General features: G+C 38.1%; 6 protein-coding genes and 1 non-coding gene across 26 annotated transcripts; 2 read left to right on the forward strand and 5 right to left on the reverse strand.

The window, feature by feature from the left end:
• Positions 1 to 1,306: 1,306 nt before the first annotated feature.
• TRNAV-CAC (transfer RNA valine (anticodon CAC)) lies at positions 1,307 to 1,380 on the reverse strand. The gene has a single exon. It is a non-coding gene; the product is annotated as a tRNA-Val (tRNA).
• Positions 1,381 to 16,113: 14,733 nt separating this feature from the next.
• Positions 16,114 to 24,396, forward strand: LOC104600050 (UBP1-associated protein 2A-like). Its single transcript, XM_010262855.3, has 2 exons — positions 16,114 to 17,452; positions 24,061 to 24,396. Exons 1-2 carry the CDS (start codon positions 16,242 to 16,244, stop codon positions 24,062 to 24,064), a joined length of 1,215 nt encoding a protein of 404 aa, XP_010261157.1. The 5' UTR covers positions 16,114 to 16,241; the 3' UTR covers positions 24,065 to 24,396.
• Positions 24,397 to 29,035: 4,639 nt separating this feature from the next.
• LOC104600049 (ABSCISIC ACID-INSENSITIVE 5-like protein 3) lies at positions 29,036 to 41,666 on the reverse strand. 5 transcript variants are annotated; one of them, XM_010262853.3, is made up of 7 exons: positions 39,827 to 41,661; positions 39,242 to 39,721; positions 39,030 to 39,101; positions 33,255 to 37,421; positions 33,116 to 33,169; positions 32,129 to 32,296; positions 29,036 to 29,859 (listed from the first exon to the last, which is right to left on the reverse strand). In XM_010262853.3, exons 1-4 carry the CDS (start codon positions 40,043 to 40,045, stop codon positions 37,341 to 37,343), a joined length of 852 nt encoding a protein of 283 aa, XP_010261155.1. In that variant the 5' UTR covers positions 40,046 to 41,661; the 3' UTR covers positions 29,036 to 29,859; positions 32,129 to 32,296; positions 33,116 to 33,169; positions 33,255 to 37,340. The 5 variants fall into 5 exon arrangements, with proteins under 5 accessions (XP_010261155.1, XP_088743794.1, XP_088743792.1 ...); XM_088887668.1 differs by having other exon boundaries at positions 39,242 to 41,666; XM_088887666.1 differs by having other exon boundaries at positions 29,036 to 29,853; positions 39,242 to 41,664.
• A 4,711-nt stretch (positions 41,667 to 46,377) lies between these two features.
• Positions 46,378 to 47,980, reverse strand: LOC104600048 (pathogen-related protein-like). 2 transcript variants are annotated; one of them, XM_088888793.1, is made up of 4 exons: positions 47,581 to 47,980; positions 47,370 to 47,502; positions 46,971 to 47,239; positions 46,378 to 46,810 (listed from the first exon to the last, which is right to left on the reverse strand). In XM_088888793.1, the coding sequence occupies exons 1-4, from the start codon at positions 47,731 to 47,733 to the stop codon at positions 46,664 to 46,666; spliced, it is 702 nt and encodes a 233-aa protein (XP_088744919.1). In that variant the 5' UTR covers positions 47,734 to 47,980; the 3' UTR covers positions 46,378 to 46,663. The 2 variants fall into 2 exon arrangements, with proteins under 2 accessions (XP_088744919.1, XP_010261152.1); XM_010262850.3 differs by having other exon boundaries at positions 46,958 to 47,239; positions 47,581 to 47,973.
• A 6,986-nt stretch (positions 47,981 to 54,966) lies between these two features.
• LOC104600047 (UBP1-associated protein 2B-like) lies at positions 54,967 to 70,539 on the reverse strand. Of its 8 annotated transcripts, XR_016076759.1 has the most exons (5): positions 69,060 to 70,539; positions 68,186 to 68,363; positions 67,453 to 67,612; positions 55,456 to 55,537; positions 54,967 to 55,352 (listed from the first exon to the last, which is right to left on the reverse strand). XR_016076759.1 is itself a non-coding variant. In XM_019198232.2 (2 exons), the coding sequence occupies exon 1, from the start codon at positions 70,395 to 70,397 to the stop codon at positions 69,060 to 69,062; it is 1,338 nt and encodes a 445-aa protein (XP_019053777.1). In that variant the 5' UTR covers positions 70,398 to 70,539; the 3' UTR covers positions 68,635 to 68,947. The 8 variants fall into 8 exon arrangements, 1 of the variants encoding a protein (XP_019053777.1); XR_002022808.2 differs by lacking the exon at positions 67,453 to 67,612; XR_002022809.2 differs by lacking the exon at positions 55,456 to 55,537.
• Positions 70,540 to 71,307: 768 nt separating this feature from the next.
• SAR3 (SUPPRESSOR OF AUXIN RESISTANCE 3) lies at positions 71,308 to 86,993 on the reverse strand. The gene is made up of 6 exons (XM_010262848.3): positions 86,652 to 86,993; positions 82,890 to 85,498; positions 82,575 to 82,698; positions 80,263 to 80,408; positions 75,102 to 75,199; positions 71,308 to 71,564 (listed from the first exon to the last, which is right to left on the reverse strand). The coding sequence occupies exons 1-6, from the start codon at positions 86,677 to 86,679 to the stop codon at positions 71,369 to 71,371; spliced, it is 3,201 nt and encodes a 1,066-aa protein (XP_010261150.1). The 5' UTR covers positions 86,680 to 86,993; the 3' UTR covers positions 71,308 to 71,368.
• Positions 86,994 to 102,341: 15,348 nt separating this feature from the next.
• On the forward strand, positions 102,342 to 117,015 carry LOC104600043 (transcription factor TGA1-like). Of its 8 annotated transcripts, none has more exons than XM_088887584.1 (11): positions 102,342 to 102,558; positions 102,730 to 102,884; positions 104,649 to 104,813; positions 104,916 to 104,990; positions 108,916 to 108,975; positions 109,065 to 109,142; positions 109,238 to 109,301; positions 109,870 to 110,141; positions 113,402 to 113,629; positions 115,274 to 115,336; positions 116,479 to 117,015. In XM_088887584.1, exons 3-11 carry the CDS (start codon positions 104,658 to 104,660, stop codon positions 116,629 to 116,631), a joined length of 1,149 nt encoding a protein of 382 aa, XP_088743710.1. In that variant the 5' UTR covers positions 102,342 to 102,558; positions 102,730 to 102,884; positions 104,649 to 104,657; the 3' UTR covers positions 116,632 to 117,015. The 8 variants fall into 8 exon arrangements, with proteins under 8 accessions (XP_088743710.1, XP_088743709.1, XP_088743713.1 ...); XM_088887583.1 differs by having other exon boundaries at positions 102,348 to 102,558; positions 104,604 to 104,813; XM_010262842.3 differs by lacking the exon at positions 102,342 to 102,558 and having other exon boundaries at positions 102,605 to 102,884; positions 104,604 to 104,813.
• The last annotated feature ends 27,164 nt before the right edge of the window (positions 117,016 to 144,179 follow it).

Below are 144,179 nucleotides of genomic sequence, written 5' to 3' on the forward strand. Positions count from 1 at the left end.
GTATTGAAATTGGCATTACTCCAAACCACATTTTCTCGATTTCCAATGTGTGTTTTGGAGCAATGTTTTTTTGGAAAAAAACAGTACCAAACAAGAGAGTGTTGTTTGAAGCACCACTTTCTCTGATGTGATGTCTACGTGGCACCGCTTTATAAAAAAATGGCATTGATGCCAAACACCGAGTTAGCCTTTCATCACGTCCTCTTTAACCTCATTGTACTTTCATTTGCATTCTCCCTACCCTATCACACTCATCACATCCTCTACAACTCTGTCGCGTTGTCATTGTATTTCCCATCACATTTAGCCCATCATCGCAACCTCCTTAAACTATGTTTGGGTTAAACTAAAAAGTAGGGAAAGGCAAAGAAACCTTGTATAGGTTTTCCTACCTTTTCCTTCAAACCAAACATAGCCTTAAAGGATTCGGGAAGGGCTATAGCTATTTGCGTCCTTACATGTGTGAGAACCCAAGTAACCACATAGACATGTTACATATCTCTAAGCCCTAATTAATCCAAGTGACATGAGCTGAATTACTTAGTAAACAAACTTACTATGGTGCAAAATAAAATTTTTTATAATGTTCAGTTTGGAAGGAGTATAAATACAAACACGTAGAGTGCAAAATAAGATTTTTTATAATATTCAGTTTGGAAGGAGTATAAATACAAACATGTAGAGTACAAAATCTTGTATTTTATATTATTTTTATATATATTTACACTGTATATATTTGCATTTGTACTCCTTCCAAACTGAGTATAAAGAATTCAGGAAAGGAACTTTCTAGAAGAGGAAGTCCACCCCCTCCCCCTATATATATAAAACAAGAAACTTTGTGATTTGGAAATTCACTAAAAACCATGTTTGTTACCTATAATGGAATAGGGTGAAATAGAAATCCAGCATAGATTAACTTTCTTTATTCCATTTAGCCACTATACATGATGTGGCTTAGCCATTTTGTTATTAATGATATAAAGTATTATTATACATTTTTTACCAAAAAACAAGGTCGTGGGCATGGATATCATATATCAAGTTAAACATGTAGTTTGGTATCGGTATCATCTTATATTTATTAGAAAAGACTCAAAGAGTAAGAAATATGCACAAATGAATTACAATTAGGAGTGCAAATGGATCGGATCATGATCCTTGGCGTTTATTAATTATTAGGTCAGGCTTTGACCATTGCAATGAACAAATTCTATTAATTAATTAATTTAAAAGTAATAAAAATCAACAAAGTTATTAATTAATAAAATGTCTACAAAATTATTATTGGCAAAACTTTAATTATTGTCTGAGCCTGGGTTCGAACCGGGGACCTCTAGTGTGTGAGACTAGCGTGATAACCAACTACACCACCCAGACATCGTTGATATAAGATTCCGCATTGTTCATTACTTCTTCTCAACCTTATAACTAAGGCTCGATTAAGGCTAACTTTGTCCCTTGACCCAAATTAGGGTCAAATTAATATGGGTTTACACTTAATCCGATCAATTGACATCCCTGGCTCTATCTAATGTTATATGGGTGCATTTTGTTTTTAATTGAAATCGAAATTTGAATGGTCTATTTCTATAGTTTATTTGGTTAAGATAGGAATTGAAATGGAGATTGAAATCAGATGGAATGAGATTTCATTCCCAAGGGAGGGGAGGGAATGATTTCTCTCAAATAGGAGAACTATTTCACTAGAAATGGAAATGGGATTCTAATTCAATTCCGATCCCATACCCCTATTCCCGTAAACCAAATGGCCTTATACACTTAAGGTTTGGTCCAAACTTTTTTAAGTGACTAGCTTGATGTGGTAGTTGAGGCCTGTTTGCTATAGCATATTTTTGGTTAATTTTTTCTTTGGGAGTTTTAAATTTTTTTTGAGCATTAATAATGATGATGATAACATTCATCGAATAGGATTTATCATTGGGAAGTCGGTGGAGGACACTGTGAAAGCTTTCTTCCACTCAGGTCGAATGATTAAGGGACTGAACAAAACATTTACTGCATCAGCCTAGATTCCACTAAGAAATTTAGACCAATCAGTTTGTGCAACACTATTTATAAAACTATAGCAAAAGTTCTAATAGATAAAATTCTGGTGGCTCACGAATTGATGGATACAATAAAAAGAAATAAGGGCAAAATTGGCTTGATGACATGCAAAATTTACATGGAAAAAGCTTATGAAAACCTGGTGGAACTTCATTGAAAAAACTTTAAGAAAAATGGAATTTCATGACAAGTGGACTAACTGGGTAATGCAATGCATTAGCTCAATGTCATATCGAGTTATAATAAATGGCTCCCCCATTAGGACTTTCAGACCACTAGGGGAATTAGATAGGGAGATCCATTATCCCCATACATCTTTCTCTTGTGTAGTGAATCCCTTTTAGGCTCATAAGTAAACAGGACAAACAAAATAAGGAAATCCTAGGATTCAAAGCATTGAAAGGTGGACCAGCAATCCCAATCCTATAACTGCACAATTTTTGCAAAGGAAAATATAGATAATGCCTTGATAATTAAGGACACCATGGAGATGTATGCTGGAGCCACATGCCAAATACCGAAATTTACTAAATCCACTGTTTTCTTCTCAAAAAATATTCACAAAAGGATATAAAAGGTCCTCTATAGAGTTCTCAAAATTCCAGTTGAAAAGAAAAAACGAAAATTACTTAGGGGCCCCCAATCATTGAGGGTAGAGTAACTACAAAGACTTTCAAGAAAGTAGAGGAAAATGTAGACAATAAGCTTGTATGATGGAAGAAAATCTCCCTCTTTGTGGCAGGAAGTCCTTCAAGCTTCCAAAATCGGTGGTGGAAAATCTGGAGATGAAACAAAGAAACTTCCTATGAGGCGGGAGGGGAAAAGGCTATAAATTTGGTAAAACAGGACACGATTTGTAAATCCAAGTTAAATGGAGGATGGGGCCTAAAAAAGCTGCATTGGGTGAATGTTGCAAGTCTAGCAAAACTAGGATGGAATGTTCCAACCCGGTTGGGCTAAAATAGTAAAGAGTAAGTATACGAGGAATGAAAATTTTTGGCAAATTACCCCAAAAAAGAATATTTATTGGGCTTGTAGAGGGATCTTTGAAAATAAAGATATCCTAAAAAAAGGAGTTGGATGAAAATTGGGAAATGGCCAATCCATTAATTTTTGGAATGATGTGTGGGTGGGGAACTCCCCCTTGGACTCGGACTCAAGTTAACAAAACCAATGTTATTTGGTGAGTGACTTCATTAAAGACATGAAACATAGAGAAATTTGTGGAGCTACTTCCCCATAATCTTTGGGGAAAAAATCAGAGCAATCCTTATTCCACTAAGGGATGAGAATGATACCATGATTTGGAAACCTGGTCCTAAAGGTGATTTCTCAATCATGATGGTTTATAGTCTATTGGAAGATGGTTTGGAGCAAAATAATGTGGATGAGAGGCTGGTTCATTTATGGAATCTGGCATGTCTTGAAAAGATTATTTTCTTCCTATTCTTGTGCTTAAAAGGAGGTTTGTAACAAATGTAAGGTTAAGAAATTGGGGTCTAAGAACTGATACAGATTGCCCCTTTCATGGACAGGAAGAAGATGCAGAACACTTGTTCCTTTATTACCAAGAATCAAGATAAATATGGGGAACTATATGTTGGAAGGGTTAGGATCCATCATATGGATGGCTGAACTATACTAGATGGTTAGGAGAGATTTCAAAAATTTCCTAATCCTTCTGGGAATCGAATTCCCTATGTTTTGAAAAACTATATTTTTTTGGACCGGTCTTGCACAACTGGACTAGATTTGAAACCAAACAAAGAGGGGGATGTGTACCTGATACGGATACCACAAACGCAGACCCCATGGTGGAAGTTCACACCCAAATCAGTCCTAAAACCAGCTTCCACTAAAGATTGCTCAGTGTATAGCTGAAGTTGATTCAGCAACACAGTTTTCAGCAAAACTGCAACCCAATTGCTTAGATCGAACTTGGGAAGGTGATCTTGAAATTCCTTTGATTTTTTCTTAAAAAAAAACATATGAAAATTTATCTCTATCAGTCATTGATAGTTGATGTTGAACTGGAAAAAAACTAGGAGACAAAAGGATGCAGAGAGGACCAGAAACTGCAAAAATATGAAGTTGTCTTGGATTGGTTTGCCCCCTCCTCTTTTATAATCTCTTATGGAGCTATCTCCACTAATCTAATTAGGAGATAATACAGATCTAAATCAGATCTGGACTCTAATTAGAGATATACTTTATCTTCTTACAAGATTAGGTGCTCCATACCTAGATTCGCCCCATGTGAAGTCATGTGACAGCTTAATTAATCATATTAATTATGGGCCTTAGGCCCATCAGCTATAAGGCTTACAACCCAAGGGTTTTGCATGGCCAACTTAGGCCTGACTTGTATGGTGTGAAACCCCATAATGACCTCCCATAAGTCCACATGGGTTCGACCCAGCCTTTATGAAAAGGTTTGGTCGAATTCACTATTAAACGCAATGAACCCCTAAGCACATCACTATGGGCTCAATATGTGCCCAACATTTACACTTAAATGATCATTGAATTTAACCATCCTATGAAGACCCAAGGATAATGGACTTAAGTAAGATAAAGCCCATCAGATAATCAGCCCTTAATGGTCTCTTACACTTAACTTTTCGACCCATAATAATCAAACACTGCCCGACAGGGAAGGACCTCTCCCCTGACTTCAAGGTGTAGTGTCACACTCTCCACTCGGATGGATTCCGGGAATTGAAACCTTTTGCAAACATTTTTCATAAAACATTAATATATACCATATAAATATATTTTGCAAAACCAAATCTCAAACACAATTAAAATACACTACCGACAATTGAGGTTTTCACAAGAGAGAGTGTAAGCCCTATCATTCATTTCATCCGACAAAGGGGTTGATCCTATCACTATGATCACCCATTCAAGTGAATTCTCAGACTGCCCCAACATACCCAAGTTTTGACCCTTAGTGGATCTCACTGATTGGCATATTAAAGACAATCCAATCCAACACCTAGTGCAGTACCATAATCAAGTCTAAGAGTAATATGTAACTTTCTAGTTTTGGCCATCAATCTCCAAGATTTAGGGAATAACTAGAAAATGGTCCGAGTTCAGTATTTCATCCAAACACACACTACATGTGCTATGGGTCTAACCCTAGCAGCTGAGACAAGCTGCCCAAACTTCTTTGGTAGCGCATCAATGTCAACATTGGCAAGATAAACTCCCCAAGTCTATCCAATGGCTAAAAATATTCTAAGCTAACACGAGTCTCATAAGTAGGGGTGATCATTTCAGCCCGGCCCGGCCCGCATATATTTAAACTTACACATTTTTATTTTACCTTATATTCTATATTTTATATATAAATATTATAACATGACATGTATAATTTATATTATATAATATATAAAATAAAAGTTTATATGTATGTTATGTCATTTAATATAAAATATTATAGATATATAATGTTTTATATATGAAAGGCATTGGCCCGGAATCAGGCCCGGCCCAGCCCGGGCCCGTGTGGACTTGGGCTAGGGCTTATGTTACAGGCTCGGGCCTAAGCTTTAGCCCTTATCATAAGTGCAAAGCCCGACCTATGATCACCCCTACTCATAAGTGTCCAGTTTAATGGGTAAATATACAGAGACATACCAATATTAATATGAAACAATAATGTACTTTTATTCATTTATAATAAATGCATTTGTACATTAATCTGATTGGGACCAAGGGCACATAGATAGTAGCCTCAATCTTATTCCCAACAAATCTATAACGGATTGGTGGGATAGGATTAGAGGTAATGTAAGTAATGACAAGTATGATTTTGGCCTTGAAAAAGTAGTCTTTACTCTTTGGAATATATGGAAATGGAGAAATGAGAAATTTTTCAAAAACAAACACTTACTCCATCCTCAAATTGGTGAAAAAATCAGAATTGATTTATGTGAATACATTAAGATTTCCTATCATGATAAAGTAGGAAAGAAAAAGAAGAAAGTGAATATTCCAGTTGTGATGTAACCGGTTCTAGTCATATACCAATTTTTTGGCTAAGTACCTTGTCATTTGACCTGCTCCCAGGTGGCCTGTGACTCAGAGGATGGTGGAGCTCCCTGGTGGCGAACTGCCTGGTGGTGAGCTACTTAGTTGCGAACTCCCTGGTGGTGAGTTACTTGGTGGCGAACTCCCTAGTGGCGAACTCCCTGGTAGTGAGCCACCTTGATGAGCTGCTGAGTGCTCTGCCTTGGTGGCGAGCTCCTTGGTGTAGTGCAACCCGACTGCCCTTTGCATGAGATGATCTGCTCCTCCTTGTAGACGGCGGGAGCCGATGAATCTGCGAGAACTGAATCAGAGGACCTAGGGGGTGTTTACCTGGTGGGGCCACTCCGATGGCTAAGTTAGCACTCTGATAGTAGAGAGCTTGAAGATGATATTAGAGAAATGAGAGAGCTAGAGAGCAGGGGTTACCTCCATTTTTTCCTCCCTCCGCCCCTCTAGGGGGTCGGAGCTCTTATATATCGGTGTCCTGACAGATCTGGCATAACCGCCTCTGATTCTCTGCCACAGCCGTTACTTGCCAGGACTGAGCTGGTGGGCGCAGGTAACCGTTGCAGAGTGCGGCCCTGCTAGACACGGGACACCTCTCAGGGCTGGCAGGCACGACGCCGCCTGGCGAGAGACGTGGGCGCAGGTCTCCAGATTTGGCAGGTATGGTAGTCAGGTAGAAAATCTTCCTACGATACGCCGAGCTGCTTTGCAACGAGCTACCTTGCACCGAGCTATTTTTCACCAAGCTACTTTTCACTGAGTTGTCGGTGATGTGTTGAGGTGCTTCTACCCGAGCCAGGTCTTTGAGGTGGCCTACTAGGAGGTGAGCTGTTCATAAGATGCCAAGCTACCTGTGGTGAGTTGCCTGTAAGTGGCGAGCTGCCTATAAGTGGCGAGCTGCCTGCTTGTCAAGAGGCTACACTTAGTTGGCATGAGGTGTCAGGTGTCATAATTTCACTTGAGGGCCAAATCCGCCTTCATCATTTGCCCCCCACTCCCGAGCTAAGAGTAACTCGGCGAAGGGAGTAGATTTCTCCTTTTGGCTCGTAAGTCGACGAGATAGTAAGTGTTGATCCAATTTCTTAGGCTCTGAGAGCTGCCTGTAAGTGGTGAGCTGCCTATAAGGCGAGGAGGTCTCTGCCAGTTCAGTTCTGTAGCCCTTAGGCTCTGGGGGGCAACCTATAGTCCACTTTTGCTGATTTTGCTCATGTTGAAGAAGCGACTTGGTCTTAAGCAGTAATGTGGCCTGTAGGCTTTGGGAGCGACACGTAGTCCACTCTTCTTGATTTTGCCCATGTCGAAGAGGCGACTGAGTCTTAAGCAGTAATGTGGCCCGTTGGCTTTGGGAGCGACTCGTAGTCCACTATTCTTGACTTTGCCCATGCCGAAGAGGCAACTGGGTCTTAAGCAATAATGTGGCCCGTAGGCTTTGGGAGCGACTCGTAGTCCACTCTTCTTTACTTTGCCCATGCCAAAGAGGTGATTGGGTCTTAAGCAGTAATGCGGCCCGTAGGCTTTGGGAGCGACTCGTAGTCCACTCTTCTTTACTTTGCCCATGCCGAAGAGGTGATTGGGTCTTAAGCAGTAATGCGGCCTATAGGCTTTGGGAGCGACTCATAGTCCACTCTTCTTGACTTTGCCCATGCCGAAGAGGCGACTAGGTCTTAAGTAGTAATGCGGCCCGTAGGCTTTGGGAGCGACTCATAGTCCACTCTTCTTGACTTTGCCCATGCCGAAGAGGCGATTGGGTCTTAAGCAGTAATGTGGCCCGTAGGCTTTGGGAGTGACTTGTAGTCCACTCTTCTTGACTTTGCCCATGCCGAAGAGGCGATTGGGTCTGAAGCAGTAATGTGGCCCGTAGGCTTTGCGAGCGACTCGTAGTCCACTCTTCTTGACTTTGCCCATGCTGAAGAGGCGACTAGGTCTTATGTGGTGCCGAGGTCTCTGCCTGTGAGGTGTCGGGCTAACCAGGTGCCGGGCTAACCAGGTGCCGAGCTACCTATGAGGTGTCAGGATGACTGGGTGCCGAGCTACCTGTGAGGTATCGGGCTGACCAGGTGCCGAGCTACCTGTGAGGTGTCGGGCTGACCGGGTGCCGAGCTGCCTGTGAGGTGTCAGGCTGACCGGGTGCCGAGCTGCCTGTGAGGTGTCGAGCTGACCAGGTGCCAAACTGCATGTGAGGTGTCGGGTTGACCCAGGTACCGAGCTACCTGTGAGGTGTCGGGCTGACCGGGTGCCGAGCTGCTTGTGAGGTGTCGGGCTGACCGGGTGCCGAGCTGACCAAATGGGTGCCTTAGAGCTATGATTGCGCTGCATCAGCCTCGTAATGCCGGTCACCCACTCCTACAAGAAGCTACTAGGAGCTCGACCTTCGGGGGCAGCACTACTAACTTTAGGTCACTAGCTCATGCGGGAGCCTTGGAAGGCTCAATCGGCAAGGGCGCTCATGTAGTTTGTTGGCCGCCAACTCCCGCGGAAGCCGCGAAGAGCTCATCTTTGTAGGGGGGACCTCACGAAGAGGACTGATGAGGTTTTATCTGAATTGAAAGTAAAGTTGGTAGAGCTGCTTAGTCTGTTAGCTCCCTGCAAAGTCTTTGAGTTCATAAAAAATGGAAATTATAAAGCGAGAGCTTCAGTTTCTAAAAAGTGAGGACTTAGCTTTCTAGGAGAAGAGGACTTAGCTTTTTGTAGTGTAAATTCCCACAGACGGTGCCAATTGATATAACCGGTTTTGGTCACATACCAATTTTTTCGTGATGTACCAATTTTTTGGCTAAGTACCTCGTCATTTGACCTGCTCCCAGGTGGCCTGTGACTCAGAGGATGGTGGAGCTCCCTGGTGGCAAATTGCCTGGTGGTGAGCTACTTGGTGGCGAACTCCCTAGTGGTGAGCTACTTGGTGGCGAACTCCCTGGTGGTGAGCTACTTGGCGAGCTCCCTGGTAGTGAGCCACCTTGATGAGCTGCTAAGTGCTCTGCCTTGGTGGTGAGCTCCCTGGTGTAGTGCAACCCGACTGCCTTTTGCATGAGATGATCTGCTCCTCCTTAAAGATGGCGGGAGCCGAGGAATCAGCGAGAACTGAATCAGAGGACCTGGGGGTGTTTACCCGGCGGGGCCACTCCGATGGCTAAGTTAGCACTCTGATAGTAAAGAGCTTGAAGATGATATTAGAGAAATGAGAGAGCTAGAGAGTAGGGGTTACCTCCATTTTTTCCTCCCTCCTCCCCTTTGGGGGGTCGAAGCTCTTATATAGCGGTGTCCTGACAGATCTGGCATAACCGCCTCTGATTATCTGCCGTAGTCGTTACTTGCCAGGGCTGAGCCGGTGGGCGCAGGTAACCGTTGCAGAGTACGGCCCTGTCAGACAAGGGACACCTCTCGGGGCTGGCAGGCATGACGCCGCTTGGCGAGAGACGTGGGCGCAGGTCTCCAGATTTGGCAAGTACGGTTGTCAGGTAAGAAATCTTCCTGCGATACGCCGAGCTGCTCTGCAACGAGCTACCTTGCATCGAGATCTTTTTCACCGAGCTGCTTTTCATCGAGCTGTCGGTGATGTTTGTAAGATGCCAGGCTGCCTGTAAGTGGCCAACTGCCTGTGGCGAACTGCCTGTAAGTGGCAAACTGCCTATAAGTGGCGAGCTGCCTGTAAGTGGCGAGCTGCCTATAAGTGGCGAGTTTCCTGTAAGTAACGAACTGCCTATAAGTGGTGAACTGCCTGGTTGTAAAGAGGCTACACTTAATTGGCATGAGGTGCCATGTGTCATAATTTCACTGGAGGGCCAAATCCGCCCTCATCAAGTTGGATGGGCTAAAACAGCTAATAGTTAAGTTGAAATAAAATTTGATGCCTCACGTAGGACGAATGGCAAATGTACAATAGAGCTATTACGAGGGATGAGAACGGCCAGACATCATGGATTAGCTGCAGGGATGATCGGAAATGTTCGATAAATGAAGTTGGGGCTTAGGCTGTCATCAAAGCCTATGCAGGTTTCCTCATCTCAAGTTTCTCATTGGAGGTGATTCAAGTTTTATTAATGATCTCAATATTCGATATTTGGCGAACCTAGGGCACCAAACAATTTGTTCGAGCCCTCATTTGAATGATATCAATTTGGCTTTCATTTGTTTATCTTATGCATGTGGTTTTGTAGTTAATTGTCTTTTTTGTATTGTAATTTTTCCCAACTCTATAAAAAGGATCTATTACAAAATAACAGCTTATTCTTCTACGGTTATTGGTTTTAAAAAAGAGTGGTATGTTCAAAAAAATATACCAATTTTTTGAATTAGGGAGAATTCAACTATCATGCTGAAAGACATTATACCACAAAAACTTATAACCAAACAAATGACATCATAAAGTGATAACCAATCAGGTGGATTTTCATCACAATTCACCCTAGGATAATTGACATTATAGATTTTTTCCTCTTAGAAAATTATTTATTTAACCAAAGAATACGAAAGAGAATAGGTTGTTTATACGAGTTCACATCTCCGCCCGACAAGGGGCCGCCCCACAATACATCCCTATCGTGTATTGGGAATATCTTCCGATGATATTACCAGAACCGATGATGTCATCATCGGGAAATGTTCCCAATACACAGCGAAGATGTTCTGTGGGGCGGAGAAGTGATCTCTGTTTATACATAGTTAACTTTTTGAGCCATAACATGTGAGCATTGATCATTGACTCATATGTTCATGTACTTTCAATTTTGCACCATTAATTTTTGATTGTATGTCATTATTGCTAGAGCTATTCACGAACTTTCACCATGTCATGCTTCCATTAGCCAAACATGTTGCTTGGTTAAGAAGTTATAAAAGAAAGTTGTGTTCAAAAAATGTTAAACTTTGTAGTTATAGATTCATCGATAGCTAGATCTAGAACTCATGGTTCTTTTTTTTTTTGTTTCTTTTGATACAAAGAGGAAGAAAGGCCTAACACATTAATGCTCTACCCCTTGAATCCATATAGAACATATAAAGCCTAAATCCCTATGAAACCCATTAACAAAATCAAAAAAAAAACATTTGACCCAAATTTGCCAGCCAATCCGCCACTTGGTTGCCTTCTCTCCACATATGTGAATAGGCTATTCATAATGACATGCTCTCCCTTATGCTTCTGCAGTCATGAATCAAACTCTAAGGGTATGTTTGATTTGAAGGAAAATGCAGGGAAAGGTAGGGAAACCTATACATGGTTTGTGAAGGTTTCCCTACCTTTTCCTTCAAACCAAACATAGCCTAAGGTGGAAAATCACTATATATTGCGGAGGCAGTCCACAATGATCTTTTAAGTCTCCCATCCAAATGTTGTTGAACCCACTTTGAGTTATTCCACAGCTGCCCAACATTCTGCCACATTGATACAGGAGATACCAAGCAAACTTACTTTTGAAATTAGCAATTGACCTGTGAAGTTCCTTGCTATACATCCAAATGAACACAAACCATTTGCATTTTTGGATGGCATCAAAATTGATTTTTAGAGTTCCTTTTCTTGGAAGATTCAACTTGACCCAATAATATAGGTTTCTAACTTCCCCAATTGGAGATCTGGAATTTATGGTGACATAATCAATAATGCCTTGATGGTAATTTCTACAATTCTTTTTTTTTTGGGATTTCCATATTTATTTTGAAATATTTTATTGCATATATTTTCCATATAAACCAACATAGGAAGCTTATTTTCCCCATAATTAAGACATAAATGTATGGATTTTTTCCTCTACTTTATGGTTTACACCACCATTGATAGATAATCTCTACATTATCAATTAGGAACTAAGTAGTTCCCTCTTTTAGACCCCTAACTATCAATTTCACTTTCATCTAAGAAGGTTTTGGACGAAGTTTTCTTTCTAAGGCCAACAACATAAAAAAATTTTCCCATTGTTTAATTCTTGGTCGTGGTATAGAGCCCTATAAGTTGAGCTAATAGAAAACCTTCCATTTGGATTCAACTTCCATCTTAATTTATCTTCTTAGGGCATAGAGCCCTATTGTCCTAATCTCATTAATGCTCCATTTTGGAACCCAATCCCTTAACACTTCAAGTTTTTATATTTTCAAGTTTACCCCTTCCCCAAATTGGTGGTTGTGGGATTCGATTCAGCCTCAATGCTAGAGCGAATCAGCTAATATACCAATAAGCCACTCCTCTATTGGTGGCTCGTTGATATCTTTAAGACATAATATCACTCATTTTGAAGCATAATCTTGTACTGTTGATATCTTCATGTTTGATTTGATGAATAATAGGGCCCAAGTCCAACCATGAATCATGGAGATTGTTTATGTTTTTTTTTTTTTTTTTCATTTCCTAGCTCACAACAAATTCTTCTTCTAATTACTTCCTTAACACCTAATATTCCTTTCCAGGTCCATGATGCATTACTCCTAGCTCACAACAAATTCCTTCCTTGATTATTTCCCATAACATAATATTTCTCTCCACTCCCATGAAGTATTATTCATAGGTTTGATATCCCTAAAATTTTTACTTTTGGCATTTTCTTTCTCATTACCTCCACCTACAAATTATTATCTCCAAAGGAGATTATCCACCCTGGTTTGAAATATTAATTGCATTGGTTTTCTCCATGTCCCTAATTCCTAATCCTCCCTCATTAGTAGTCTTAAAAACTTTCTTCCATTTAACAAAGGGGAATTCTTTTCCTGCTGAATTTTTACACCAAAGAAATTTTCTTTGTATTCTATTCACTTTCTTCATGTTTACCGTAGGTACCTTAAAGGCATGACGAGGGGCGACCATGGGTTGTGTTGGATAGGGTTGACAAGGGTCAACTCCTATATTAAGGGAGTTTATATCTCCGCCCCACAGCACATCCCCACCGTGTATTGGGAACATCTTCTGATGATAGTATCAGTCCCGATGATATCATCATCGAGAAATGTTTCCAATACACGGCGGAGATGTGTTGTGGGGCGTTGTGGGATGACTCCTTCTGTGGCAGAGATGTGATCTCATATTAAGGGGACATATCCCATGTAGACCTGTTCGTGGGCCGCGCCGGGTCGGGCTCGGGCTGGGCTTTTACTCTTCATTAACAGAAATATGTTAGGCCTGAGCGCGAGCCCGGCCCGACCAACAGGCCTACAACTTGGGTCCGAGCCTGGCCCTAATAAAAAGCCCGAAGCTCGAGCCCGAGCCCGAAGCCTGACCTAATAAAAAAAATAGAATTTTTCCCTATTCAATAATCAATATAAATCAGAATTTATTTACATTAAAAAAATATATAAATTCAAAATTTATTTATATTAAAAAAAGAATATAAAAAAGGGAAAGAGGATGTGGAGAAGAAGAATTCGGTTGGAAAAAGAAGGGAAAGAGGGGTATTCAACTAGGGTTTTTAGGTTTAGTTATAGGTCGGGTCGGGTCGGGCTATTTTGACAAATCCTGAGCCTGGCTCGAATTTATTGCAGGCCGGGCTTTTTGGCCTGAGGTTAAGCCCGCGGGCCTATATACCTATTCAAGCCCGTTAGGGGGCCGGGCCGGCCCGTTGGGCCACCTGACCCATGAACAAGTCTAATCCCATGCTAAGGCCTTGGCCCTACATGGGCATGGGCCAAATTGGGTTAGGCCCTAAAACTTTGAATATATTGTATTTAATATATATATATATATATATATATATATATATTATAATTTAGTCAGTCTAGAAATTTATGGGCTTGGATAGACTAGGCTAGAAATGATTACCCTTGCATATATGAGATGAATGTGAAATTTCCCAAGCTAAAATTTGTTCTTTTAACATTATGGTTATGTTTGGTTTGAAGGAAATGGTAGGGAAAGGAAGGGAAAGATAGAGAATCCCTACTTTTTCCTTCAAACCAAACAAAACCTATATCAATTTGTTTTGATATAAATGACAAGAAAAAGTTTTCCATAGAAAATATAATTCAAATATTTCAACTTGAAAAGTTTCATATCCATTTTAAGTTGAAACAAATGCATCCCAAAAGAAAGTTTTTCATTTATATATTGGCTATCAATATGACCACACAAATTCATATTTTGAGTTTATCACCATATTTTAAAGGGGAAACTACTTTGGTGGCGTTCAGTACCATTGTTGTTTCCGGAGAAGCGTTTTTTCAAAAAATGTCCATGCATCGGTATCAAAAAATGATATATTTTGTTCGGTAGTGTTGTTGCCACTTAAGGTTCAGTTTGGAAAGAGTACAAATATAAATATGTACAACGCAAATACATATAAAATAATACAAAATACAAGATTTTGTACTCTACAAATTTGTATTTATACTTTTTTCAAATTGAGCCTAAGGAAATGCAGCAACATTGTACATGTTTTCTCTATTAGTTGAGACATGATTTATCACCACTTTCTTAGAAAACGACATAATATTGCAGCTATATCAGTGCCATGTCATCAAAATGTTGCAAATATAGCAAGAAACATCATAGAGCTTGTTTCACATAAATTGTTTTTCTCGAGTTTCAATGTGATTTTGTTTTTTTGGAAAATGGCTTACTAAATAGAAGATGGGACTATGTTATGCAAAAAAGGGTTGAGTTAGCACATATGTGGCAACTTTTTCTCATAAAATAATGACAATGGTACCAAATATCACATTAAACCTCCAATATTGTGTTTTCTGGCAAATATTTAAACCTCGCCTATGCACAAAAACCTCTTATTCATGTTTCAAATAAATGTGACAACACACCCCTTCTATTAATTGCCATTATAGAAAAATGTAGGGTAATTCTTTAAAATTTCATTAGTGCCCATGAAAATTTTCATTGTGAAGAGAAAGTGCCTCCCTTTTGTTAAGTGGAACTCGAATCTCCTACCTACATCCCTACCCACAAGGCATTTTCATTGTGGAGGAAGTTAATTGGGCTTCATTGTTTACTTCAACCTGGCTAAGTTGGCTTAAAAAGAGAATAATGATGTTCACCATGTACATTCATAGCAATGGCATAGTCACATTTTTAATGTTTTTTGTACAAGATGATTAATGGAAGAAGTGCATTTGCATAATTATTTAAAATGTAAAGGGAGGTATTTTCAAAGGTCAAAGCAGTGGAGAGGCAATAAGTAAGTAGACAAGAAATTAAGAGAGCATTAGAAGATGAATGCTACTTTTAGAAAATATCTATCTATATTTATACTATTATTAAAAGTGTAGATAAGAGTGTGAAACTTTTTAATTTAGTCAATTTCTAATTATAAGGGCACAAAATGTATTTTGAACTATTTCTGTCACCGTTGATATTTAAACTATCAACTCTCGTTATATTTCATTGAATCATATTGTTGTCTAAAATAATGTAAGTAATATGGCCATCGAAGTCAAATGGGTTCCTATATTGTCACAGGCAAATAATAAAACTTTTAAAGTGTAGAAACAAATATACAAGATCGAAAAAAATAAAGAATAATAAAATTGGGCACATCTACAATAATTTTTATATCAATTATTTTTAAAATAGAATTAAGCTGTAAGACTTGTCTCTAATATTTCATATTAATCATATTAAAGAAAAACAAGTGTGATAACTAATGATTGTTCTTATTGATGTTGGAATTTAGATATAAAATTTAAAGCTGGCTTAGAAAATGAAATTATTTTCTTATTTGACATTGGATCAACAATTCAACCTTTTGGGACCAAATGTGACAACTATTGATATCACTATAAAATGATAAAATTGAAAAAGATAAATATCACAAAAAATTATGAAAAATATATTTTATATTAATCATATTAAGAAATAAATATAATAAATAAGAATTAATTTTTATACACGAATATATAAAAATGTTTGAAAACACATTACATATTATTTCTATCATCATAATCATTTAAAATTCACGTGCACATTTGCTGGTTAGATTTTTAAATGAACCAAACACCTCGTCAATTTCCAACCGAAAAAGGTTCCAATCTAATGGTTTTAGGCTTTCCAGCCATCGATGACTTCACCGGGCGGAAGAGATATAGCGGGATATTCAACAACGCCGTACAAGAACCTAATCGCAAACCCTAGTTGGTCGTTCCCTCTGTAAAACCACCAACTTTCCCCCTTCCCTTCCATTTATCTGAGCACAGACACCATGGCCAGAAACAAGAACAAGAGGAGAAAGCTTGCGAAGAAATCAGAGAACAAAGCTGGAAACAAAAATGAGCCCGAGAAAGCTCCAGCTGCCGTAAACGAGGATGATTCCGATAGTGCATCGTCGGAACCTGAACCAGATTCCGAGAAGGTTCAGAAATTGCTAGAACCATACACGAAAGACCAGTTGATCGAATTTATCTGCGACGCTGCAGTTAAAGATGCTTCTCTTCTCCAACGAATTCGCTCTATTGCCGATTGTGACGTTTCACATCGCAAAATCTTCGTTCATGGTCTCGGCTGGGACACCACCCGTGAAACCCTCATTTCTGCGTTCCAGCCGTTCGGTGAGATCGAGGACTGTAACGTCGTCATGGATCGAGCCACTGGTAAGGCCAAGGGTTACGGCTTCGTTCTATTTACGTCTCGGGCGGGCGCAACGAATGCACTGAAGCAACCGCAAAAGAAGATCAATAATCGCGTTACATCATGTCAATTAGCTTCCGTTGGTCCCGTTACTTCGCAGCAGACTCAGGATACAACAGGTCGGAAGATTTATATCAGCAATGTTCATTCCGATGCCGACCCGGAGAAGCTTCGGGCGTTCTTTGCCAAGTTTGGCGAGATTGAGAATGGGCCCTTGGGGTTCGACTTACTTACTGGAAAATCAAGGGGATTTGCTATGTTTGTCTATAAAACGCAAGAGGGAGCAAGGAAGGCGCTCGAGGAACCTTACAAAATGTTTGAGGGACATCAATTACATTGTCAGAGGGCAATCGAGAACAAGAATAAGCCTGCAGCACAGGCCGTGCAGGCCCCAGTATTGGCTGCTGTTGCAGCTGCCCAGAACTTGGCTCTGTTCAGCCAACATCCTTCTCTTAATCCTTTGTATGGCGGGTTGCTTGGAAACCCCACAGCCGGGTTGGTTGGAGGCTCTATCAATCCGTTGGTGGCAGGGGCTTTGAATCCTGCTGTTGTACCATCCGCTCAAGTGGCGGGGACTTCCTTAGGGAATGCAGTGGGACTAGGGGGGTATGATGCATCATCACATGGGTTGGGTAGTTTGAGTGGCAGCGCTTCGTTGCTTGGGGCGTATGGTTCTGCGTCAGCATTGCAGGGTCTACAATCTTACCAAACTTCTCAACTTGGGCAGTCATCTTCTGCGAGGACTTATCCCACCGGCGGGACTTTGACCGGTTATCCATCTTACAGGTGCTAGGATATGTCTCAGTCGTTTTTACTATTATATCATTTTTCCTTATCTTAAATTTATTATTTTGTCATTTATATTTTTGCCTTTAATCTATGTTATACTAGTATTTCCGGTACACATTTACTGAGCTGCTTGCTTTGATTTTTCTTATGTTTGAAGTTCCCAATTTGTTTTTGGTGTTTTATATCGGGAAAATTACTTGGGGCAGTTTGATAACAGCTGAAGTGGATGAACTGAATGATTTGTTGCTTTGTCTTTTAGTAAATAACTAAATAAGTCATTAAGAAGGTTGTAAGCTCTTTTGAGGCTGAATTTGGAATTGGGGCTAATTATTATACCTTCCATTGTTTTATTATTTAATTATTTTATCCATTAAAAGAAAAAGCAATAAGCCGTTCAGTTCAGGCACTCCGGCCATTACCCAACAGCACCCTGGTGGCCCTTTGAAAGCCACCGAATGAGAACATTTTAATTTAGTCCGTTAGCACTTGAAGTCATAATTACATAAGTCTAATATTTTAAGTGGAAGGATTTTACTCTTGTACCTTTAGAATGCACCATGAAATTCATTTATTCTAATTATTTTGTTTCAACTCTTTTACCTGTAATATATGTTTTTTGTTAGTATTTTACTTGTAATATATAAATATACGAACACATTGCTTTAAGTCTAATATATGCAACCATTTGTCCTTTTATGGTAATATTTTTCGTTGATGTTTAATACGTGCTGGTACATTTATATGAAGTTTACTAAACTCATGGAGAATGACTCATGTGAATCATGCTTTCTGGATGGGGTCATGGTTGTTATGACCTATTTGGGAAGTTTTATATTTCCTGCAGGCCTTTTATCTCCTTTGTCTTTTTTCTGTTGGTAAAATCTGTGACTGTTGTAGAGTGGAGTTGTTCTTGTTCATTAAAGAACAACTCCATCTCCAGTTAATGGGTTGGCTATTATTAAGTGAGAGCTGAAAAGTAATTTCAACACTTTCTTTGGTGGCATAATTCCTTCTCAGATGCAAAAAGGTGGCTTCGGATGGGCCTACTTTATCAGTTAAAGGTCAGTTAAGAAAGATAGGGTCGGGCCAAGAAAGGGACCAAAGTGTAATTATAAAACATAAGAGAATTGTGTTTGAAAAGGGTGGATTTGGGGTGGGCTGAACATTAACGCGAGCTTAAATGGGCTGAGCCCATTTGGGAAGGGAAGACTAGGATTTTGGAAGGAAAAGAAACAGATGTTGTAGGAGGAGGATAATATAGGTGTTATATTACAAGATATACCTACAAGGAGGAAGAATTGTATGGACTGAAGAAAGCGGGAGAAGAGAAACACGATTCAACCAGAAGCCTAACAATGGAGTTGTAAGGGAGAAAACCGAAATTTAAAGGTCATTGGCCGTGCAATATCTGGGTGTGCAAGGGGATGACCTGCACCATAGCTGAAAAGGAGTGGTTGGATATGAAGTTGGCCTCATTTTACTCTACTTAAATTTTCTTTTGAATCCATTTTGAATAACATTTGCTGGATGTTTGACCATGGTTTTAGTAGGTTGGATACGAAATTGGCTAGATTTAAGACTTAATAGACTTTAGTAGGTTCTCTAACTTGTTTTTTGATGAATTGATGCTTGAACATGGTTGCATACTTTGGATGTTGAATGGATGAATGAATGTTAAACATATTTGTGTTGGTTGAATGAATGAGGTGAACAGGTTTGCAATGAATGAATGAATGATTTGAACATATTTGTGTTGGTTGGATGAATGAATTGGACATGTATTTGATGGATGCATGAATAATTTGCACAGGTTTTAATCTTGTGGATTCACAAGTTATTAATCTATTGGATTCATAGGGTTTCAATAGATGAATGAATAATTTGAACAGGTTTACATAACTTCCATGAACGAATGAATTGATCATGGCTTGAATGGTTAAATGGTTGGATTGAACAAGTATTAATCTCTTGGATTCACAGGTTTTTATTCTATTGGATTTACAGGTTCCCAATAAATTATTTGAACAGGTCTATAATTTATTAGATGAATGGATGAAATTAAGTAGGACCAAAATGGATTAATTGAATCAATTTTGAGTGGATTGAATGAGCAAGTGATTTGAACATGCTGTGAATGGAAGAATTGAATGTTCAAATCTATTGGATGAACTTGTTTGATAAACATGGTTTGAATTAAATTTAAAGGTTACGCCTACAACACATATGAAGAAGCCATATATCAATTTTGTAGGTTCCAAGGTAGTCTCCCCACAGATATTCGAAGAATGATGTTCTTGAAGAAAGGAAGTTGGTGTAACACAGATGTTTAAAATGACCACTCCTTGAGGAGGGAAAAAAGATTCACTTGGTAAGCTGGGATCAAATTTGCTCTCCTCTGGAGCAGGAAGGTCTGGGGGTTAGGAGGGTAAAGGTGTTCAACCAGTTTTACTTGGCAACTAGCTTTGGAGAGAGAGAGAGGGAGAGGGAGAGGGAGAGGGAGAGAGAGGTCTAATAGCCAGTGTTTCCAACCTGTTGCTGACATGATCAGTTGAACCGTTTGGACCATCACCCACCATGATTCCAGATCCGATTATAGTAAGATCTGGAAATTGGTCAAAAACCATTGACCAGGTCAAAAATGTATGATCCGAGCAGTTGGATGGTTGAGTCAACCCTGTGACTGGGTCATGGGTTGCACACTAAATGTGTATGCAAACTTCCGGAGGCCATACCTTTGTGCTCGGATGTCCGGTTGGGGTGATGTTTAGAGCTTGAGCCTGAGCCTGAGCCTGAGCCCACGGGTTTAAAACTTTGTCCAAGCCTGATTTAGAATGGCCTGTGCCTGGCCAGCCCATCATGCTACTTGGCCCATGAACAGTTCTACTCACGGGTAAGGAGGTGGATACTAGTTCAAAGGATAGTTGGAGATGGATTTGGCCTACGGATGGGCTCTTCTCTGTCAAACCCTTTTAAAGATCTGGAATCCTACTTCCTAAGGCAATTCTGATCAGAAGGGAGTACAGATACAAGATCAGAGTTGTGCGCTTTGTGTGCAGGTGTCTGAGGATGCTGATCATCTTTTCATCCCTATTACCTCCCGCATCTGGTGGCACTACCTTTCTACATTGGGGGTTGCTTGGGTTTTTCCAGGGACTGTTATGGACCTCTTGTGAGTTTTCTACATTGGGAGTGCAGATCCAAGATACAGAGTTGTGCGCTTTGTGTGCAGGTGTCTGAGAATGCTAATCATCTTTTCATTGATTGCCTTATTACCTCCCGCAACTGGTGGCACTACCCTTCTACATTGGGGATGGCTTGGGATTTTCCAAGGACTGTTATGCTTATGGACCTCTTGTGGGGTTGGATTCTTCAAGGCCTCTCTAAGCTTGCTTGTTGTGTTTGGGCTTCAGTTCCATCTGTTGTATTAATTACTATTTGGGCTGAAAAAAATAGAAGAATTTTCCATCAAACCTCAAAGGATGTGGAGGAGCTTGTTTCTTTTTCTTTTGGGAAGTTGGTGTCCTAGGTCTCAGCTATTAAGGGTCTTCACCAACATAGCCTAGCCATTTTGCTGAGACCTAGTAGCTTGTGGGATTTGTAATCTTGCTTTGTTGTTTATTTTTGGCTCAGCTAGGGGATGGTTCCTTGGGGGTCAACATTGGAATATGAATTTTTTCAAAATTTTGGTCTCAACAACCACATGGAGAATGCAAAATTGAGAAAAAATTTTCCTTTCTCACCCCATTCTTTCTTGGCAAATCAAACGGACCATTAGCCTGTAAAGGTGGCTTGGCTCTATTTAGGACTATTGGCAGCATGAAAAAAGTTCAGGGTTGCAAAAAATCTCAAAAAGATACAATCCTTAGGAAAGCTGAAAGATAGAGGTTCTTTTATTGAGAACAAGGATGATGAGAAAACAATTAGAGGTTCTTTTATCGAGGAACTTAGTGAAAGAACTTGAGATGGCCTAAGGAAGGTGAAATGCTCAAAGAAATAAACACCTCTATTATACTAATCCTTAAAGTGAAGAATCCCAAGTTTATTTTAGGGGTGCAACTTGGGTTGGCATAACTCAAGCCTAGACCAACCTAGTATGCATTCTTGCATGGGCTGGGCTTGGATTTTCGGTCCTCAGGCTGAGCTTGGGCCCCAAACCTTAGGATTTTCTATTTTTGGGTTGTTCTCGGACCTAGCCAGTTAGCCCTTAGGTAACTTAAGCTTGGTCCGAACCCAACCTGACTTAACTATACACATGCATACATATATATGTTGAAACATATATGCATGCATGCTTGTATGCAAAATATGTAAGTTCTTATTTAAATGTTTAAATTAGTGATAATAAATAGGTCCATCACTTCATGCAACATTTTAATGCATTGGGCTTAATGGGTCCACTTGAGCCCAATTGACCAACCCGAGTCTGTCTTGGGCTCAACCTAAGGATGCCAATTTTCAGTTCAGTCTAGGCATGGGTTGGAAAGATCAAGCTTGACCTCGGGCCTGGTTTGGGCTTGGGTGTTGTGATGGGCTTGGGTTGACCTTAAACCTCACCCTGCCCGCCTGACTTACACAAGAATCGATGGATGGCTATCGAACATGATATGTCCAAGGCTTATGACAGGGTGGAGTGGGTTTCTTCTTCTTAGTTAGGTTTTGCAATGTGTGACTTATCCTCAAATCCAGTAAGTATCTAGGTCTCTCCTCTTTGGTATATCTAAGAAAGACCTGTTCAGTTTTATCATTGATAGAGTAGAGCAGAGTGTGATCAAGTGAGTAAAATGGAGAGAGAGTTTTGGTGGGGATCTGGTCAATCAAGAAAGACAATGGCTTGGGTCAGTTTGGATAAGGTCTCTTAGAACAAACTGGATGGGGGTCTAGGCTTTCAAGATCTCTATATATTCAATCTGGTCATACTTGCTAAACTATTTTGGAGGGTCTGTACTGTGAGGTACAACCTGTTGGAGGCAGCTTATCTAAGAAGGGTCCTGGGGTTGAAGGAGTTGCTAGAAGGGAGGGAAGTGATGCTAAAATGGATCTATTGGGGCTGTAAATGTAGGTGATTCAGTGAACATTTGGATTTTGGAGGGACCCCTTGAATCCCATCTATCCCTGGCTTCAGGCTTATGGGGCCTGCTCTGAGTCTTCCCACCCTCTTTTTGAGCTTATTTGTAATGTCAACAGATCTTGGAACACTGACATCCTTTGCAGGTTCTTTGACCTTTTTTTTGATAATTACAGGTTCTTTGACCCTTAACAACCAAGGAAATTCTAAAAATAAGATTGGCTGAAAATAGGTGGGCTGATCATAGTCTGGGCCTATGACCCCCAAAGGCATATTCAGTGTTAAGTCTTCTTACCATGTGGCTGCATCATGAACTCTTCTAGTCAGCCCAATCATGGGTGTGGAAGCAGATGCCCACTTGAAAATCAACAGTGAGCTGCCATTTGGAGCCTTGAGAATGTTCCTTAGGTAAAGAGTTTTATTTGCAAGGCCTGCTGGAATGCCCTCCCTGTCAAGGCTAATCTGTGCAAAGGGAAGATGATTGATTCCTCTTCTCGTGCTATGTGATAATGAATCTGTAGTGTTGCAGATCCTCTACTTTCTTGTAGTCATGCTAGAAGCATTTGACTTGGAAGCCCCCTGGGTTTGTAAGCTTGGCCAGGCATTGCCTCTTACAATGTCGTTGTGAGAGATGGCAATGCTGCTTTTATTTTTGGTTGTTGTGGAGCCTCAACTGCTAGTTCAACCTTAGAGGCTGAAGCAATAGCCATTTTACAAGGTCTGAAGCTGGCTGAATGTTTGGGTATTCATCATTTTGTGCTGGAATCTGATAATCATGATCTGATTAGCTGTTTGCAGAAGGAAAGACCCTGCAATAAAGAGATTCTGTTCTTTTTACAAGATATTTTGCTCAGGGTTTCTAAGCCAGAAAAGGTTTTAGTTTACACCAGGAGTATTTTGGGGGCTATTGATTACTAAATGTACTATTATACGATGTCTGAGTCTCAGATGAGGGTTTAAGTAGTTCTGTCTTTTGGTTTGTGTCCTGTTCTGTCCTGTTGTGTTTTGCTGTTTAGTGACTTGAATTTCTTTTTACACACAAAAAAGGGTTTTTAAACTTGTTTATCTTGATTTATTTTAAGACTGAAATCCATCATTTGATGCAATGACTTGAGCTAACAGAAAGAGAGATGATTAATTAATTTATCTTTTACCACTTTTAATACTGATCTTATTATGTGCAAAAATTGTCCGTGTGTGCCATATTTAGTGACAAAACCCACTTTCTCCTGGTGCTCCCAAGTATGTTCAACTTTAGTATTCAATATCTCTATAAGTTGTATAATAATATCATGTTTGCAACCTGCGTTCTGTAGAAAAATTCAAACATATTCTTTTTATAGTGAACTCAAATCTTTATTTCTATGCTTATAATGTGAATCCTTTTGTTGCTTTTGCAATGAACCCTCTTTTTTCTTTTAGTTGTCTCAAGTAGAAGCAATCTTTCAATGATCTTTCTCAAATTTCACCACTTAATTAGAGGCCCCTCTCCAATTTTGTTTGTTGCCACCCTTGACATGCTTGGGCTCCTTGTTTGCAGATGAAATGCAGCTGAGCTAAGATGGACGGTTTTGTTGCAATGTTGGGGCATATTAAGAAAGAGCACACATTTTGGTTCTCTGTCTCTTGGGTATGGAAGCTTTATTGATGGGAAAGAAACACCAAGACCAAGTATTGGTTGTTTTCTTGTAACCTATCATTCTATGCTTTAGCCAAGGTCAAGAAACCTGTTAACAGTTTTTTGTCCTTCTATCTTATGTTTTTGATCTTTAAGTTTATCTTTGACAGCTTGTCCACATACTTTCTGCAATACTTATTTTGTACTTACATTTTCTTTTATCCTTTGCCCAGTTGGGGTTAAACTTTTATGCTTTCATTATTTTCCTTCTTTTTATAGACTTTTTGGTGGTGCTTATCGTTTAAGGATGTCTATTTTTGTCTTTCTAATTTGATATTGTTTTATTTGTTTTTCGTTTTTATTTGGTTTCATGTTGTTATTCTCTTAATACTCAGAATCATGTTTTAATATAGGTTTGTTGATCAACATAATTATGTTTTTGCAAGCTTCACAATATTTTATTTGAGTATTAGTTTCTTTTACATTCTTAGAAATTTTCACATTTTCCATCTCAATTATATATTTGAGATGTAAATCTCCTTCCATACATTGTTGAATCTTAATTTTTCAGGATCATGCTTTTCATTTCTGCATAACATTTGGTTTCAATATTTATAGAACTTTCATGTATTTTTATATTTATGTATCTTATTATATTCAGCAGAATTAAATAATTCTAACACCATAAAAGAATTCTGTAAGTTTTCAGTTGCCTTCTGAGGATCAGAACGCAGTGGATGTCATCCTCATTTCAATGCGTTCTCTTCTTTTTTTCCTTTTGGTATTATCTGGGTCAAACATATGGATCTAACCATACATTTTCAGTTTTTTACTATCTTTACGACTTTTACCTATTCAAGCACTCTCTTACCATTTCAACACTCAGCAATCTTGGCTATGGTTAGTGGCATAGCCAATGTTCAGATATGACCAGGTTTCAAGCCCTCTAGCTCACATTTTCTTCGAAATACCTGGGTATTAAAGCAATATAAAAATTAAAGATGCATAAATGAGCACAAATAAAGGGAAGGATTAATAGTAACAAGGCAATACACATAAGAGGTCTTGTTCAAGTCTTACTATTACCTTTTTGAAATTTCTATTCATGTTGTAACCTGGGTGGGTTTATAAAACTGGGACGATTCACTGGTTTGCTGATTAAACTGACTGGTCAGCCGGTGTTTTATGTATTATGGTTTTCAGGATATGACTGAATTGGCTAGGGGCCCAGGTCATGGTTCAACCTGTTTGACCGGCTGGTCTGGTTTGGTTTTTTAAACTATGGTCATAGCCTTATGTGACATGGCCAACAAATGGTTTCAACTCATGGTTCAATTCCTTCCGCTCTTACTGATGCTGGTACTGTATTGTATATAATGTTTATTGATGTGATTTCAAGTATGAAAAATATGATGACATCATCATCATCATCATCCATGCCATATGCGGTCGGCCACAAGTTCAAAGTATTGACATGTATCGGCCAATACGTGTTGTGCCGATGGCTTCCCGATACGCCCCTACAGGGGTTGTATCAGGTCAGGACATGGTTCAGAGGGTAATTGGGATTTAAACTGACCTCTCTGAACAGGTTTTGAAAAAGAATAAATAAAACATAAAAAAATCACCAATACAGGCTGATATGCCCTACTGATGTATCGGCCTGTGTTGATACTTTGAACCTTGTCGGTTACATGAGTTGTGTTTTTCCAATTTGTTCTATTTAAAGCCATGCCCACTGTTAATTATGGATGCATTTTACTTCTGAGGAATCGTGGTGTGGGGGTTTGATCGTTCCATCCAAGTTGAAGTTGGAACTCTCAGGCATTCCTTCCCTCATCTCCTAGCTGATGGGTAACCATCGTTTTCCTTAGGTGTTAGGTTTTTTTTATAGGCTTTCCCCTAAGTGTTGGGTTTTTTTTATAGGCTTTCCCCTAAGTGTTAGGTAGGTAAACACCTGTGCGAGGCTTATTATATTTTGTTCCTTGCAGCATGCCTTTTTGAATGGGGTTTCATTGTTTCTTATCTACATATATGACGATTCTCTTAAGAATTCAAGATGGAGTAACTGTTTAAAGCAGGTTTTGAGAACATATGTTAGTTGAGGTGTCTGCCTGCCCTAGCGCTAGCATACATAAGAGCTATTTGGAACTGGATGGTCCAAGATAGTTTCCAGAGCTTATTCTCTCTTAGGTATTGAGTGATATTCTTTCTGGACTTTCAGTTGGTTTTGGGGATTTTCTATGTTGTGGTTGAAGTCAGGTGATTTCTTTGTTGATTGATGGTCTGTTAGGCAGGTGATTTCTTTCTTTTTGGAATTTGAATGTATATTCCCAACTTTTGAACGGAGTATTTTTTTCGTCGAGTCTCGGAGGTAGTAGTTTTAAGAATTTTCTTCGCTGCAAGTCAAGAGCCGTTAAGTATTACGATTCGTGCTGGTTTTCTTCCAAAGCCGAATATTCATTCTTTGTATCATTGTTTTGAGTGGAGTATTTTTTTGATCGAGTCTCGGAGGTAGCAGTTTTAAGAATACACGCTTGAAATTCAGCGTGTTGAAACTTTGAAGTTTGAACCAATCAGAAGAGGAAAATAAAACAGTGCTTGGATCAAAATTGTCTTGCACGCGGACCTAAACCATTTTCTTTTCTCTGAGCTTTTGTTGCCTTCTATTGCTTCATAGAATCACGGAATGAGGAAGAGCAAGAGTGCGCTCTTTGTTAAGAAGCTATACTATGATTTCGTTCTGGACCTAAATTGCCCGACATGAAGAGACAACTAGTTTTGGATAAAGTTGGTGGTTCTCTCAACTTTTGGTTAAGGTGTTATTGAGGTTAGACTACTTGCAAAACTAAGCGGCATTAGTACTGCTTCAACTGGTGGGACGAGATGGTTAGATGTATTGATGTTAGACTTGCATGACATTACGTTGTACAGATGTGAAGCAGTCGAGAGAGGTCGAGTGCCAAATAGTCTTGTGAGGGAAAGTCGGGAATTTGTTGTAAGACCTTGATTAATTGTATTCCGTTGACCTTGTCAATGTGAATTTCAAGAACCATTTCTGCTTCCATTTCCGAGTGTGTATTTTTCAGATGTAAATGCCCCATGTGCTTGGATTGCGTCGTTCAATTGTAATTCGGGCAATAGAACTCTAAATATTATCCAAGATTCTTACAAGTCACATGCAGACAAGAGACTGCTTTTCGATATTCTCCTCATCCTTTGGTTTATTTGAAAGAATAGGAATCAAAACCTTCCAACAATAAGGACCCCCTCAAATTATTTTCGACAGGGCCTTTAAATCTCTTCATGAGTTTTGGCTAGTTAATGAGGATTCAAACAATAATAAAGATGTTTAGAAAATAAAAAATGTAAATGTTTCCTCGGTTCTCCCGAATTTGGGTGAAATAAAAATTAACTTTGATGCATCTTACACTAGAAATGTCTCCTGTACTGTTGCAGCTATTGCAAGAAACCATTTGGACAAGGTTTTGGGTTATAAAGCTTATAACTTGGGTTATTCTTCTAGTACTGCTGCAGAGGCATGGGTGGCTTGAGAAGTTAAAAATTTGGCTATGAATTTCAGCAAGTTTTCAACTACTATTGAGGGGGATTCTAATCTGGTTATAAAATGTCTCAAAGGTCTGATCCATCCTCCTTGGAAGGTAGAATTTGCTACAGGCACATGTATGAGGAGGCAAACCAAGTGGAGACTGGTTGGAGAATAAGGCTCATTCTTTATCTAGTGGTGTTGTTTCTCTCAATCTTTATACCCTTCCTAGTGATTTAGCTTCTATTTGTTTTGGTGGTTTTGTGGGGTGTGCTACCCCCCATCTTGTGTAGCACCTTTTGTTTCTATAAAAAAAGTCTTGACACACTCGGAAAGCATGGGACTCCAGCCATTAAGTCTGGACTGGTCCAGCCAATATGTCTTGTTGGTCCATTCAATTTTTCCAAATTGATTTTGGATTGGATGGATCCAATAAATATTTTTGACCATCAAGTCTGGACTGGTCCAATCCATTGTCTTATTAGTCCGTTCAATCTGTCCAAATTGGTTTTAGATTGGACCCCTTCGCTCCATGACTGTGTAACCAAAGGCCAAAAGGTAGAGGCAGTGAAAATTACCGAGTAATGGCTTAATAGAATAAACAGGATTCTTGTTACATCTTGTTGTTTGTTGATTATATGTTTGGCATCGATGCTGCAGAAGCAGCAGAAAACAGTGCTGCTGATGTGTGGGTTGGAAGCACCGTTTTCGGAAAAAACAATGTCTTTTTTTTTGTTTGGAACCATTGCTGCCAGATAGGACGTTTCCTGGAGCAACAACTTTTTCTTTTTGGTACCAATTCTCCAGGAAACGTTTTCAGCATTGGTACCCATTATCCAGTGCCACATCACTGCCACCTCACATCCCTGTTGGCCGCAATGAGCTGCAGCTCTAGGAAACGTCAAATTTGGCGTTGCTCCAAGCCATGCCTTCCTGATTTTCAAGGCATGGCTTGGAGCACCGTTTTTAATAGAAAAGCGGTTCCAAACACATGCATATTTCCTGGAGCACCGTTTTTTCCAATGTGGCACTGATGTGGCACCATTTTTTGGAGCAACGGCAATGATGCCAAACAAGCGCTGAAAGAGGATGCAAATGGAATTTGTAATTAGGCTCAACTCAAGCCACTTTGGAATCAACCACTGCATCAATATATTATATAAAGTCGGTACTAAATGTAAAAGCGAAAAATGCATACTGCTCGAAAGGCATGATATTGGAAGGGTTTTGAGCAAAGAGCAATCAAACCCCCTCTCCTAGAATCTTGATAAATAACAGCTGATTGGTTACCCTTCTAAGATAACCGGTTGATTGGTTGAGTTTTTCCGATATAATAATTGAATCCAAAAATAAAATCCGAATATCATATAACATATATGGTTAATACTTGATTGCACACATGCATAGCATGTGAATAATGCAATAACATGAAAGAGATCATGATTTATCATCATCAGTTATCCATGGACAATTTAAAGGATTCCGAATTGAAATGGCCAGAGCAAAATGTCAGTATGCTTTCAATCGGCTCATTGCCATGTCTCTGAAAACAAGCATTAAAAAAGATGATGATTACCCAAAGAAAGTAAATTATCCACCCTCAACAATGTTCTCCTGTCATCTATAACATGATAAGGTAGAGGTTAGAGAGAGAGAGAGAGAGAGATAGACTAACATAGGATGTTATAACTACGACACTGATCCTACTCTTTGTTTTACTTCTTCCTCTTCTTTGGGGGCTGGAGAGCCTCTTCCTCCTCATCTTCCTCTTCCTCTTTGTTCTCTGGTTCCTCTTCCTCTACAACTTCATCACCCTCATCCCCACCATCATCATCGTCCTCATCGTCCTCATCATCATCTTCATCTTCATCATCATGGTCTTCTCCATCTTCTTCCTCGTCCTCTTCCTCTTCTCCATTCTCTTCAGCTCCACCTGCACCTCCTTCAGGCCCCTTCTTAGAGTTGCTTTTATTGCCATTAGGATTTTCATCATAATCTCCTCCATCTTCTGAAGAGAGCTCTTCTTCACCTTCTCCAAAGCCACCGTCTCCATCTTCATCGTTGTCATCATCTTCATCTCCTTCAGCATCCACTGCCTCTGATGGGTTCTGTTTGCGATTGTCTCCTCTGCTTTCAGGTTTGTTGGTTATTAACAACCCACATAGAACCTGAAACTATTTGATTAAGTTGCAGATCTTAGTCAAAAGGACATGCTGAGCAGACTGGAAAAAAAAAGAGAGAAAATAATGGGAATTAATCCAAGGAGAACAGCTCCCATGCGCTGTTAATCCAAGTGCTAAATCAATGTTAAAATCAAGTGATAAATGGCAATAGAGACCCTATTAGTATAACTATGTGCTGCAAACCCAGCAAATCATTAACATTTAACAGATCCACGGTTTTCCAATAATTCCGAAGTTCAATATCCATAAATCATACAAACTTTAGGAAAATTTCTGATAACAAAGAAAGAAGATCATTTAGGAAGTGCAAAAAAACTGGTCCAAGTAATAAATAAGAAAATCTATATAAGGGATTCATCTTCCTCCTGGTCCTAATATAATCTTTATTGGATGTCTCAGGCGAATTGTTAAGTTGGCAACTACAAACTTCGCATATTACAAAAGCTTATATGCTTAACTATTTCTCTAAACTCTATATATTATTAAACTAGACAATCATATGTTTGCCAAGAAAGCCTAGACCACCAGATGGGGCAAATGGAATCTGTGGAATCTGTAATCAATTTAGCTTTTGCTTGATTAGGGACCGTCTCTCCACCAGCAATATTTAGTGTATGGTCATTTTTTTTGTCTATGTAGATTTTTTTTGGATCTTCTTAATATCTTTTGTTATGATGTACAGAATCTCAATGTACAAGAGTGTTCATAGTGGTTCTTAATACAATACATTACCTCTTCCAAAAAAAAAAAAAATCAGTGTAGAACTTAAGAGAAGTAAAATTTCATTGAGCTCTTGGCACATGTTTCAATTGCAATAAATTGATTATCCTCAGAAAACCACAATAAATGGGAAATTCTGATCATGCAATTAATATGACCCAAGATGGCAAGAACCATTGCAAATGCAATTAATATGATCTAAGTCCAACAAATTTCTTCTTAAAATAACAGCACATATATGTTCCTCCAATGACAACAGAAACAACACAAAAATCAAGGGCACATATATTGATGGACACAAAAACTTTCAATTATTAATGCTGAAGCTTTTCAAGGCTACAGTAATTTACCCAACTTTTTAGCTTCAGCCATTAAGGAACCAACAACTACCTTAATTATTTACCAAAAAGACAAATCAATAAGCAACGGCCCCTAAGTACGCTATTCTGTTCTCTCTTACTCTCTCCTTCCATCTTCCCTCCCATTTTTATTTTCTTCACCTTCCTTCTGTCCCAGCCCGCAGACTTGATGAATTGATGAAACGGGTCGGATCTCACATGCGGTTTTTTTAAATAGTGAGATAAAACCAGACTGAAGAATATAAAAACTAAAAAGTAAAAACCAAAAATATCAGCGAGTTTGGCAAAAGTAAAAACCCAAAATACCTAAAGTGAAAATAAAGCAAAGGAAAAGTAGGAGACGGAAGCGAATATTCGAAAATGCTCCAAATTCTATTTTTTATCTCTTTTCCATTTTCAAAAAACAAAACATTTTCACTTATCTTCAAATAGAAAAGAAATTTCGCTCCTTCGCTTGATTTTGTTTTTGTTTTCTTTTTTTCAGGCAGACGTTGAACCTGATTACGTGCCCATAAGTGTAATGCTCAGAAGGGCGATTCCTTCAAACTCAACTCAGACATGATAAGAAAAAGCAAGGAGATCACATTCCACACCGGTCCAACCCCAACCAACCGGATCTAAATTCCAAAACCGTTAATTCCATTTCAGTTCCGGAGAGAGGGACGTAATAAGGAAGGGGCTTGTATAGTTCAGTCCACCCCTAGGATGGAGCTAAACATTTTTAGGGATAAATTGACTCTGCCCGTGGATTGATGCTAAATTTACGGATAGGATGCGATTTAAATAATAAATAAATATCTCTCGGGCCACGTAAATGCTGACTGTGGGTTCATGTATATGGAAATACTGATGTGCCCACTCGTGATTGGTTGCGGAGAATTTAATACTGTACAAGTGAATTGAGATCTGCTTCTCAATACTTAACTCACATGCATATCCCACCGTGCATTGAGAACATCTCCAAAGAGTACGGGAGATATTTCCGATACATGGTGAAATGTGCGGTGTGAGGTGCGATGTATAAGGAGCAGATCCGAACTCGGTGCGAGTAGCAGATTCCAAGTGCGATAACCCAACAGCGCAAGTTAGCACAGACCTTGGTCATGCTGAGAAACCAGCAAAACCGTTGTACAGCGGGAAGTTGTTAATAAGGTGCTGATCTTAAGTTTAATTGAACTTACTTGAGCTGAGAGATGGGATTTGATCAGAGCGGAGGTGATCAAAGCAGCTAATGTTTCCCCGGCGCACGTTAGCAAGCATTGGTTACCCATCATCAGTTGAATTGGACCCTGGTCAGTCTCCATGTTGTACGGCTGAGATCTTTAGCTCTGGGGAGTAGGGAGGACCCCCTGACGATGAGACGCAGGCAAAAGAAAGACAAGAGAGGACAGTCAGATCGGTTCGAAGTTCGGCTTAGTCGTTAAAAATCTCTAAGGAAATCCGACAACGAAAATTAAATAACAACTTTTTCTGTCTCTCGAAGTTCAAAAAGGTTTGAACAGATAGAGAGACCAGACCAGAAGATCAGACGGGAAAAAAAGGAAACGTTTTTTATCGGATCCATTGACAAGATCAGAAGAAGACAAGGGACTTTTCAAGAGAAACAAATGTGGTTGTGGCCGTTAAGTGATGGAGTTTCGCCGGGATTTTCATTGGCAAATCACGAAGGCATTAATTTTCATTGAAAATACCACCGTTTTAACGAAAATAGCAAAAGTTTCTCTTAAAAAATACAGATTTCTGCATGGTTTTCGCCGGGAAAACAACGAAAGCAAGTACGTAGAAAGAAAAACGCAAAAATCTTAACAAAGAATGCCGGAAAAAGAACGCCACGGAAAACGATATTTGGCCGGGAATTTACAGAAAAATAACTAAAGCAGGTTTTTTTTTTTTTTACACGAGAAGAGCAAAAATTTTAGGAGAAACGAGAAAAATCTAGCCTGGAAATGTCGTTTCTGGAAGAAAATTTCACCGGAAAACAACGGTAGTCGGCCTTTCTAAAGGGATAAAACGAAAACGTTGACTGCAAATGCGAGAGACATAGCCGGAAAACGAGATAAAACAACACAACCATAGAGAAAACCCGATTACTCAAGGAAATCTAGTAATATCGACAAAAACTACTCCCTTGATCCAGAAATTGACAGTAATAGAAGAAAAAAACGAACCAGAAGCTCAGCTTACACCGAGGAACTTGATACTAAGCAGTAAGCTTAAAACGCCTGAAACATAGCATACAAACCTGAAAGGTTGAATTAACCGACGTAATTACTGGAGAAAAAACAGATATCGGGAAGAATAGCATACCTGGTATGAAGATCTGTACGCGAAGCTAGCAGATCTAACGAGTTACAGCTCTAAAACCTCATGAAACCAGCATCAAAAGCCCTTTCCATCCTGGACCGTCCGATCTCGATCGCGAATACACAGAGATACAAAGAGAAATACAAATACAATATAATAATATTAGTGATGGAGAGAAAAGCAGCTCAGCTCAAAGTGCGCCTCTTTGCTGAGGCGCTGCCCGTAAATGTAATTTCACACTCGGGTAGTCGGGTTTCAATTTTCAAATCCACTCACGAGTCCAACGAATTCGAAGAAGTCTCCATCTCTGCGGTGCTTCGCAATTTAATTCGATTTAACCATGGTTAGTTAGTGAACCCAATTAGGGTTAGAGTTTGGTTAAATCCACGAGTCACGACTCACGACTCACGAAAACCGTGAAAATCTTCAATTGTTTCGAATTTTTGTCGCCAAGGGAGAAACCATTTACTAGGGGAGGACTTACGATGTAAACTAAGATACGTTAGGATGTTTGTCGGTAATCAGGAACCGTCGATTTGTCTCCGAGAGATGGGTATTTCCGTTGAGAAACTTCTTTTTCGTCAGAGGTTCGTTGAGAAAATATCTTGTGTTCAAACCTAAGGATCTTGGAATCAGAACGGGTGATGCACACGTGATGATTAAAAAAAATTCTCTTTTCATGGATGATAAGACGTGACGTGGCGTACAGACCGACTCAGAAAATAAACAAAAATCTGGAAGGGGTTTTGATTCCAATCCGACAGTTATTGGCCATCGTTGGTTGAACTCTGTGAATCACTGATGGATGGGAACATCATCACCGGAGTTAGTTGAGTTTGAGCATTACCAAACTCCATGTAGACAACACGTGGAAGAGAGGAAGAGAAAGGCAACTAACAAAAAAAGGGAAATCGTTAAAACTCACCATGTTACTAACTTGACGTTAAACTGGTCACCGTGTGTTAATATATTATTATTTTAATATTTAGATTTGAAAAAAAGAAAAAGTTTAAAAATATTTTAATTGCAAAAAATATAAAAATTATAGGAATTACAAACAAATAATTTTTTTTTCAAATTATAGAAACTAGTGAAATTGAAAAACAAGATCAGAAAACAAAAATTCTAGAAAAAGCACAAAGAAATATAGAAAAACACAGAAATTGCAAATAAATAACAAAAAATACAGGAAAATTTATAGATTGTAGAAAATAGAAAAATGTAAAAAACAGAAATTATAAAAAACATTGGAAATTATAACAAAACACTAAAAATTTAAAAAAAAACAAAAAAAATTGTTATTTATACTGATATGAACACCCCTATTAAGAAGTATTAATGATGCACGAAGGGAAGGTGAGTTTTGGAAAATAAAAACTTACTGACAAAGTGAGTTTTAGACATTTTGAAAAATTGTGTTAAAGAGAAATTGATGAAAACTCATGGTGAATTTTAGACAATTTCCTAAAAAAAAAAAAAAAAAAAAGTGAAGCTAGATCCCACAATAATTGCCACGTTTTATTGTAATTGAAGTATCACATTACAGTTGAAAAACTCAACATCTAGATTATCCACATGTCCTTTTTTCCTTTTCCCTTGAAGAAATTTATCCAAAATGGGTATTAGATATAGACCGACTGATTAACTTTGGCTGTTGGGGTTCAACAGCATAAGCTGTTGAGACAATTTCTGGGCTGGGCACATTCTGGGCAGTTCACCTATTCACACCCATGCTTTTGTTTTTAGTAAAAATAAATTAAAATGAAATTACTAATTTATCCATTCTCATGGTAACACGGCATTACCAGAAATTCTCACAACAACATAGGTTGTTGGCTCCCAACAGCTAAAGTTAACTTTGGCTGTTGGGGGCTGACAGCCTTTCCTGTTGAGAGAGTTTTTGGGTTGGGCATGTTTACAGCAACTCACCAATTCACGCCCATGCTTTGGTTTTTACTCAATAAATCAGAAGGCAATTACTAATTTGCCCACTCTCATGGTAACGTGCCCAACCCAAAAACTCTCTCAATAGGAAAGGTTGTTGGCCAAAGGCAACGGGGTGGGGGCGGGGACAAGGAGCCTCTCCCCATCCCCGCGGGGATCACCATTCTCTGTGATTTTTTTATAATGTTAACCATTTTGTTTTTTTATTTTATTTAAAAAATAAAATTAAAATAATTAAAATTTACAATCCTATTAGAAAAGATTCAACCATATTTTTAAAAATATTAATATATAGATGTATGTGTACATATACACATAAATAACGTATGCATACATATATACATATAAATTAGTGGGGATCACATGGGACGAGGATCGAGGTCCCCGTGGGGCGGGGAGTGCTCTCCCCATCCATGCTAACGGGGATGAAAATTTCCCCATCCTGGGGGGGATGGGGAATCATCCCCATCTCTGCCCCATTCGGGGCGATTGGGAAAATGAGGAAAATTGTCATCCCTAGTTAAAATGTAATAAGAAAAAAAAAAAAAAAGTAGAATAGAACCGAAGGATTATTATTTCACCCGTATCCAAACAGTCTATATTTTTATGATATATGCTTTATTCTAATTGTTATGCTTGATATGAAAATTTGTTCTTTTGTTCCTTTTGAACATACACTTAAATCTTTATGCTCAGAATAATGACTTTTTGAATGTGCTTATATTGACGAACGAGTTAAACTAGACTGAGTTGATGGTTCACTCAAGTGACTCAACATGCGAACGAGTCGAGTTTCCTAGAAAAGGATGCTCCACCTGAGTAACCTGACAAACCATCTTTATGTTTCTTCCTGGAAGTTGTGGGAATCCGCCTATGTTCTGACGTAAAAATCAAAGAAAGTTAAAAACAGAGAAAGAAAAACTATCAATGGATCGGGCCGACCCGAACCAAAGATGTATGTTGGTGTTGGTATGTTACCAAAAAAACATCCCCCCCCCCTCCCGTCTAATGCCTATGAAAATTTTCATGATAATACTTGTAATATTATCTTAGTATAGTGTCAAAATGTGTACATTTAACAAATACATAGTAAAATTATAGATTAAAAGTATAGCTGTCGATTCCAACTGGGTTTTCAGGATCATATATGATGGTTTCAATTATAGACCACCAAACCGTTTCACTATAGTTTGGTGCAGTTTTTAATATGGTTTGGACCATTCTATTCTAATAATAAATATAGTCAAGAAATCAAACCAAAACAGTAAACCAAAATTTTAAAGAATCCCAGCCAAACCAAACCAAAGAGTTAATTTCAGTTTGGCGGTCTGGTCTATATAATGAACACCCCTAATTGCAAGTTTACAACCTGCAAGAGAAAAAACTAAAAAATAAAGAAATTCTTCAAGAGAAAAAAATGAAGAGGCCAAAGCTATATTATCTTCAAGAGGAGATAAGGAAAAACGAAAAAAAAAAAAAAAACAAAAAGAAGAAAGAAGAAAGAAATGGGCCAGAGTCCTGAAAATGAACCAGTGGCACCATATCAGTATGGGTCCAGATCCTTAAAAGGAGACACGTGGATGGTAATAAGTAAGTTTTAAATCTGGTATTGCAAGAGTCAGCAATATGCCACCCACACTCCATCAAGATAACCACGACTTACATTTAAAGCCACAAAATAAAATAAGATGAGTTGATAGAGAAACAAAGAATCTAAGCAATGCAAATCAGATTGAAAATGAGAAATGATGCTTACTAAAATTTCGTAGCAAATAGAATAAGATGTTGATTTGAAACCATTGATATGATTGAACCAGTCGGTATTGGAGCAGAGAACGCCCTCCCCTGTCTTATCTTATGCTAGACAAACAAATGGAGGAATCTGTACAAGTATCAGCTGGAATAGAGACTTGCAAGCCAAGGAAAAAAGGGGAAGGAAAGAAAAGAATCTATTTTTATTCTCTCTCTCTCTCTCTTTTTCTCTGTGTGTGTGAAGAGGTGTAGCATACCAATCGCAAACTAAGCTCTCAATGCAAAACCAATTGCTGTGTTGATCTACAAGCTAATGAATTAAAGAAAAAATGGGGAAAAAATAATGAATTTTAAAAGAATTAAATTAATATATGGACAGTTATGCCTGCTGTCTCAGAATGATGTTGAACTGGTACGCCGGAGTTGGTATTTAGGTTCTAGAGGAGGATCCAAAGGTAAAAGCATCTGTATCTCCTGTTCAAAATTAACAGAAGTTAGACATTGCACCTTTATCAAAAGAAAGAAGTTAGGCATTGCCATTCATGTGAGATTAAAATAGTGCTCAAATTGTACAACTATTGAATCTTGAGCCAAAAACTACTTGGATTTAGGATAAAATGTGAGTTGATAGAGAAACCAGTTCATAGGCTGCACAAACTTCAGTTGAGTAGTAATGTTCACAGCACGTTTAATTCATGCATGCATCTATATATGGACATATGTACATATAAATGCATATTTAGGTTGATAAAAAAAAAAAGATCAATAGTTGGAGAAGATAAAGGTAGATGGGTGCAAAAGTACAGTCGTTATCATGTTTGGCACAACAAGTGTCAGGAATTACAACATGAGAGTTCTTAGGGATAACCTAATACCAGAAAAACCTCCGACAGATCCAAATTGCCATGAACCCCTGCCTAATAATCACTACCTTGGGATTCCAGTGATTTATTTTTTAATAATAACAGATGAAGAGAAATCATAGAAATAATAAGCTAAAACAATGCAAGACTGCAGTGAAAGAGCAATAGAAAATAACAAAATATCAAAAGGTGGAAACACAATTTGCATTTCCAAAGATGCCATTAGATAAAGAGACTGCCCACTAAATTTCCGTATCATGTTCTCCATCCTATTCTTCAATTTCTTTTAGTCCTCCCCCGACCCCAACAAAAGTGACACTTAAGTTTTCTCTTTCTAAAGAATACAATTTAACCTTTTTATACACCCACAAATGCTTAGCACATTAGCACATAAATCTTATTAACAGACCATTAAATAAAATCATAAAATCAAGAGTTGCACATACATGGAGAGGGAGAGGGAAGGAGGGAGAAATTGCTCTCCCCCATCTAAATACTTTTGCTTCTGTCGTTTCTTATGTTGTAATCATCTTTTAGGTGGAAAATATTGCTGCTGCATTGTTGTTACTTTGACTACGAGTCTTACAAATAGTTACCACTACTAACTTGCTTTGTGATACTTTATTAATTTTATCCATTTTTTTTTCAATCACATCTGTCATTTCCAATAAGGCAGCAAATAACCACACGGAAACTGTTAAGGTTTCAAACACATGATCTCAATGGATAGTGGGGAGGGAGATGGGCTGTGGAATGTGGATATAGCACAAATCCAAGAAGCATCAGACAATCTCCTCAAGAGGCAACTTTACCATAAATGCATGGCAAAACTAACTTGGAGATGATCGCCATTTTACCGTGTAACTACACTAAGGAATCTCTTCATCATCTATAGAAAATGCTGTAAATTTTATATACATTCCTAAACTCAACAGGTAACAGGAAAAATTCCCCAAAGGAAGTAACACATTAAACATGTTCAAAGTGACTAAGAAACGAAATTAAAATATGACCATGATTATGATCAATTTCTCTTGTATATCATGACCCTAGTTCCTCTTAATGAAATGGAGGACAGACATTTAATGCTAGAAGAACTAAGTCTGACATCTTACATTATACAATAATTCATGCAATGAAGATGAAAACGTGCTTTGTAAACCAAGAAATGCATTGTTAATACTTAATATTAATAATTTTAAACCATCCAATCTCATACCTTCTGCCTGTTGAGCCTCTTATTTGTTTTCTTTAACTCTGACACTTTATTCTCCAAGTGGTTGGTATATGCCTATCATCACCACAACAGACAGAAAAATGATTAAAAATATATATAGTTTTACTACTGAAAGCACTAATAACAAAGATAAAAGCCAATATTTTGGGTGGCTTCTGTATAAGACAAACAAACAAATGGGCCCTTAAATCCACCTGCTTCCTTGCCCTTGATCTAGCAGCTGACTCACGGTTTTTTATCATCCTTTTCTGCCTCCTCTCAATAGTCTTCTCCATCATCTCATCCGAGAACCGTTGCTTCCTTTCAACCGTTGACTGTGAATCTGATGATGTCACTGTCACAACTGGCATTGGCACCGATAGTGCCAGTTGGTTCCCTGAGTACCCAGAATCCCCAGCTGAATTCCCAAACACTGACACAGCAAGAGGCACACTAGAACCCAAGACTGCCATCTGCTGCTGTTGAACAGCAGCCATCTGCAATTGCAACCAGTCTGCCTGTTGAGTTGTTGAAACAATTGGGTCTATTGCCACCAAGGAATGGGGATTAAGAACACCATCCTGATTCCCTATACTAATGGCACCAGCTCGGATAAGGAAATCCTCAAGTGTGGTTTCCCCGAGAGTTGGTTGCCTCTGCATAGATCCATCACCTCCTGTATTTTCTTGCTCTTGCTGAACAATGTCATTCCAAACCTCATCAACAGTTTTCCTATTGAGTGTCCGATTCAAATTGAAATTTCCTGGAGAAATAGGAGGAGAAGATGGAGAGGCACTCACAGTGGAGAGTTTTTGGTCGTGCGTGACTTCACTTCCTTCAGCTGCAACTACACCCTTCAACAGTTCATCCAAATTCATACTATTCGAGGGCTTCCCTACATCCCCTACCTGGTTCTGGACCTCTTCAAGGGTGAGATTGTAAAGAGATCCTTGCCTAGCAAGAAGCGGGAAATAAGCCGCCTGACCTCTATTTGGAGACACCATGATTCTAAACCCCATTCAACAAACCCTAAACCCACTAGCGAATAGACGGAGAACCACAGAAATCAGCAATTCAGTTCTCAAATTCAAATCAACTCCAGCAAATGAAAAACATATTGACATTTCTGGAAACCCAAGTAGCAGCTATATTCAAAACAGCATCACAAAAATTCACGACCAACTGAATTCGGTTCGCATTCATCTCTAAGAAAGAGAAAAGAAAAAAGAAAATATGAACTACCCCATAACAACAAAAGAACAAACTACCTGGAGAACAGAATCTAATTTGCAAATTCAGGAGAAACAGAACAGAAACAATGAAGAAACCGATAAAATCTCTCCGATTGATTGAACCGGGAATGAGAACCACATCAGCTAAAGAAATCGAAAAGCCGCGTCGGAGCCGCCAGAAAGGGTGAAAAACCAGTTAAAGATCAACCTCTGAACGCGGATTCGTTACGGGAGAGACGGATTTTCAGAGAAAAAGTAGGGAAAGAGAGAGAAAGGCCGTTGTGTAAGTGAGGCACTTTGAATTAGGATTTCGTCTCCCACGAAAAGAGTATGGAATTCCCGATTCCGGTGTGACTTGTTAGAGCTTCTCCCTCTAATTTCCCCTTTGATTGCTGGTGTCTTCGTAGGGTCAAGCGTTCTTCCACATCTACCCCCCAACTCATCTGATTTGAGAATTTATAGGTTTTCCCTCCACCTGATACGATTTTTGTAATGTTTTTGGCGCCATGGCGGTTAGCAATTGGGTGGGATAGGATATCAGACTATCATTAGCTGTCTACTTCCCTTTCGATTTATTTAGGCACGTTTGGATTTGGCAAGTATTTTCGTTTTTTTTTTCCTTTTTCTTTTAATTGTTAAACCACCCCTACTCTTTCTCACGATTGACTAGTTCTACTCCTGTCATTAGCGTCCTTGATGTTCCTTTAAAATCTATACACACATGACACCATGCGATGTATAATTTTTTTTAAAACCCTATATTACTCTTCATCACTCTTCTGCAAACTAGGTAAGAATCACCGCCCATGAATAGGACTATTATGCCGGTTTTTAGATTTGATGTTTCAGAGAATGGAGAGGACACATTGGATAAAGAAAAAGACTCTTAGAAACGGAGAGTGGCCATTGAGAAAATCTTTGAGCTTTGGTACCATATTTTGGATTTGAGGGTTTAATCTTGCAAGCATGGATGTATTAAGCTATCAACTTCTTCTTCTTCTGTGTATGGCATCATTCTCACCGAAGAGTTGCTCGATACTCTGACACCCAAACAGAAATTCAAGAGTTGTTGCTGACTAACGTCTACGAACAAGGTTGTTCCAGTCGGAAACAGAGATAGCTAAGGCACCATGTTGCAGTGGCGGTGACGATAAGAGAGAGAGAGAGAAGTTTGTTGGAAGAAAGTGCAAATGAGCGAGCGAGGGTTTGTTCATTGTCACCCGAAAATGCAAGGTTTCTGAGAGAGATTTAAATTAAGTGGTTGATAAGTAGGGTCTCCTGAAAGCTAAAGTGGTTGAGAGAGATTTAGTAGGTGTTTGGCATCCATGGTGGGAACATCGCACCATTTTTCTGTGGGCATGTGCCGCTTTCTCTGATGTGGCACCATTTTCTCAGAAAACGGCATCAATGCCGAACACCCACTTAAATTAAAATCGAAGTTGTTGAAGATAGATGTGATTGCGATCTTGGTGAGGCTGTTTTGTCTTTTCCTATTTCCATGTATCTCAATTCTCCCTACAAAAATATACAGATGGAAATTGACCATTAGAGATTTTGAGTGTGGCGCTATGTGTTTATAGCTTAGAGTTAGGTGAATCTAAGGCAGAACTTTGTAATGAAGTTAATCTTGTCGATTCTCTTTGTAAATGTTTTTCCCACCTAGGGAAAGTTGTCAATACTTAAATGGGACAAAAATACCCTTTTTAATAATGGGTTTTTATGGATAAAATTGTCATTGCCTTATTTACATGAGAAATAAAAGAACGTGTGTAAATGCACTTACCCAGGTAAGTGTTTCCCAGGAAAAACTTACCCAAGTAAGTGCATTTACTTGGGTAAGTAACTTACCGAAAAGCAAACGGGGCCTTAGAGATAAATTGACCTAAAGCTTTGAATCGAAGTTGGAACCGCCCAAGGAACAAAGAGCAAGAAAGGTGCTGCAATTCCTTTGTTTTAGTTGTAGAAGACAATGAATAGAGGTCTTATGGTGGGAAAGGAAGGTGGAAGGGAAGAAAAGAACGTAAATTTTTCATCAGTTGGGTTTTATTTTCAAATTTTGAGGAATAGTGGAGAGTAAATTCGATATTTCATTTCTTTCCATTAGCACTTACCGATTATGTCAATTGTCAAAAACAGTAGCGGTACTTTAAGACAATGTGTAAACAGTAAGGGTAGAGTTAGTCAAATAGCTAACCCATAAGGATAATTTAAGAAGTTTGCCCTTTTATGCTACTAGCTTGGCAAGTATTTTCATATGCTATCTTTAGTAACCAAAAAGCCAATAAGATCAGAAGATGCATGCACATAAAAATTTGAAAAAAAATCGAAAATGGCGAATTTTAGGAAGCTTTAAATGTTGGTTTATTAGGCACCTTTGGCAAGTATTTTCATGTGCTCTCTTTATTAACCCAAAAGCTGATAAGATTAGAATATGCATGCACATAAAAATCTGAATAGATCGAAATTGTTGAATTTTAAAAACCAACTTTGGAGGCTGAACCGTTTTTGCCTCCGGGATGAAGGTCACAAGTTTGACCATCCTTATTGAATGGGTCAGACCGTGCCATGTCAACAATACATAAATTTATACATAATATGTATATATGCATATACATGTGTGTAGGTATGTATAAACATGTATTTTATCGATAAATAATATATAATTATGTTCTACATGTACTATTTATATTATTTTATATTTAATTTATATTTTAAATTTTTTATTTATAAAAAATATTAAAAGTTGCAATTTGAGACCAAGGATTAAAGTATCGGTATCGGGTATCATATCGGAGAATTCAGATACGGATACGCTTTGGGAACACATGGATACAGACGAAAAATATGGAAACAGATGGATATGTTAGGAAAATACAAACAAATTCCACAATACATTAACAACACTAAATTTAAAACCAAAAAAGTCACAAATTCATAGTATATAAATACATAAAAATGTATATTTTAATGGTGTATACGAAAAAATACATTACAATTAATATATCAGGATGCCTAGATATCATATAATTTTATTTACAATGCATCAATATAGAGTCCAAGACACTAAACATATGTGCATATTATATTTTAATTATTATATCACTTATTTTTTATTTTACTATTTTAATTTTTTAACATTAGCAAAAAATCAACTAAATATTAAATTCTCAAATGCAAATTAAAATACCAATTAATAATTCACAAAAAATATAATATTAACTTAAGGTATATCAAATTTGTTAAATTTTCTAAGATACATATCCTATACAAATTCATAATTTTTAACTACTAAAATAATTATTCCATTGTTAATCTCTTTATTTCTATAAATAATTGGAAATAAAAAAATCATTTTTTGAAATAAATATAGATTAGTGAATTTGATAGATTCAATTTAATATTATATTCCTCAATATTTTGTAAGCAATATTTTTTTACAAATAATAACTACATTGTTATTAATTATTAATGTAAATAAAAATATTAATTAATAATTTTTACAAATATATAAAAAATTTAAACGAAGAAGTACAGACAGGCCCAATGCAGATTTTTTATTTCTACTGCAGAACTATAAACATTCAAAATGTCAAAAACCCCCACTCTACACACCAATGCCCACCCATGAATTGGCATCAATTCCGAGCTGGCACCCACCCCAGCTGTACTTTGGGCCTAGTAATTCTGATCCTGGGCTGAATCGTCGTTCTCCCAAATTTAAAATGCATATCTTGTGCAATTTAAATATTAAAATAATTATTTTATTATTAATATTTTTTATATTAAAAAATCATCTTTTTATATAAATATGGACTTGATAGATTATTTGTTCTATTAATTTATAAAATACTATTTTTGAATATTATTACTTGTAATAATTAGAATTGTTAAATATAAACACGTGTTAAAGATTATTTGATTCTATTTAATAAGACAAGATAAAGCTTGGCTTGATGGATCAGAGTGTGGTGAACCTAGTGCGTTCAAATGCCCTGGGTTCGAGTTGACATGATTGCACTTTTTATGAAGTAAAGATGCGGCATTTCGTGCATATGGTTTCGTATCAATGCGTATACAGTATGATACATATCGATACGGATTAGTATGGTGCGATGAACAACTTATGAGATACATTTCTATTTATCCCATACCGTTATCAACCTATACCGATACGACACACTCCGTATCAGATGTATCGTATTTAAGTCATTGTTTGAGACCAAAAAAGGGTATTTTTTAGGCAAAAATAACAGACAAGGCACCCAAAATAAAAGCAATCACCTCAATCGGACATTTGAGTATAAAGTTATGGCCTCTTGAAGTTTGCATACACATTTAGCGTGCAACTCATGACTTGGTCATCGGGTCAACGGTCCAACCATCTGAGTCAGATGGTTTTGACTAAGTCAACGATTTTGACCATCCACTAAGTTTTACTATTGGATGACGGTTCAAGCGATTTAACTGGCTAGGTCAATAACAAGTTAAAAATACTGGTAAGATCAAAAGATGCGTGCACATAAAAATCCAAAAAGATTGAAAATGCAAAATTTTAGGAAGCTTCAAATGAAGATTGTCTTTCCATGTGATAAATAGTCTCTAAATGCATTTTTAAAAACCTAATAAACCAATCCATTTGCCAAATGGTCTTTGTCTTTGAAAACAATACCCTAAAAGTTTAATGTCTTTTGGCCATTTAGGCTGTTAGAAGATTTTATCTAAAAATACTTGCTAAATGGAACCTTAATAAACATTTTGTACAAACCTCTATTGTAAAACAAGAAAAACTATTAAATAATGTTAAAATACGCTTTATTTTGGCAGCTAGGCACCATTAGGTGCCACAAACTGAATAGTGAAAAAACACCTAAGCGTGAGAACATCAAAAAGATGTTCCCCCTATAATTGACTCTCATACAACTTTAGAAAAATGTACATTTGATAAATGGTTTAATCAAACAACATTTCAAATTCTATCACAGGAAATTGGTGCCATTTTTTAGATAAACTAATGAAACCAAACACCATCTAAATGAATATCTTGTTGTTTGTTAATAAGGCTCAATTTGAAAGGAGTATAAATACAAATATGCATAGTGCAAATACATACAAAATACAAGATTTTGCACTCTACAAATTTATATTTGTGCTCCTTCCAAACCGAGCCTAAATGCAAAATATAGTTTTTTGCACTATACATATTTGTATTTGTATTCTTTCCAAATTGAGCCTTAGGTGGCATTTGTTTATAGTACAATCTAATTTGCACTAATGTTGCTGATTTTATTCTTATTTACTTTGGGGTTTTATTTTATTTTATTTTAGGTTTTATTTTACTTCCTCTACACTTCAAACAAAAAATAAATAAAATAAAATAAAATCTATAACAATGTTAAACATGACTTTGGAATTTGGTAGTATAAATAAAAGAGACAAGAGGAAGAAAATATATGTTTTGGTTCAATAAACAGTGTAAATAATTTAAACACTTAGATGCAAACAAAGGTTGTGTTTGGTACCATTGCCACTTTTACTTGCAACTGTTTAAGTTGATCGGTACAAATTTTTGAGAAATGGTCTTGTCACATTATATGATTCATATCAGATAACCACTTCCACTAAAAAAAATATAGACATTGCATTGGGTGTTGGCATTCATAGTGGAAACACCAATGATACCAAATGTTGTATTGATAATTCAAAACATTTGTGGTAAAAGAATATATATTCTTTTAAAATTTATATTGACCAATAAAAAATATTGCAAGTAGAAGTGACAATGATACCAAACACAATCAAAATTATATGCATCTCAACACTTTTCATTGTTGGCCTTGGGGACATAGGGCAATGCAATGCTACTTAACTAATCAAATGCCTGTATGGGAGGGCTTTCATGTACTAACTCATGGCTTTGCGGGGCTTCATGTATTGTCTTGGCCCCAGGAAGGCTTCACTTCATCTAATTCAAGGTGGGGCCACAATAATACATTTAAAGGCTTTGATTTTGCTGGTTCTATTCCATCACTAAAATCAAACCGAATTTTCTGCCCACTACTCTCTACCCGTCATGAATTACAGCCACACGTGATCATCTTAAATTGTGAAATACCACATCATAGCTAAAGAGTATTTGACATGGACATACATTTATCATTTATTTAATACACAAATCACTTAAGTAGTAGAATCACTCTTACCCATCACACCCCAACCCTAGTGAAAGCGAGATTAGATCCCAAGTCTCCGCTACAACGAGTAGAGACCTTATCTTACTTCACACTCAAAACGCTGCTTCTAAGGTAGTATATATGGAATTTAGGAATTACATGATATATAGCAAGACAGTCACAGAACATGAATTTTGCTTTTCCTGGTAGACCACTAAAACAGGAGTTTCAGCAGCTAGATGTTGTTGAAAATTGGGCAACCAGGAGATGGATTATTTGAGGCCCCCGTCTCATTCGAGCTAGGGTTTTTGATAAGACTGGCCAGCAGTTTGTTGGGATCATAAAAGAACTCCACCTTTTCGATTCGCATTGATTCATCAACCTAAAACAAAACCCATTATTAAAGAAAAAAAGTTGTAAGATCGAAATTAAATTTCATTCAAAAACTCTGAACACAAGGCAGTAATAACTCATGAAATTTGTTTTAAGTGTTTCAAAGAAGAGAAGCATATATGAAAGATGCCTATACCGAAGAACTCCACCTTCTCCCCAGTGGGAGCATGGCCTTTGAAAGGACCCTCCATGAAAGCCCAGTGCCTGAACTTGTAGACAATCGCCGGAGGACCTGAATAAACCTGAAGAATTTCCAAAGCAAATCCACGAGGGAATGTGGCTACGAAAACTTGCTGGGACGATTCGGGCATTTCAACAGATGGGTCGTATTCAAGTAAGTGCTTTGGCATGGAGGTTTGCAAGAATAAGTTGTAGCTTCCAAGCTTTGATGTCTCTGAACGTGACATCGGTTTCCCCCCTGTACATTCCTCCAATCAGTATCATCAAGAAGTTGATGGGCTCTCCAGGAAATTAATGAAAGAAGAGAAGTTATAACTAAAGATTCGAAACAGGAATAGAATTAGAAACAGAGATAGTAGTAGTAATACCATTCACGCTGAATGTAAATTTTTCAACGTTTATTGATTTATAGTCCTCAGGGGAGATTTTATGAATGATCTCCATCTCCCATGTCTTGACAAGATTTTGCACTTTTTCCTCCAATGATCCTTTTGACCATTCCTATTCACAATAGTAGAGCTTAAAGTTAATCCATCATTACATGAAGAATTGAGAGAGAGAGAGAGAGAAATGGGTTACTTGAGTTCGGCCTTCTTCAAAGAGTCTGTCCACCAAATCATAGTTGGGAGGAGCACCAAACCTCCATTTGGTATACTTCTCTCCTTCCCCATACATATGTGATCTGTACTTATCAACCTTAACCACTGATTCATCAACGTCAGAAGAGGCCATCTCTCACTCTTGAAACCTTTTGTTTTGTGTATGTGTATTTGAGAGAGAGAGAGAAAGAGAAGTGGGAGAAGTAGAGAGGAGAAAGATTATATAGAGATGTCTGTTGTTGCCGATGGCTGTAATCTAAAGGGCAGCCCCAACATCATTTACATCGTCAGCAGAACTTCGTCTAAACTCTAACCACTTGAGAATAAAACATGGTCAAAAAGGCTTACTAAATCATAAACAACCATCAGTCCTTTATGGGTTTCCATCATACTTTAAAAAATCGAACCCAAAACGGAACTACTTTGGACATCTGTTCCTAGGTTAAATTGTCCGATTGTCTGGTCTGAACCCCAGTTGGATGGTTTTGGGGTTCAAAACCGAATATGGAGCTATGACCGGTTCTTGGGTCAACCGGCTGACCATCCAGTCTGGTCCAGTTTTTAAAACCAATAGTTTCCATCTTCGGAGTTTGTTAAGGCTGCTCAAATTCTGACCCATTATAACTTGTGAAATAGTAGGGGTAATTTAAGTTCAGTACACCTCAGAATTCAAAATGCCATCGTACAATTTGGGTCAGTGTAAGGGGGGGAAAATCCCCAATTCAGAGAAGGGACGCTGTATATAGGGGGAGTAGGCTGGGGATAAATAATATTTGGAGAAATAATTTATGAATTTTGAGGTGGAGTGGACTATAAAAAGGCCTAAATAAAAATATGGAGAAGTATGGACAGACCTAATGTAGATTTCTGAATCCCACTGCAGATTTATAAACATTTAAAATGTCAAATACCCATATTTTATGCATCAACACCCGCCCATGAATTAGCATCAATTCACCTACCCCAACAGTATTTGAAACCTGCAAATTCTGACCCTGGGCTGAACCATCATTTTCCCATAAAAATATTAGGTCTCTAATTGTAGAGCTCAATAACAATAGAACTTAAGATCTTTTAGCTACCACATTTTACGAGTCATTTTGGAAAAAAAAAGTCCACTAAGTTAAGCAAAGCATGATGATTCATTCTATTATGATCCAACACTTCGTTGTTGATTCTGGGCTCATCTTAAGCATTCAAATTGAAACCCAGATGATATACTACTTTAAAAAGCTTTAATTATATGAGCCGAAAGAACTTTGACAAAGCTACCGAAGCTAAACTTGCGGATTCAGGCCCATCTGAAATACTGGTTACATGTGCACCTATGCGTTTATGGGGTTGAACTTGTCTTTAGAAGTAATCTCTACCAATATATATTATATAAAGCAATGTTTTTAAAATTGAACTGGATAATGAACCGTTTAGGAGTCCGGTTAAAAGTCAAACAGTTTGATCATTCAAATCAAACGGATGGCCCGTTCTAATAAAAAAATTAAAAAAATGGCCAAAAACTGTTGGACGTTCGAACAGTTCAATCGCCTAGGTCAGTGGTTTGCTGACCAAATCAATGGTTTTTTGCCAAAGTGACTGGTTCCCAGTTTTTCCAGTCTAACCGTCCGGTCTGGTTTGGTCTGGTTTTGAAAATCATGATATAAAGCATTGTTAAGCTCTTGGATTAAAAATATGCTTTAGTAAGCTCCTAACTTGTAATCTCTAGTCTCAAGACTCAAGGCTTTGTGATATAAACGTCGGGGTATTTTTGTACCCTGGTTCGAGTTTGTGAGTATTCATAAAGTTAAAAAATTTCTATTAAGAGATAAGAGTTAAGAGGAAATGAACAGACCCTTATTCTTTAAAATTGATGTAAACGGGCTTATTGAATACATCAATCAACTGTTTGACCAAAATTCATCTTGAATAGTTGAAGCATTTAATGTTTGCTCCCATGCAATGTACTGTGAACCCACTTTGCTCCCATGTCAGAGGGTATTTATGTACCGTGAATATTTATTTGTATCACAAACAAACGGAGCCCAAGATTCTATTAGAATAATGCATTAATAGAAGAGAATTAATTGGTAGTTGGACATTGAAAATTTTGTCTGATGTCAATTGTGCCAGGAGTCTTTATTTTATGGAATTCGTTGGAGGAAGGCAATGCTCAAGGCCTCTCGGAGATTTGGGATGGTCATTTGTGCACAATAAAATAAAAGTAGAGAAAGGTCAATTGTTTGATCCTCTCTATCCACTAAGTAGGATTTCATTGTGGTAGTTGCAGATACTAATTCTTATCAAATTAGGTGATTGGATAGATTAAATTAAGTGATTAGTTGATGAATCACCAAATTATCAAGTAGAATAGATCAGATTAACTTCTTGAGTATTTAGTAATACATTCAATGAGCGTTGAGTTTGTCTTGTGTTGTGGATGTTGGACCACATTTCAATCTAATGTCTAATTGGACTTTGTCTTCGTCTGAGTTGGTAGTTGTTTAATGTTGGTTAGTTTTTTCAGTGTTTGTTGTAAGTAATGTGGCGATAGATACAATGGGTTATGTCATGTAATCCCATTGTACTTGGGTACGAGGTCTGTGAAGATAAGTTAACTCAGGTGTGCTTTTTTTTAAGGGTACTTGGTGGTAGGGGTGTCAATTGGACTAGATTTGGTTCAATTCGATCCAGTCCAATGCGAGTCCATTATAAATGGATCAGGTCCAATCCAATCCAACTCCATGAATGTTTTGAACTAATTTGGACCAGTCCAATTCAATATCTAGACTGTCCAATCTATTCAAATTCATTTTGATTTAGATTGGTTTCAACCCAAACCTGGTCCATTGATACATGTATTCTTATCTTATATTAATGGATCGGATATTAGTTTAATCCAACCCAATCCAATATAAATTTGTTATGGACGGACCGGGTCCAATCCAATCTAATAAATTTTTTGGACCGAATTGGTCCAATTTGATATGTCTTGTTGGTCTGTCCAATCCATCCAAATTGATTTTGGACTGGATGGGGTCTAATCCAAAACCAGTCCATTGACACTCTTATGTGATGGGGTGGGGTGGGGGTAGGGCTGTTCACGGGTCAGGTTGGGTCAGTTTATAGGGGTTTTCCCAACCGACCCGACTTGGTCGGGTTACATGAGGTGGAAACCGAAACCGACCCACTGATAGGCAAAACCGACCTGGTCGGTTTGAGTCGGTTTCGGTTTTGCTCCTGTACAAAAATGATAGAGAAGCCTAGAACTAGAAGGACACCTAATTCTAATTGTGATTACCTAATGGGTTGCCTATTTGGTGTAAAAGACTATAAAAATTAGGATAGATACAATTTAGTTAAGTAGGAACTAGAAGATAGGGCTATTTTAGTTCTAGTAGAAGACTAGCTAAGTAGGAAACTAGGAACTACCGAACTAGAAAACTAATTGGTTCGGTTTGGTTTAGTTCGGGTCGGTTTCGATTTTCACATAAGAAAATCAAAACTGACCCGATATATCGGTTTATGATTTTGCCCAACCCAAAACCGATCGGTGCTGATGAAAACCCAACCGACTCGGGTTGAATCGATTTGGTCGGGTTGGGCCTTCTTATGAACTGCCTTAGGTGGGGGGGATAATTTCATTATATAATAGTATTCTATATATCTTTTGTCAAGGTGGTTTGATTTCTTTATCTTAGTATATATTGCACAAAAGTGAGAAGTTTTGTTTTTAATATCCAAGGTGCGGTTTTAGCCCCCTCCCGCCATAAGAGCCATGTATTATACATTATTTGGTGTAATGGTAAAATCTCAGGCCATTAATTAAGCATGAGAATACGGGATCAAGTCTAAGAGCAACCACTTTTGCGAAAAAAGCAAAAGGCTAAAACCATGCCCAGTTTACCCCTCCCAAGGCCCCGGATAAATGAGATCAACATTGGGTAGTGGCCTTTTATGTTCTTTGGACTGTGTTTGGTTGCAATGTAAATTTATTTGTACTAATGCAAAACTATGACAGTGTAAATGATTTTAGTGCAAATTACTATTTATTTTTATTTCAAATTTTACCTTATTTTATTTGATTGCAGTACAAACGAAGCAAATCAAGACTTGAAGTAAGATAAAGTAACACCCAAAACAAAATTAAACCAGAATTTGAGTTCTTTTTATTTGCACTGCCAGTGCAAATAAAATTGCACTACAACCAAACACAGCCTTAATGAAAAAAAGGCAAGCATGAAGGGTTATGTTGCCTAATTTGGAGTATAATAATTGATAATATTCTCAAGAGACCCCAAGAAATGGCTAGAAACTGTCTACACAATTTCTCACACAAATAAAAACTTCTTTTGCAGTAGGGGAAGAGAAGAAGATTAATGGATTTCGAAAATGCAATCTATTGTGAGATGGTAATTCCTTCTAAAAAAGAACGATTTAAAGTTCATGTTGGAGTTAACTAGTGAATTTGACTTTATACCAACCACATATGTGCATTAAGCAGATAGAGTTAAATTAAATGGGGATAGCAAACAAGTAGAGATGAACATGAAATTTTCAAAGTGAATCAAACAAGTAATGTGGAGATTGTAGCAAAAAAAAAAAAAACCCTTATGGGTAATAGCTACAGTGGATAGACTTTATGGAATAAGTCCGACAAGTTAGTTATTAATATAAAAATAGGAAGAATTTTTTCTATGTTTCTTGTATGTAAAGTAATGAACGTCATAGGTTTATTGGCTCTGGAGTGGAGTTAGAAAAAATAGCAATTTTTTTTTTCCATTCCCTCAATCCCCGCAGCGACCCGCCCCAAATGAAGACGGGGATGACAAAATTTTCATCCTCATTGACCTATAGGTATCCCTGTTATGTATTTATGTATATTAATATTTTTAAAAATATCATTAAATATGTTCGAATCTATTTTAATAGAACCGTAAATTGAATAATTATTTTATTTTAAATTTTAAAAATAAAATAAATTTGACATCACAAAAATCCTTGTGGGAATGGGAATGGGGAATTGGGGATAACATTCTGGGGCCGCATTTTCACAAGGACCCCCACCCGTTGCCATTCCTATGAGAAAGGTCTAAAAAATTTTTATATTCATTTGTATTCATGATATTATTCTTTTTTGACATTTTATGGATAATGCTTACAGCCCATGGATTACTAAAACCAAGGTTTCAAAAATAAGTATTATTTTATCCATATTCTACCAAATTCAGTCAAACTTGACTCTACCTAATCTCTGTATTATATCTGATTCTAACCAAGTGGTAGTTTAGGTGTGATTATTGAATAATTAAGTGCTTATCCTAAAAATCACTTGCAAGCGTTTGGTGAAAAAGCATCTCTCAAATAGGGGTCGTATATTTGAAAATTACATGGTGGGTCAAAAGGACCAGAAACGTAATTAGTGCCTTTTTCAAAATGCACTTGAAAAAAAAAAAACAAAATTTTCAGCTTATTGAAAATGGATTTATTTCTTAAAAAAGTGCTTATTTTTCTAAAATAAGTGTTTATATAAGTGATTAAAAAGCACTCCACATGGGGTCTACCCAAAACTTGTTCCAATTACTTCCATGGAATACCAGTAACCTTACCGACGCCTTCAACCATCCCCGCTTCAGACATATATACTCTTACTGACGGCCTCAATACTAATCCAGTAATTTGCATTTGCAGTGAACCTTGCATATTTGCATTGGACCTTTTAATCTAATAATCATTTATAAAGGATACATTGCACTCTTCCCCAATAGAGCCCTTAGGCTCTATTTGAAAAGAGTGCAAATGCAAATATGCATGGTTTTAGAAGCATCAATGACCTAGATAGTTAGACCATTTGGCCTGGAAATCGTTCAGGCCACTGATTTCGTTTTATCTTTAACTTATTTTTTTGCCAAAACTGCTGACTTGGCCAGTGACCCATTGACCCATTCAACCTGAACAGTCATTTTTGGCCATTTTATTTTAATTATTTTTAACAGGTCATCCATTTGAACCAAACAATCAAACTGCTGATCTAAAAACCGGTGGCTAAAGCAATTCCAATTCTAAGTGGTGAAATGTGTCCACACATGTCATGCAGGGTGGGTTCAAGTGTGGACACGGATCATGTTGGGACAATTTTTGTAAAGAGGAGCTCCCAAATGCTTTGCCCCAAACCTACTTCACCTAGTCTCGAAAGAGAGCATCAAAAGAATGCCACTTTGTCTGGATATAGTCCCAACAGCAGCCAATGCAGCATACATCAGGAGCATCTCCCTTAACCTAATAAATCACAATCACTAATCCTCCCAAAATATCTACTAAATGCTCGGTAAATTTTCCTTTCACCACCCGTTCGAACAGCCTTGCATTGGAAATATCTCATCTCCGTACTTGCGTAGTTTATTTAATGGGGAGAGATTTCAGATGCAAGAAGCTGTTGGGACGGAGTGAGCACTGGCTTGCCCTGAAACATTAGCCCCATTGCTCCCAACTAAAACAGTAAAACTACGGTAGTGTCAACAATTTACCATTTGATTAAAATATGGGCAAGTCATATCCAGGTCAAGGCAAAAAACAGTACAATGGCTAAAGAAGAATATCATTGTAGCGTTGAATGAACGCTAATCGAAGTATCAATCCATAAATGTCACTCAGCAAGATTCCCCGAATGCATCAGAAAAATACTAGCCCAGAGCGGCCGAATACCTTGGAGGCGACTTGAGCTTCACGCCTTGAGCTTCATTGATTTGAGACCACATTGGATGCCAAGCTAATTGACATGCTAGTAGATTAAAAAAGCCTAATTGAATCCCTGAGGGGGAATGAATCAATTCCTTTTCCATTGATACTCAAGGAACCCAACCTTGGGTATCAGGCGTTTAGATATTTTTATCCTTGATCACGCGACTTACCATTCAAAAATCAGAACTCCCCTTTGTGGAACTCGGCTTCTGTGAGGGCAAATCAATGCTCGCACCGTTCGAGCAGCCCCTTGCAACCTTGCATTGGAAATATCTTCCATAAAATAAATTAATAGATTACACAAGTACAGAGATATTCCCAACAGACCAAATCAGCCCCCCACAACATCCCACAACACATCCCCACCGTGTATTGAAAACATCTGATGATGACATCATCATCATTTCTGGGATTATCAGCAGGAGATGCTCCCAATACACTGCGATGTGCTGTGGGACGGTGGGAGGGAAATCTTGTGGGGGGCTGATTTGAACTCCAAACTGTAAAGGCTGTTGGAATGAACTCCCCTTTGTGTTGCACACATGTTCAAACGGTCGATGTTGCTCAAAGCCTCAAAAGGGAAATGCCGGCACCCTATTCTATCTGCAATCTTAACAGGCTTTAAACTGAAAAGTTAATCAAAACATTACCTCATTTCATTGCACAACAGAGGCAGGTGAAAATAATAACACACGCCTCAAAATCTCGGCAACCCTACTGTTACAATGTTTTATGGCAAAAATATTCGGCATCAACCTGATAATTTTTCTGGTTCTCAAAGGATGTATGAATAGAAATGAAACGGGCTCGAGTTGAGTAAATCAAACCAATTATCTGTTCATCGAGTTTCTCGGTGGTTACACGTCTCCGAGTGCTGGTTGGCTTCCTCTTCTTGGCTGCTTTTTTTTACTTTTATATAGCTTCGCCACAGGCCAGGGCCCATGTGAGAACCTGTACCATTGGCTCTATCACTCCTATATACTTCTCTCTTAAAGTGCGTATGTACCAATTCCACCAAGACTGAACCAGACATGGAAAGGGAAAAGGGCTAAGTGACATCAACAGGATTTGACCATTGAACCAAAATACATAATGGGAGAAATAAAGAAAACATTTTACGTACAAGGTCATAGGAGATATAGAACACTATGGTACTGCCATAAGTATTCATGTCTCATCTCAGAGAACTCAGGCTCCTTATTGAGCTAGATGGACAAACGAGAATAAGTTCCATTTGGCAAGTGAGTTCTAAATGCTTAAAGCAATTCCAATACACACTTACATGATGCGCAATTATTTTGTCAAAGAAAATTGGCATACTAATGTTATGAGAGCCCACCAATAGGTTTTTTCACAACATAATTATAGAAGCTGGACTACTGTAACCATTATTAGGTGCAGGCAAGTATAACATTAATTTCAGGTGGACAGAAAAATGAAGTCAAAAGTGCATTGGCTGACCTAAGGACACTACCCAGCTTGCATCCATTTAGTAGATAAAACAAACCAGCTATGATGAAAAACAAAACAAGTGCAAATAGAAAGAGCACTTTTATGCAATAATCATCCTGATTTCCTTGGGCTCAGTTTGGAAGTACAAATACAAATTTGTAGAGTGCAAAACCTTGTATTTGTTTTTTATTTTGTTTATATTTGTATTGTAGACATTTGTATTTGTATTCTTTCCAAACTGAGCCTTACAAACAAATATAACGAAGTCAAATCTGAAGCAAAAACAAACTAGAATTTACACTTAGACTATTTGCACCCCTATGCATTATGCTAATGCAAATAAATTTGCACTGCAACCAAACTGAGCCTTAGTTGCAATTTAAGGGCAGCTCAGTTCCTCTTTTTTATCCAACAAAATCATTAGCAGTCCAATTAATTTTCCAAATAGGAATGAACAGACAAGGAAAAGCTCGTATCATTAGTATCAAAAAAATGGATGCCTGCTTAATTGATGCTTGAGTAAAGGTTGGAGTTTCTACATTCGTTAGACAGGTACAACAGGGATGAAACTTAGGTGCAGCATTTTATACTCTTTATATACATGCCACTACACTTGTAAAATGAATTTCCAGTTTTTTTATAAATACATGCTTTATAGCTTTTATTATGGTTTAGTGCATACAAGGGTTTGTAAGCAATGAGACCAACACCATCGAAGCAAACCTTATGCAAGATCTTAATTAGTGAGGATAAACTTGAGAAGATAATTGTCAATAACAGGAGATACGAGGGCAAGATACTAATGGGGAAAATACACAATGAGTATCGGGATTTTTTTTATTTAGACAAAATTGTGTTGGAATTCACTACTCAGAAATATATAATTGATCATAGCTTTCAATACGGTAGTTTTACCAACCATACCCTGGTGGATACCCCAAAGCTTAAAAATTCAAAAGAAGAAGAAATGGAACCTGGTCTAGGCCCACAGGTCAATTCTGTATTGCTATGCATATAGGTAAATTCTGCCAGTTTTAGCCTACTAAAACTTCTGAACCCAAAGCCCGGATAAATCAGAGCTGCATCAGGTTGGCAGCCAACATAAAAACATCTAGCCAATCCAATATGATAGCCAACCCAAAAACGGTTGGGATTAAAGCTGAATTGAGTAGCAATGACTAGGAGTGCTTGACCATGGAAAGTGTGCTGTGGTTTAATTTGAACATACTTTGTTTAATTCTCACCAGATGCAATCATTCATCTTGAAAGCGTATAGCCAACTCATCTCAGTTGACTTCTCTCACAACTTGTCATCTTTTAGGGCTATTCCTAGGTTCCCACAATGCACTCATCTTTTATTTTGTACTTCCTAATCACATAAATTATCAAATATCAACATCACTAATCACATGCATCCTATATACGCATTGCTTCTTGGTTGCCCATTATTCTCCCCATATGGCATTAAAGAATGAGTAATAACTTCCATTAACAATATTCTGCCCATATTGGTAAATGTTGGTCACATAGTTGTCAAGGAGGTAACTAGGCAGTAACTAGGCACTCTTGTATGGGCACCTTGCCTAAATACCTTGACTTATAGCCCCAAGGTATTTTCCTAGGCAACTATTCACCCACTTAGGTGACAAAAATGACAAGACAAACGCCTTATTATAATACCATTCATATTGCTACATGTGTTACCAATATGTGTGCAGATACATCTTAGAAATAAAACAACAGCTCTGGTCTTATTCTTTTTCTCTTTTACTTGCCACTCTCAATCTTATGTTCATCATCATTATCATCCATGCCTTGTCCCAACTATATCGGGTCGGCTACAAGAATCCTGCTTCACCAATCTGTTATATTCAACGCCATATCCAATGTTAAATTATTAGTGTTTAAATCATTTCTTACTACTTCTACCCATGTTCTGTTTGGTCTACCCTAAGCTCTAGCCCCTTCAATTTGTAACATCACTTTTTTCTAACTGGTGCAGTCGGAGGTCTTCTATGCACGTGCCCAAACCATCTTAGGGTCCTTTTGGTTCGGAGTCGGAATCAGAATGGTCCATTCCCATAGTTTGTTTGGTTCAGACAGGGATGGGAATGGAAATTAAAATCAGCAGGAATGGGATTTCATTCCCAAGGGAGGGGCAGGAAATGGCCATTCCCTAAAAATGGGGGAATGCCATTCCAGCAGGAATGGTAATGGGATTCCAATTCCGCCCAACCAAACAGTTGGAATCTGAATAGCCCATTCCGATTCCGGACCCCTATTCCTGCGAACCAAACGGGACCTTAGTCTATTCTCTCTCATTTTATCACTTATAGAAGACATTCCCAGGTTCCTACGGATAACTTCATTCCCAATCCTATCCTTTCTAGTTTTCCTAATCAATCTTAGCATTCGCATATCTGCCACATTCATTTTCTGGACATGTTTCTTGACTGCCCAAGGCTCTGCTCCATACAACATAGCTGGCACTCTCAATCTTAAGTTACACCATTTAAAATTAAAGCAGTCTTTAGTTGCTAATTTGATATGGAACTTCTCTGTTAAAATTAGTTTCTTTTTATTTCATAAAACTTTTATCGCCTAAGTGCCTGCCTAGGCGATTAGCCAACTAGGCACTGTCACCTTGAATCACCTAGATAACTTGACTTTATAATCGTGGTTGGTCATACAAACAATCTAGAAGCATATCTCCATGCCTCCACTCCAACAACCCAATGCATAGCATGTCCTTCAAGTGTATCTTAATTGGACATCAATCCAAACTTGAAACCTTTTGAATCTAAAACATCATTTCATAGGTCTACCCTTCCATAATTTCACCAATCAAGACCATGCAGCACAAACAATTATACAACTAGGGGTGAGCAAAAGAGTAGGTTCTACCTGGAACTAAATGAAGCCAACCTCGAACCAACCCTACCCAATCTGTTATAGGGTAGGGTCTGGATGCAAATTCTTGCAACCAACCCCCACCCAGGCCAGATCCAGGGTCTAGAGATTTACCCAACCAGACCCAACCTTGGTTGGGATTGGTGGAATCAGCCTTGGAATTGAACTTGGCTTGAACCACCAAGGCCAGACATCCTGGAACCAATCTCAACATAGTAGATTCCAGTTCCAAACTAACCATGCTCAACCCTATATATAACACAGCCTCTGCTTGTAAATACATAGTTAACCAACATTCATAACCAAAACAAAATGATATGGAGCCATAGACAAGATAAATGTTTTAAAATGCAGAGGCATGATGCAAGGCATTCTACCACCTGGAGGCATGAAGTGTCGTTCAGAATGTAAGAGGCATAGCCTAGCATGTATTTTTTATAGTGTAAGAAATTTCTTGTAATGAAGCACCATATTAATAAAAACAAATATTTTAAGCATGACAACCTGCACAAGACTTGATTTGAAAAGTCAAATAGTCAAAAGATTCAATACTTCAGTTCTAAATCCCAAATTTCCAACTCAAGATTCCTTTTCAACTTCCAAATAGCAACATACAACCACTGTTTTTAAAAGGCACGGAAGGTGTACACCTGGAGGCACTCCAGAAACGCCTTGAGGCATATAGGAGAAGCACTGAGATCGCTGAGGCATACGCCTCTATACACACCTCGAGGCATATAGGAGAAGCACTGAGATCTCTGAGGCATAAGCCTCTTGTATAGAGGCGTATACAGAGGCATACGTCTTTTACACACTTTGTATAGAGGTGTGTGCCTCATTTTCTTCAGGACTTAAGATATAATTTATTTTAATTATTTTATAAGTTCGAATTTTTTAATTTGTTAGCGGGGCCACAATATTATCGTGACCTCTATTGTATATTATCATTGTTTTAATTGCAAAACATTAGAATCGATTCAGTTTGCATCGTAAAACACTATGGCTCAAACTGGAATAATGGACCAGCTCTGCAACCAGTTTCCTTCAACATTTGATAGTTCGATTCAGGTATGTTTACTTCTACTTCTCGATTCAGTTCAGTCAGTCCAAACTGAGCTGCAGACATTTTTGTTCTTTTTTTTTTTTCTTTTTCCTCCTCCTGTTGCATTGGTTTTTTTCCTCCTTCTCGAGTCAAGCATGTCCGTCCTCTTTCTTTCTTTCTTTGTTAATTTCTTTTTTTTCCCTTCTTTCTCAATTCAGTGGCTTCAGCCTTGAGCTTAAACAGAACTGCATTAAAAAAATATCCTTGGTAGCTGTGTTCGGACTCACTTTTTCTTTTTTTTCTTGTTATCTTTTTAGAAGATCTTTAAAGGACTGAGACACCACAGACCACCCTGCTGCAGCATTCAAGCAACTTCTATCAGTTCTTAGACCACTTAATTTGGCCCATTCTGTTAATTATTGATATAGAAGGTAGACATACTATAAATTGTTAAATGTGAATTTAGTGATGTAGAATTGTAGATAGTTCTGGAAATTAGATTGTGAATACTTTCATTTTTAATTGACAAATTAATTACTTAAATCTATTATTGCATTGTATTGCTTTATAATTGTTTCCACGGTTTTGAAAAACAGACCAGATCAGACAGTCAAAATGATTGACTCGAGAACCGCTCAGGTCCGATATTGGACACAAAAACCATCTCACCGGGGTTCAGACTAGACAATCAGACCATTTGACCCAAGAACCAGTGGTCAAAGTTGTTCCAGTTCTGGTCATATTTTCAAAACCATGATTATTTCTACTTCCTATTTTTAATTATATTATTAAAATTTTGATGCTGTGATTTGCGAATTACTGTTACTTCAATTTGTATAATTTTAGTTATAGTTTTGTAGCAAGTAGAAATTAGAAATTAAGAATTTGAAAGTGATGAATTGAAGTATTTAACTCGTCTTGTTTTTTTTTTTTTTGATCAACTTGCTTTTTTTTATTTTTGTAATTAGGTGTTAGGTGCTAGTGTCTAAGTACAAGACTACAAATTGTTGATTTGTTGTTTACAAGTTTGAAGACTACAATTTACTAGAAAAGATTTTGCTTGGGAATATGTATTGAAAAAGACTATGCCGGTAGGGGTGTATCGGCCTGTATTGAAGCTTGCTCTCCCCCTTTTTTTTCTTTGAAACTGATTCAGAGGGATCAGTCTAAGGCTAGTCTACCCCCTAAACAAAGTAAGACCCTGATACGACCCCTATAGGGGCACATCATTAAGCCACCGATACAATATGATACACATGATACGGGGCATGTCGTATCGAAATATTGAACATTGTCAGGAGGCTTAATCGGAATCTCTCATGACTCCACAACATGGAAGTTTGATGACTCCTAATCCTAGATTCAAGGGGTTTATAGGAAGTGTAAGTGGAAATGAGACTCCTTAATCATTTTCACCACAACCATCACGACCCATGGATCAATTTATTTCATCTGAGACACGCCAACAAACACTAAATTCATAGTGGAAAAAATATCAAAAAAATGATGTTGATAGGGCCATTGCAAGATGCTTTTATTCTAATGCATCATCTTTTAATAACAAATAATCCATGCTTCAAGAGTATTGGGAGGAGGTGATTGCAAACTTTGGTCCAAGCTACAAACCTCCATCCATACATGATATTGGGCTCAGTTGTAATGTTCTTGTTTTCTTCGGAGAGCAAGGTAATTCAACCTCTCCTTAGAATCTTGATATGCACAAATTGTACTTTTAATATCAATGGAAATTTTGTTACTTATCAAAAAAAAGTTTCAATATATCTACAAAATAATTACACACACTAACTATTAAAATTTGATTATCAAATAAACTAGTTATCAAGAGATTGCCTCTTCCTAGTATCAATTGACAACCAAAGTCTCACGTGCTTTGTCATACATGTCCAATTGGCAATCTATGGGCACTAGACCTGGAAAAAAGTTGACCCAACCCGCGAACCCGACCCAACCCAACCCGAAAGCAGGGTTAGGGTCTCATATTTAGCTACCTGAATGTGAAAATGACCCGACCCGACCCAACCCGAAAAAAACTGGGTTGGGTTGGGCTGGGTCATGGGACAACCCGCTAACCCGATTGTCAACTCTAATTGGGATTATTTATGCATTGTTAGAAGTTTCCACTCTTTAACTTTGTCTATTTAGTCTTTACATTTTATTGTTTACTCATTAAATTGTTAAATGTTCAAACTTTTTATTTTGAATTTGGAATTTTAAGGTTAATTCTTCTAATTTTTGGCATTTTTCTTGTAATTTTTCTTTATTTTTTTTAATTTTAATTATTTTTTGGGATGACCCGAATTGACCCATGGGTCAACCCTAACCCGAACATTTAGGGTTAGGGTCTAGCATTTGATAACCCGACCCGAAATCAACCCGAAGTACCTTGACCCAACCCGAACCCAACCCACCCAACCCAATTGCCAGGTCTAATGGGCACATTAATGTCTATTAGGAACCATCCTCTTCATGCACTCAAAAAACCCTTCATCATTTAAAAGATTTGGTTCATAATCTAGTTGTGGGTTCAAGAAGTAATTTATTACATTTAGACGGTTGTGCAATTAAAGGATCTATCTTTCATCAATCTTATTCCAAATGGGCATATATTTCCTATGTCTACTACCACAAGAAAATATAACTTGCTCCTTTTCTAAATCCACCATTGCATGCAAAGAAAGCATTGAGATCAACTTATTAATATTGCAACAATTGACAAAATAGTCTTTAGGCCTTTTTTATGAATAACAATTATTGCTATCAAACAATTATTGCATGCTTTGCCTTCATTTTTTTGATCAATAACACTTTCATTAATTCATCAGTAGAAAATTTACAAGTGGAAGACAAACACACTTATCTTCCAAGAGTCACAAAGAACTTCAAGAAAGGAAAGAAGAAAATACAAAGATACAAGGACACTAACATTACAACTTAGCCCAAAACAAGGAATCCCTTTCTGCCCCTTGTTTTGCTAAACCGTCAGCTAGGGAATTAGCTGGCTGATCTCTTAATCCAACATGTCTTAACTTCCATCTCCCGCACCAGCCATTTGAATTTCCTCTTCTCATTGTTATACTTCCAAAGATCATTTTGTTCTTTGGTCAGCCACCCTATCACCACCTCTGAATCCCCTTCAATTATAAGTTTCTTGATGTTCAATTCCTTAGCTTTCCGGGCTCCTTCCATAACTGCACATATCTCAGCTCTAAGGGAGTCACCCACTCCAATTGGGCCTGAGAACAAAGCAGAGATGACCCCATTTTCATCTCTAAAAACACCCCCGATCCCTGATTGTCCCGGGTTTCCCCTACTGCATCCATCAAAGTTTAATTTCAAGAATCCACTAGGTGGGGGGGTCCAAGCCACACTCATTACTGACTTGGTCTGCGTGCAATTTGCAATTTCACCCCACTTCCTCAACATGTCATCCACAGTGTAATCTATGAATATTTCCAGAGATTTCAGCCACTGTACCACCCTAAACTATATGATAGTCCTCAAATCTGTTGTCCCTCTTTGAGTTTCTGAGAATATCCTGGAATTCCTTTCTTCCCACAGTGTCCAACATTCTGCAGCCCTTAGTCCTCTCCACATTGTCCTTCCCCTTTTTAACCGCCACCTGAAGAAGGAGGGGGCAAAAAGGCCCTGCATGTCTGATGGGGGATTCCAGCTGCATCCAAACAAGGAGAAAGCCCAAACCCACAACGACCTCGCGAAGTGGCACGACACCATTAGGTGAAAACCGGTCTCCCCGTCTGCTTTGCACAAAACACACCACTGAGGTGACAAGCAAGTATTGGATCTCTTCTTTTGGAGTAGATCACCAGTGTCGATTCTTTCCAGATAGACTTCCCAACAAAAACTACCAACCCTAGGAGGTATAGCTCTGCACCAAACCTCACCAACAAGAAAAGGGGACAGGGTAGGACTGATGGACTGACTTAAGACTTTGAAGAAAGAAGCACAAGAGAAAATGCCATTGGGGTTAGGTGTCCAAATTCTAGAATCCGCCCTAGTTGGGTCTAAGACAACGTTATCAAGAATTGCAAGAAGGCTCGAAATACAGTCGAAGTCTGAATCCCTCAAATCCCTTCTTAGACCCAAGTTCTACCCAATCCTAGAAGTGGAAGAGGACGGGGTGGTGAAAGACGAGATCGGCTCATTTTTCAAATCAGAAAGAGCGTACAAAGACGGAAACTGATCCTTTAGAGGGGCGCTCCCCACCCAGGTTTGTTTCCAAAATTTTATGGAATTACCGGAATTCAAGTCATACCTGATATTAGGAATGAAAAAAGGTAGCAGGCCATGAATAGCTTTCCAAGGAGAATTGATTCTCATTGACTCTCATTGAAAGATCTTTACTCCATTGACTCTCATTCCACTTTTCAAAAGCAAACATTGATTGGAGAGGTTGCTTCTGTTTATAAATGCTTTGCAAAGTCAAATAAGCAATGGCAAATCGAATAACTGTTGGACATAGAAACTCCTCATCAAGCACAAAACCCATCCAAACCGATAAATACGACTTTATCCTCTTTTCCATCAACTTTTTTCAGCAAGTACATAACTTGAACCACATTATCCTCTCCTACCTCTTCAACATCATCAAGATACTTAAAAAAAAGATCCCCTTCTTTAATGGAATCAGATGCATTAATAATGATACAATAAATAGACAATAAATAACTCAAGGTATTGTAATAAGCTTAACTTCAACTTCAGCCATTGAGGAGCCCATAACCTCCTTAGAAACATAAATAGCTTTGGAGTTCAACCACTTCAGCTGTTATCAAATGACCCCTTGGACTATTGACAAGAAAATTAATAATGGACCTATTTTTTTTCGCCAGTCCATCCATCAAACATAATTGTACAACCATATTGTTTTCATGATTTACTACAATTCATTAATCTATATATATTGTCCACTTCTTTTAAGATCTAAGTGAGAATATCATGCATCGATGGAAGCTTATAACCTAGACCCAAGTTTGAAACCTCCTCACACATACTCTTGTAGTAGGAACCATTCGTCAAATTAAATGATAAAACATTGGCATAAAAGTATTTTCCAACGGCCCTATCAAGATCGCTTTTTTTGTTCTTTTTTCCACTATGAATTCAGTGTCTGAGTCGTAAGAGGTGTATCTGTAGTATTAAACCTCTCAATACTACACATAAAATCTACCTTCTTTTTCTCCAATTCAAATTCAGTCAATGCATTTCAGCACCTTAATTATACCTCTTCCAAGCAACTTTTACATTCACTCACTTCATGCTAGGTGCCAGCCCAATGATGTTTTAACCAGTTTATACCTAAAAGAAGACAATCTAGTGCATGAGTCTCCCACCAATGTGAGGTCTAGGGAGGAACAGATGTACACAGCCTTACCTCTGCACATACAAAAGTTGTTTCCAAGATTCGAACTTTGGTCACCCAGGTCGCAATAGGGCAACCCAACCATTGCGTCAAGACCCACCCTCAAGTGGCTTATACCTCCTATGCGAAATTTGCTATAAAGTGCAAAATAGATATAGCATTTCCCCCCTTCTCGTCTCTAACATACTCCCTTGCAAAATCAGTTCAAGACATTCTAGCAAAATTTGGTCTTCAAACTTGTAAATAGTAACTTATAGCTTATACTTGTAGATACAAATTATAATTCTCTAGGAAATAGACCTGGGATTACCCTTTGGGGGGGACCCAAATTTTGATAGCTTTCAGGATCCGTTAGTGGAAAGATTCACAAAAAGACTTGCAGGATGGAAGAGAAGTTATATCTCCTTGGGGGTAGGATAACTCTAATAAAGTCAACCTTGACTAATTTGCCAGTTTACTACCTATCTACTTTTAAGATCCCTACAAAAGTGGCCAATTAACTAGAGAAATTGATGAGGGATTTTTTGTGGGAGACAAGGGATACAAAAAAAGGATCATTTGGGACAGTGGGAGGTGGTACCAAGGAGCAGGGATAGTGAAGGCCTAGGGATAGGAAATATAAAACTCAGGAACTAGGAATTGCTACATAAATGATTATGAAGGTTTTTTTTTGGAACAAGAAAACTTGTGGCATAATGTAATTGTAAGCATTCATGACTTAGCAAACGACGGATAGGATGTTGGTTTTATCCTAGGGCATCACACACGGGCATCTCCTTGGAAAGCAATCCATAGCTTGCTACCTTCTTTTCTCTCATATATCAAGTATGATGCTTGTGCTGGCAATAAAGTGTGTTTCTGGGAAGATGTCTGGCATGGGGATACACCTCTTAAAGACAAATTTCCACCTATCTACTACTTGTCCCTCAACAAAGTGAGAGTGATTTCTTCTGTGCATGCTAATGAAAACTCCCGGGGTCTGGAATTAAGGAGATGGTTAAAGGAATCTCAAATGGGCCTAGTAGATTATCTCATTCCCTTCTTAGTAGTGCTTTCTTGGATTGTTCTTGTTAGGAAAGTAGAATTTGGTCGGTGTCCCCTTCTGGCTCTTTTACCTATACTTCCTTTTACTATGCCCTCCTTCAATCCTCACACCTGGTATGTTCCTTCCCTACAAAGGAAGTTTGGTGTAATCATGTACCTCCAAAAATAAGAGCCTTTTGTTGGGAGGTGGTGCTCCAAAAAATCAATAGTATAGATAATTTACACAAAAGGAGGCCAAATTACGGGCTTACTGCCTCTCTCCTCATGCTTGTTGCCTTTGCTTGGGAAATGATGAGACAATTAAACATCTATTACTATCCTGTCCGTTTGCTTCTTTTGTGGGAAATTGGTTTTCTTCCCTTGTTGGCTGTAAGTGGACCCCACCCCCGGATGTGGCAAGCCTTTTTGACCCAAGTTTCTTCACACTATCAAAGAAAAGAGGTAAGGTGGTGTGGAGGGCAACAAGAGCAGCCATCCTTTGGTCTTTATGGAAGAAAAGGAGCAACTGAAGGGTAGAAAGATCAAAAGAACAAGTCATTCACTGCATAGCCATTAAAGTTATACACTGGCTGGAAGCTACTGACTTGTTCAAGGACTTTTTAGTGGATGATATGCTAAGGGAGTGGTCAACAGTGACAAATTCTTCAACTAGACAGCCTGTGTTTCAGCCTTATTGGATACCTGCAACTCAACAAAGGGTAAAATTAAACTTTGACGGAAGTTCCTTGGGTAATCCAGGACCCTCTGAAGCTGGGGGAGTCTTCAAGGATGGGGAGGGCAGATTGATGGCACCATATTCTGGTCCCATAGGTGTGGGAGACTCTGAGAGCTGAAATTATGGCTCTACTACAAGAATGAGTCCTATCAAATAAATAAAAGAGCACACAACCAGGGCTTGGCAGTCCCCTCCCAACCCAATTTTCCAATATTACATTATATTGACTCCAGAAGAACTCTTCCCTGGTTGTACCTTGTTTTGCTAACGAGTTAGCCCATTTTAATTAACTTGTGGTTAAATTATAGAACTAATAGTATTAACATCTAACTACACTTTATTTAATGTGTAAATTATATAAAGGCTTAAAATGAGCAATTACCTATTATCTAAAGATTCTCCAGACCACTGTGCAATTAGAGGATTCCAGTTGGGAAAGCTTATCATCTAAACAAGTAACTATACAAGATTTAACAATAGAAGATAGACATTGTGACACATAGATAGGGCTACACCAAGTTAAGTTGCATCCCATAAAAGTTCGAGAATAACTAACCAATCCACATGTAGCTCAATGGCAGTTGGTTCCCACTCACAGGCAGCAGGTCTCAAGTTCAGATCAAGGGAATGACTTCATTAGTGAAGTCCCAAAACAAATGAACCAGGATGTGGTTCCATACTGAGTCGCAGAGCCTTGGCATTTGGGTCTGCCTGGTCTGGTTGGTACAACTGGGTCTCGTTAGTACAGTAAAATCTGGGTAACCTGGCCTACTCCAGACGCTTTACCCATCAAGAAAATTAAAATGACTAAAGTTAAGCATAAAATAAATTTGAAACCCTTAAATTTCCTAGCCAAATGAAATGAAAGAGACGAAATAATATTCTTATCAAACAAGTAATGATAGTTTACATCAAGCCAATACTATTAAATCAAGTATATACATGTGTACTTTAAGCTCCATTAGCAGTCAAGTATTGAAGTAATGCATTAATTTAACTAAACCCACAAGAAAATATTCCCATGCAGTTTCAACATCTCATTAGAACTTTAACAAATGGAACCACAAACCACTGAATCAGGCACCAGCAAACTCTAATCATAAGATAGAAGTTCCCCAAGGCCCCAAGCAATAAATAGTGTATGTAGCAGTCAGAAAAAAAATAATAGTAGCTTATCCATGAAAGGGGGGACATAGCATAAGCACAAGCTACACAAGCAAGTATACGTGTTAACATGGAAAATAAGATGATAGCCAACACCAAAGGAAAAGTAGCTCAAAGATACTTACATTGAAAAGGTATAGAAGCCTTGAATCCTCCTTTCATGACATGAAATGATGTGTCATATCAAAATCTTGTTGAAAAGTCTCCTCATTCATTATGAAGGCATGATCCATCATTTTGAATGTCTAATTGACTATAACAAGAATCTTGTGAAGCAAGACAGGCCATGTTGCACAACTAAACCTATTGAATGTTACCAAAGTGAAGCACCAGAATATGAAAACTCAGTTCATGAAGTGCATATACAATTAAATAGTATAATTAGCTTGGCAGAAAATGGTATAATTAGTTAACCTTGACTGAATAAATTCCTCTGCAGAAAATGAGAGGCACCAAATGTATCAAACATGACAGATCTTAAACCATTTTTCACAATGCAGTCGACAATAGCAACCTTTTCAAAGTTAACAACGCTAAAACAAAAATAAGGATGTAAAGAAATAATCCGGCAAGGTTTGTCCAAAATCATCTTCATTATAAGCCTCCAAAACTTAGTTCACGACCAAAAACAAGTAAGAAAATGAAATAAGATAGTATTTGTTACAGGAACTCGGCAAAACTTCTAAGAAAATGTACAACATGGAAAATTCCCATAACAAATACACCCATAAAAAGATCAAAAGAAAAAATGAAAAAAACTAAAATAAAAGCAGTTCCTTTTCTGAATAATCGATGCATCTCAACATGTTCGTTCCCCAAGGCGGCCACAGCTCAAAAGTCATCCTTTCTTTAAAGCAAGACGAATAATCACGTTCCATATAATCAGACTAAAAACAAAGTAAAATGAGATTAGCAACTACCAAATGCCGAAGAAATTTCGGAAAGCAGTTAATCCTCAAACCATAAACTTAAAGAGACCAACTGAATAGAAGATCATACCTAGCGTGCTACATATCCTCCCATGGTTCCCATAGCAGAATGTGGGGCGGGGCCTTGCCCCATTGGGCCACTCTGATAGTTGTTAGCCTGATGAGTTTGTGGGTTCTGATACCCTGGGTTCCCCATTCCATAACCTGTCATTGTCTGGGGCATTGTTGATGGTGCCACTGGTTGGGGGCCTGCATTCATCGCGGCTGCCAAGGCGGGGTTTAACGATGCAATAACAGCTGGAGGAACTCCAAATGCAGCAGGATTCTGCCCAGCAGCAGCCAGTAAAGCAAGAGCCGCCTGATTCGGTGGGATGCCCTGGCCAAATGGAAGGCCACCTGCTAGAAGACCCTGACCTAATAAAGCAGCAGGAGCTGCGGAAACTTGGTGAGCCATAGAACCATCTGAAGCATTGAAACCAGCACCACCTAGACCCCCGAAACCAATACCACCCGGGGCATTGAACCCACCGCCACTCGGTGCACTAAACCCACCACTACTAGGTGCATTCCCAGACGCAGAAGCTGCAGCAGCAGCGGCCCTGAGCTTGTGGCTATCGGTCGCCTTCTGGCAATACAACTGGTGCCCATCAAAGCTCTTATTTGGTTCTTCTAATGCCTTTCTCGCCCCTTCAGTAGTCTTATAAATGAAAAGTGCAAATCCTTTAGATTTCCCAGTCTGTTTATCGAAACCTAGCGGACCCTCTTCAATTTCGCCATACTTGGAGAAGAAAGCGAGCAATTTATCAGAAGGAATATCGGAATGTACGTTACCCACATAAATCTTCCTTGCTAGCGTATCTTGTGATGGATGATAGCCCAGATGCGTCTGCTGCGATTGCTGGGCGTGCGTGCTCGGATTCGAATGAGAAGGATTGACAGGACCGGTCGACGCAAGTTGGCACGCGGTCATCCGACTCTCAATCTTCTTCTGAGGCTCTTTCAGGGCTTTTGTTGCGCCACGACGGTGCTTAAAGAGTAAGAATCCATAGCCCTTCGATTTACCAGTAGCTTTATCAACGACGACGTTGCAGTCTTCGAGCTCACCATACTGGGAGAAAAACTCCCGGAGCTTCTCCGAGGTGGTTTCCCAACCAAGCCCATGGACGAAGAGCTTACGGTGGACTGGGTCGCGGTCTGCAACTCGGTTGATCTCGTCGCGAACTTTGGGATCGTTCGACGCGGCCCAGCGAAGAAGATCGATGAGTTGTTCTTTGTTGAAGGGTTCGAGAACCTTCGTGATATCTTCTTCCTCCTCCTCTTCTTCTCCTGCCTCCTCGTCGGAACCATTTGCGTCAGGCTCGGCGCCTAACAAGTCAAGCTCTCTCTCGACCTTTCGTTTCTTGGCCATTTACGGAGATATCAGATACAAATTAGACGAACAGAAAGCACGAAGCGTCTCAGTAGAAGCTTCCAGTGAGAAAGGAGGAGGAGATGCACAGGAAAAGGTAGCCTAGGGTTCTTCTATAGTTTATATGTGTCAATTGGTTGATTCGATAAAATGGTTATAAATACTGTCGAACAAGACAGGGAACAAGGATAGGAAACGGATGGGTCCCACTCCCACCATCAAGCCACAGCCCAAGGATAAAGATTAAAAAGAGAAATCCAACAGTCCAAAAGTCAACATTCCATGTCTGATTGAGGACTCCAGATCTAAAACACCACCCCCTGACCCCCGTGATCCGGGCTCCTGATTGAGAGTTGAGACCGTTCAATTTCATTTCTTTATTCGGTGATGTAATTAAGAGAAGTGATAACTGTGAGAGGGTGATGAGTGGTGATACTGCCACACTGCTGCTGCTTCATCTTTGTAAACGGCCCAATATGGTATCATGATGCAACGTGGCAAATATAACATCTAAAAGTTACCACGTGGCATGGTGGTCTGTGGTCATGATCTCACGTTATTGCCCTATTTGCCATTTGGTTAATTTTTAGCATAGTCGCATGTATGCGGCATTTAGCAACAGCCAACAGGGAGGAATGCCATCAGTGACTACACGATTATTCCCACATTGGATGGTCTTAAATCACGTCAAGACCAGCCAACAGGGAGGAATGCCATAGTCGCATGTATGCGGCATTTAGCATAGTCGCATGTAGGCTTTTCTATGAATACGTTAGGGCTTATATGGTTACAACTTACAATCCTCGGATCTCAGTCATGGATTTTCCTCTTGTAAGCAATAAAGCATGCATGAAGATATACTGGAGATACAACTGAAATCAGAACGTGGAGACACATAAATCAGCGAGGATAAAAAGAACGCATATATATTAGATATGATTTGAATTGTTACACGAGAGAAAAAAAGAAAACTATGAAGCTAATTCTGAAAGATAGGAGGTAAACAGCGACACGGCGTCCTGCAAATGACATGAGCGCAGGTCTTCTGGTAGAGGAGCGCTAACCATGGCGTCGAAGCAGCTCAACTGAACCTCACGAGTTGCGCCCTCCCCGCTGTCTGATAGTAGCAAATTGCATATCTCTTCAGCCATCAGCGAATAAGTCGCCCTGAACCATCCAAGAAGGGGGAAATAAATCAATGTCAGTAAACCAGGAAGGGTGAATTTTGCTAATTTCTCATCCAGGAAAACAAACAAACGAAAAAATAAGCATAGCTCCAATCCTGACATTCCGTAAACAGAAAAGTTCAAAATCACGAGAGACGGTATTTTTTAGTACCTAAGGTCTGCTAGGACACTCAAGGTGAGTGACATTCCGACAGGTAAAGCCGTAAAAGTACAACCAACTCAAAACTTTCAAATGGAAATGAACAGAATAGCATTAATTGCAATTTCCAAAATGGGTTTTGTCCAGTGATAGATAATAAACCTTGTAAAACAGCCAATTTTGGAAATAACTAGTAAGCCCATCTTGCATATCCATCTTTAAAGGCCAAATTGAGATAGTAGGAAATAAGAAGTTGATAAGCTTGATGAGGCAAGTTTTCTCGAATATATAAACAGAATAATGCTAAACAAATATGCGAATAATACAAGACAGAACACCTAACTCTGTATGCTGCAATTGGAACATATGCATTTTGGTCGATATGCAATGCAATGGCATATGTCGCTACCTTAAAGCATAGCATTGCGTCCTAATATTTCAAGAACAATTTTGCCCATTTGATTCAGGAGTACTATTAGGGGGCGTTCTACAGCATGAGTAGTTTTACTGGCCGATTTCAAAAACAAATAAAAACCATCTGCTTTGCAAACAGATTCTTTTTCAAAACAAAAACACACAAACAAAACATGTGTATGTGTTTTCAAAACTGAAACCAAAAACATGTTCTTGAATTTCAAGTTTCAAAAACATGTTTTCATCTGGTTGTTTAATATCTATCATGTTCCATAAATCATACAATTTCTAACACTAAAAATTTTTTCTCTTAAAAACCATTGTTTTCATGGTTCCAAAAACATTTATTATTTTTTTTTGAAACAAAACTAACTTGTTTTTCTCTTTGAAAACAGAAAAGAAATGTTTTTGTTTTTCTACTGATGTGGTGATTTCAAAAACAAATGAAAACCAAAACATTCATGGTGTAGAACACCCCCTTAATGACTCCTGTTAAACCTTTTTGTCCTTCGAAGAAAGAAAATATTAAATACCATCTCACTTATTAGTATATTTACTGATTATATTTTAAAATCACAATTAATTGCTATTGTTTATAACATTTTTCTCATCGCTTTTGAAAGAACCATTTTTCCACCTGTCATAATGGATTTTGAAAAGCAAAAAGGATTATGAGCAATGTTCAAAGAACTGAACCAGGCATAAAACCGGAAAAAGGAGAGGTTCACAGGGCATAGGTTTAACCGGGATCAAACCAGAGGTCGAACCATGACGACAGCATATACGTATGTATATATACTACAGGTCATATAAATACTATATATAATAGATTTTACAACTTTTACCATACTTAAATATGGTAGATGGATGACAAATCCCTTAATTTTTAAAGCAAATGAACAGGGTTCAAGCCTCTTAATTCACATTTTCTTTAAAATACATGTGTAATAAAATAATACATACAGCAAAAAGTCGTTAATTAACACAAATAAAGAGTGCACAAATGGAAATTAAGCGATACTTGAAAATATGAGGTCATGGGTTTAAGTCTTGTCACACTTGTTTTATTATTTAATGACCTAGGTGGTTTCATGAAATTGGGACCGGTTCACTAGTTTTTCAGTTAAACCAGCCAGCCAGCCGGTTTTTACAGGGTTTTTAAGAATCCCAGATCTTGGGGTGTGACCAAATCAGCCAGTGCCCCTAGTCATGGTTCAACCAGTCCAGCCAGCCAACCCGGTCCGGTTTCCTAAACACTAATCATGAGGCCCTCAACTAGCTCTGCACATGGAGGGCTTAACTACAACACAAATGTGTAAGGGAGTGTGGGAAAAGGTCCCCTAATCGGGTGAAGTAGGGATATTGCCTCCAATATCTGCCACATGGATGGATCATGTAGCCAATCCAAGCTGTCTACAAAGCAAGGGATATCTAGGTTGGCCACTTGATCCCTTTCAGTCCATATCAATCCAGCTTCCAACAATTATTAATCATCAACATTTTAATATTAAACTGTTCCATAAAGGAGGTTTTAATTCCATCTATGTAGCAAGAGTTTTAGGCTCAAAATGGGCCCATTAAAAAAGATAGCAAGAGGAAGCCGTAGGCCCATTTCAGCCCCAAACTAATCTATCATGTGGGCGATTCCTTCTTCATTCGGCCTACTTCACTAAATGACTCAACTAGCAGACCCACTTGTATAAATATATCCTAAAAGAATGCCATGTTATGCAGTATCATACTGCATAGGGTAACAATAGAAAAATGCAGTGTATACAGCATTGAGACCAAGGTTCAAAATATCGATACACCTAATACACATGAACCTTGAGTGTCGGGTGTTTCAAAGGCATGCAATCCTTTTTTTTTTGTTCTTTTTCAAAAGTTTCCAGGGAGGTGGATCTTAGGCCTGCCCACCCCCTGAAATTGCCAAAAACCCTATATGTATTTTATTTAGACATATCAAGGTGCTACTGAAACGTTATGATACGCCCAATATATTCCAATATGTGACAATTTTGAACCTTAGGTGAGACTAGTAGTATGCTTAGGGCAATAATAAAAAGAAACAAAAAATACTAAATAGGATTATGAGCAATGTTTACTTGGACCTTATGCCGAAGCTTGACATAAAAATAGGATTATCTAACAGAGAATACTCAGGAAAAGAGAGGGCTAGGATTTTCTTTTTGGATTGTGTTACAATTTTTTTTCAAAGAAACAGAGATGAGGCAGCTCTTTTGCAACATTGTGAAATAATTGGAGAGTGGCATATAGAGGTAGTAAACCACATGAACGTAATATTGGGTGGCTATCTCAGCTGGCAAGAACCACCCTTGCAAGGAAATGAATCCCACAACAATGCAGTTTATAAGGTCCAAGTAAACAAATCAAGAACCAAAAAATACTAAAAAACTTTGGCAATAACAGAGAACTTGTATCTATTGTACCCTATATTCAAATAGGCACACTAACCTCAGGTTGCCACACCTCTAAAAAATGTAGGATGGGCCAGAGCTGAAAATTGATATCAGTGAGCAACCATAGTAATTGATCAAAAACAAAAATGGGTTATGGGTAAAGAAAATAGTATAAAGAAAACAACACTTCACTGAAATAGAAAAATCAGGAAGCTCCACTATTGGGTCATGATTTGCCCATCATGGGAAAACTGATTAAAGGACTGGTAAGTTACCATTTATGTACTGAGCATGGAATGCAGAGTGACATTAGTTGAATCTTCATAAAAATTTGGACTAAGAAAGATTAAGATACACTCAAATTGACTGAGAATGGTAGTTATCCTGTAAGTGAAGCTTGGACCTAGAGATACAGCAGGGGAAGAAGTTCCAAAGCAGGAAAAAGAGAAACATTCCAGAGCATACATCCATGAGTATGGATATGCAACGTGTGTATGCAACTATTATGCATATAGTTAAAGTTGAGATGAGAGAATATAACTACCTTGCATCAACTGGTAATTTGCTTCCCCAGACTGCCAATGATTCATTTAACCGACCAAAAAAATCCCTACATGCATCATTTTTTCTCTCAAGACAATCCTGCAAAAGACAATGCAATTTTGTGTCAGAAAGAGAAAGAAAAAGATCATGATTTTATGTATACTAAACATGTTAAGGACACACGAGACTTTTGCAGAAAAATATTTCAATATAGATCCTTCTTATATCAAAACTTTTCCTTCAAAGAATAACCAATATGTATATGTATATATTGAAGTGCAAAATGTACAAAAAAGGTCCAAAGCCAAAAAGAAATTTCATATCATACAGCTCTCTGCACCCAAAACACTACCAATAAAGAACAGATTTTCTAAGCCTAAAGCCCCATAAATCGTTAACTGCTAAACCCTATTTCATCAAAAAGCTACTAAGATCTGCACATCCTCATAAGCTACTAAGAGCACCAACTCTGAACTCTCATAAGTTTTTTATTTCATTCTCCCTAAACAGCCAAACAAATAGGAAAGAGGAATCAAAGGCCATGAAAAAGAGAACCCACCACCCTCACCTACAGATCAAGAGAACCTACATCCTCAGGTAAGTCGTATCTGATACCTTGTATACATTGTATATTTTCCCTTCTATCCATCTTTTTGGGTAGTATGGTTTTGTTGAGTAAAAAATATGCGCTGTTACTTGTCAAAAAAAGGTGTTCCAACAAATCCAAATAACTTATCTGTTGGTGTTACAGAAAAAGGGGTAGCCACCCCCCCCCCGAAATCCAAATGTTGTTGAAAGAACTGAAAGCATTACCAACATAATGATACCTGGCAATGTTTTAAAATGCAGATGTGTGACGCAAAATGGTCCACTACGTAGAGGCATGGGGCATAGTTCAAACTGTAAGAGATGCATGCATCCCAAACACAAGGAGGTGCGAGCCTCCTTATGTGGAGGGGAATGAGGAAGGAGGAAGGAGAATCTCAATTTTCTTTATTTTTAATAAAAATCTTTTATGTTAAGAAGAACGAAGATGCATAACACTAGCTGAAGGAGGGGTCTTGTTGAAGCGGAGGCAAGCAAGTGAAGCGAGGGGGCAAAGCCCCCCAGCCCACTTTCTTTTCCCTTCCCTTCTCTTTCCTTCCCTTTTCTTTCTTTTCTCTTTTTTTCTTCTCTTTCATTCTTTTTCATTCCTTTCCCTTTCTTTTCCTATCCTTTCCTTTTTTCTTTCGTTTTCCTTTTTTCTGTTTGGTTATATGAGGTGTGTGTGAGGCACATGAGACATGCACCTTTAGCACACGTCATGAAAAAGGCATATGAGGCATACAGCTCAGAGGTATCAACGTCTCTGGCATTTTAGGGGCGCCTTGCCTGGAGGCAAGCCTCCAGTCGTACATCTCCCACACCTCTTAACACAGGTGTCTAGCTTGTCCAGCCCTAGACAAAATCGTAACATTGAGGAAAAGTTAATAAAAAGCAATAAAAGATTCAATATCATCAAATGTAATCTAAAGCCAAAAAAATATTGCCCAATGTTTTTGTCATGGGAAGGGTAGACTGGATATGGACCTAAGAATCTAACTATTGGCACTTTTTGCGCAAAGTGGCCGCTCTCAAATATCAAGCTTGAAACCTGCATTCTCACGCATGTCAGCCTGAGATTTTACCATTACACCAAGCAAATGGCCCCTCTATTGATAAATTTTACGAATACAGTTCCCCATCATTTCTAAGACAACTCATATAAAACAAAACCAATCCAAATTATATCCATCCCACTTCAGAAACAGCCTATCAACTCCTTCATGATCTAATGAATCCACAATAGATTTGTCTGACCAAGGTACCAAAGAAAAGTCTACCCCCCAAGTCATAAGCTAGGAGTCTTGCTTTTTGAATCTGGTATCTAAAGTCCCATGGTGCAGCTTCACCTCTCAGCCAGGACAGAAATAAAAATTGGAAATGGTTACAGATGCAAATATAGACAGTAATGAGCTGTCAAATAACTAAAGATCAAATAAAAAGGAGCTCTAAAGCATTAACAAATGCAAAACAATTTGTCAGGATGTGCTTCAATCTAGTGTAGGAAGATGGTCGGGATTTGCCCCTCTAAAAATAAGCAGTTGTTTCCTGGCATCCACTCAGAATCACCAAGGGGGTGTCCGCCAAGATGCCAACATGTATGATTTTCTTTTGAAAAACAAAACCAATCATGTTGTCAAACACCCCCTATCAAACTAATGGGAAAACAGTTTCTCTGATCCGTGCAATCTATGCAGGACCTATAGGACAAAGTGGTTCAACAAGGGCAGAACTAGTCTCTCTGCATCAAGGACTGAAATTAAGAAAGTTATTGCAATTTCCAATTTGAGAACTTAATGGTAGAAGGTGACCATAGTTTTCAAGGCACCAAGGCGAGGCTAGGCGACAATGGGGCGCCCAGGTGCCTAGGCGGGCACCTAGCCCTCACCTAGGCAATGGAATTTAAAAATAAGAAGCCAATGGATACCCCTTCTGAACTAGTTTTTTTGGTTTTATGTATTCTGCACTTACTTTTGTGCTTGTGTTTCTTGCAGTGTTTCTTGATGAGAAATATTACTAAAATAAAAGAAGAAAAGTAAGGGGCAGAGGCCCTGTTCTAGACCCAGAAAAGCTGGTAAAAAAATATTAGAATAAAAGAAAAAATATGAAGAAGAAAAGAAGGGGCTCCGCCCCTGTTTCAGACACCAATGATGAAAACAAAAAAAAAAAAAAAAAAAAAGCTGAAAAATGCAAAAAGTTAAGAACAAAAGAAGAGGGCAGAGCCCCTGTTCTAGACCCAGAAAAGCTGGTGAAAAAAAAAAACTAAAATAAAAGAAGAATATGGTGAATAAAAGAAGGGGCGGAGCCCCTGTTTCCAACACCAATAATGAGGGAAAAAAGCTGAAAACACGCAAGAAATTTAAGAAGAAAAGAAGGGGGCGGAGCCCCTGTTTTAGTCCAACAATATGATTCAAACCAGGAAAGGAGAATGGTTTTAGTCCAACAAAAAGGGAGGAGAAAAATGGGCGTAACCATTGTTTTAAACCAGTGGAAAAAAGAGAACAAAATGAAGGAGGAAACTGATTAACTCACCTTGACTTAGAGGACTGTGTCGGAACGATGGAGGGCTGTTGTTCTCTCCTCTTCCTCAGTTCGATTTTTTTGTCAAAGTGAAACCCTTGAGATTATTTTGCTTTTACTTACAACAAAAACATGATAACATGCAACATGTCCTATTATAAAAACTAAAACCAACCAATAAAATATTATATATTTTATATTTATTTTTATTTAATAAATATTGTATATTATATATGTGTTTCAGTCCCCTAAGCATGCACCTAATACAATTTTTCTTGGCATTTGGGCGAGGCGCTCTTTGAAAAGCGCCTAGTTGCCCACCTAGGCATTGCCTTGACAACTATGAAGGTGACTCCCTTATTGTACTAGGATGTCTTATGGCTAAGTGATAATATGAATAGTCCATGGCAATATAGATATACACCAAGGGAAGTGACAAACTATTTTGGGGGTGGCAGATAGGAATTTAGATTCCTAGTGTGATGTAATTAATGGAGTCAATAAAAGGGCCAAAAAGTGATTTATTTATTACTTTAGGGCATCAGATAACCAAGGTGTCTCCACTCTCCACTAGTAAACTAGACTCAAATTAATAGTCCTGTTTTTTTCGGGATGGGGGGATATTATTATTGCAAATTGACAACCTAGCAACTAGCAAGTTAAGACAGATTTTAAAAAGTATTTATTAGCTTTCAACAGCAAAAAATGGTGCCCCATGACAATAGGACTATGCATTTTTCAGCAACTAAATATCAAATTATCAATTGCTTTGTTCAATAAAAAATAATAACTGATATATCAGGAGGGCTCAGAAAAGATAAATAGAAGTAGAAGAATGGATAGCCAGCATTGTGATCAAACTAGAGGAATGACTGCACAAGCCTCTTTCTAGCAAGTTTCAATACTAAGTATTATAAAGCATAATTCACCTAAAAACAAGCATCAGGTAAAAAGTTAGTAACAGGTAAGTATTGATCATCCGTTCTTCTATATTTTCAAGGTTATGTTATTTATCTTCATAGGAAATGTCTGCCAAAAGATGAGATAATACCATTAAAACCAACTTGATTTCAAAAAAAAAATATTGAGTAGGAATGTCCATGGCAACAGATACAGATTTAATTGAGAATCTTGCCAAGGTTTTCTTTCCACACATATTGTATTCCGTTCCCACATGACTAAAGCAAACAATTTCCATTTGGAGTTCGATGATGAATTATTTGAAATGAAAGAGTTCCCTACTCTTCTGCTGTTTCAATGAATTTATTGAATCTGTTATTGATCAAAAAAAAATGAAAGAGTTCCCTAGAATAAATTACCAGATGGCGAATTCATGGAGCCATGTACAACAATAAAAATTGAGGAATTTTGATATCTTTTGAAGGGGCTACATAATGGGGGTGGCCCATCCCCCAACCCATAACCCCCCCCCCCCCCAAACCCAGGTGCAGGCGGAATTTCTAGTAATGGATTTAACAATGGATATGGCACTGATATAGAGTGGAATGGTAGAACAGGATTCATGTAGTTCGGAAAAGGCTTAGTTGAGTTCAGTTGAATTGAGATTGCATTTCTCCAGTTACAATAGTTTTGGTTGCCTCCTCTAGTCCTCTCTCAATGGAATACTCTATCAGCAAATTGTGTTAGACTATGAATCTATCACCAAATTGTATTAGAGTACAATGTTAACAAAGTATTTTAATTAGGAAGCTTTCAAATCCATCTCATATGCAATTATGGATTCATTGGCTCTTGTGACAACTGGCAAGCATTTTCATATGATTAGGCTCAATTTGCACCTAACCCTCTGGGCAACCACTTGGATCCAAGTTACCTGAAAATGTACATAATGATTAAAACATGTACGCACCACCCAGTAGTTTTATAAATTTATCTTTTTTTTTCTTTTTGGTAAATCAATCATATCACGCCCACCAATTCTCAACATTTAGCAATCTTACCATGCTACAACCAAACTTCTGAAAGAAATTACAGGTAATGATAAATTTAAATTCTCATTCATGATATGTACACCTGACAGTAATGATAGATTATCTCACCAATTCACTCATGGTATTCTCTTCTCGCAATGCATCTTTTAGAGAGTAGAAAGACACATAGATTCCAGCACCCAAGTCCCAATCTGCAATTTCTGACTTGTACTCTTCCATCGTATGTGCAAGCCTCCATACCTCTGGGTGATTAGCTGCACCAATTAAAGACAACAAAAAATTGTCAATGACAAATAAAATGACCAAAAAACTATAGCCAAAAAACAAAAGATTCTTTTAGACTAAACGAGCAAAATCATTCAGCACAGTTAGAACCTCACCAATGTAACTAATTGACTACAATTACAGAATATTTATCTTAATTATTTATGTGGGAATATGCTCCTTTCCTACTTAATAGGAGGCAAACTTAACCAAGATTACAGTTGAAACAAATCAATATAAAACCAATCGGGGCACTTAAAAGCAGCTAGGCAAGGCATCTCCTAGTAGGACTGTCAAAAATGTCCTATTATCGAAGTCCAAGTTCACAATTCAATTTAATCTAACCAGATTTTGATGTCAAAAATTCAGATACATTTATAATTGGATTGGATCTGGATCCACCCTGATCAAATCCAATTAAGATCCAAGTCCAATAACATTAGCATGTATATAAAAGAATTAACATATTTGCATTGATAAAGCTGGTTTAAATATCATATTTTCATAAAAGGCTCATAAGTTCAGGTCTCATGTAAGTTATTTTAATGCTTTCTACTAAAGATAGTATAATATCTAATCTGTTTCCAATTCATTTTATTACTAAAATATGATTTTGATCATTTTGTAGTTTAATGTATTACTAATACATAATACTGAATCCGATCAGAGTACAATCAAAAGCCAACAGATCAAATCCGATTCAAGTTCAAATATTGATAGGGTCAGATTCAAATTAGGTAGATTTGATGAAAATCTGACCCATTTACAGTCCTATCGCCTAAGCAACAAAAACAAATAAATAAATAAAATATGCATATTATGAAATCATAAATAAGTATTATTGATCAAAAAGGCATGCAGAAGTTTTTTTATGAAGAAAAATAAAAAAGAAAATTCATTAAGAAGAAAGAAAGATGTACGACAGGAGTTATAAGAAATCACCCCCAAAGAGAACAAACAAACATCCTAATGCAGAAGAAATACCACATAAGAAAAAACTCAGCAGCAAAAGCTGAAATCAAAAGGAGCAAACAGCCCCTCCTGTGGGTGTCTCTTTCTTCCTCCAAAATTGACCTCCGTTTTCTTCCAACTCTCTAAAAGCATGCAGAAGTATTATGTAATTACATGTTCACTATAAGCTACTGAACCACAAATTAAATCAGTGAATTGATTAAGTAACAACTTGCAGATGCTTTTGGGAAAAATGACAAGTTCCCTAATAACTCCACTGGTTCAAAGTAAAAGGAATTCCAAATTTTTTCAGGAGCAAGTTTAATACAAATAAGCTGTTAGAGAATAAAAACATATTCAGCAACCTCACCTAACACCTAGGATTCAAGAGGAAGAGATAATTAGTTGTTCCATTGTCTTTATGACTGATTAGAAGAAAGTATGTTTAGAAGGAAAGCAACAATGTGATGTTTTTCGCGTACATATCCTCCATGGGAGTGATTAAGCAACTAGACAAATAGACAGAAAAAGAGATGGAAGGACCCAAGAGCCAAGAGGTAAGAAAGGGTTATGCTATCTAACATATTTGTCTTCAAATAAATTACTAGGAAACTAAAAGCAGAGAAAAAAAAGGGGCGTTTAAACAAATTGCAGGACTTTGGAGCTTCTCAAATTTCGGTACTACAAGTCTACAAGTATCCATTTTTATTTTCCATGCTTATACTCCAATTTATGATCTGGTTAAGTGGAGTAAAAGAAACACAATTTAGCATTGATGATTTTCACATTTTAAGAACTTAACATCTTCAGACTTTTGAACCCAAACTTGCCCCCCCCCTTCTTGCTGTCTATTGGCGTGAAATCTTATATAAGAAAATTTAATTGTTCAATATAATATTTTCCGATACAAGTATGGACACCATAAAAATAATATCTTCATCTAATTAATGGTTTGTTTTCCCATTAATAGATCAGATATATCCAATTTTCTAAAATATCCATCACTTGATATAGATAGATATATATATACTAAATTGCTGGAAAAGAATGAGTTGAATGCAAGTTGATTTGATAAATTTGAATCATTTAGCATGTAAAAAAAAATAATTCCTTGTCATGTACATTCTCTTTAGCCAATTATAATCCAAGGAAACTACATTATTTTCTGAAAGGAAAAGAGGAATAACAAAAAAAAGAATGGTTACCTGACAAAAATAATGTATGAGCAACAGAAGTCATGAAAATTGAGTGAGCCCTTTGCCAGTTGGAATATTCAAGAAGATGTTCAAGAGATTTTGACATATTCCCATAATAGTGGTAATATGTAGCCTGCATTAAAGGGAAAGAATATTTATTACAGCAGCAAGTTTATTTATGAAGATGGATCTCAGATTAAACATGCACAATTTTCTTAGAATGGTAGAAGACAATTAGCTTTCCAGCAATGAATGGTTATTCCAGACTATAAAATGACGAAGTCAACATCTGGAAATATCAAAATACCAAGGAAAGTAACATACCCTTGCCTCATGCAACCAGGCTAATGGAACACCCAAGTCTTCAATGAACTGACGCTGCATTGCTTGTGCACTCCAAGTTTCACAGTATTGAAACAAAATTTCTCTAATAACAGAAGCCTGGAGATATGGTAAATCATCACAGTGGGGCATGTGTAGGACAACATAGATGGCCCAATGGCATTGTCCAAGACACAGTAACTGGGAGACAAAACTCATGTCAAGCACATGAAGCTCATCTGAACTAAATGCACCAACAGCTTCCAATATACAACGTTGGTGCCAGATCATGTGGTAATCGAGTGCATCATAGGTTGATGAGAAGGCACTAAACATGGTTTTCAAAGCATCAAATTTACTTTCTTCAGTAGAATGAAGGAGCATAAGATAATATGCCAAGTCAAAACGATCCCCTGGGCTCCAAGTCACAGCCTCCTCAAGAGGTCCCTCATCAATATAAACTGGCACAGGATATGGAGCTTGCCCTTCATCAAGTAGCTGCTGATATGTACGGACTATGATGGGCAATGAGGTATCTGGTGGTAACTGATACCACATCAACAGCCCTAAATACCTTTTCCAATCAATTTTTGAAGAATGCAAAGCACCTTGAATATTACCAGCAAGTAATTCATACAACCTTACTCTGTCCTTTTCAATGAAGTTGAAATCCAGTCCATTCATTCTCCAAAGGTCAAGCTGTCGAGCCATATCAGATCGATTCACTGTAGACCCACCAGCTTGAGCCAACAGACAAGCGAGCCGCACATCCCCTTTAGAAACAGACGATTCCACTGCTGAATCCAGCTGCCGCCCAGTCAAGAGCAAAAATATGTGCTCTAAATCACTGGACTCATTCAAGCAGCTTATTTCTTCCTGTACACGGTGGCAAACACTCTCTTGCAGCCAATAGCTGAACTCTGCTCTCCGAACAAGGGGAAGGGCTTCCAGCTCAATGTCTGGGGAACCATCCTTCTTGTCATGCATCATGTCTTCATCAGCATCAGCATCCAGTGATTTGGAATCTGCATTGATCTCCCTCGCTGAAAAGAGAACTTTTATCAACTCCCAAACCATAACCTGGTGCATCAAAACCACACGGGCAGAAGCTGATAATCCAGAAACATCCAGTTGCCTCTCAACAATTTCTATGTAACTACGGCATATCTCTGGAAGTTCTAAGCGATTGGATACAAGCTTTTGAAGGTTTAGTTTGAAGGACCCAGCTTGAATTTCTATTTTCTCGTGCTTTATTGATTTGTGGAGATTAAGTGGAGAAGAAAAACAGGAATCAATAAGCTCCTCTTTTACTCTGTCATTTTCATCTCTGACCACTTTATTAATTGCAACCTTTTCTACATTGATCACAGAAGATAATCCTATCCCAAAATCAGTGACACCAACAGGTGTACCAGTATGAACAAGGATACCATTAGGACCCCAGCCAACTCGAAATGACTTTCCCATGAACAATCCCGCATCAACAATATTACTAGAATGCATTCTAGTTATTGGAGTTTCATACTTCAGATCCAATTTGAAACCTTGTACTTTTCTTGTCCTCAGTGGCAAGCCCTTGTTTTGCCTTGTCATAAGAATGGTTTCCGGTGAGCTTGAGTCGGAACTATTAACATTGTACTCAAGCAAAGCTTGAGGAGTCTTCCGCACAATGGGTGGACTAGTTCTATAGCTGACCTTCCGAGCAGAATACTGTAAACCAGGTCTAATGTACTCCTTTCTTAGGTGCTGCTTCTCATGTGAAAATGACCCATCAAGGTCTTCGCTCTCCTCCCCCTCTGTAGGGAACATCAGCATTCTCATTTCTTGCATCTTGACAGGATCAAGCCCAAGATGAGCAGGGAGGGAATGGGACAGAACAGTTCCAGAAGGCCCCTCTTGCAGGTCTTCATCAACCTCACATATGTCACTGCTTGTGGCCTCTCCAGGACGCTGAATTGTATCAGCATCATCCATTATAATATCATCTTCATCATCTTCAGTCAATCCAAATCTGCTGAAATGGTCAACAAGGAATTTCCACTCACCATTCGATGGATCAAACAAAATGAAGTATGCCCCCTGCCTTTCCATGCTTTTTCTTAATTTGTTCACAACGTTATGCAGTTGTTCTCCTTGAAAGAATAATGACTCAAGAACCAAAGTTACTTCTGCAGATTTGTTAAGGCCCTCGCCAACTGCAGGTTTATTGGTTTCATCTTCATATACCACAACTTCATGCCTATCAAACCTCACAATTCTGTCTAGATCTAACCATCTTATGTCAGTTTCTCCAAAAAACTTAACACGTCCATATCCAACCCTTCCAATAGTGAAATCTCGAACACGGCAGCAATAGCCAGGATCATTGAGTTCCCGTGCAGCCAACTCCTTCAAGGAAGGCTCCATAAAATAACCAGGTGAATGCAAAACAGGCAGAAAGGCTTCAGTTTCACTAAAATCATTGCATGAAGTAAAACCCGTGCTCATGGAAATCCTTCTTTTCTTGAACATAGATGAAATGTGTGAACCAGATACTTCCACAACAGATTCACCACTACAGGGAGTAACAAAAGGAATTTTGCTTCTACTAGCATGAAGCTCATCCAGGATCCCTGACCACAAAAACAATGCCAGATGAAAATTAAAATTAAGAATATTAAATAAAATAGAATTTAGTCCTAATCCAAGTTCCCAACACCATACAACTTATCAAAACAATCTATTCAATAGACAATATCTGGCATGTGCCATGGTATTACATAAGTCATGCTTACATGGTAATTGCAACTCTCCAGCATATGTATCCAAAAAAACATAGAAATTGAAAAATAGTAAGAAGAAATACAAAATAACCAATTTGTTTCTTTACATTGACTTCATATAATAATGATAGTATGCTATATCCTGACTACTATTGAATCAACGGGTCATGCATGGTGCATGGTACTTTACACTATCAAACTATGTTCTACCTCTTATGAAATAACTAAATGTAGCAGTTCATAACTCAGTGTCCTATGTATAGAAGAAAAGTAGAAAACATATAGCGATCATTTGAATTCAGCATTCATCTTACTAGCAAAAACACCGTCTCTGTATTCATTAATAAAAAAGACAATAGAATTAAACACAAAAATGGTAACCATTTTTTAAGTTGATAAGCATAAACATTTTTATTGCTTCCCTGATGAAGCCAGCACCATTCATGAGTCCCGAGTAATACATATATGTCCAATTTTATGCATCTCAGTGAATATAACCGGCGACCTAAGCATCACGATATTGCTGGAATGCAGCACCAAACATCTCATCGGTATAAACAGAATTCCTCACAAACTCAATTAACAATTTAACCGAAGTTGGAACAGGTTAAAGGAAAAAAAAACGTATATTTCCCTATTTTCGTTTGGAGAATAGCCTTTTCATTGGGATTCTCAGATGTAGAGCAGGACGAAATAGATTTAAAAAAGCGAAGTGATATTTTTAAACAAAAAAAAATGGTGGCAAATCAATGTATATTGTAGAGTATCAAAGTGCATTATAAGACCAAAGAGGACTTGCTTCAGAAATTACAATGAAAAGAAACCCTAAGAAAAAAAAAAAGATACTTAAATGAGCAGAAACTGGACCGTTGGAAGTTACAGTGAAGCCTGCATCTCTATATCAGAAATGTGGACGATACAACGGGGTGTGTGTTCGAATGAAGCATAGAATCAAATACGTGGAACTGAAAATAGAAGATTAAAAACAATGAAAATGGCTTACCAGTCGAATAAGCAGAAGTAGACGCCATGGCCGAAGGAGGAGAGAGATAGACGTATAAGATTCTGACTGAAGTAGTTCCGACGCAAGTCTGCCTGCAGAAGAGGGAAAATTCGAAGCTCGATGCCTCGAACTTCAACTGTCTCTACAACCCTCTGCAACTCTCTTCCTCCATTTCCGGTAGAAAATAGAAAACCCTAAGACTGCAAGTGCCGCCTGTTTTTCGATTTTGGAAAAGAGTTTTGTTGCAAAATGGTCGCGCGCAAATGACATTATTTACACAATAATTCTTTACCGTGGATTGCAGGTGAGAAGGGAAAGATCGCACAGGGATTATCGATACATCCCCCCCACGATCTCACTGAAGTGACTGAACAAGACCCGTTTCACAGCGCTGTAAACGGGTCGGTCGAATGGTATATGCCAAAATCCAGCTTTTTGGTGATATTCGGATTCAAATCGCATGTGATTGTTATATGATGAGGAATAACATTAATAAACTAAAATAAAATTATCAAAATATTATATAATATTAATGAAATGAAATAAAAATTAATTTGATATAATTATAAATGGATTGAAATCGGATTGAATTCTATGGTTTTTTAATAAGAAATTTTAAGTATCCAAGTCTTAAAGCTCATATAAAGACTTGAAATATATGATCATGTGCTCATTTTTTAAATATTATTTCAAGAAAGCATCTCATATAAAAGAATATGATCATATAGTGATAGTTTTGAGTTATAATTCATAGTTGTCATTTATTTCACATCGAGAACTCCCAGTTGACCCGGGAAGTTAACCCGTTCAACGGTTTTTTGACATTTTTTATTTTTAATTTTTATTGTCAAAATGGGCCACCCATTCGAACCAGACAGTCGAACTGTTGACCTAGAAACCGGTGGCCAGAGCGATTCCGTTTCCAGGTCATTTTTTCTAGATGTTAATAATTATACGAAATAACTTTGTAGTTATACTCATGGGAATGGTGGATATTGCAAGAGATTCCAAAACCTTGAAAAATAAATCCAAAGTGACCTTAAACACATAAAAATTTGGCGGTAAATCCACCAAACTGGAAAAACCAAGGAAAAAAATCATAAAATCAAGTCCAAATTTATGCTTTGAGACGAAGCAAAACATACATGCAATCAAAGAAAGAGACAAAGCATACCGTACTGTAAGAAAATAAAAAACAAAACATTGCACAAGAAAACCAAAGAAAAAACAAAAGGGAATAAATAAAATCATGGTAAACCCTAGACCATTTTGGAGGATCTTGAAGAATAATACCAAATACAAAAAAGAGCAGAAAATGAAAAAAAAAAAGAACATACCGCACAAACTCAAATAAAGCCCATAATATAAGAAACATTTGAACAGTGAAAATCCAAAAGCACAAAACCCCATGTTTTTCAAACCACCGTTGACTCGGACAAACGGACATTTTGGCCTGGGAATTGTCCAGGCAACTAGTTCCATTTCACCCCAATCCTGTTCCCTGGCCAAAAACCGTTGAATCGATCAACGACCCATTGACCCGACGGTCGAACTGCCAACCCATTGACCTATTCAATGGTTTTTGACCTTTTTTTATTTTTTAATTGGGAACCGTCCAGGCAACCAGTTCCGTTTTATCTCAACCCGGTCTTTGGCCAAAACCCATTGAATCAGTCAATGATCCATTGACTCGGGCGGTTGAACCGTCAACCCATTGACCTATTCAATGGTTTTTGGCCATTTTTATTTTATTTTTAATCTTTGTTGTCAGAATGGGCCACCCGTTTGAATCGAACGGTCGAATCGTCAACCCGTTGACACATTCAATGGTTTTTGGCCATTTTTTATTTTATTTTTAATCTTTGTTGTCAGAATGGACCGTCCGTTTGAATCGAACGGTCGAATCGTCAACCCGAAAATCAGTGGCCAAAACGGTTCCATTTTCAGGTCGTATGAGTCACACACTCGAATGACATAACACATATGATACTGCTTAATTGACTTCACACACTCAATTTTTTGCCTGTAATTTTTGTTGTTAGAACAGGCCATCTGTTCAAACCAAATTGTCGAACCACCTTTTTTATTTTTTTAATTGGGAATCGTCTAGGCAACCGGTTCCGTTTTACCCCAATCCCGGTCCTTGGCCAAAAATTGTTGAATTGGTCAACGACCCATTGACCGGAGCAATCAAACCATCGACCCGTTCAAATGTTTTTTTGCCATTTTTTTATTTTTTATTTTTTTTATTGTCAGAATGGGCCATTCGTTTGTTCGAACCGAACGGTTGAAGTTGACCCAAAAACTGATGAATAAAACAGTTATGTTTTCGGGTCGTATGAGTCTGGCACTCGAATGTCATAACATGTATTATACTGCTTAATGGACCTCAAACACTCAATTTTTTTCCTGTAATTTTTGTTGTTAGAATGGATTGTCCGTTCGAATTGAAAATCGATGGCGAAAACAATTCCATAATTTTTTACTTATAATTTTTATTGTCAAAACAAGTCATTCATTCAAATCAAATGATCGAACGATGGAACAATGAAACCAAAGCGATTATATATATATATATATAAGATATAAGATGTGTGTGCATAGCTTCCATATATTAGTGGAGCAACTGTAGCATACCCAATACTGAGCTCTAAGACATTCCTTTGAATGCAAATGGTGTATATTCGTCCGAATTCAATTCCAACCCGATATAAATAATGCCATCAATTTAATAATCGGGTCTAATATTTTTTTAGGTCCTATTTATTTATCAATTTCTTATTTATCCAAGTAAATGTAGATAAATGTGTTCTAAGTAATATTTACCCGAATAAGTTCATTTATTCATGTTCTATTGATTCCCAAATAAGTAATATAAGGACATCTTTTTAGCTATGAAAGTCAATATTATAAAGGGCAAACTTATTTATTATATTTTATAAATTTTTTTATTCAATGAGAAAAGTTATTTATCCATTTGGGAGACAGATAAATTTTACACTCTTTTTATAGTGGGGCCCAATACTTAAATGCAAAAAGAACATTATAAAATTGGTCAGTGGAAAAAAAAATCCCATTGACCAACTTTCCCCCTCATAAATGAAGAAACCTTAAAAAAAGTCCTGACGACACCTTCATAAATCTCGCTCGATTTCTGGGTAAGCAAAAAAGTACATGAATCAAGAAAAATATGAAATTGGAGACCAAGTACAAGCTTGAGAGAAAGTAAGACCATGTGGAGCCAAAAAATGAGCAGCATGATTTTTAGAACAAAGAGAATGATGTAGTTAAGGGTGTCAATGGACCGATTTTGGATTGGACCCCATCCGATCCAAAGTCAATTTGGACGGACCAACAGGACATATTGGATTGAACCAATTCGGTCCAAAATATTTAGTAGATTGGATTGGGCCTGGTCCATCCGTAATAAATCTATATTGGATTGGGTTGGATTAAGCCAATATATAGTCCATGGATATAAGATAAGAATATAGGTATCAATGGACCGGGTTTGGGCTTAAACCAATCTAAATCAAAACAAATTTGAACATATTAGATGGTCCAAACATTGAATTGGATCAGTCCAAAATATTCATTGGACTGGATTAAACCTGATCCATTTATAATGGACTCACATTGGACTGGATCGGATTGGACCAAATCTAGTCCAATTGACATCCCTAGATGTAGCAAGTAAGAGGGGCGGTGAGATAATAAGAAACCTCTGCATGTAATCGCCATGGTGGAATGCCACCTGTAAGAGGCTAACCTAGAAGAGTGCATCACCTTCAAAATAAACAGCCAAGAAATCTATGAGAATGACAAAAAGAATACAATATAAAATGTGTAAGCTTCAGCCAACAAAGGATCACAAATATATAGGACGACGAGTAACTCATACCCTTCAGGAGGCTTGAGCCATCTTGCCAATGGTGGAACATAATTAACGGGGAACATCTTGGGAGTCATGTCGTAATGGAAAGAATTGCATGCAGAACCCAAAACAAATTCGATTAAGTGATGGGACAAAATAAAAATTTATGTAATGGAGTTTCAGCATTCTCTCCACACAGTGGACATGTGTTTGACGAATAGGGTAGAAAGAGTGGCGAGTTTATCATTCGTAGGGAGGGCATTTTGGATATATTTCGAAATAAACATCAAAGGCCATTCACTGCCCCCATCTCCCTTTGGGAATGAAATCTTATTTCTGCTGGTTTTAATTCTCATTCCCATTTTCTGTCTAAACCAAATAAATTATGAAAATGGATCATTTTCATTCCGATTTTAGAGGATTTCAATTCCGATTCCAACTACGAACCAAACGGACCCTAAATTGAAGAGGGAAAGTACTTGAATTTCTACATGTGTTTCCATTTCATGTCACCAAATATGTAAGCTGCTGTGGAGTCACTTGGTCATTTGACATCTAGCAATTTTAAACATGATGTTGTTGTGAACATGCCAAGGGGAGTGAAGGTCCAAACAAGTCTATCTTTGGCCTCTGAATGATGGACTAGGAAGAGGAACATTTTGCACTTTGTATATAACAGCAGGTGGAACAACTTGGGCTAAGTATTCAACATTCCAATATAAATTGAAATGCAATCCATTATCTTTTGCCTCAGTTTTCTAGGGTCTTGAGAAATGTGGACTGGAACCATGATGTTCTCACACTAATCCTTTGTTCCAGCTTGAAATCACACCATTACACCATGTAATGGCAGCTACGTAAAATTAGTAGTAGGTTTACATATTAATAAAATTGGTTTGAATGTTGTATAATCACACATACCAAAAGGGGATTTGGAGTGGAGGTTTTATTCATGATACATGGTATCAAAGTCATTCTTGAACCCCCTCTCCCAATACTATGGATTTAGTGACAATTACCCCCTTAAACTTTTATTTCTGACAAAGACTCCCCTCTACTACAGAGCCAATGACAACTACCCCACTAAACTTTTATTTGCAACAAAACCTCTTGTACTTTCACTTTGCAACAAATCTCTCCCGATCATTAAGTAAGATGGCAGAATGCGTTAAATTACGTAAATATTCACCTAAACATTCTTTATTTTCTTTTCATTGCCCTTTTTTTTCCTTAACCCTAATTCACCCCAAAATACATCCATTATCTCCAAATGAAATCAGCTAAAATAACATGAATCATTTTACTTCCAAACCCTTTTGGACTTTCACTCTGCTACCAATAGGGGGGGTCGCGGTTCGAGTAACCAAACAGTGGGCCTTTTTTTGTGAACTGAACTGGTAGTAGCGGTATTTGGAAAACCAATAACTAGAACTGAACCGAAACTAGTCAGTTAACCGTCGGTTTGATTCACTGGTTTTTTGATTTTTTAGTTTTTATAATATTTATTATAAAAATATATAATAAAAAAATTATAATTATATATATAAAATATTATATTTTAAATAATAAATAATATTATATATTATAAATAAATATTTATATATAATGCATATTTATTAATTTATAATATATAAATATATAGAAAATATATAGAAAACATATATACCAGTCGGTTCGGTTTCAATCATTTTTTTCGGTCAATTCAATTTTTCAGTTTTTTTGCTCACCCCTAGCTACCAACATGTTTTTGGCAAGGCCAAACAAGCAGCTAACTGATTGATGCATGCAACTTTCAATAGTCCATGGTTTGGTTTGTCAAGTTGTGTTGAGATCTTGTTGATATTTCTTTTTTTGACTCTTTGGAGTGTACCACTCCCATCCAAGGTTCTAAATATCGATATAGGTAGATATGCCCTACCTCCCATCAATGATTTTGTTTGTATTTTATTTGTTTATTTTTCAAAATTGGTCCAAAGGGATCGATTTAAGTCCCAGCTACCCTCTGAACCATGGCCTGACCTGATACACCCACTGTAGGGGCATATCGGGAAGGCCCCGATACGATATGTATCAGCTGATATGTAATGATATTTTAAACCTTGCTCCCATCTTATGTATCACATATCTGTTTTACCCCCCTCCCCCCCCCCCCCCCAAAAAAAAAAAAAAAAATAAAATAAAAAAAATAAAGGGAAAAAATAGGAAATTGGGGTTAAAAAGGTAGGAGTAACACATCCCCATGAATCACATGAATCATAGAATCATAAAAACAAATGTAATTAAATAACCCTGCAATAACAGAGGGATTCCTACTAAAAAAACTATATAGAGCCTTATTTGCTAGTCAACTTGTTGTCTAGTTGAATTTCAGCACTTGACCTATCCATATCACTCACTTGAATTTCAGCATCTCCTAAAATGGCATATGCAAATTTAGTCGTGAACTCACCTTTTGATAATCTATAAACCATATAACTCTCTCTCTTATTTCCCATCACATTAGGATCACATAGACTTCATAATCTTGTTCCAAATGTAAATGGGAACTAAATATTGGATTCATTCACTATTCTATTTTTTTTTTCTTTTCAAAGTTAGGAACCTTCGCCACGTTTAGATTACGGTTTGAAATTGACACATTGTTGGTAAAAGATGAGTGGGTTCTCTCCCCCACTAAGTATCGCCCCAAAACTCGATGCTTTGTCCATCTCCAACTACTAACACACTAAGCCCTTTTTAACAACCTCCCCATTTTGTAAAATACTTTTTTTAAGCCCAAGAAATACCTTTTCTTAATGTGTTTTATCTCCCAAAAACTTTTCTTTGAGTAGTAATTTGCTTCTAACTTGATCCCTAATATTGTCATTCTGAGTTAGCACTTTCTAATCTAATTTTGTCACATTGGCTAGATTCATTTTATCCTATCTTTTTACAACAAGACTACTAGCATTTTTTTAGAGAACAAGTTCCGTCCCATTTCATGAGAGCAATACGATTTTTTTTTTCTTGAAATAAATATTCATTGGACTTGGGGAATAAGAAAGATCTCATGATTTAAGAAGAGTCGTTCTCCCCGTCATAGAGTAAGCTATTTGGCTAACTTATGGCCACCAAGCCTATTTTGCATTTTTTCCTCTATAAATTTAAATGTTTCTCTATTTACTCTAAATTTAATAATGGGGGCTCCTAAATAAATATATATTTTTTAGTTATAGGAATTTTTAGAATCTTAGTTGATATTTGTTTTTGATTGCTTATGTTTTCAACTTTGAGCGTAAGAAGATCACATCGACTGTGAGTGAAGTTGAAAAGCTTGTAATGTTTTAAATATTTCAACTCTTTTGTTATATTAGAGGCTTCGTAAACTTGTACTGTCTGCCATTCAATTGATGATAGAATTAGAAGATAATTACCATTGGGTTAGTATGAATTGACTAAAGTTTTGTGGGTTCCCCCCACCCCACTCACAAAGAGAGAATAAAAGTAATAGTCGATACCTCAACTAAAACCAATATGGACTCACCTTGTACCAATCTAATGGTTTAAATGTAGGGCTGCATTTCGAATGAGCCAAGCTCAACTACGGATGATCACAGACCAGCCCAGGGTTGGGTTGGGTTGGATTTATGCAAAGTATTACTGGGCTTTAACGTTGCTTGGCCCACACCTTAGGATTGATAATACATGTCTTGTCCCATGCCTAGACTGGGTATCTAGGCCTGTCCTATAAATTAATAAAGGGTAATTTATTAGAACAACCCCTTATAGTTTTATGGATTTATTTAAAGTTTGCAACCTATTTACTTAATCAACCTTTCACTAAGTAGTGTTTGTTTTGCCTTCTAAAATATTAATATTATAACCTAATATGAGTGAAAAAATGGTCAAAGGCATGGGCCCATGATTGTTTGTTCCATAAGTATTCCTAATACTTCTTCGTAGAGAAAACAAAATTGACTAAATAGAGCCATACAGAGTGGTTGTTCTTGTTTTACTAAGGGACAATTTGGTATTTTCATTTTCATTTTCTTTTGATTAAATGTATTCAAATAGATATTAGGGTCAAAACTGTCATTTTCCACTATCATCTATTGAAAGGTTGCTTAAGTAAATCAATTGCAAACTACACGGGGTATTTTAGTAAAACACAAACTATAAGGTAGGTTTTAGTAAATCTATGAAACTATAAGGGGTGTTTAGTATATGACCCATTAATAAAAGGGAGAATGACGGTTCAGCCCAGGGTCAGAATTTTTAGGCCCAAAGTAGTTGAGGTAGGTGCTAGCTTGGAATTGATGCAAATTCACGAGTGGTGTATAGAGTGGGGGTTTTTGACATTTTGAATGTTTATAGATCTGCAGTGGAATTCAGAAATTTGCATTGGGCCTGTCCATACTTTTCCGTTTATAAATTATATTTACAAAAAATAAATTTAACTTAATTATAGAATAAAGTAGGGCAAGAGATGTGGTATTGTTTTTTAAACTGCATAGAGGACAAAGGCCATTTACCCTTGGGTTCTCTTAAAAAATACCCCCTTAATAGGAATCAATGTTTTAAAAAATGACCTAGAACTAGAAACATTATAGTCACCAATTTATGGGTCAATAGTTCGATCATCCGGTTTGAACGAATGGCCCATTCTAACAAAAACAATAATTAAAATAAAATGCCAAATACCATTGAACGGTTTGACCACTTGGGTCAATGGTTCATTGATCAATTCAACATTTTTTGGCCAGGGACCAGGTTTGGGGTAAAACAGAACTAGTTGCCTGGAGAATTCCCTGGCCGAACGGTCCGACCATTTGGGTCAACAACGGTTCAAAAACATTTATAGGAATACCTGTATGAAGAGATTTTCAAAAAAAAAAAAAACGACTTGATGTGGGGAGGGGGGTATAACTAGTCGCAATAAGAACTTCTAGACATATCTCTCTAAGGGAGAATCACTATAGGGACCTATCCGGTTCCCATCTAAACCATTATTCATAACTCTATACGTTGATCTAATCAATAAGAGATCCTTCTTATCATAAGCTTAAGGCTGCCTTTGGAAGCAATGTAAAAGTTCATTGATGATACACCAAATCATAAAAAAGTTATCGTTGAGCTTCGAAAAACATGGACTTTTTACGTCAATTTTATCAATGTAGTATTTACATTGATAATTAATGTAAAACTTCATTTTAGATGAGATTTGTAAACTTCAATCCATCCAAACTCTTACAAATTTAAACCAGAGTGGAATTTTAGATCGATATTGATTTGTAAACATCTACATCAATGACGTTTTACGTTACTTCCAAACACAGCGTAACGTATTTTATCAGGTTGTCTGTGAGAAAGCATATAGATTTTGGTGAATTTTGAAGACATTAGATGGGATGTGCTCTCTAAGTACCTTCAAAATCTAGGATTTACCAGAGTTTGAGATAAGATTAACAACCCACTTCCATTGACAACTAGCAAGCTTACTACACGAAATTCTAAAATTATCAAAAAAGGGAAGCCACGGGTCTTTCCAAATGCATATGTTTTCATTGGTTCCTATTTTTCTAGAAGAACCCCTTTAAAGCTAACTCCCTCCCAACACAAACACTTCTCCATCCCAAAGAGCAACCATGAAAAATTCCGGAGTTTAGGAAGCTTTCATTCTTCATGTACTTTGCTTTGTAAATTCTTCCAAGAAGGGAGGAAGTCTTGGGCATAATTCTCCAAACCTGCTTGGATAAAAGAGCCAACTTAAAATTATGAGCATCCCTAAGTTCGAAATCCTATCACCTTTATTCTTATAGAGAATGTTCTATTTTAAATAAACAATCATTTTATTTGACTAGAAACTATGATGTCATCATCGAAAGATGTTCCTAATACATGGTGGAGATGCACTGTGAGATATATATAATCTCATTACATTGCATTTACAACCTTAGGCATAACATTGTAAACCTTCTAAAGAGTTAGGAAACATGACATTGAGAAGACTAGGAGTAAGATATTACTCCTTTGGAGTCTTCCCAACTTGATTTCTCTTAGCAACCCTCTTTGTCAACCCTCTCTATGACAAATTTAATTGCTTTTGTCTCATATCCTTGATTTCAGTTGACAGGACAAGGTAAATACATGGCATCTCTACTCTTCTAATTCTCATTATCTTGAAGACTAATTTATGAAACTTGATTGCAGTATTTTTACTAATGCAAATTTCTGACTTTTGAAAACTAACCTATTGACCTATCGCTTTCTCGTAACACTACAAAATTTCCAAAAATTCACCATAATTATTCAATCTTGAACTAGAGAAGATATAGCTATCACTAACAAATATAAGATGGTTGATTATAGGAGCAAGTCTACTTCCTCTTATTCTGCAAATTATATTTCCTCTAACACCAAGGGCTTCATAGATTAATTAAAAGAAAGAATAAAAAAAAGAGGAGAGAGAATTTGCTTGAGCATTATTATTTAAAACTAGTCCAAACCCGTGCGATGCACAAGATTTTTTAATCGAATTTCAATTTAGAGTTAATGGGCTTTTAACGAGCCCTAGACACTTTTAAACATCTTACCACAAAATTTCATCACATATATCCCCCATTTAATCCTTCATCACATTAAGATTTTAATTTGGACTATCTCATTGGCTAAGATATTAATTTCTTAAATGCCCTTGCTTATATTATTTATGGACCAATCAAACTCCACCAAATGATCCAAGAGATCTATATGGCTATACCTCCTATTGATATATATAATACAAATATAAATACAAAATACAAGATTTTACACTTTACATATTGGGTTTGAACTAACCAAACCCAACCTTATTTAGACCAAAACCTAGGCAAGTTTTAGGTTCAATTCCCAAACCCATTAAAATTTAGCCCCCCCCCCCCACCCCACCCCACCCCTCTATAAACCACGTACTACCCATGAATTTAGCATCAATCCACGGTCAGGATTCAATTAAATCCACTCATAAAAATCTTAGCTCACCCTAGGAGTGGACTAAAAAGTTAAAACCACTAAAATTTTAGCAAAAGACAAGCCCGAATCCATTACATCCATGAAGTGAGGGTGTCGTTTTGAATCCCTGGCACCAACTATCGTGTTTTCGTGATTCCCGAATAAAGGTGAGTTCCTGGCCACCTGATACGTCATACGTACTGTTTGTGTTTGGTATCTTGCTCTAGTCTTCTGAAAATACATGGTAGGGACGTCCAGTCTCAACTCTCAAACATGCCCTTTATATCAAAAAACAAGCACAGTGACACAAGACCCCTCCGAAAATGATAGAAAAGATAGAAAATAACTACACCAACACACACTTGACACTTGTGCTACGTCAACTCTCAAACCAACGGTCTCCACTAAACTGGCCGAACCTCGCACGTGAGAGGCTCCCCACATTCTCGTGCTTGGCCCGGCAGATTCTCTTCTTGCTCTTGACGACTACTATTAATATAGATGACGCCACACTGCTCACTCTAGTGCCTCACCACTTTAAACCGCACCTTTTGACAACACCACCCAATAAGAGAAAAGACCATGCTTACGTGTCGACGACTGACCAGCACCACTTCCCTGGCCCCACACCTTGGATGGCTCAGGTTGTTTGTGGTTTGTCTAATTATTTATACACACAGTCTCTGCGGAGCCTGGAGCCCCATCCTACAGTCGCTTCCGCACTCGCCATGGTTCCACTCGCTATCAGCCTCTCTGCCGAGCAAGGATTAGCTGATTCCATTGGCTGTTCAGCAGTGGGAGTGTTCATATAAAACAGAAAAATCAAAAATCGAATCAAACAGAGAAAATTGAACTGAAAAATGTAATTAATTGAATCGATTGGATTGGTTTGGTTTTGTTATTTCTGAAAAATTGAAGGATTGGTTTGATTTTTTGTTAACCTAGAAAAGAAATGGTGGTTAATCGAATCAATCAATAGATGTATATTTTTAATATATCTTATATATTATCTATATATATCATATAATATGAATATTATATATAAATATACAAATATATTTTAAATATAAAAAACTGAATATTCAAATCGGTCAAAAATCGAAACTGATCAACCAGTTAACTGGTGGTATTAGTTTAGTTTCGATTAAGAGATATGGAAAACTAATATGCCGGCTTGATTTCAAAAAACCCCTTATAATTCAGTTAACTGAATCATAAATATCTCTATTCAGCAAGCTGTAAGACCAATAAATATTCTACGTCAGTAATAAAATATATTGGACTCACACTTTTTACAGTGGAACTCATGAATTTATTATTCATGTGAAACACTATTATTGTTTCTACAACCCGCTCTTCAATTAATACCAATTCCTTTATACTTACTGCCAACTATCAAGCGAGTGAACTGAGCAAGTGGAAGAGCGTCTGATGCTGATGCCCCTATGCACATAATTGTACAAACAGGAGTACTCGAGAGAGGAATGAGAAAAGAAAAAAAAGTGAAAAAATAATGAGGAATCAACCAACCATTGAAAGACAATGTGATGATTGGGGAATTTCCAGAACTATACATGTACATCATTTGCAACTTGACCTTATTAAATTCGATTAATTTTAGATTAGATCGCTCTCGGACGCACTTAGCTTTCTTTATTTGTCACATGAAAACTACCTTTTTGGCTTAAAAGAAGAAGAAGCTTAAATCACTTTAGTAACCAACCTGCTCCGAGTTAATTGAAGCATATAATCTAGTTTTCTTGTTTCCATTTCTTTGATATGATAAGGACCAAGATCAAAATTTTTTCACGTATTGGAGCCTTTTTGATATGTCCCAATAGGTCGGGAGTGTTTCGAATTGGCGAGTGGTTCAGAAGGTAGACTGGCCTTAAATTGATCCCTCTTATCTAGTTTTGAAAAAAAAAATATAGGTCAATTGTATCGATATTTTGAATTTTGATAAAGATTTATCAAGTAAATCTTGTTTTACCATTCCGTTCTGTTTAATTCTATATTCATTATTGAATCTATATTCGCTTATTTATTTTTAATTCTTCTAATTTCTCTAGCTTACGATAAACCACTTCTTTTTTTCCGGGTGTTATTGATGGTATTTAATTTTTCTTATTGTGTTAAATATAAAATATTATTTCTGCTTAAAATATAGTAATTGATTAGTAAATTGGGTGCAAGTGCAGGGCAAATTTGCAGGTGAGAGTGAATGTGTTTTATATTTAAAGCATGACCCATAAAAGTCTGGAAGAAAGTGGGCCATATGTAGTGGAAAAATGTTTTTAAGTTTAAGAAAGTTCTATTAAAATGGATTTATTTTTGCTTTTTTAATGTAGAAGCAAAAAATATTTAGTAAAAGTAAATCTGTCTGATTATGTGGTCTGGATTAAGCACTTCGCCTTTGCTTTTACTTACGTGTCAAGCAAAAACAAATCCAAATTGAAACCTTAATTAATGTTACATTCTTATCTTATCTTGAGTATGCTATTGTGTTTTGTTCGTGACAATTAAATAATAGGTGGTACAGGCTTCCTTTACATTACGTGAGTGTTTTGAGTTGGGAAAGCTGACGCCCTCACCTCTCTCTCTCTCTCTCTCGTCCTTGCCACAAAGAATCCAGATCTACACAAAAAGCAAAAGTGAATTCATGTGTTTGCTGCCCATCTTGGATGGCGGTGGGTATCTGCTGCTATATACTGTAGCAATAGCATCAACATGTGTTTGCATGAGTGAGTGAGCGAGTGAAAGATTCTTGAATCGGAAACTTTTGACATTCTTGGACTGGCTTATATATAAAAGAGTCAAGCCAAATTAGCCAACTTAATCCACCATTATTACCTAATTAGCAATTAAATATGTCAATATATGTGTAGACCCACTACTTCTTCTGATCTAGATAATCTATCTTTAGCCTGTTTTCACTCCTGTACCACTAGTGGCCTTTGTTTCTGCTCTTGACAGTCTCTTTCTATGTCTGTGGGTTTTATAGAGATCAATCCACATCAAATACTATTACATGATATATGGCAGATCTCATTCATGATACCCATGGTGGATGTCCTTCCATCCCAAAATAAGAAAAAAGTTTGGCTTTCCATTTTAAAACCACCTGCTCAAAAAGGGTCAGGTCACAGGCTCATAGCCAATTGGGTTAACTAATGTCTGTGGGTATCAGGCTGCTCGAGATCGATTCGAAAATACAGAGCTCAAATTTGATTTGAGTTCAATCAAGTTTGATGTATTTGGCTTAAACTCAACTAAAATTTTATGTATTTAGTTTATTAATATAAATAAATTAATATTAAGTATATTAAAAATATATTATGAAAATCAGTTATAAATGCATTTATCTATATTATAAATAAGTAAATGCAAAGCAATTAATATTTATTTATATTATAAATACAAATATATTGAAAAATAATATTTTATTATGAGCTCCATTTGGTTCACAAGCCACTCGAGCAAGGTATTATAAAGCTCGAACTTGACTCGAACTCAATTACTTCAAGCCAAATTCGAGTATTTAGCACCTAAGCCCGAATAGCTTGCAAGTAGGCTCGGCTTGCTTACATCCCTACTCTAACCTTGTTGCTTGTAGATATAATGATCTTGATGATGGATGGGTCATCACCATCATCACCTTATTCGATCTAAATAGGGTCAATTATATGAATCCTATTTCACCATTTCTTCCACTTAGTGTCACATCCATTGTTAAATTATAAGTGATTAAATCATTTCATGCTATTCCAGCCCATGTCCTTGTTCTTAGCCCTTCTAGTCTTAACTTGCAATGGATTCTCTTCTATGCATATGACAAGTCTCACTTATCATTTATTGAAACTACTCAGAGGTTCCTTCAAATGACTTGGCATGAACCATTTGCAACATCTTTGAAACTTTGGGTTAAGATATGCTATCGACCGATAAACCTTACATTAAAATTGTACATCATAAATATTTTCGAGCAGAAGGACAATACGAGGCATATCATATATTCATATATCGATGCATCCAGACAAATTCAAGTGCATGCACATGTATTTTAGTTTTAAAACTTTGGGGTAGTCTATTCCTTTACTAACAAATAAAATAATATGGGTCATATATATCCATACGAATTGGGTATCGGGCGTATTGATTACGGTAAGAATTATGCATTCAGGGGGACCTAGGAGCAGCTGGAAGTCTGGAATAGTGGAATGGAAGCAGTCATTCAGGGATAAGAAGGGGCGGTTGCCAACGAGAGGTCGCTGTCAGGTAGAATCAACTGCCAACATATTAAAGGAAGAAAAATAAAAATTTGAATTAACAGAGACCAATAATGAAACCCGTGATGTGATGTCGTACCAGTTGTCTTACCTTTATATAATAGAACCATCAAAATAAGCCACTTGATGTCTGAACAATGATGCCAGACCCTCCTTTTATGACATCATTATTCTAATTTTGCTCCCAAACACAAATCCGGTGTTTTCCAATGTAAACTTGCGAAATATGCTTTTGGTTTTTTTTGCTTCTACTGTTGTGCGTAGGTTAGTGCAGTTACACCCCAAAATCGTAATTTAATATCAGGCCCGTGTGAACTCAACTGTAAAGCTTGCCGTATCTTCTCGGTAGCAGATAGATTACACGCACGTTCGACTTTTTACCGGAATCTGACACACTAGATGACACACGATCTGACGTGTAAAAAACAAAACGACGTGGTTAGAATTCTAAACAGCACGAGATAACGTTTTTTATTGTAACAGAGAGAAGTGACGATCAAACAAACTTAATTGGCTCAGTTGGCAAGGTCTATGGCTGGTATTATCGGAGACTTGGGATCGATTCTCGTCGCCACTAGCGCCAAGCTTGTGGCTTGTTGGAGGGGGGGGGAGACCCGCCAGACTGGTGAAGAGGGTGGAATGACCCAAAAATTCCGGTTGGTTTTCGACGCCGGTGAGGGTGTACGGTTTCGCCGGGGAATTACGTCAGCATGAAGGGCGGGGTGGTGACTGGTGAAGGTTAAGGGATGCGTAGGTTAAGGGGGGAGAGTGTGACCTGGTGCGCATTTTCAAAGTTGCGTGTTAGTGGAAATGTGACGACGTTAAATGTTGACTATAGCAGACGGAAAAAAGAATAGTTATAAAATAATTTATTTATTTCCCGTTTTCTTTAAGCTGCTGGGTTGATTTCGATTCTTTGCTCTGAGGAATGGATGGCACGGTTTTGCAGAGAACAGGGTTTCTAGGAGACTTAAGTGTTGAATTGGGGTTTATCGGAATAGAGAGGTTTGGATTGCTACTGGGTTTCGATTTAGTGTTTGAGGTGTTGAGCTTTGAGTCAGAGTTGTTCCGTTGGTAACAGAGCTCAATTTTTGTTTTTTCAAGGTTTGGCAATTGAATTCCTTTACTATACTGTTTTGCTATTTTGTTCTTAGTTGAAAAGATGTTTTGTTTCATCGCTTCTTGCTTGAGAACATGGTATCCTTGCGATTTGATCACTTACCGGGAATCCTGTTTTGCTTACTTACAGCTGCTTTCTCTGAAAATTTGTTTATTTCATTAAAATAGAAGTTGAAGTTTGGACCAAAAGAAAGAAAAAACTGGTTTGTTGTGAAATTGAGCAGTTTGAGTTGAGTCAGGCATGACCACGCAACCTGGTAGATTGAATTTTGTTGTGTAGTTATTTTGTTTGTTATTTATAAATTTAGTTATTTTTCTGTTTTGAGCAATTCTTTAGCTGGATGTTTGGTGGAAAAGGCCAGTTTCTTTGGAACCTTTTGGATGCTTCTGAGAGATGTTATTTGCTGGATAAAGAGAGTGACTCCCAGAATTGTACTAGATTCTGGCATGCTTGGATTCCATTTGGAAACCGGGTTTTGTTGTGAGCTGAGATAAACCTGATTTAGATAAGGTCTATTGGATGGTATTAGGATTATTTGTAAGGTTTCCAGAATGTGGTTGGATGGATATCTGGTGACTGTTCTGTTATATCCCAACATCTATCTTTCATCTTCTTGTACAATCTCTGTCCTCATGAGGCAAGTCAGGTTACTTTCCTTAGTACAGAGACAACCTTGAAGCTTCAGACAATGTGAATAATGGAACAGTCAGGATGCAATTGAAACTTTAGAATTGTAGTTTGTACTTTCCTTGAATTGTAGTTTGTACTTTCCCATTTCATTTTGTTTTCACGGAAAGCCTCTACTTCTCGTTCATCTTTGCCAGAACTATAACATTCACCTCTGCAGTATCCCGTTGCAGTTGATCCTTTTTCAAGTAGTCAGGATATAAAAGTTGTTGTATTTGGTGCCACTTTGATTGTACGTTACCAGTTAAAGAGTGGGAGTTATTTGCTTAGCACTTGGTATGAAACTTTAGAAGTATCGTGTTCAACTGTCATACAATATAATCTAGCTTGGAATAATTTTCTTTTTTTATGATTCAAGGAGTGGTAATAACAGAAAATAAAAACATTTTCTGTGATGGGTAGATTAACTATCCATGGTTGATGAACGAGTCAATAAAAAAAATTTGTGAAATTGATTAATGTCACTGCCAGTTTAAACATCTTATCTTGTCCCCATATATAAGATTTAAGAGCTTCATTGCAACTCAAATTATGGTTTTCACTGCCATGTGATCAAAACTTTTGAAACTTTATGTGACCTGAAATCTATTAAACTGTTAGAGGTATCTGTAATGATTGTGGTTGTTGATTTGGTTGGCAGAACGCCACTTGTGAAAATTATTCAGCATTGTATTATTTATATCGCATCTTGGTCATATCCATTTTCCTAGTTTTTGGTGATTCCTTTTTCATGTTTCTTTATGTTATTCCTTCATAGCAATGTATCATCTGTCAATGCACACATGCATACACACAATGATAAGGCATTGGTGGGGGTTGAAGAAAGGATTTTATGCTGCTTATCACACTTCCTCTGCCATCTCTCTTATACTGTCAATGCACACATGCATATACATAATGACAAGGCCTTGGTGGGGGTTGAATAAAGGGTTTTGTGCTGCTCATCACACTTCCTCTGCTACTTCTCTTATATTCCTAATAGTTCAGCACCATTAATATATTTTTCATAATTGCAGATTTCCATGCTGCAGATCAATGATTGACTTTGCATTTTTCCCCAGTCAAAGAGTATGAGCTCTCCATCAACTCAGTTTGCCACCTCAAGAAGGATGGGTATATATGAGCCAGTTCACCAGATTAGCATGTGGGCAGAACCATTTAAAGCTGATTGCAGTCCAAATACAGGCACATCCACAATCATAGAGGTGGATACAAAGATGGATAAGGTTTGAGCTACTGAATCTTACTCTATCTTGGTCCTTGGAATTTGGGGTTATGCTGTTTTGATTACTATGTTGTATCTTATTTGTACAATATAATGTCTGTAGTCTGAAGATACTTCTCAAGGAACTATAGGATCTTCAAAAAAGTATGATCAGGAAGCAAATAAACCTCCAGATAAGGTAAACTGATCGCAATACAATGTAAATTGCACTTTTGGACAACTTCTCCATGCTATTATTTGTTCTTATTATGTAGTTAGCTTCCTTGTTTTAATGGACGATCAATATTCAATTTATGCTTGCATATAATTCTGAAAAGAATCTGGTAATTAATGTACTTGTGTCATAATGAATTTCTTTGCCTTTTCTAAAAAAATTCAAATACTTGTGTTTTAGTCCCAAATTGTGGTCCTTGTTTCCTCAGATAATATTTTTCTTTCCAATTTTAATGTTTACAGAATTATCCTCTATTTTTTGTGATGTGTAATTTCATTAGTTCATCAAAATGTTGATAGGAATGCTTTTGGATATTGTTATTGTTAGAGTTGGCACATGGGTAGTTTGGTCATTTCATTTATATTAAGAGCGCGGTGTAATGTGTTTTATGTTCTGGTTTAAGTACCATGTCCCATACTTAATTAGAGGCATAAGTGTCATTGTGTTCTTTAATCAGAAACATATAAATAATACCTGACCGACTAGAGAAAGGTTCAAACCAGTTTTCTCTCCTCTCTCTCTCTCTCTCTCTCTCTCCTGCTACTATTCTCTGTTATTCTAGGGCTGAAACCAGTACAGATCAGTTCTGTAACAGTTATTGTAGATATAGATTCTTTTTTGCATTTTAGTCTTCTGTCTTTCTTCTATAGTACTTCAAACTCTCTGCCTATACTGTGTTCTTTTTCTTTTCCTGGGGGGAGGTGGTTTACCATTTAAAAGCAGAATAGCAAACTCAGAACTATGGAGTTCCTGCATACCTTCGGAAATTCTTCAACATTGTTTCCTTTTGAAAGACACTCTCAAGGCTTGTATGCGTGAACCAACTTTTAACAACCTTATGTTCCCCTTTCATAAATATTACTTGTATGCTTCTTTTCTCAGCCTCCCCAAATTGTTGTGAAAAGATATTTTAATAGGTTAATTTATAAAATTTACAAGTTGCTTTAGCTGTGATCATGAGGTGCTTCAAATGGATTACTTGACGTAAATAACTCTATGCATGCATGTACAAGTTTTTGTATGTGAACATGCACAAAGGAGGGGCTTACAGTATGAATTCTTTCAAAGGGATCTATACAACCCAGGAATTTTACATGTGGCAGCTTAGATAACACCCCAAAGTGGTTCTGTGTTCTCACCACATCATTCTTTCCTCATGTTTCAAATCTCAGATCAATATCCTCATATCTTGGCAAAAAAAAACCTCTTTTCTATCCATTATTTAGAAATTACCTTCAAACTTCATTGCTTGGCATTATTAGGGAAGAGTCTCTATGGGGAAGTAGAACAGCCATGCTGGAATTCATGGACCAGTATCTCAACCTGGCTTGAAATTGGAGATGGTTTCAATCCCATCATTTCAATTGTAGCATTTCATTTCTATGTCAAAACATGTCCAAATGTCTTGATCCAGTATTATTAAAGTGCCTATTTGATTATGTCTGGGAGGACCATTGTCATCCCATTTGGACTTGATTTAGAAAGTTATGACAAAAAAATGGGCAGTATACAACTCTGTGACAGCATCTCCATTTTTACCTGAATTGTTTCTAGTATTTACTTCTCTGTTTTCAGTCTTTTTGGTTGTTATATTTAATTGTAGGAATATTTTCTGTTTTGCTTTACAGTCCTTTTAGTGGTTATTAGAAAGTTATGACCAAAAAAATGGGCATACAACTCTGTTTTACTTTACAATGTTTTTGGGCTCAGTTGTAATGATTCAAGTTTACTTCTTGGTTTGCCTGTCTTGTATTGACTATCTTGGTAATGGGTAGCCGAGACTATCCAAAGCTACATCTTTTCCTCTTTCAATAAAATTTCTATCGGTATTGATAAAAAAAAAACTGTGACAGCATCATCATTTTTATCTGAATTGTTTCAAGTGTTTACTTCTTTGTTTTCAGTCTTTTTGGTTGTTAAATTTAATCGTAGGAATATTTTCTGTTTTGCTTTACAGTCCTTTTAGTGGTTATTAGAACTGTTTATGTCAAATTAGACTTTAGGTACTTCCTATTCACAAGAGAGATTGGTTGTAGCTAAGGAGGAAATGACTCAGCTTTGTTCTATAATTAGTGCCTGACACTCATTACACATCTGCTGTTAAACTTAAGGATTTTATTTCAAGTTATTCCTTTTGTGTGGTGTAGCTTCATGCTCTATTTTGATGTTGATACTCATCAAGATATTATTTGTAGGATAGTTGAAGCACTAGTTATAGCTTAGGCGAGGTTTGTTTATTTATCCTTCTTAATCATTTTCTAATTTCTTTATGTTCAACCTATTGAATTCTAGTCTTCTCCAGTTCTTAATCCAAGAACATAAATTATTTTTTTGGGTTTTTTGTCTTGCATTTTAAAAATCCTTATTTCCTTTTTTCTTAGCCAACTTGAACAGTCTTAATCCTATCCATTTTCCGTCAAGACCTCTGCTGTTTCTTTTGATGCCTCTTCAAGCTTTAGCTACTAGTGAGCAAGTGGAGAAAGCTGACATAATTGTTGTATCAAATTTCATTGTTAGTTGTTTCTTTTATGTCCTAAATGTTCATTCATATGCAAGTGATAAAAAAAAAAGGTTCAGTCATATGCATTTGGATTTGTAGTATTTCTACATTACTCATTTTTGTTTTACAGAAGTCTGGTAGAAGGGTTTATTGAACTGGCTTCTAATGGATCTCATGGCCAAAATAGAGAGTCACCTATCTGTTGGATGATCTGGATATCTTTTCCCCCTTTTTTATTTGGGAAGAGGATGTTCTACTATTCTTCCCAACAAAAAGATGCCTCTCACCTTCATCTGTTTCTTTTTTCCTATGTGATGTTGCAATATACATCCTATTCTGACATATGCACATAAATACATTATAAAATGACAAAATAACCTTAATAGTGAGCTAAGATGAAAATTCTGAGGTCAGTTTACACCCATTATTCAAGTGAATTTGTTTTCCTATGTTAGCTGTATTTGGAAGTTCACCAAGTTGTTTGCTTGCTTGCACACTTGTACCCATACTGATGAGTCAAGACCGTATTGTTTCTCTTCAATTCCAAAGCTACCTGGTTGTGCTTAAAGTAATACCCTATCTCTAACAGATGATAAAAGGAAAGGGAAAGTCGGAGCATGAAATTGTTTCTTTCTATGCATCAGTTGACCACCCCCTGGCTGCATCTTGGCATGTTTTATTTAGGGGTTGTTTGATAATACCTGAGGTGGATGAAGTGAATGCCTTATTGCTTTGTCTTTTAGTAGACAAAATAATTAATAATAAAATATTCAGTGGAATGGTAATTAACCCTAGTGCAGCTTCGACCATTAAGGAGCTCACAGCCTGCTTAATAACTTATTCACTGAAAGAAAAAGTGATGAGTCATTCAACTTCAGCCACTTCAACTATTATCAAACAACCCCTGGCTTTGAGTGGGGCATATTTTACATCAAAGCCTACTCTCCTCTTTGGGTTATTCATTACGAGTAAAGTTGCTATGGTATTATGCATTAGAACATTAGCTGATGATGGAATTCTTGTGCTTATCTTTGTGCATCATGTGCTCTTTGGATGCTGAGTGAAATGAAATGATTTAAGTGAGGTTTTTCATTACATCTTAGACTACAAGGTGACTGTCTAAATGGATTTTCTTCTGGTCAAGTGGTTGTTAATAAAATATTGGAATGAAATTATTTCTGAATTTATTGAAAATGGATTCATTCACAGTTCTCCTTAACAACATCAAATGCATCCATTTCAGGGAAAGACAGTGTATGTTGAAATTAATAAAATATTGTTTAGCTAATAAGCTAAACATCTCTAGATGCATATCCAGTGAGTGTCATGATCTGGAATACTGTGTTCAAAGCTGGTTTCCCTTTCCATTAATGTACTAAATGTATACAGGTATTAAGGCGTCTTGCACAAAATCGTGAGGCTGCTCGTAAAAGCCGTTTACGGAAAAAGGTGGGAAAGGGCATGCCCACAAAAATGCCTATTTATGGATCTTCTTTAGGACTTGGCAACTAATAAATTGACCCAAATTTTATTTTAAGGCATATGTTCAACAACTGGAATCAAGTCGTTTGAAGCTGACACAATTGGAGCAGGAGCTTGAACGACTTAGACAACAGGCATGTGAATGTTTTCTCCTACTGTATCTATTGTTTTTGTTAATTAAGAATATAATTATTTTCCCCCTATCTAATCAGTGAATGCCTTACTGTAGGGTGTTTACATAGGTGGTTCATTCGATACTAGTCATCTAGGGTTGTCTGGAACTGTTAACACAGGTTTGTTATTTCTTGTGCTAGCAGTAATCATTTTCAACTTTTGTCATATTTTTACTTTCTAAATGTTACTTTCAGTAGTAAACATTGGACATGATTCTGCTATTAGCAATATAAGGTATTCATATGAAATACCTAATAACTTGCCAATGCATTGCACCACAAGAGGATCAGGGCCTACTACCATTGGACCAGTCCGACTATAATGGATGAATGTAGAGTAGTAGCTTCAACAAACCATCATAACTAATTGCTGTAGAAAAAGGGTTTAACTAAAGTGAAATAGTGCTCTATTTTTGCAAAGTTATGATGATTAAAATTTGTGTAGGCACTCCAAATTTTTATACAAGTAATCTGTTAGGGGAGACTAATTTAGTGGGCAGTCCTGATCGCCATAACATGCAAGGCATAGCATATTATAGGGTTAGGGGCCCAATTGCATTATGTATTTTGTGTCATCACTCTCAACATTCCCTCTTTTTGGCATTTAATATTTCAGTTGGGTTTTCTTCAAATCGCTTCATGGTACTTTTTTATCACATTCCTGATATTAATTTTGATAAACTTGTAGGCACTGATGCATTTGAGATGGAGTATGGACATTGGGTTGAAGAACAAAGTAGACAAGTTAATGAATTGAGGACAGCTTTACAAGCTCATGTAACTGACATAGATCTCCGGCTTCTAGTGGATAGTGGCATGAACCATTATTATGATCTTTTCCGTATGAAGGCAACTGCTGCAAAAGCTGATGTCTTCTATTTAATATCTGGCATGTGGAGAACTTCAGCTGAGCGCTTTTTCTTGTGGATTGGAGGGTTTCGTCCATCAGAGCTTCTAAAGGTGATGCATGGCTTCAAACTATTATTGAGAGATCACTCGATTTTGGTGCTAATACTTGTGCACATTTTCTTTGCCTACCATTTCTCATGTATTTTGTTCTTCATTCTACCTTTGACATACAGACTAGATATGACCATTTTAAACAAAATATAAACATGGGCACAAATGAAAGTTATCCATACTCATGACTGGATTTATTTATTTCCAGCTTGAATCTCCTACATCTACAATCCATCTATACCATTCTTTTGTACAATCAGGAGATAAAATTGTCAGGTTGCATAGCTGATCTTCTTTCCTATTTCATCTTATTTTTTATTGAGGGCATCGCATATGTAACCATAGTTTGATTGTCTACTTGAAGCCCTCCATGTGTAAAATTATGTTGTTGCGATTTTAAGTGTCAATCTCTAGATCTATCCTTAAATACCACTTCATTTACTAATACTAAAAAATATTATTAATCATGAGTATAATATTTCACCTCAATATGAGGGTACTACAGTAGTGGATGTCTTGTGAAAAGAAACACTTGAATCTATGGTCACCCTTTGCCATTATGTGAACATGCATTATGGCAGGGGGGATAGATCTTTTGGCATGTCATGGAACATATTTCTGTATGTCCCATCCTTCATAGGGAACATATAATTTAGGGAGAATAAAGCTTTTATTTTCCAACCTTATATATATATATATATGCCCTGCCCAAAATGCTTTACAAAAAGAGGGCATGCAAAAGAAGCCTGAGAGAAGATAATTTTTACAACTAGATAGCAGAAATTAACAAAATCATTATCCACAATAGTCTGACACCAGTGATTACAAAAGTGAGAGAGTAAGATTTTAGAGCTCCTTATAGGCTTTAGAACTAAAAACTACTAATCTCTCCATATGGCCAATTAACCCCCCCTTTCACTGCATTCTCCTTTGAATATCCTACTGCTGCTTTTTTGCCAAATCCCCCAGCACACCACAAAAGGGACCAATTTCCATAACAAAGCTCCCTTTTTGCTGAAACCACCGGTGGGCCAATATGCTATGAGGGAGTTCAGATCCTTTAGAAACACCCAATGAATTTCAGGGAGTTAAATAAAATGCATCCAGATGCTGTAGGATGTCTTGCAATGAATTAGCAAGTGGATTGATTCTTCTTCAAGATTGCATAGGCTGCAAAGACTGGGACTCCCATTTCTTTAGAGATCAGATGGTTTGTAGTGAGAATTCTGTCTAGAATGGCTGTCCACAAGAAAAAATCACCTTTGAGGGGGCTTTGGATCTCCATCCACCTCCAGGCCACCTTATTCCTAGAAGGCTCCAACAACTATTTGCAGAAAGAGTATATGGAGAATTGACCTGATTTTTCTGCAGGCCAAACTAGCTGATCTTCTGAATCTGAACAAGGGTGAATCTTGTTTATTGATTCCATCAAATACAGCAGCTCTTGCACCTCTGAATCATGCACATTTCTCCTCAGTTTGGGTGTCCATACAACCTGGCCAGCATTTTCCTTATCCAGTTTGGTCCCCTCTGGCATTTTGACGGTAGCAGTGAAGGAAATCCAGGCCCTTCAGGTATAGGAGTGTTCAGGGATGAGGAAGGACGAATTATTGCCATGTATTCTGGTCCTATTGGATGGGGGGATTCTCTAAGAGCTGAAATATTGGCGGTTTTTGAAGGGGTAATGAGAGCCCAGCAGCTGAATATCAGAAAACGGATGGTGGAAGGTGATCCTAGGCTGGCTATTAATTGGCTACAGAAGGAAGAGATCAGTTTGTGGAAGTACTTAAATGAGAAAAAGAAATTTAAACAGATATCCCAAAACATGGAAATAAGTTTCAGTGGATTAAAAGGAGTGCCAATTCTTTTGCAGACTCACTGGCCAAACAAGGGGTGGGAAGAGTTAATCTTTTTTGGGCAATGTTATAATTTAAAGTTTACTTTTAGGGAGGGTTAAGAGATTTTACCCCTCCCTCCTCTTGTATCTTATTCTCTTTATTATTAATAAAATTTTCTGCTAATTATCAAAAAAAAAAAGCTGATGGGACGAAATTGACACAAGGGAGTGGAACTGCAGCAGGTATCCTTCCACAACAGAACCCTTGTCTCTTTTTCCAGGATTGAACTTAATGAAATTTGAGAAATCCTCATGGATCTTCATTACCCCTTTCCAAATGCTAGACCTATAGGCTTGATGAGGTGTAAATGAATGCCAACCCAGATTAGAACCACCACCATATTTGGCATGGATCAGCTTCCTCCATGGCATTTCCTTTTCAAGACTATATTTCTAAAGTCACTTGCCTGATAAAGCTTTATTCATAAGATTTAGAGGCCAAATGCCAATACCACCCCTTTCTTTAGGGATGCAAACCTGATTTCAAGCAACTAAATGGAATTTCTTTTCCTACCAAAAAAAAGGAATTTCTTTGAATCATTTGGACCATCCCACATTAAGTCCCTTGTCAATTTCTCCAACAGATTAATAATTGAGGCCAGGGCTGTGAACAAAGAGAGATAATAGAGTTGAGGATTTGAAAAAGAACTTTGAAAAAGGGTGAGCTTTCCACCTCTATATAGGCAACTTCTTTTCCACACTGCCAACTTCCTTTGGACTCTTTCAATCAATGGATTCAGTTCCTTGGATTTGTAATTTGCAGCCAAAGGAAGACAAAGAAATTTAGAGGGAAGTGACCCAACTTTACAGCCCAAGGTTTCAGCTAGAACATCTACTTGAGGCACTTTTCCAAGTGGGTTCAATTTCCTTTTATTTATGTTGATTTTCAATCCTGAATCTGTTTGATGAAGAGTTCACTGAGGAAATTCAGAATTAGTAGTTGGATCATATCTATATATCAAGACATCAAGACCAAAATGTAATAAAGGGGATAAAGTAATGAACCAAATCCTCCTGGACATAACCAATTTTATTATGCATACTGCTCTATGGCCAGTTTTTATGAACATTTTTCAAGTTTTCAAGCTAATCCTTGGGAATCCTGACTATATAGATTGAGTTTTAGGAAACTGCATATGAACGATATTGCTTAATGAGGATACTTAACATTCTTTTTGGATAGATAAATGGGGATTCTTACATTGGATGATCACATTATTAATTTCTTCAGATATGGCCCTTTGATACATAAGTCTGATATATCATATCAGTTTTTTTTCTTGTGACTGGTAATGAATTTCTTCTTCATTTGTCAAATGCCTGAAACTTTATATTCTTTTTCCCCTCACTGTGTTGATTACAGGTTCTCACGCCCCAACTTGACCCATTAACAGAACAACAAGTTGTGGATGTTTATAACCTTCAACAGTCATCACAACAAGCTGAAGATGCTCTTTCACAAGGATTGCTTAAACTGCAACAAACTTTATCTGAGACTCTTGCATCTGATACAGTGGTTGCAGGAAGCTACATGTCACAGATGACTACAGCAATGGGGAAGTTGGAAGCTCTTGTGAGCTTTGTGAACCAGGTATTGATCACCTATCTGAATCAGGTAGTTCATTTCTTTTATCATTAATCAGGTAGGTAGTTTTTCACATTCCTGTACTAGTTCGCTGATGCTAATCATGCTACTTTTTTAAAAATTAAATTTTCTTAGAAAAAAGGATCAGAAATACAACAAGGAGATTTTGCCTTAAAGAAAAGAAGAGAACAACTACTACTACGGATAGAAAGCCAATAAAATATAACATTAATAACAATAATATAAAGTAGACCAAAAGATTAGAACCAAGCATTAATCTTTGAGCTGGGGATGCACCATCAACCACTCCACAAGCATTGAACAAATATCAGCAACTTTTTTCATGCATCATCTTTCCTCGGTACTTGGTCATCCTCTTCATAACTGCAAGTTTACATGCGCATCAACATTCTCATATAAAAATGAATTGAACCTTAGATGTATATTCTGAAATAACTAATGTAATAACTTTTGAGGTAGTTATTCATTTTAACCATGTAAACTAAACATAAAGAGACATTCCCCTGATGAAAAATCTGTATTGGACTTGTCACATTGCCATGACCTTTTTTTTTATAATTAAATAAATTTTATTAGATACCAAAGGTAAGAAGTACAAGCATCCCAAGGAGAGGCATGAGCTGCTACCTCTCTAGAATATTCAGATACAACTTTCCCTACTTACTAGAATAAGTTACAAAGATGCCCAAAAAAGTCCTTCCCTGGATACCCCTTGCTTGGCCAAAGAATCAGCCACAGTGTTTGCCGACGGCAGGTTCCACCTAGCTCATCATCCCTTAATCCCCTACAAAAGCCAAAGTCCCAACTTAAAGACAAAGGAAGTATTGGACTAGGGAGAAACTTGGAAATTGGCTCATTTTTGTAAAGGGAGAGAGAGAAGAGAGAGGGGAAAAGATCCTCGAGAGGTTGGGTACCCACCCAAACATCCTCCTAGAAATGAATAGAAATGCCAGAGAAAGCTTCATACCTAATAAACTTGAGGAAGCGAGAGAGAGAGAGTACCATGTATAACCTTCCAAGGTGTTTTGAGAGTTGCCCGACGAGATATCCCGACATCCCAACCATTCTCTGAGCAGCTGTGTATGCTTGACACCGCCTCATGCCATAACCTCTCTCTCTCTCTCTCTCCAGAGGCCATCTCCATAGCCACTTCCCTAAAAGAGCTTCATTCTTCTGAACTATGTTCCCTATCCCCAAGCCCCCTTCTTCTTTGCTTCTATTGACTATCTCCCATCTGATTAGGTGATCCTTCTTCGCCTCTCCTGGTTCCCACAAGAAATCCCTCGTTAGCTTTTTCCAATTTCTTAGCCTCCCTTGGGGGAATCCTAAAGACTGAGAGGAAGTAGGTTGGAAGGTTAGCAAGTGTTGCCCTAAAAAAGGTAGCAAGTGTTGCCAAACAGGTATCCTCCACATTGACATGGGACTTATACTTTTTTTATTGCAAAAAAAAAAAAAGAACGTCTGAGTGACATTGGATTCATATATTACTTGAAATTAGAGTTCTGATTGCAAGATTGTAATCAATCTTACTTTCTATTTTTGAATATTTATTTAAACTTTTATACCATTTTGTATTTTTTTCCAATTCTTTTGAGTTTTGAGCCTCTACAATTCCTTCTGCATATGGAGGTCATGGAGCTTTGCCAAATGCAGTCATCTTCTGAAACATTGATCCTGATCTTGCCAAAAGTTGTAATCTCTTATTCCTTCAGCAAAAGCTCTTTTCCTTCATAGTTTTGTTTGATGATGGTGCTATTTTTGTTCTTTTTGCACACCTGCATACATGCCCTTTTGATCCTTTCTCTTCTCTAATGCAAAAGTTAACCAAAAAAATTGAAAGAATAAGGAAAAAAAAACTGCTAATGAGACAGCATTCAATATGACAGGGAAAATATTACTTTTTCACCATGTAAGTAAATGAAAGTTATATAGAAGAAAGATAAAAACTGAAGACACTGCAGAAGATCTTGTGGGGTGAACTATTTATTGAGAAACTCATGGTGTGCAATAGGCTTGGAATGTCTTCAAGTGGTTTCCCTTGAGGGATGTCCATCAAAAAGGAAGTTGAATATCCTTAATATTTTAATTACCAAAAAGGTCACTTTCTAATACAACTATCCTCATTTGACTGTTACTAACATTTTAGCTATTAGCCTATTACTACTTAGTTAAAAAAACAGTTTGCCTTCCAGGTTTCAACTTCCGATACAAAAACCCCAATGTGTGTTAGGAGGTCCATCAATCTATTCTCTCCCATAGATTCTTGAAGAAAAGTGATGACCTTTTAAACAAACTTGATAACCTCTCTCTCTCTCTCTCTCTCTCTCTCACACACACACACACACACGGGGCATAAGTGCATACAAGAAGTGTTTGAGGACTTCCAGAAGAATAAAGGAAAATAGCTTGTGGAAAAGCACTTCCAAATACTATTTCACCCCGGTCTTCTTCATATGAATCAATCTGTCTGATGCCATGTTAGTGAGAATTGACTTCACAAGCTAGGGGTACATAGGATGAATGGCATTCCTTTGTTATCAAATAGGTGCAAAAGTTGTTCTGCATTCTACTTGGGGAAACTGATAGTACATCCACGGGCTGCATACAGTTTTACTAAAAATGTTCAGGTGGGTGCAGCTTGACCTTTCAAAACCTCAGTCCACTTGTATATTTAGAGATCAATAAATCTTTTTATTATTAATAGTTATTAACAAACTAAAATTATCAGATTGTGGATTGACTAAAATATGCAGTTGGAATGTACACCTTGACAATGCAAACAGTTTCTAGCACTTGCTCATTGGATTGATTGCAATTCGCTTTTCTCTGAACAGGCAGACCACCTTCGGCAGCAGACTCTGCTGCAGATGTCTCGCATCCTAACAACCCGCCAAGCAGCTCGGGGCCTGCTGGCCTTGGGGGATTATTTCCAACGTCTCCGGGCTCTAAGTTCACTTTGGGCTGCTCGACCTTGTGAACCAGCCTAAGCAGCTAAGCTATGATAGGGGATGTGTAACCTCTCAGATGTGATCAGCAGCCACAGATCAACTAGCAGCACGAAAAATGCTCTTGCCTTGACAAGAGTCCCACTTGGTAGTCGTCATTACTTTAAGCGTCTTATGAACACAAGTAAGCTGATGACATTTTTGAAGCAGCCTCCTGAATTGGAAGAATGTTGTAAATAGGAAGTTTAATTCCCCATTTTATCAAGATTCAAGAGGACGTTCTTTTATTTTAGGTAAAATCCCCTGTGCAAATTGTGTAATATATTTTAAAGGTTACTTGTAAGTGTACACTTGATGTTTTGATTGGACAGCTGGTACTCATGTAAAATTGCTGGCTAGTTTGGGTGCATTGTCTGAAACTTGGACGGATAAGCTGGAGAAGTGTACATTTCATACATTCCTAGCAGCTCGTTGGCCTACTGCAACAAATGTACCCCAAATTTTGTTTAATTTTCTTGTCAATATGCTCTCACCTTCAAATAACCAGAGGAGGTTATAGTAAATTTCTTCCATGGCAGGTCATTATAGCCAACTGGATATCCAAAGAAGCTCCCCAGTCCCCACCCCATTTGACATTTTGACATACATCTGTCCCTCAGACACCGCATTGGCGGGAGCCACAGGCTGCCCTTATCATCTTTAGGGCCTCTGTTTCTGTAGCTAATTCTGTTCATTGAATACATTGATCAAGTTCTAGAGCGACCGGATGGCCCCAATCTGAATCCTATGTAGTTAATTCTTGAACTAATCATCCCCCTTTTTAAGGCCTAGCAGCAGTTCGTTTGCAAAACGCCCTGGCCTCGGCGCCAGGAGTGAGCAGCTAAGAATCTTCAACAATGAATTTCCATCTAATCGCATTAGTCAGATATTCCTCCGAATGTTATCGTGGGGCTGGCTGAAGAGTGTCAGCAATTCTTCCCCAGGCCTTCGGGCCCTCAATCAAGATGTACAAAAACAGTCTAAACCGGTTTCGCTCAGATAAATGAAAGGGCATACATGTGTATGATGCTGGAAATATCTCAGTTGGCAGAGTCGAGTATTCCTATACTGTAACAAAGTATGCATTTGCAATCCACTTGGTTCGAGGCTAGAAAGATTAATATTACTTATTTCAAATGCTTGTCTAACATCTTGTCTCTCATCTCCCTCTGCTGGCATGCTGTATGGCATTGGCACGCCTTGGGCTTCAAAACGTTGCTTTAGCCCCCATAGGGTCGAACTGCACGCAGGGCCCACTAAAACAATGCCGAGAGCCTGGGTCAGCAGGTCAACAAGACAACAACCACTTGCATAGTTGTGAACGTGAGAACATCCATTCCAACTGAAATTTCTATAGAAGTTGTGATTCTGCAGTGGAACAACCTTATTACTTAGCCCGGATCAAAGCAGACCTGAAGGATCAACTATTCGAAGAAAGCTTCGAAGTGTAAAGGGTTTACTGTTTTTCTCTTCATCTGCCTTCACGGTGACTCAAAAAGACCCTTGTCCCCTTTAAACTGCTCTTGGAGTGGACATAAACTGCTCTTGAGTAATATTTACCATTCTAATGTTTTAATTCTTCAATTGTTGCCACTTGCCATGCATCCAAATGATGCATAACCAGACAACCACTGAGGCATCAAATTTTGTTTTAATCATTGGCCAATCAGGTGGTTCCTATCAAACATATTCATTATTTTATTAGTAGTTTTATTTACAATAAACTCATTTTCCATCCTGTATTCTTTTTTTTATAGGAAACGGTAACTTTCATTAGAGAATTGAAAAGATTACAGGTTTACCAAACTTACAAACAGGCCCAAAAAGCCTCCCTAGTAACTCCTTGCTTAGCTGAAGTGTCAGCCATTCCATTTGCTGACCTTCTTACCCATTTAAAATGCACCCCAATCTCCTTTGCTAAGCTAATAACCTCTCTTAGAGGCTGTCTAAGAGACCACACTCCCAGGTTTCCAGCTTGCATCCACCCTATTACCAGCTTGGAGTCTCCTTCCACTTCTAATTGCTGCATTCCCCATTGTTTCGCCAGTTTCAAACCTTGAAGGCCATTACTTTTCTTTCCTCGTTTCTGTACACACCCCCAACTCCCGACTGACCTGGACTACCCAAGGAGCTTCCATAAAAGTTTAGTTTTACCCTGAACTGAGGCAGTGGTACCCAACATTCTTGTATCACAAGGGAGGAAGGCGAGGATACAGCTATAGCACTCCAATTTCTAATTAAGTCAGCTGAGGAGAAGTCCTTGAAGAGATGATGTACTTTCAGCTAGTGCATAACCTTGATGGTGAGTCGATGACAACCTCCACAAGTGCTTCCTTGGATTTTTCTTGCCCTAAGAAGATCCTATTGTTTCTCTCTTCCCAAATTGACCATAGGATGGCTGTTCTTGTTATTCTCCACATTACCCTGCCCCTTTTCCTTCGTTGTCGGAAGAAGGTAGAGTAAAAAAGGTTCAGCTCACCCGAAGAAGGGTTCCATCTGTAACCAAACAAAGAAGAGAACCAATCCCACAAATAATAAGCAAAAGGATAAGAAATCAAAAGATGAGTCGTTGTCTCACCATTTTTTAAGCCAAGGCAACAGACATGTGGGGAAAGGCTCCAATCTGGCCTTTTTCTTTAAAGTACATCCATAGTATTGGTCTTTTGAAGAGACACTTCCCAGCAAAAAGCCCTAACCTTTGGCAGCACAGGAGAATACCAGATTTCTTTAGCAGGAAAATAGAGACACAAAAGAATACTGAACTAAGGCATTGAAAAAAGATGAACAAGAGAAAGTCCCTGAAGAGGACTCTTTCCAAATTCTACTATCTGGGCAGGAAAGATCTAGGAAAACTGAATTCAACACAGTGAATAACTCATCTGCAGAAGTCAATTCTGAATCCCTCAATCCTCTTCTCAAACCCAAATCCCAAGTCCCCTCAGACACACGAAGTGAGGAGATGGTTTTGAATTCATTTAGGGAAAGAGATACATTATCGGGAATCTATCCTTAAGGGGGGTGTTCCCAAGCCAAAGGTCCTCCCAAAACAGAATTTTATTACCTGAGCACACATCAAATCTGATGAAAGACTGAAAGGAAGGCAAGACTCCAGCAATTGCTTTCCAAGGGGAGAAATGAGAAGCCCTAGGGTCGACGCCAACATCCCATCCATTAGCTGCCATCCCATGAATACTTTCCACCCAATTGCTTTCCATCCTGTATTCTAGTAATATTTGTTTAGCTTTTTCTACAGTCATGAGTCCTAACCAGGTTAGGGATTTTGTTTCTCTATGTAGTCATGGATTGGTGCTTCAATTTTACAGAAATGGGCAATACTAAACACTTTTTTAGTATTGAAAACACAGACAAAAAAAAAGCTATTCCACACACCCTCTTGGTGCACCCATTTAGTAGGAAGAAATGATCAGAAATAGTGGGAGAAAGAGGTTGAAGGCAACAGAATCATCCATTGCTCTTGGTACTTCACAACTTTGATATGGCATAGTCCAATGCATCAACAAGGAAATCTGTGTTAAAGAAATAAGCCAAATTAAAACAAAGAAAAGATTTATAAAGAACTCAAATACATCACACATGCACAGACAAGCATGAGCCAGATGCACACAGCATGTATCCATGCACACACACACACATACAGTACCTGCACCATATTTTGTGAAACAAATTGGTGGTAGTTAAAATATTTTCAGAAAATATATTGGGTGTGTTACTCTTCAAACCTAGAAATCTCTCATTTAAACATATTTGTGCAAAATTGCAAAGAGGCCCTTGAATAGGTGCCCTAATACAAAAATACATAAAAGGACAAAAATGCCCTTACATTCTCAACTCTCTCCCTCAAGCTAGGCATAAATATTTGTCATGCCCAGCTTGTTGAGATTGTTGTCAAGCTTTGATTTGGGGACACCTTTAGTAAGACAATCAACCAACTGATCTTCAAACCTCACAAAAGGTAAACAAATCTCTCCATTGGCAACTCTTTCTCTAATAAAGTATCGATCAACCTCTATATGCTTTGTACGATCATGTTTAATAGGATTGTGGGCTATATTTATGGCAACTTGATTGTCACAATATAATATCATTGGAGTATCAATCTGCACTCCCATCTCTGTCAACAAGTTCTTCAACCACAACAATTCAGAAACCCCATGAGCCATAGCTCTGTACTCTGCCTCTGCACTAGATCGAGCCACAACTGATTGTTTCTTACTTCTCCAAGATACAACATTACCACTCACTAAGGTACAATAGCCAAAAGTAGACAACCTATCATCAATAGAACTTGCCCAGTCAGCATCAGAATAGGCCTCAACCTTCAAATGCACATGATCAGAATACAACATTCATTTTCCTGGACACCCCTTCAAATTAGCTGACCACACTCACAGCATATGATATATCAAGTCTAGTCAGACACAAGTAGAAAAGGCAGCCAACAAGTCTTTGACACACACCTTTGTCAGGAAGGACATATCCATCATCAACACCCAACTTATGATTGGGATCAATTGGAGTTTTAGTTGGTTTACAATCCAATTTTCCTACCTCCTGAAGCAAATCAAGGACATATTTCCTCTAAGAAATATAAATGCCCATTTTTTACCTTGCAACGTCAATCTCTAGGAAATACCGGAGATTTCGAAGGTCCTTTTTTTTTAAGATAACAGAAAAATTTTGTTGAAATAAGCAATCACCCGAAAGAAAGGCCAACCCAAACAAAAAGCCGATGAGAACAAAACAAACCCAAATCAACCATCAAACTAAAAAGACCCAACTAACGAAAGCCTCTTACATATAACAATATAATATAGTAAAAAGACGAAGTAACCATAAATCAAAATAGCCTGAAGCCCAACAAAAATCCAAGCATTACACCCAAACCCCAACTTGCTACTTTAAACATCTTTCTCAACTTTTTGAGTATAGTTTTGTTGTCCTTTTTGACTGATCCTTAGGGTTTTCTGACGAGCTTGTTAGGTTCCATTCCAAATAATCCATCCTTTAACCTCATGAAAACCTTAGAGACTAGGATCTACTGTTGGGATCTTTTATTCCTTTAATTTCTAAATCTTCTAGCTATGTTTAGATTTCCCACCGATGCTTCAGAATTCCCTACTAGATTTTGACCCCTATCTTCAACCACCAACCCCTCAACCACTTCTTTTGGCTTCTCCACAGGTCTAAAGGCTTTTTTTTTTGTGAACTCCTCCCCTCCTGGAAAAAACAGACCCAATATTTTGCCAACTTTCACTCCCCTATTCACCACTTCCTCAATGTTAGCAGTCTTTTCAACTAGATGGGTCTCATCGATCATCAATTCAAACTCATTTTCCTCCCCAGAATCTGCTTCCATCCCCTCCTCTCCAATCTCCTCTAAAGGGATAGTTCTATACTTTTTTCTTTTATATGTTCTAACCTCCTCACCCCATTCTTACGTTCTTCACCTCCACTTCCTTCTCCTTCAATCCCCAAATCCTTCTTCCCTCCTTCGTTCCCTTCTACACATTTATCCCTTTCTCCTTCTTTATTCCCCCATATCTCTTCCACAATTTTTATTTCCTTTGCTCCTTCAATCTCAATCCCTTCATCTCCCTTTAAGTTCTCCCCCTCTTTAGTGGCTTTGCTTTTGTTCCTTTCTAGCAAGGTTAAAATATTTTCTTCCACATTCTTCCCTTCCGGTTCCACTTCTTGCTCTCCCCACGCCACTCCCTCTATCCTTTCCAGACCTTCTTTGTTTCTATTCTTGGCGACCAACAATTCTTCCCCATCCTTCTTTTTCCAAGGTCCTTAATTTCAAATTCAATAGCAAAAAAAGACTTCAATTCAACAATTCTAGAGATATCATCCCCTGTGATAACAATATCATCGACATATACTATCAACATAGTCACATTTTCTTTTTTTTTTATAGATGGTCACATTTCCATTTACTCTCCTGATAAACAAGGTATGATCAGCTTGAAATTGTGAGTAGCTAATTTTCAAGGCTGCTTTTCTAAACCTATCAAACCAAGCTCCAAGGGATTGTTTAAGGCCATAAGGGGATTTCTTCAAACGGCAAACCTTTCTTCAAGAAAAGGCTTCCTAGTAATCAATGCCATAAGACTGAGTGTACTCTTTTGCCACAAGTCAAGCTTTATACCTTTCAATTGAGCCATCAGCTTTATGCTTCACTATGTAAATCCACTTGCATCCAACAAGAACTTTGCCTTCTAGGGGAGAAACAATTTCCCATGTCTAGTTTTTTTCAAGTGCCTCCATTTCCTGGTTCATAGGATTCTTTCAACGAGGGAACTGCACTGCCTCAGTAACACTACGAGGGATAAAAACAAAAGCAATGGAAGAGATATAGGCATAATAAGAGGGTGATAAGGTATCATAACAGACATAATTTGAGATAGGATATTTAGCACATGTTCTTTTTGCTTTATGAACTACAATAGGGAGGTCAAGGGCAGAACCCACACTAGGAAGCTCAGTAACAAATTCAACAGCAGGAAGAGGTTTAGAATCCAAATTACTTGAGTCCAAGAAGTCATATTTTAATGGACATTCTCTGGAGTCATCCTCTTCTTCCGTCTGACAGACCACTAGTACCAAGATCGAGGAATAGGAGGCAAAGGAGGAGGCATAGGAGGAGCACTACTACCACCACAGGGAGGAGGAGGAAAAGAGGAAGGATTGACAATATCAGTTGTAGTCGAAACAAGAATCGGCATACAAAAAAGAGTCCGATCTTTACTGACATTTTCCCCTTAAAGAGAAGAACGAGAAGAGGAGAAGAAGGGAGTATACTCAAAGAATGTGACATCTTTGGACACATCTTTTTCTAGAACAAGGGCCATGACAATAGTACCCCCTTTTGGATTAAAGAATATCCCAAGAAGACACACTTGATAGACTTTGGATCAAATTTCAACCTAGAAGGACTCATGTCATGGCAAGCAAACACATCCAAAGACCTTAAGAGGGAGATGGAAGGCATCCTCATCAGGAAAAAGAAGTTGATGAGGAGACTAGAGATGAAGGGTCTGAAGGGTCTCTTAATAAGATATACAGTTGTTTGGGCAACATCCCCCCAAAACCGAGTTGGGACATGCATCTAGTTTGTTTTTCCTCTCTGATATCCAATTTTATTGATGAGTATAAGGGCATGAACTCTAGTGAATTACTCCTTTCTCTTCAAGGAAAGTTTGTAAGTGCTTCTCAAAGTATTCTTTAGCATTGTCAGATCTAATAATCTTAATTCTTCTTCTCAAACTATGTTTGCACTATATTGAAGAAGCCTTTTACAATTAAAGGAATTTCATCTCATCTCTTCATCAAATACAACCAAGTACACCGCGAGTAGTCATCAACAAAGAGAATGAAATATTTATATCCACCCATACATGGAATAGAATATGACCCCCAAACATCACTATGTATTAAATGAAAAGCAACATTACTTCTTTTGTTACTTGCAAAACACGTGGTTCTACATTGCTTTGATAGTTGACAAACTATGCACTGTAAACCAAAACTAGACAAATTAACTTAGTTTCTCATCATGAGTTCATGACTAGGCAAACTTCAATAAACCAATAGACACACGAGTAGAAATCTGTTGAATTAAAAAAAATAAAAGAAAAGTAGTTTCTTGAAGAAAGAAGGAGAAGAGAAGTTGAAAAGAAAAGAGAGCCATAATTTGGCCGCCCCCTTCACTTATTATTTATACTAAAATAATAAAACAGTACAAAGACAACTATGCCCTTATAGGGCGGCAAAACATAAAACAACATATACAACACTCAAAAACATAATAAAATTTGGACTCACATAACTATTGTGGTCCCCACCTCCTATCTAACAACTAACATAAAACATCTACTCAAAAAAACATCATAAAACTAATTAATCTTCAACACTCCCCCTCAAGTTGGGAGTAAATGTCACACATTCCCAACTTACGTAATCATGTTCAAGCGTGTTCTTTGCCACCCCTTTTGTGAGAACATCAGCCAACTGCAACTCTAAAGAGACATAAGGCAAACAAACTTCTCCAGTTGTTACCCTTTCTCTTATAAAGTGTTTATCAACTTCAATGTGTTTTGTCCTATCATGCTGAATTGGATTGTGGACAATATTGATTGCAGCCTGATTGTCACAGTATAACATCATAGGTTCCTCTGCTTTCACCCCAATCTCACTCAAAAGAGATCTAACCCAAAGAAGTTCTGAGACACCATGAGCCATGGATCTATACTCAGCTTCTGCACTTGACCTTGCCACAACCGCTTGCTTCTTACTCTTCCAAGAGATCAAGTTTCCACCTACATAGGTACACACTCCTGATGTAGACCTCCTGTCATCTAAGCATCCTGCCCAGTCTGCATCTGTATAGGATTCTAGCTTCAGATTCTCATGATTTGAGAAAAGAATGCCTCTGCCAGGGTGCTTTTTCAGATATGCAAGTATTCTCTCAATAGCTTCCCTGTGCTAAACCTGAGGTGCATGCATATACTGACTCACAACACTGACAGCATAAGAAATATTTGGTTGTGTCATACACAAATACAACAGTCGGCCCACCATTCTTTGATATCTCCCCACATCCTTTACCAACTCACCATCCACACCATTAATTCTGTGATTTGGATCAATAGGAGTGTATGCTGGTTTGGTCCCCAGCTTCCTAGTCTCTCGTAGTAGGTCAAGTACATACTTTCTCTATGAAATGAAGATCCCATGCTTGGATCTTGCAACTTCAATCCCGAAGAAGTATTTGAGCTCACCAAGATCTTTGATCTCAAATTCTTGTTGCAATGATTTTTTGAGATCATCAATCTCCTCCAAATTCCTGTCACCACTATATCATCCACATACATGATCAGAATTGACACCAGAGCATCTCTCCTCTTCACAAAAGAGGGTGTGATCAGACTGTGTCTGTGTGTATCCAAAACGGATGAGTGTCCCTCTGAATCTGTCAAACCAAGCCCTAGGTGACTGTTTCAGTCCATACAGAGATTTTTTGAGTTTGCACACCTTTTCTTTACCAACATTTTCATAAAAGCCTGTTGGAATGTCCATATATACCTCCTCCTGTAAATTACCATTGAGGAAAGCATTTTTTACATCAAGCTGGAACAAGGGCTATGAATAGGTGGCTGCTAGAGATAAAAGGATACGAACTGAACTCATCTTAGCTACTGGTGCAAAGGTTTCCAGATAATCAACACCATAGGTCTGAGTATACCCTTTTGCTACCAACCTTGCCTTGTACTTCTCTATCTTGCCATCGGCCTTATACTTCACTGTGAATACCCATCTACATCCGACTGTCTCCTTGTCTGGGGGGAGATCAACTATTTCCCAAGTTTGGTTTTTTACCAAAGCATCCATCTCATCTTGCATGGTTCTTTTCCACTCAGGTTTGAAGAGAGCCTTAGTAACATTCCTAGGTATAGACACAGAATCCAAGGAAGAAAGAAAAGCAAGGTAGGAGGGTGATAAGGCACTATAGGAAAGATGGTGTGAAATGCAGTGGGCTATACACTTTCTCTTCCCCTTACAAAGTGTAATGGGAAGATCAAGGTCAGTGGGATCAGCTGCAACAATGGTGTTAGGGACAAAAACATTATCATCAGAAAACATAACAGGCTTAGGTTCAAGAGGAATACCTGGAACTGTATCTACCGAATCTAGAGTTTCAGAAGGACTGACAGAGAGTGGTGTGGGTTGAGGATGTGTGGAGCCAACCATCATCTGCCGGCGCTGATATTTCTGTGAGGCTGCCCGTAGTGGCTCAAGTAATGAAACTGGAGGTACAGGTGATGGCTGAACTGATGGAGGCACCATAGAAACAGGAAGAAGAACAGATTGTGAGTTCTCCCCAAAACTCTCCCCCTGAGGAGAACCGCTCAAGAAGAAGAATGTGGATTCAAAAAATGTAACATCCATAGTGACAAATTTGTTCCTCGACACTGGGTCATAACAGCAATACCCCTTTTGGTTCTGAGCATACCCAAGAAAAACACATTTTTTGGCCTTAGGATCCAATTTCTTGCGATGAGGGCCAAGAATGTGAAAAAAAAAAACACAACAAAAAACCCTCAGAGGTATATGAAATATCTCTCCATCTGGAAAAAGAAGGCTAAATGGCACCTTAAATCCCAAAGTCCGTGAAGGAACACGGTTAATCAAATGCACGGCTGTAAGAACTGCATCTCCCCAGAACTGCACAGGAACTGAAGCACACACCATAAGACTCCTTGCCACCTCCACAATGTGTCTATTTATCTTCTCAACAACTCCATTCTGTTGCGGTGTATATGCACAACTGCTCTGATGAACTACACCATGTTCTAGATATACGTGGTCAGGTCCTTCTCAAAGTACTCTCTGGCATTATCTGATCTAAAAGCCTTAAAAGGATTTGATATGACCCCCATACATCAGTGTGAACAATATTAAAAGCAGAAGTACTTCTTTTATTACTTGGTTTAAAAGACTATCTACAATGCTTTCCTAAATGACAACTCTCACAATCCAAAGTAGATAACTGAACAGACTCAAACAACTTTGGGAAAAGACATTTCAAAGAACTAAAAGAAAGATGTCCCAAGCGATTGTGCCAAAGCATAATCTAGTTCACTGACTCTAACCCACTACTACTGTTGTTGCTAACATGATGGCCCTGATGTCTCGGAATCTCATCCAGAAGGTAGACTCCATTCATCTCACAGCCACTCCCAATCATCTTCTTTGACTCCAAATCCTGCAAAACACAATTACTAAGAAGAAAGGCCACGGAACAATTCAAATTTTTTGTCAAATAACTAACAGATAGTAGGTTGGTATGAAGTCTAGGGACATGTAAAACAGAAGACAGAGTTATATCATTGGTCACTCTAACTGTCCCCTTCCCAGCAATGGGCATATGTGAACCATCTGCTGTAGAGACTCTGTCTCTACCAAAGCACTACTGATAAGCACTGAAAATGGTAGGGGCATTAGTCATATGCTCAGATGCTCCTGAGTCTATAATCCAGGGAGGTCCCTCCTTACCTGAAGTGGATGCAAGATTTGCAGTTGCATATGAACTACCTGTATGTGCAAAGGAAGTGGTGTAGTTGGCTCCTGCATTCTGCTGTCCATCTAGAAGGCTAGAGCTGGGTGAATCTTTCTTACTCATAAGCTGTCCAAACCTCTCCAATTCTGTTCTCACTGTTGCTACTACAATGGATTCCCAATCAGTTTGGGAGAGAGGGGCTGAAGAGTCTCCTGTAGTGGCTACATTTGCATTTCCCTTCTTGTTTCTTATCTAAGCAGGCATAAGATTTGGATGAAGCTTCCAACAAGTGTCCCTGGTATGCTTAGGCTTCTTGCAATCTTCCCTTCTAGTCTCACTACTCCCACTGTCTCCATTCAGCTTAGGTTTTGTTGTACCAACCATAGCCAACTAGTCAATCCCATGCTGTCTCAGCATTACATTCCTCCTACTCTCCTCTCCAGAGACAAAAGCATAGGCCTAAGAGAGTGTCACACCCTCCCTAGAAAGAATATGTTGCCTAGCAATGTCAAATTCAGGGTTCAGCCCTAACAAGAACTCAAAAACCCTATTCCTCTCTACCAATCTGTGATAAGTTGTTGCATCGTTTACACTTTCCCATACCACAGTTTCCAAGTGATCTATTTCCTGCCATAGAGTTTTCAGCATGGAGAAATACACAACAAGAGGTTTTTCTCCCTATTTCATACTTATCACCCGATTTCTTAACTGATAAGCTCTAGCTTCATTTTGCTTCTGAGAGTAGGTTTCAGTCACTCCATCCCAAATCTCCTTAGTAGTATTAGCCCATAGGAAATTTTTTGCAATATGAGGTAACATAGAATTACACAGCCAGGACATTACCATGTAATTCTCTTGCACCCATCGGGAAGAGTCTGTATCAGGTTTCTTCTCCCCAATGAGATACCCTAATTTTCCATGGGCACCAATAGCCAATCTTAGCTGATTGTGCCCACTCCAAATAATTTGTACCATCAAGTTTTATTGTAGTAATGATCCCAGACCCAAAAATATCACTACTACCTCCAACACCCAGTCCCACAGTTCTGGTAGATTTCATCTCGGTATTCCAACTCTCCATCTTACTTCAAACAGTTCAATAGTGAGAAAAAAAATAGATTGAAGATCTTCAAAAAATAATTTAATATCACACACACAAAAACCAACCCTTCTGGAAGAAGAAAACCCTAGTTGGAGGGAAATATCTCTCCTCCCCATGCCTCCCAACAGAGAGAAAAGTGAATCGATCACTCCAAGAGGCCCAGAAAATTCCAGAAACCAAACCGCCCTCTTTAGAAAATCAAAAGAAAACTAACAATACCTGGGCGCCCAAGATCAGATCAAAAACAAAGAGTCCAACTTTTCTGGGACTCTTCCTCGTACTCCAATTCTTCTTGATTTTGATGCCGAACAGTAGATCACCTTCCTGATGTCTAGATCCCACCAAAAACTCCAAGAACTGGGCAATCTATAGCAGATCGATCAGCCCTTTACTACTGATGAATCAATTTTTGGTGATGTATCAATCTTTTGGCTAAGTACCTCGTCATTTGGTCTGCTTCCAAGTGGTCGATGACTCAGAGGCCGAAGTGAAGCTACCTAGGTGCCGAGCTGCCTGTGAAGTGCTGGATTGACCAGGTGGCGAGCTGCCTGTGAGGCGCCAGGCTGACCAGGTGGCGAGCTGCCTGTGAGGCGCCGGGCTGACCAGGTGCAGGGCTGCCTGTGAGGTTCTGAGTTGCCCAGGTGTAGGGCTGCCTATGAGGTTCTGAGCTGCCCAGGTGCAGGGCTGCCTGTGAGGTGTCGAGTTGCCTGGTGACGAGTTGGATTGATGAGCTTCGTTGCTCTTTAGAGACCTGCAAGGAACCAAATGTCAGAGGACCCAGGGTGGCTAACCCGGTGAGGTCGCTCCGATGCTTAAGTTAGTACTCTCATAGTAGATTGCGAGCTAAAAATCACAAAGTATGAGAGATAGAATTTGCCTACTTGCTTACTTTTTTACTCACCCCCTTGCCATTGGGGTTGGTGCCTTTATATAGGCATTGTTTGGCATGGGCTTCACACACCATATCCGAGATTTCTGCGAGGTCATCTAAGTGGTCGAGATTCCTGGAGGTAACCGCCATGCACGTTGACCACCCTCCGGATCGTTCGGCACGTGGGCCAACTTCCAAGGATCGTGGGAGTGTTTGAATATGCATGCCGAATTCGTCGGCGAGCACGTCTTACAAGTCGCCAGGTCGCTAGGTCGGCACCTGTGCTAGGCTGCTAGGTCAGTGCCTGGGCCAGGTCGACGCCAGGACCAGGCAGCCAGGTTGCGCCAGGGCCAAGCTACCAGGTCGCACCAAAGCCAGGCTGCCAGTTCGTGCCTGGGCCAGGTCGCCAAGTCGGTGCCAGGGCCAGGCAGCCAGGTCGCGCCTGTGCCAGGCCGTCAGGTGGGACACCATCAACTTGGCTAAGGCAAGTTGTTGCCAAAGTGGTTCCGGGTGTCACCTAGTTGTTCTGAGGTGCCATGTGTCACAATATCATTGGAGGGCCAAATCCGCCCTCATCAACTACTTCATGCAGTCGGCTGATCTAGGGCTGCATGAGAATGCTTCAAGAAACCCTAGTCGATGCTTTGATACCAAGTAGAAATCTACTAAATTAAAAAATATAAAAGAAAAGTAGTTTCTTGAAGAGAGAAGAAGGAAGTTGAAAAGAAAAGAAAGCCATAATCTGGCCTCCCCCTTCACTTATTATTTATACTAAAATAATAGAACAGTACAAAGAAAACTATGCCCTTATAGGGCGGCAAAACATAAAACAGTGTATATAACACTCAAAAACATAATAAAATTTAGACTCACATAACTACTGTAGTCCCCACCTCCTATCCAACAACTAACATAAAACATCTACTCAGAAAAACATCATAAAACTAATTAATCTTCAACAACATGCCCAAGACAGTGATGCCACAATTTCAGTTGACTTAGTTTCTCATCATGACAAGACTCAAACTGACACATAAACCCTAACTTTGGAGATTGATCAAGAAGAAAAGGCCATCGACTTCATGTCCACTGTCAATCCTCTTCCCTATACTCAGATCCTGAAAGACACAACGAGATGGAAAGAAGGATGCAAAACAATTATGAGACTTTGTAAGTGAGCTAACAGATAAGAGATTTCTATGCAATTGTAGGACATGGAATACATAGTCCAAAGAAGGTTGTTGTTAAGTTTAACTTCACCCAAACCCGAGATTAAGGCCTGAGATCCATCAACAACGGTAATCTTACCTTTCCCTAAAAGTAGTTTATAAGTGGTAAGGTAGGAAGGCATACGTAGTCATATGATCATTGGCTCCTGTCATAGTTTTCAAAGCGCCAAGGCGAGGCTAGGCGACAAGGGGGTGCCTTGTCGCCTAGTCTCCTAGGCGAGCACCTAGGTGATGGAGTTTTTTAAGTAAAAACATGTATCCTATGTAGAGACTGTGAGAAGATCTAGCCGCAAGGCTATTATTGTACTTTTACTTTTATTTGTTGTATAACTACCCTTTGTACTCTCTTTCTTTTGTACACCAAGGGTAGATTTGTCCTTTTATCTTTTTAACATAAATATATCTTTTAGGGTGTCGACTGACACATTGTGTCACACCCACCAATCTGTTGTGTTCTCTTCTCTCTCTGACTTTTTGATCCGAGTCTAACATGGTATCAGAACAGGTCACGATCTGATCTGCATATAACCTCTTCATAACCCCTTTCTTCTCTGCTATCTAGAGTACTTCCTAACAATATTTGGGAGACTCTCGAGTGTTCTTGAATCCCTTATCTGAGGCTGCACTCGATCTACTGACTCTAATTGGTTTGGTGTGAATCGGATTTGATTTAGAAGGGTTTTGAGCCACTTCTGAGTTCAGCATACCCTTACAGTTTCCTTTTCTGGACATCGGCTGAAAGGTACCGCTTTCTTTCCTCTGTTTTGAACCCTACTCTTTGTGGTTTTCTTGCTCTTGTGATTCAATGGCATCAGAAAGGATGGAAGTTATCCCTATTAAGTTTAATGGTAAGAACTATGCACTTTGGAAATTTAATTTTCAATTTCATGTGGAGGCAAAAGGTCTCTAGGGAAATTATCAAAAAAAAAAGTCTTTGGGGATATCTGGATGGATTTGTAGTTAAACCTGATGATTCAGACATTAAGGGTCTTAATCAATGGAGAATTGATAATGCGAAAATCGCATCATGGATCCTAGGAACGGTTGCAACTAATATTGCAATTCCTATGAAAGAATACAAGATTGCCTATGAGATGTATGAGTATCTCAATAAAGTATATTAGCAATCAAACTCCTTGAGACAGTACCAGATAGAGGTTGACATCTTCTCATATTATCAAGGAGAAAAGAAGGTCCAGGAGTATTATGCTAGGTTTATTAACCTTTGGACAGAGTATGAGATTGTACACATGGGAAAGGATCTATCGAAATGTTGTGTGAAGTATACGAAGGAACATTTTGATAGAAGGAAGATTATGCACTTCCTAATGCATCTCAGGCCTGAGTTCGAAGTTGTCAGATCTAATATCTTGAGCCGAGGAACACTTCTTGACCTGGATACTATTCTTGGGAAAATTTTGAGGGTTGAAACCAAATTTGCCACACAAACTATTCTGGATGGAAAAAAAGAGTCCAACATTGATACTGTCTTCCTGACAACAAAACTGAAGGGGAAGAAGGACTTCTCTAAAGTACAGTGCTATAAGTGTAAGGAGTTCGGGCATGTTGTCTTCCACTGCAAGAAAAAGAATACATGCACTTATTGTAAGCAGCTCAACCATATTATTATCGAATGCCCTACTCGGCCTCCAAAAAGCAGTGGATCAAAATAAAAGAAAGGAATCTACAAGGCTTATCAGACTGTTGTAGATGGATCAGATGCAATATCCTCCATTGCTTTTGTGGCTGGACAAAATGACACTTCAGGTAGCATGTTTGAAGAACAGATTCAACAACTCATGTCCTCACTCATCTCTTTAGCCTTCTCTGCTATTGGTCTATCTGGTAAGTCATCAACCTATTGTCCTTTACTGAATCATCTCTGGTATATTGACTCAGGAGTCTCTAACCATATGACAGGGTCCACACTTGGTCAGTTTCCCAAGCCCCATCTTCCCAATAAAACATTGTTACTGCTAATGGTGAGAAATTAAATATACTTGGATGTGATGATTTGTATTTATCTACTTCTAAGTAATCTCCGTTTCATTTATCCAAAACTTTATTTGTACCTAAGCTTACCACCAATTTAATTTCTGTTGGCCAACTTGTAAAGGAAGGTAACAATGTCTCATTCACTTCTGATGGTTGTTTGGTACAGGATTGGCAAACTGGGGAGGTGAAGGGGAAGGGACGTAGACTGGGAAGACTATTTGCTTTGGAATTTGAGAATAATAAGTACTCTTGCTTCTACTTCGTGTTTGATTTCTACTACTTCTAGTTTTGAATCTGTTAACTGTAATAATGATTGGCACTTGTGGCATAAATGCCTAGGCCATCCATTCTCTAAGAAACTTGATCAGTTATTTGCTTCTAGTAGTTTACCTATTTCTTTTGTTTCCTTTAAGAATGTGGATAAAGATCGCATCACTTGTGGTTTATGTAAGAGTCATATTTTACCTTTTCCTTCTCACTTTAAGCATGCAACAGTTCCTTTTTATTTAATACATAGTGTTGTCTGGTCGTCTCCAGTTGTCTCACGGTTGGGATATAAGTACTTTGTGACCTTTATTGATGATTGCACCCGCTTCACTTGGGTTTATTTTCTTCGAAAGAAATCTGAAGTGTATACAGTATTTAAATACTTTCACACCTATGTTACTACCCAATTTGATGCTCGAATATGTGTGCTACGATCGGATTCATGGGATGAGTATATTGATGGGGATTTCCAAAATTATTTAAAACAACATGGAATTCAACCCCAAAAATCTTGTCCAAGCACCCCACAACAAAACGGGGTAGCAAAAAGGAAGAATGGGCATATCTTGAGTGTAGTCAAAACACTTCTACAGGATTCCCATGTACCCTCTTGGTTTTGAGTGGAGGCAGCCAGCACTGTTGTGTATCTCATAAATTGTCTTCCGTCATCTATTTTGAATAACTTTTCTCCTTTTCAATCTCTCTTTCACAAACCCCCAAACCTATCCATGCTCAGGGTTTTTGGTTGTATTTGTTTTGTCCACCTCCCACCTCATGAATGCACGAAATTAATTACACAAGCAGCTTTGTGTGCCTTTATGGGGTACAGTTCTAAGCATAAAGGGTTCCTTTGCTATGATCCTTTGGTTCGTCGTATTAGAATCTCTCGTAATGTAGTATTTCTTGAAAATTCCATTAATATGAGGAAAAGTACAGATTATGAGTACCCTCGGCAACCCCACCATAACTTAAAATGTCAACTATTTTGATTTTTCATCCTTACAACTGAGCCCAAAAATAATGATCCCTATTAGCCCCTTGCTTTTCTAGCTGGTCTGCAAATCCATTTGCCGCTCTTGGAGTCCATTGAATTACTAACTGCAAATCCTTGGATAGACTTTTAATTTTCTTGACTTCATTTCTAAAAGGCCAGGGTGTTTTTTTCAGTTTGCTTTTGCTAGCTTATCACCAATCACCGCTTTGGAGTCGCCTTCTACAACAAGCTTTCTCACCCCCAAATCCTTGGCTTTTTGCATCCCAAAATCCATTGCCTTTAGTTCAGTTGTAGTGGAATCTCCCATTCCAATAGGACGCAAGAACAGCCCCAATACAATCCCCCTTGTCATTTCTTATTACTCCTCCAATTATAGCTCTTCCCGGATTACCAAAGCTGCATTCATCAAAGTTTAATTTGATGAAACCTGCATCCACCTTTATCATAATCCTTTCTATCAATTCTTCCTTGCATCTTTTCTTCTCTTCAAAAGTTCTCAAATTTCTTTCCTCAACACCCATAATACTGCTGCCCTTGTGCATCTCCATAGTACCCTCCCTCTTCTTTTTGGCCATCTGAATGTAGAAGAGTCAAGCAGCCTTTCCAAGCTTACCAGAGTATCCCACTTGCATCTAAAAAGATAGAAGAACCAATCCCAAATACTGATAGCAACAAGACAGGAGACAAGAGTATGAAAAGCAGTCTCACCATTTGACTCACACAAACAGCACCTATTAGGAGGAAGGCACCAGCCCAGGCCTCTTCCTATGCATCAGATCACAGGTGTTGGTTGCACCATGATAGACCTCCCAACAAAAAGCACCCACTTTGTGTTCGAACTTTCGATGGGACTATGCATAAAAAAAAAGAGACCTTTCAACCACTGAATGTGCTGCACTGAAAATCAAGATCATAGACTTTCACTGGTGCATCAAAAAATAGTGATCCAGAGCCAAAAGTTGTTTCATATTTTAGCAATTCATGCATAGCCAAAGCAACCAAGTTCTTGATCTACAAGGTTTCAAAAAGAAAATTGTTGTTTCATATTTTAGCAAAGGTTGTTTCATATTTTAGCAAAAGTCGTTTCATATTTTACAACCACATTTCCTATGTCCAGAAGCCCAACAGTTACCCGTGAATGCAGTTCTGTGATCCAGAATATATGAGAAAGAAGTTTATTGGTCCATCTGTGGAAGTATCAAAAGCTAAGAAACTTATATGGAAATGTCAAGGTTGAAGAGTGTTACTTTCATATTTTTGCTGAATAGCTTTCAAGCGCTCTATTAAGTAAAAACCAACATCAGCACAATGTGCTTGGCGCTTCTCCTTGTCAAGAACCCTAAGCACTGCAAGTCCACCAGTAGAACACACTGGGTTTCAACCAAAAGTGTTAAAGTGAATCTGTTGAACCATTACACTTGCTATTTCTGGCATTGCCACCACTGCCCCTAATGGCAACCCATTGCCAATACCCTGCTAAGTGCAGAGGAGAAACCTTAATTAAAAAAATGCAAAAGAATTTAATAGAAAAGTGAAGCTTAAATGAAAAAAGTGCCCAGCACCCATGATGTGGGACTAAACTCTAAAAAAAATTGTCTTCATTGGCTGCACCTAATATTTTAATGTATGTTAAAAGAAACTAATGATTTTAATATTTAATCATGCTGAAATATCTTCAGGATCAAGATAAAGGGATAACGATGGAGACCTTTGCCATAGTAACTATGTCAGGAATGACACCTTGTGTTTCAAAACCCCAGTAATGGCTTCCAGTCCGACCAAACCCAGTTTGCACTTCGTCAGCTATGCAGACACCACCGGATACAATGTCATACACCAGTTTCAAGTATCCTGGGGCCAATTCAACTGCTCCTCCAACTCCCTGGATTTTGTCGAAATGAAAAATCACTAATGACATAGGATAATGTTATAACAGTCATGCAATACAAGTTAAAAAATAATAAAAACTAGACCATATCATATTTATTTATCTAAACTAACCTGAATGGTTTCTGCAATAAAGCCAGCAACTTTTCCTGAAGTGCCATAGCTGATGTGATCTTGTACATCCTTGGCATAACTATTAGCATCTGCTCCAAAGACCCCACGATATGGATCTGGGTTTATAACATGATGGATTTCACCCTGTAAAAAGTTCCACAAAAGATATTAGTAGCATGATACCTCATGATCAACTATATCTTTTAAAGTGTCCTCTATAAATTATGTCACCAATGGTTATAATGACAATATACAGAATTTTAAGATGGAAAGGGAAGAACAAGAAGCAAATAAAGGAAAACATGAGGATATCTAACCTTAGGAGAATACCCAACTAGTTAAAAATAGAAACAGTGAGAATGACTACATGCAGATCTCTAGGATCAAGATATTCCACATGCGGTGCAAGAGAAGGCAACTCAACTAAAGGACATTCATCAACTTTCCAACTACAAGTAACTCACCTATGAACAAGAAATAGGAATTAGGGTAGCACTCCGTGCAGAATCATAACAACATATGACATTTACATTCATGATAGAATATACATGCAGCAGTGTATTGTATTGTTGATAGAATGGGAGCACCTTCAGTTGTCAACATGGGTTTTGGACCAACTTTACATGCATGGATAACGTAAAAACATCTATTGATGAGATATACTGAAATCATTTCAGTGCAAATGAGAAGTACAAAGTGGGACAGGTTGGCATTTTATCCTATCTTACCTGTATACATTTTAGACTCAACAAGTAAGCTGCTTAAAATGAGTAGAGGTCACATTTTTAAGTGCCAGTGACATATGTTACCTGTGTACACTTGATACCCAACAAACAAGAGGTGGATATGGGTAAGAATCACATATTTTCTATTCCCCCCTAACACACTACATTCTACATGTGAAAGCAGTCAACTAGTAGTCTAAGAGGTTCAGATGAACTAATACAAATTTGTAATCTTTTAATTTGTTAATCTTTAAGTTCTCATTCAAGCTACCCATGTGGCTCACAGCCGGTTAGCTTTTTTCATGAAAGAATCATCCAGTGAAGAAGATTGGATGACCCATCTGTTGTCATCCACTTAACATATATTTCTATTTGAAACTTGCTTACATTTAACCAAGGGAAAATGTGAACACAAGGGAAGCATTAAAAAATAGTTCTATGAATATCTAATACTTCAGTTTTTATTAACTTTGAATTTAATAAAGACCTAAAGATCAAACCTTTAAGTTTCCAGGCATTTTTAAGGCTAATGCCTCTGCAAAATCAGCTATAGCATGGTGTAAATAAATGGTTGTAGCATGCTGGAGAAGCTTGCTTTGCTCCAAGACGGCATTTAAAACATCTAGGTGACAGTGTCCAGTGCCCACAAGATACAGTGACTATTCCAGCAAATGCATCAAGATAGCGCCTACCAGTGTCATCAAATAATACCGCATCTTTCGTTCAACAATATTGAGCTGTTCAAAACACTACAGTTGATACAAGATAAAATCCTTCAAAGAAAATAAGATGCAACTGATGCTAATAAAGCAGCTGCAGTTTAAAACTGAAGATCCAATAGAGAAAGAGAGAAGTGTTTCTTCAACAGTGAATGAGACACTACCTGATAATCTCTGAGCAACAGATCTGAAATGAAAGAGCCTTGAAGGCAATAAGCATGGTCCTTAATTAAAATTCTAGCCTTACTAGGCCAAACATTTCCCAGGAAGTTTTATAATTACTTAACTAAAGCATTAAAAAACCCATACTTACATTGTGTAACAACAGAGATCATCACTTATGGATGTACTTATGCAACAATTTAGCAGGTTTTCTGTTATTCCTTTGTAAAGGAAAAAGGTTGGGGTTAATGACGGAGTCAAACAACCAGCCAGATACATCTAACAATTTTATCTTAAATGTTATTTTTTTTTATAAGTGGTAAGAAATGTATTGTATTAATAGTAATGAGAAGGGCAAGTAGCCCTCAATCATATACAAAAAGAAGTGTGCCTTTAACTATGCACAGATCATGTATGTTTTGGAGCAGCTACAGTAATCCGAACCAATGAAGAAGGAAGAAGAATATGAGCAAGAAGACAAGAGAGAGAGAACAGGAGGGTTTAGTCGAAACTGATTAGTCGCCCATTCAGTCGACCCCCTTATGTTTATTAGGTTCTAATTACACTTACAAAGACTAAACTGCCCACACTTAAGTGTGGGGCAGAGTGCTCTAATAAAACAGCCACATAAGCAAAGTATTTAACTGACATGAGATTACTAAACTACCCCTATTCGGCTCACTCTAACACTCCCCCTCAAGTTGGAGAATATATGTCATATAATCCCAGCTTGTTACATAGATGGTTTACTTTCCCTGAGTTTAGAGCTTTTGTAAACAAATCTGCCCATTGATCATTCGAGCCCACATGTTCTGTGTTTATCTCTCCAGCAAGGACCTTCTCCCTCACAAAGTGGCAATCAACCTCTATGTGCTTTGTTCTCTCATGAAATACAGGATTTGATGAGATATGGAGTGCAGATTGGTTGTCACAATTCAGTCTCATAGGTTTATTCATGTGAAACCCAATTTCTTGTAGAAGATTCCTCAACCACACGAACTCACAGGTAGTATGTGCCATGGCCCTATACTCAGCTTCAGCACTACTTATGGCCACAACCGTCTGCTTTTTACTCTTCCACATCACAAGATTTCCTCCAAGAAATGTGCAATAGCCCGTAGTAGATCTTCTATCATTCACTGAGCCTGCCCAGTCTGCATCTGTATACCCCACTACTTCAAGTTTTCCTCCTGGTTTATACAATAGTCCACGACCTGGAGCTCCTTTCAGATACCTCACAATTCTAAGAATTGCATCCCAGTGAGGTATACGAGGGTCCTGCATGAATTGGCTCACCACACTGACTGCAAAGGATATGTCGGGTCTTGTGATAGTCAAATAGTTCAGCTTCCCCACTAGTCGTTTATACCTTCCAGGATCTTCAAATACTTCTCCTGTATCACTGCTCAACTTAACATTTGGTTCCATAGGGGTCTCAGCCGGTTTTGCACCTAACAGTCCTGTTTCTTCCAATAGATCAAGAACATATTTTCTTTAGCACAGATTTACACCTTGTTTTGACCTAGCAACCTCTATTCCCAAGAAATATTTCAATGTTCCAAGATCTTTTGTTTGGAAATGATTTTGCAGAAATACATTTAATTTGCCAATCCTCAATTTATCACTGCCAGTAATGACAATATCATCCACATAGACCACTAATAGAATCTTCCCAGCTTCTGAGTCATAGCTGAACACTGAGTGATCTACCTGGCACTGCTTCATTCCAAAACTCTTCACCACTTCACTGAACTTCCCAAACCAAGCACGCGGCGATTGTTTCAGCCCATAAATTGCCTTCTTCAATCTGCATACCTTACCATCCTCCTCCTGAGCAACAAACCCAGGTGGTTGCTCCATATATACCTCCTCCACAAGATCACCATGGAGAAAGGCATTCTTTATATCAAGCTGAAACAGAGGCCAATCATACATAACTGCCAGGGAAATTAGTACACGAACAGAACCAATCTTAGCCACCGGAGAGAATGTCTCCATGTAATCCACTCCATACAACTGTGAGTAACCTTTAGCAACAAGTCTGGCCTTCAGACGCTCCACACTACCATCTGGCAAGTATTTCACAGTATACACCCATTTACATCCCACAGCATGCTTACCAGGTGGGAGAGTAGTAAGTTCCCACGCTTGAGTATGTTGAAGAGCAGAAAGTTCCTCCTCCATTGCCCGCCGCCAATCAGGTGAACTGAGAGCTTCTTGAACATTGTTAGGTATGGAAATAGAGGATAAAAGGGAAACAAACTGGCGATGTGATGTAGAAAGACGAGATAATGAAACAAAATTGGAAATGGGATGGAGGGTAGAACTGCGTTTACCTTTCCGTAAGGCAATGGGTAGGTCAAGGTCTGAAGGTTCAACAATAGGAGCCATGAGAGGATCCGCAAATGAGGTAGAAGCTAGAGGAGGGGCTGGTATCGTTCGACGTGTATACACTTGCCGGATTGGTGGACGTTCGGTGGTGATCTGCACGGGATGAGGTGATGAGTCTACTCCAACAACAACATCTGGAACTGGATCACTGACAGGGAGAGGAAGAGGAAGTGTGGGTGGAGACGAAGGCGCTTCAGGACTTGAGAAGAAGGGGACTGACTCAAAAAAGGGGACATCAGGGCAGACATAGCACTTCCGGGTAATGGGATTATAACACTTGTACCCTTTTTGAGTCTGTGAGTAGCCAAGGAAGACACATTTAATTGAGCGTGCATCTAGCTTGTCTATTCCAGGGCTCAGATTGTGGACAAAGCACACACAACCAAAGACACGAGGAATTAATGGGAATGGAAATAAAGTGGGAAACAAGATAGAGAAGGGGGACCGACCATGAAGGATGAAGGAGGGCATCCGATTAATGAGAAAACATGCAGTGAGTACAGCATCACTCCAAAAACGTTTAGAAACATTCATGTGGTGAAGAATAGACCGAGCAGTTTCAAGAAGCTGACGGTTCTTCCGTTCAGCTACCCTATTTTGTTGAGGGGTGTATGCACATGATGTCTGATGAATAATGCCATGCTGTTCTAAATACTGTTGAAATGAAGTAAGAAAGTATTCACGACCATTATCTGAACGGAGAATTTTGATTGGAACACCAAATTGTGTGCGTATTTCAACATAGAATTTTTGAAAAATGGAAAACAATTCACTTCTTTCTTTCATTAAGTAAATCCATGTCATTCTTGAACAATCATCAATAAAGGAGACAAAATACTTGTACCCATTATAAGACTCTATTTTGATTGAACCCCAAACATCTGAATGAACCAAAGAAAAATGACTCAACATACGACTCTCAACTCTTGGACTGAAGGACACACGACGATGTTTTCCAAGCTGACATAACTCACATTGCAAAACTGACAAATGACTCGATGACGGGACCAAAATCTTGAGAGCCTTGAGAGATGGATGTCCCAGTCAGCAATGCCATTGTAGAGGAATAAGTGAAGTCTGAAGAGCAATTGAAGATCCACCACCGTCAAGATAATACAATCCACCAGCTTCATGCCCCCCACCAATCTTCTTCCTCGTCTTGAGATCCTGAAAAACACAAGTGGAAGGAAAGAAGGTAACAGAATAGTTAAGAGCTTTGGTTATTTTACTAACAGACATAAGATTGAATGGAAACTTAGGGACATATAAAATAGATGATAAAGGCACAGAAGCCATGTCAACATTACCAACACCACATATGGGAGATGAGGACCCATTGGCAAGTGTAACAGTTTGTAATGTGGTGTTTTCAGAAAGAGAAGAGAACACACCTGGAGTCCCGGTCATATGATCTGAGGCTCCAGAGTCAATAATCCAGGGAGAGGTTTTAGATGACATGCAAGCAATACCTGATTGGGCAAGTGTAGCAGTGGTATGCTGTGAAGTAGTTTGAAGGAACCGTTCATACTCATCACGCGGTACGCTCACCATTTCCCTCCCAGAGGTAGATGTAGATGTGGGAGGAGTTCGGTCTGCCGGTTTACTGTCACTGATATCAACCTCACCTGCTACAGCATGATTAGCCCATTTAGAGAGAGGGCCATGTAGATCATAACAGAAATTCACTGTGTGTCCCTCTCTACCACAATGAGTACATTTCCTTGTAGAGTTATTCTTCCCTCTACCACGGCCTCCCCCTGAGTCACGACCACCCCGACTAATCATGGAACTGCCACGGCCCCCTCGGGGAGCATGACCTCTCCCTCTTGTACTATGTCCAACCCCTTGAGCTGTCACAAGTGCTGATCTATCAAACTGTGTGGAGTTCTCTGTCTGTCCCAAAGAAATTCTACGAAGCCTTGAGAATACTTCCTCAAGTGTAGGAAGAGTAGAGCCCCCCAATATTTGGGCTCTAACTGGTTCATATTCTGACTTCAGCCCCACTAAAAATCTTGTAACATCTAGTTGCTCCCTTTGCTGTTGCTGAACTTTAATATCTGGAGTAAGGGGGTGATAGACATTGAGTTCATTCCTTTTATTCTTCATGCTGGCATAATACTCTTCTAGAGTTTTGTTCCTTGTTGTAAATCAAAATACTCCTGATAAAGCTGATACACTCTTGTTGTGTTATCTTGTCCAGAATATAGCTTCTTAGCATGCTCCCATATATCCTTAGTCGTATCAAGGAACATGAAGTTGGCACTAATTTTGGGTTTCATACTATTCCACAGCCAAGTCATGATTTGAGCATCTTCTTGCTCCCAATCATCAAACCCTAGAGAGTCCTCCGGTGGCTTTTCATCTCTTACATGCTTTACTTTCTTCTTTGCCTTGAGAAACACTTCCACTGATTTAGCCCATGGAACATAGTTCTCCCCATTCAGCTTAATTGAGGTCATTTGTACCCCTAGGTAGTCGAAGGAAATTACCACATTAGGTTTCTGATCATTGTAACCATCTCCTATTGCTGCCATTGTACTCTTTCACAGTTGCCTCTAACCTTACTTCTCAGCTACAAGCTGATTGATGTTGTTCACAATTTGATACTTCAGCACCTATTGCAGCCCCTAAACACAACAGTGGGAGCACACACTTGTTCTTCTTCACACTACTGCTGACTTCACACACCTACGACCCACATAAGCATCACAAGCACCACAACACAACAGTAGGCCCTCTTACAACCACTCAATAAAAAAAAAATTGTGCATCACAAGCACCACAACACAGTCAAACTGCTACACCTAGTTCAGATTTGTTTAACACGCTTAAGAGGGCATTACACGACCACAATGAGCTTGGCAAGGTCACTGCATTCCACCTTACACCACTCGGCCACCTACAGCAGCCCTAACATCACTCAACAACTCACAGCAGCTCTACACCATTCGGCTACTGCACACACAGCCCTTCTTAGGGCAACAATGAACCTAGTTCTCTAGGTTCTAATCAGTACTAACTGATTCTTGAAGGGTTCCTACCCAGAAATACCAGCAACACAAAAGGACTAAATAACCAACCTTCCTTTGAGAGTATCAGCCAACCATTCACTGCTGAAATCACCTTCCTTGATGAAGAAAACTGTGCGCAGTAGAGAGCAGCGAATTGTGATGTCTCAGACCTAGGGCGAACCAGCTCTCTCCATTAACTAACCAGAAACAAAGAAGAGGGTGTCACGAACACAGCTGAGATGCTTTGCAAGCGGAAGCAGGTCAGAAACCTCGTTCTGATACCATGTTTTGGAGCAGTTACAGTAATCCGAACCAGTGAAGAAGGAAGAAGAATATGAGGAAGAAGACAAGAGAAAGAGAGAATAGGAGGGTTTAGTCGAAACTGATTAGTCGCCCATTCAGTCGAACCCCCTTATGTTTATTAGGTTCTAATTATACTTACAAAGACTAAACTGCCCACACTTAAGTGTGGGGCAGAGTGCTCTAATAAAACAGCCACATAAGCAAAGTACTTAACTGACATGAGATTACTAAACTACCCCTATTCGGCTCACTCTAACAATGTACAATGAGAGCTTTTTAATAGGAAACTCAAAAAATGATGGACCACCGGTGATTAGAGAAAGAACTAGCAGGCACTTCCCTTGGACCACCTCCACTGCATTGGATTTATACTCAAAAATCCTTTGATTGCGCTCTTTCCACACCACCAAAAAATCTGCAAAAAGGCAGGATATTCCACAAGAAATAACCTTTATCCGAGAGGCAGTTTATCCTCCATCCTGCAATTAAATCGGCCACAGAGGAGGGGGGAACCCAGACTAGGTGGAACAACCTAATGAAATGACAGCAAACATGATAGGCATAGGTGCAGTGAATCAAAAGATGGTGGATGGATTCAGACCCTTCCCCACACAGGCTACAGGTGGCATCCAGCTCCATTCCACGTCTCAGCAGGTATTCAGCAGACTGGACCCCATCCTTAACAGCCAACCAGACAAAGAACT

Source organism: Nelumbo nucifera, chromosome 5 (assembly GCF_055504915.1).
Source record: "Nelumbo nucifera cultivar China Antique chromosome 5, China Antique-T2T, whole genome shotgun sequence".
NCBI classification, from domain to species: domain Eukaryota; kingdom Viridiplantae; phylum Streptophyta; class Magnoliopsida; order Proteales; family Nelumbonaceae; genus Nelumbo; species Nelumbo nucifera.

Bases quoted from the DNA above. Each gene is read 5' to 3' on its own strand.
- LOC104600050 (XM_010262855.3), top strand. From the start codon at position 16,242: ATGGCCAGAAACAAGAACAAGAGGAGAAAGCTTGCGAAGAAATCAGAG.
- LOC104600047 (XM_019198232.2), bottom strand. From the start codon at position 70,397: ATGGCCAAGAAACGAAAGGTCGAGAGAGAGCTTGACTTGTTAGGCGCC.
- SAR3 (XM_010262848.3), bottom strand. From the start codon at position 86,679: ATGGCGTCTACTTCTGCTTATTCGACTG. The intron at 80,409-82,574 runs GTAACCATTCTT...TAATTGGTGCAG, and splicing joins TCATACATTATTTTTGTCAG to CTAATCACCCAGAGGTATGG. The intron at 75,200-80,262 runs GTGAGATAATCT...TGTCTTTTGCAG, and splicing joins AGAATACCATGAGTGAATTG to GATTGTCTTGAGAGAAAAAA.
- LOC104600048 (XM_088888793.1), bottom strand. From the start codon at position 47,733: ATGGCCTCTTCTGACGTTGATGAATCAGTGGTTAAGGTTGATAAGTAC. The intron at 47,503-47,580 runs GTAACCCATTTC...TATTGTGAATAG, and splicing joins TTGAAGAAGGCCGAACTCAA to GAATGGTCAAAAGGATCATT. The intron at 46,811-46,970 runs GTGGAGTTCTTC...GTTTTGTTTTAG, and splicing joins ATGCTCCCACTGGGGAGAAG to GTTGATGAATCAATGCGAAT.
- LOC104600043 (XM_088887587.1), top strand. From the start codon at position 102,709: ATGGATGGCACGGTTTTGCAGAGAACAGGGTTTCTAGGAGACTTAAGT. The intron at 104,991-108,915 runs GTAAACTGATCG...AAATGTATACAG, and splicing joins CAAATAAACCTCCAGATAAG to GTATTAAGGCGTCTTGCACA. The intron at 110,142-113,401 runs GTGATGCATGGC...TGTTGATTACAG, and splicing joins GTCCATCAGAGCTTCTAAAG to GTTCTCACGCCCCAACTTGA.
- LOC104600049 (XM_088887668.1), bottom strand. From the start codon at position 40,045: ATGGGGTTTAGAATCATGGTGTCTCCAAATAGAGGTCAGGCGGCTTAT. The intron at 39,102-39,241 runs GTGGATTTAAGG...TGGTGATGATAG, and splicing joins GATCAAGGGCAAGGAAGCAG to GCATATACCAACCACTTGGA. The intron at 37,422-39,029 runs GTATGAGATTGG...AATTTTGAACAG, and splicing joins AGAGGCTCAACAGGCAGAAG to GAGATACAGATGCTTTTACC.